This window comes from Medicago sativa, chromosome 4, assembly GCF_051527215.1.
Source record: "Medicago sativa cultivar Bolivia chromosome 4, Bolivia_mono, whole genome shotgun sequence".
Lineage (NCBI taxonomy): Eukaryota > Viridiplantae > Streptophyta > Magnoliopsida > Fabales > Fabaceae > Medicago > Medicago sativa.
Genome location: NC_140752.1, coordinates 64,982,558 through 65,113,587, shown reverse-complemented (window position 1 = coordinate 65,113,587; position 131,030 = coordinate 64,982,558). Strand labels below are relative to the sequence as shown.

At 34.6% G+C, this 131,030-nt stretch overlaps 7 protein-coding genes, 5 long non-coding RNA genes and 1 pseudogene across 15 annotated transcripts in view; 8 read left to right on the top strand and 5 right to left on the bottom strand.

The window, feature by feature from the left end:
- The first annotated feature begins 18,293 nt into the window (after window positions 1-18,293).
- On the top strand, window positions 18,294-19,640 carry LOC146930776 (uncharacterized). The gene is given in 4 exon segments (XM_085702247.1): window positions 18,294-18,684; window positions 18,769-18,909; window positions 18,912-18,938; window positions 18,941-19,640. Coding segments are annotated over 4 exon segments (285 nt in total). The 5' UTR covers window positions 18,294-18,608; the 3' UTR covers window positions 18,982-19,640.
- Window positions 19,641-29,095: 9,455 nt separating this feature from the next.
- Window positions 29,096-30,845, top strand: LOC146930774 (uncharacterized). Its single transcript, XM_085702245.1, has one exon. The coding sequence runs from the start codon at window positions 29,096-29,098 to the stop codon at window positions 29,870-29,872; it is 777 nt and encodes a 258-aa protein (XP_085558371.1). The 3' UTR covers window positions 29,873-30,845.
- On the top strand, window positions 29,921-30,845 carry LOC146930775 (uncharacterized). Its single transcript, XM_085702246.1, has one exon. The coding sequence runs from the start codon at window positions 29,921-29,923 to the stop codon at window positions 30,584-30,586; it is 666 nt and encodes a 221-aa protein (XP_085558372.1). The 3' UTR covers window positions 30,587-30,845.
- Window positions 30,846-42,171: 11,326 nt separating this feature from the next.
- LOC146930773 (uncharacterized) lies at window positions 42,172-45,420 on the bottom strand (annotated as a pseudogene).
- A 4,873-nt stretch (window positions 45,421-50,293) lies between these two features.
- Window positions 50,294-51,717, top strand: LOC146930772 (uncharacterized). Its single transcript, XR_015006470.1, has 3 exons — window positions 50,294-50,423; window positions 50,509-50,607; window positions 51,455-51,717. It is a non-coding gene; the product is annotated as an uncharacterized LOC146930772 (long non-coding RNA).
- Window positions 51,718-61,610: 9,893 nt separating this feature from the next.
- LOC146930771 (uncharacterized) lies at window positions 61,611-64,762 on the bottom strand. Its single transcript, XM_085707598.1, has 2 exons — window positions 64,325-64,762; window positions 61,611-64,217 (listed from the first exon to the last, which is right to left on the bottom strand). Exons 1-2 carry the CDS (start codon window positions 64,760-64,762, stop codon window positions 61,611-61,613), a joined length of 3,045 nt encoding a protein of 1,014 aa, XP_085563724.1.
- A 4,136-nt stretch (window positions 64,763-68,898) lies between these two features.
- LOC146930770 (uncharacterized) lies at window positions 68,899-72,261 on the top strand. 2 transcript variants are annotated; one of them, XR_015006464.1, is made up of 7 exons: window positions 69,052-69,192; window positions 69,277-69,333; window positions 69,808-69,939; window positions 70,106-70,206; window positions 70,489-70,576; window positions 70,893-71,088; window positions 71,856-72,261. It is a non-coding gene; the product is annotated as an uncharacterized LOC146930770 (long non-coding RNA). The 2 variants fall into 2 exon arrangements; XR_015006463.1 differs by lacking the exon at window positions 69,808-69,939 and having other exon boundaries at window positions 68,899-69,192.
- A 13,247-nt stretch (window positions 72,262-85,508) lies between these two features.
- Window positions 85,509-89,649, bottom strand: LOC146930769 (uncharacterized). The gene is made up of 4 exons (XM_085707597.1): window positions 88,878-89,649; window positions 86,288-88,826; window positions 85,576-85,996; window positions 85,509-85,517 (listed from the first exon to the last, which is right to left on the bottom strand). The coding sequence occupies exons 1-4, from the start codon at window positions 89,647-89,649 to the stop codon at window positions 85,509-85,511; spliced, it is 3,741 nt and encodes a 1,246-aa protein (XP_085563723.1).
- A 422-nt stretch (window positions 89,650-90,071) lies between these two features.
- Window positions 90,072-91,484, bottom strand: LOC146930768 (uncharacterized). The gene has a single exon (XM_085707596.1). It carries the CDS (start codon window positions 91,482-91,484, stop codon window positions 90,072-90,074), a length of 1,413 nt encoding a protein of 470 aa, XP_085563722.1.
- A 6,281-nt stretch (window positions 91,485-97,765) lies between these two features.
- Window positions 97,766-103,915, top strand: LOC146930767 (uncharacterized). The gene is made up of 3 exons (XR_015006469.1): window positions 97,766-97,893; window positions 98,062-98,157; window positions 103,469-103,915. It is a non-coding gene; the product is annotated as an uncharacterized LOC146930767 (long non-coding RNA).
- Window positions 103,916-116,388: 12,473 nt separating this feature from the next.
- On the top strand, window positions 116,389-119,575 carry LOC146930765 (uncharacterized). 3 transcript variants are annotated; one of them, XR_015006467.1, is made up of 3 exons: window positions 116,389-116,527; window positions 116,697-116,792; window positions 119,247-119,575. It is a non-coding gene; the product is annotated as an uncharacterized LOC146930765 (long non-coding RNA). The 3 variants fall into 3 exon arrangements; XR_015006466.1 differs by having other exon boundaries at window positions 116,499-116,566; XR_015006465.1 differs by lacking the exon at window positions 116,389-116,527 and adding an exon at window positions 116,568-116,612.
- On the bottom strand, window positions 117,313-118,186 carry LOC146930766 (uncharacterized). Its single transcript, XR_015006468.1, has 2 exons — window positions 118,061-118,186; window positions 117,313-117,643 (listed from the first exon to the last, which is right to left on the bottom strand). It is a non-coding gene; the product is annotated as an uncharacterized LOC146930766 (long non-coding RNA).
- An 11,152-nt stretch (window positions 119,576-130,727) lies between the features above and the next one.
- The window catches only part of PLT2 (Integrase-type DNA-binding superfamily protein), a 3,454-nt gene continuing 3,151 nt past the window's right edge, over window positions 130,728-131,030 (top strand). Inside the window, exons 1-2 of the mRNA XM_085702243.1 lie at window positions 130,728-130,820; window positions 130,915-131,030. The exon at window positions 130,915-131,030 is cut by the window's right edge and continues 76 nt beyond it. Coding sequence (XP_085558369.1) covers window positions 130,968-131,030 — 63 coding nt within the window. The 5' untranslated portion in view covers window positions 130,728-130,820; window positions 130,915-130,967. The remainder of the gene's footprint in view (window positions 130,821-130,914) is intronic.

The following is a 131,030-nucleotide window of genomic DNA, read 5'->3' as shown; positions in this document are numbered from 1 at the left end:
AGATGACTCTTGTGAACATCAACCAACACAACCTCTTGAACGTGCAATTGTGAATTCTATAGCAAGTTGTGGTGATGATGAAGATCTTGAAGTAAGTGATTGTGTGAAGCAACTAGAAGCAAGCAAGCAAGAGTTGGGACCGGTAAAAATAGAAGAATTAATGGGTAAGTACTCTATGGATGCTCCTATTTTGAGTGGAGAAGGAGAGAAAAATCCAGAATTAAAAGAACTCCCTTCTCACTTGAAGTATGTTTTTCTCACTAAGGATACCTCTAAACCAGTAATCATCAGCAATACCTTGACACCTTTGGAAGAAGAAAAATTAATGAGGGTGTTAAGAGACAATCAAGGAGCTTTGGGGTGGAACATTTCTGATTTGAAGGGTATTAGTCCAGCTTACTGCATGCACAAAATACACATGGAGGCTGAATACAAACCGGTGGTTCAACCTCAAAGGAGACTTAACCCAACAATGAAGAAAGTCGTGAAGAAAGAGGTGCTGAAGTTACTAGATGCAGGTATGATCTACCCTATCTCAGATAGCTCATGGGTAAGTCCAGTTCATGTGGTACCAAAGAAAGGAGGAATGACAGTGGTGGCAAATGAAGAAAATGAATTGATACCCACCCGAACCGTCACTGGTTGGAGAATGTGTATAGACTACCGGAGGTTGAACACCGCAACATGAAAGGACCACTTTCCATTACCATTCATGGATCAAATGATTGAGAGATTGGCTGGCCAAACCTTTTATTGCTTCTTGGATGGGTATTCGGGGTATAATCAAATTGCAGTGGCTCCGGAAGATCAAGAAAAGACTGCCTTCACTTGTCCATTTGGAGTGTTTGCTTATCGAAGGATGCTCTTTGGGCTGTGTAATGCGCTGACGACCTTTCAAAGGTGTATGCTCTCCATCTTCTCTGATATGATAGAGAAGAACATTGAGGTATTTATGGACGACTTTTCTGTTTTTGGTAAGTCTTTTGATCAATGCTTGTTCCATTTAAATGCTGTACTTAAAAGATGCACCAAAACTAACCTTGTTTTGAATTGGGAAAAATGTCATTTTATGGTAACTGAAGGTATAGTTTTGGGACATAAAATAAGTGCTAAAGGCATTGAGGTGGACCAAGCTAAGATAGAGGTTATAGAGAAACTTCCTCCACCCGTTAATGTTAAAGGAGTGAGGAGTTTCTTGGGGCATGCCGGTTTCTATTGGCGGTTCATAAAAGACTTTTCTAAAATTTCCAAACCCCTCTGTAACCTCTTGGTCAAAGAAAACGAGTTTAATTTTGATTCTGAATGTCTAAATGCTTTTTCTTTGATTAAAAACAAGTTGGTGACTGCACCAATAATCATTGCACCCAATTGGAATTTACCTTTTGAACTTATGTGTGATGCAAGTGATTATGATGTTGGTGCAGTCCTAGGCCAACGCAAGAACAAATTTTTCCATGCAATTTACTATGCAAGCAAGGTTTTAAATGAAAATCAAGTTAACTATTCCACCACTGAAAAGGAATTGCTTGCCGTAATCTTTGCATTGGAAAAATTTCGTTCTTATCTAATAGGCTCCAAAGTCATTGTTTTTACAGATCATGCAGCTCTTAAATATCTCTTAACAAAAGGGGATTCAAAGCCTCGACTGTTGAGGTGGATCCTATTATTGCAAGAATTTGATCTTGAGATTCGTGACAAGAAGGGAGTCGAGAATGTGGTAGCTGACCACCTCTCAAGGCTGGAGAATGATGAGGTGACAAAGAAGGAGAAGGCCATCAAGGCCGAGTTCCCCGATGAACAGCTGTTTGCTATTGGAGAAAGGCCTTGGTTTGCTGACATGGAGAACTTTAAGGCCGGCAACATAGTTCCTGATGATCTGACCTACCCTCAGAGGAAAAAGTTCTTCAAAGATGCAAACCACTACTTGTGGGATGACCCTTATCTGTTTAAGTTATGTACTGACGGTTTGATTAGACGTTGTGTTGCAGGTGAGGAAGCACATAGTATCATGTGGCACTGCCATAGCTCAGCTTATGGAGGCCACCATAGTGGAGAAAGAACAGCTGCAAAGGTTTTGCAAAGTGGATTCTGGTGGCCCACCCTTTTCAAAGATTGCCACGATTTTGTCACAAGATGTGACAGATGCCAAAGGACAGGTAATATATCAAAGAGGAATGAAATGCCCCTAAAAGGAATCATTGAAGTTGAACCATTTGACTGTTGGGGTATTGATTTTATGGGACCATTCCCTTCCTCTCACTCTTATCTCCATATTCTAGTATGTGTTGATTATGTCACAAAGTGGGTTGAAACGATACCATGTGTTGCTAATGATGCCAAAACTGTTGTCAACTTCCTTCAGAAGAATATTTTCACTAGGTTTGGAACCCCTAGAGTATTGATTAGTGATGGGGGGAAGCATTTTTGCTATAATTTTCTTGAAAATGTGCTAAAAAGGTATAACATTAAGCACAAAATTGCAACTCCCTATCACCCACAAACTAGTGGTCAAGTAGAGGTTTCAAACCGACAGCTGAAACAAATTCTAGAGAAAACAGTTGCATCAAATAGGAAAGATTGGTCTAGGAAATTAGATGACGCACTGTGGGCATATATGACAGCCTTTAAGACTCATCTTGGGTTTTCACCCAATCAGTTAGTCTGTGGGAAGGCATGTCATCTTCCAGTCGAGCTAGAACATAAAGCTTATTGGGCCATTAAGGCCTTAAATTTTGATCAAGTAGCCGCTGGTAAGAAAAGAATTTTGAAACTTAATGAACTTGAGGAGATGAGGCTTAGAGCGTATGAAAATGCGCTCATCTATAAAGCCAGGACAAAAAGGTATCATGACAAAAACTTAGTGCCTAGGGATATTAACTGTGGACAACTAGTTTTGCTGTATAATTCCAGGTTGAAGCTGTTTCCTGGGAAGCTCAAGTCAAAATGGTCTGGACCATTCTTGGTCAAAAGCGTGTCACCATATGGAGTTGTTGAACTAATGACACCTGAAGGAGATCGAAGTTTCAAAGTGAATGGACAATGAGTTAAACCATACCTAGGTGGCGACCTACCAAAAGAAAGGGTGGGACTCATTCTTAAGGACCTCTAAAGATCCTTAGCAGTCAAGCTAGTGACGATAAAGAAGCGCTGAGTGGGAGGCAACCCACTAGATTTATGTTGTTTTCAATTCATGATGTTTTTATTTTCTTTTTATGTCGAAGTCCATTGAACTTATTTCCCTATTGTAATTGCTCCTGCACTTGTTTATTATTAATGAATTTGTTTTGTTTCATGTGACCTATTGTAACGCCCACTTTGAAAACATCTAGAATATTCAAAAGTGCGTTAAACTGATATTGGATGCATTAATTATACAATACTGAAACGACATTAAGTCGTGGAATATGATACATCAACATCCGAAGCTTCTATGTTACATTATTACATCACAAAGTTGTCATACGAAGTCTAGTACAATTCATAAAAGTACACTTATAATATAACATATGCATCACTTAGAATTCCACTCCATAGGTTCCATGCATGAATAATCATTCCAAAGCTTTTTCTTTACCTTTTCCGCGAGTAACCTGTGAACCTGAACAAATATTGAGAGGGGTGAGACATAATGTCTCAGTGAGTTCACCCTACTTCCTAGTCTAGTGGTAACTTTGGGGAAACTTATAGTTACCACGTGTCTAGTTTACAACCAATCGGTTGATTATACGTGTGTGAGCTTAATTCATTCTTTAACGACCGTGCGGGGAACTAGGTCGCTTCTTTACATCTACATTCATATCATGTCATTGCTTGCAATATCTTTTCATACATAATAATAGTGTGTAACAGCAATTACCTGAGTTCGTTTTACGGATTGATCCGGGTGGAGTAACCCCAAGAACAAATCCCATACATATCCGAAAATACCTAGCTAAGGTAATCAGACTCCCTCAATGTCACGGGGGCCCCCCTTATGGAGCTTATCCCATTTCCAAGAATGAAAATCCCTCGCATCCCCCTTGATGTGGATAACGAGAGCCGTGACACCTACAATCTTTCATTCATAAGCAAGCAAATTTAATACATTAAAAATACTAATGTCATACTTAAGGATTCATGCTATCTTGCTAGTTCTCAACATCTATGTCGAGGCTCTACATCCATAACCTTTCCTATTTCATTGCTACCCGAGTGATATCGGCTTAAACTCTCTTGATTCACTCTTGCCATTCATGTTAAGATTGCCATGATTTTCATTTCAAGAATCATTTGATGTTATGTGCATTGCCTAGATGTTGTTTTGGGGATATAAAGTTGTAAAACGATGAAAGAAAAGCTCCGGAATGCACCACGGACACCACATAGAGCCAACAAACCAAAAGCGTGTTGGCATGCCCAGAAGCCTGCGCCATTAGCGCACCTGAGGCGTGGCCAGCCTGAAGAATTTCGCTATTAGCGTGGATTTCGCTAATAGCGTAGTTCTTCGGGTCTGTGGTACAAATTTTTCCAGTTTTTACCCAAAACTCGTCCCGTTTGATCCTGCAATGCACCATAATCATCCAGCAACATATATATACATTTATAAACATATTTCATGGCAAACCAACAAGTGATTGACAAGAATTTATCAAAGAGGCATTAGGATTAAAAACCTCTCATTAACATAAATCTTTACTTGTAACATGAATTCACACAACCCAAAGGGTGGTAATCTATCTATGGAAGTCACCTTGCACAATTGATGTGAACTTCAAGTTTCCTTAAGCTCCACACCAAACCCAAAAATCTCTACTCTTGAAGAAAAGGAAAAACAAGAGGGTGAGACTTGTTCCTACACACCCAAAGGTTGTTTGATCTCTTGCTTGCAAGTTCTTGAAGTATGGATTGCTACCAAGGAAGAGGGAGGATCGATTCTTAGAGAGAGGAGAGAACACAAGAAAGTTTTCTAACCTAGAGAGAGAAGGACAAAGATAGAATGAAGATTTTGGGTCCAATTTCCTTACAAACTCCTCAAACGCAAAAGTCCATAATGCCCTTAGTCTTAAACGCGCATAATTCATCGTTTCCAGATGATACATCGCAATCTATTAAGTGGGATATTACATCCTACCCCCCTTAAAAAAATTTCGTCCTCGAAATTTAGAGTTTACCTGAAAACAAGTGCGGATATTGGTTCAACATCTCTGATTCTAGTTCCCAAGTAGCTTCTCCATCTGGCGAACCTCTCCATACTACCTTCACTATAGGAATCTCTTTGTTCCTAAGGGATTTGACGTCACGATCTACTATACTTTCTGTTTTTGGTTGAAATGTCAAATCCGATCTCAAATTTATAGAATCTAACTCAACTGGCTGGAAAGGATCTGGGATATACTTCTTCAATTGTGATACATGGAACACATCATGTAAACCTGACATAGCTGGAGGCAGAGCTAACTGATACGCCACCGGACCGACACACTTAAGTATCAAAAATGGTCCCACATACCTTGGACACAATTTCTTAGTTCTGAAAACACCTCTTAATTAAACCCAATTTAGGAGTGACCTTCAGGAACACATGATCACCTTCATCAAACTCCAAAGGCCTCCGTCTCTTGTCCGCATAACTCTTCTGACGACTCTGAGCTATTCTAATCTTCTCCTGAATTGATTTAATTTTCAGAGTTGTTTCTTGAATGATCTCTGGTCCGATAATACTCTTATCTCCAACTTCGGCCCAACACAAAGGAGTCCTACACTTCCTACCATATAATGCTTCGTAAGGTGCCATTCCGATACTCGAGTGGTAGCTGTTGTTATAGGAAAATTCTATCAAGGATAAATAATGATTCCAACTTCCACCATCTTCAAGAGTACATGCACGCAACATATCCTCCAAGGTCTGAATGGTTCTCTCAGATTGACCATCTGTCTGTGCATGACGTGATGTGCTCAGTTTCAAACGAGTCCCCAAAGCTTTTTGAAAAGCTTTCCAAAAATGTGAAGTGAAGATAGGGTCTCTATCTGACACTATACTCACTGGTACACCATGCAATTTTACTATCTCGGCGATAAACAGTTCTGCGTATTGTGGCGCTCTGTAAGTAGATTTAACCGGTAAGAAATGAGCTGATTTGGTTAGCCTATCCACAATCACGCATATTGAATCGTGCCCCTTTTTGGTACGGGGTAATCCTCCTACAAAGTCCATAGTAATGTGTTCCCACTTCCACTGAGGAATCTCTAACGGTTGAAGCAACCCTGCTGGTCTCTGATGCTCAATCTTGACTTGTTGACATACAATGCATCTTGCTACAAATTCAGCAATCTCACTCTTCATTCCAGGCCACCAGTACTCTTTCTTTAAATCTTGATACATCTTGGTGGCACCAGGATGAATTGAGAAACTACTCTTGTGTGCTTCTTCCAAAATCAATCTTCTAAGCTCTTGATCATTCGGAACACATATTCTTCCTTCAAACAAAATTGCTCCATCAGAAGCTATAGAGAATTCTGGGTAACCTCTTCTCTTCTGAAGTTCAACATCGATACTTTGCGCTTGCACGATCCTTGGCCGCAAATCACAAGAGATTTCTATTTTGTGTAACCAAATACCATCATCATCTTCGGTAGCTTCAAGATTAAGATCTCTAACTCTCTCATACAACTTGCAAGTGTGCATTTTAACTTCTGCTTGAGCTAAAGCCTTGCGGCTCAAAGCATCCGCTACCACGTTGGCCTTTCCTGGATGGTATTTCAAATCAAAGTCAAAATCTTTTAGATACTCCATCCAACGTCTTTGTCTCATATTCAAATCCCTTTGATCAAACAAGTATTTCAAACTCTTGTGATCACTGAATAAGTCGAATTGAGCTCCATACAAGTGGTGCCTCCATATCTTCAAAACAAAAACTATAGCCGCCAGTTCTAAATCATGCGTGGGATAGTTTGTTTCGTGCGTCTTGAGTTGTCTAGATGCATAGGCTATCACTTTGTTTTCTTGCAAAAGTACTCCACCGAGCCCTTTAGACGATGCATCACAAAACACAATATATCTCTTCTCCGGGTCTGGAATGGTTAATACTGGTGCTTGAGTTAACTTCTTCAGAGTCATGAAACTCTTTTCACATTCTTCATCCCACTCAAATGGTACATCCTTCCTTGTAAGTCGGGTTAAAGGCAAGGAAATTTGAGAAAACTTCATAATAAATCGACGGTAGTAACCAGCTAACCCCAAAAAGCTCCGGACCTCTGAAACATTCTTTGGTCTTGTCCAATTCTGAACCGCCTCCACTTTCGACTGATCAACTGCTACACCTCCCTGAGAAATAACATGACCCAGAAACTTAACTTCTGACAACCAGAATTCACACTTGCTAAACTTCGCATACAGTTGTTTCTCCCGAAGAATATCCAAAACTATTCTCAAATGCTGGGCATGCTCCTGCGGATTCTTAGAATAAACCAATATGTCATCAATGAAAATAATGACAAATTGATCTAAATACGGCTGGAAAATCCTGTTCATGTAGTCCATAAAAACTGCTGGAGCATTTGATACACCAAAAGGCATGACTAAAAATTCATAGTGTCCGTAACGCGTCCTGAAAGCCGTCTTAGACACATCCGAAGATTTAATACGAATTTGATGATATCCCGATCTAAGATCAATCTTCGAGAAAACTGATGCTCCCTTAAGTTGATCAAGTAAATCATCAATCCTTGGTAAAGGATACTTGTTCTTGATAGTTACCTTATTCAGCTGTCGATAGTCAATACACAGCCTCATACTACCATCCTTTTTCTTAACCAATAAAACCGGTGCTCCCCAAGGAGACACGCTAGGCCAAATAAAATGCTTCTGAATAAGATCTTCCAACTGAGATTTCAACTCTCTCAATTCCACCGGTGACATTCGATAAGGTGCTACTGATACCGGTTCTGCTCCCGGAATCAAATCGATTGAAAATTCAATTTCTCTTTCTGGCGGTAAACTTGTGATATCGTCCTGAAATGACATTAAGTCGTGGAATATGATACATCAACATTCGAAGCTTCTATGTTACATTATTACATCACAAAGTTGTCATACGAAGTCTAGTACAATTCATAAACGTACACTTATAATATAACATATGCATCACTTAGAATTCCACTCCATAGGTTCCATGCATGAATAATCATTCCAAAGCTTTTTCTTTACCTTTTCCGCGAGTAACCTGTGAACCTGAACAAATATTGAGAGGGGTGAGACATAATGTCTCAGTGAGTTCACCCTACCTCCTAGTCTAGTGGTAACTTTGGGGAAACTTATAGTTACCACGTGTCTAGTTTACAACCAATCGGTTGATTATACGTGTGTGAGCTTAATTCATTCTTTAACGACCGTGCGGGGAACTAGGTCGCTTCTTTACATCTACATTCATATCATGTCATTGCTTGCAATATCTTTTCATACATAATAATAGTGTGTAACAACAATTATCTGAGTTCGTTTTACGGATTGATCCGGGTGGAGTAACCCCAAGAACAAATCCCATACATATCCGAAAATACCTAGCTAAGGTAATCAGACTCCCTCAATGTCACGAGGGCCCCCCTTACGGAGCTTATCCCATTTCCAAGAATGAAAATCCCTCGCATCCCCCTTGATGTGGATAACGAGAGCCGTGACACCTACAATCTTTCATTCATAAGCAAGCAAATTTAATACATTAAAATACTAATGTCATACTTAAGGATTCATGCTATCTTGCTAGTTCTCAACATCTATGTCGAGGCTCTACATCCATAACCTTTCCTATTTCATTGCTACCCGAGTGATATCGGCTTAAACTCTCTTGATTCACTCTTGCCATTCATGTTAAGATTGCCATGATTTTCATTTTAAGAATCGTTTGATGTTATGTGCATTGCCTAGATGTTGTTTTGGGGTTATAAAGTTGTAAAACGATGAAAGAAAAGCTCTGAAATGCACCACGGACACCACATAGAGCCAACAAGCCAAAAGCATGTTGGCATGCCCAGAAGCCTGCGCCATTAGCGCACCTGTGGCGTGGCCAGCCTGAAGAATTTCGCTATTAGCGTGGATTTCGCTAATAGCGTAGTTCTTCGGGTCTGTGGTACAAATTTTTCCAGTTTTTACCCAAAACTCGTCCCGTTTGATCCTGCAATGCACCATAATCATCCAGCAACATATATATACATTTATAAACATATTTCATGGCAAACCAACAAGTGATTGACAAGAATTTATCAAAGAGGCATTAGGATTAAAAACCTCTCATTAACATAAATCTTTACTTGTAACATGAATTCACACAACCCAAAGGGTGGTAAATTATCTATGGAAGTCACCTTGCACAATTGATGTGAACTTCAAGTTTCCTTAAGCTCCACACCAAACCCTAAAATCTCTACTCTTGAAGAAAAGGAAAAACAAGAGGGTGAGACTTGTTCCTACACACCCAAAGGTTGTTTGATCTCTTGCTTGCAAGTTCTTGAAGTATGGATTGCTACCAAGGAAGAGGGAGGATCGATTCTTAGAGAGAGGAGAGAACACAAGAAAGTTTTCTAACCTATGTTATACCCTAATTTTGGACCTAAAAATACTTGTTTCTTCTGTTTCTTGCATTGCAAGCTATTTGAACTGGCTCTGATCAATTGCATCTTTCTCTGCATTTTATTTCAATATTGTTTGCAAAATTCACATGCAAGGGTATTTTAGTCATTTCCCGTGTCAAAATTTCTTCCAATCTTCAAATTTTTGTTTGAGTCCTTTCAAATAAGTTTGAATAAGTCTTCATTTCATTCTATGTCAAAACCCTTTCAAAAAGTTGCATTTGAAGTCATTTTGAGTCAGTTTTGCCCCTAGGGGCATTTTAGTCTTTTCATGTGTTAAAACCCTGTTTAAATATTAAAAATTGTCTCTGAGTCTTTTAACTTTGCTTGTATGAGTCTTTGCTTCAATTTCTTGTTAAAAATCCATCTTAAAATTTGTATCTGAGTCATTTTCAGTCATTTTAGCCCCAGGGGCATTTTGGTCATTTCACACGAAATTTCGGCAGAGAGAGGTTACTTTAAAGTACCTCATTTAGGCCATTGGTTCGTTTTAGTTCGTTTTGTCAAATTTTAGTCGTTTCGATTTACGTTTGTTTCAAATTACGTTTTTTAAGTCAATTTTATTATTTTTTCGTTTCAAGTCCAAAGTTTCCAAAATTTGCATTCAAGTCCTCCTAGGTTTTAAATTTTTACTCTTAAGTTTTTTTTATTATTTTCGAATCTTTAAGTTCTTTTTAGTCCTCTTAAGTCATTTTTTTTTTAAGGTCCTTTTTGTCCAAAGTTTTGCAGAATGGTCCTTTTTTATTTTCCAGTCCTCCAATTTTCACAAATTGCAGATTAGTCCCTCAGGTCCTAAGTCCAGAATCCAGTCCAAAGTAGGTCCAAAACACGTGGCAGTTCCACAATGGTCTAGGGATCACTAGTTGGCCTATAAATGCAGGCCAACTCATCACAAGTGTCAGATTTCGTCAATCACACAGGGCCACATCACACAAACGCATTTCACCCATTCTCTATCCTCTAACAGAATCCAAAACCGTTTTCCAGAAACACGATGAAGATCATGAAGAACTTCATCCCCAATTCATAAACCCTAACTCAATTCAAGCTCAATTCTTCACAGAACCGTACCAATTTCATCACAAAAAGCTCAAATTCAACGAAAACAGTTCAAAATTAAGGTGATTTTGCTTCACAATTCTCAGAGATTCGAAGGAATCATCATCATCGAATTAAGAATTCTACAATTCCAACACCGAATCATCCAGAGGATAAAATGGTGTGATCACAGAGTTTGAGGAAGAGAAGAAGAGAAATCAAAGAACCAGTCAAGAGAGAGAAGAAGATTCACCGATTTATTTTCGGTCTCAAAGGCTTCGAACAACTTACCAGAAGAATCCGAGGCGATTACGAAGTTTTCCGAAGAACTCTTCGCATAAATCTCCGATCAAACTCAGGTAACAAACTCAAAGCCTTCTAGTTTTCATTTCAAAGCTTCATCGAAGGTTTTTCTGAGAAAATAAACGGTGAAAACAAGTAGATCGGAGTTTTTGAACTCGTTCTTGAAAAGATTTAACAAAAAAAATTCGAAACCGAAGTTTAAAATGTAGATCTACGAAGATTCACCGTTTGTTTGCAAGATCTAAGCACAAATTCGAACTCAGTGTGAAAAGTAGTATAGATTAGGGTTTGATTTCATGTGAATCGGAGTTCAAAGCTCGCCGGAATCTGGAATTCACGGCGGAGTCGATGAAGATTCCGATGAATCTTCATCTTCTCCGGCCGTTTCATTCCAGAAACCGGCAGAGAAGTGAACGACGAGGAAGAGAGAAGGGATAGCCTCTCTCTCTAAGTTAAAACCTAGAGAGAGAGTGAAGGGAAGGAAGCGAGGTGAACCGGCCTCCCTTCGCTTTTATAGACATTTGAACCGGCCGGTTCACTTCGGTTCAGCTCCTCCTCCTCTCATCCTGGCCGTTCATGCCACGTGTTTGCCTGAGATCTGATGTTATGGTGTGCCTGCTTTGCCTTATCATGCGCTGCTTGTCCTGGACCCTCAGATCTAGGGTTTTGATGGATCTGGATCAATCCAACGCTCCTGATGCGTTTGGATAGTCCATATCCATCAAGACTTTGGGCCTGGGCTTGTGTTTCTGCAGATTTCGTTTTTCTCATGCATCTTTGCTATTTCCTAACACTGTTTTGCTTTTTACACCTCTGTTTATGATCAAAATTACTTGAAAATTCTATAAATTTTTGTACATGTTCTTGTTAATTTTTGTGATGTTTTTATGCATTTTGTTTACTGAAAATCTTGATGAAAAATATTATTGCATTTTCTTGCTTTATTTCCTTGATTTTTTTTTAAAAAGTCATGAAAATTTTGTCTAATTCTATTTTAAATTCTTGATAATTGTTTGTGATACATGTTATATGATTTTGTGGGTTTATTGCTACTGTTTGTGTTTGATATTAACACATGAGAATGAATCTTAATAGGTTACCTAGTTTACAAGTTACTTGTGTAAATAAATAATGCAAATATGCTTGAAGTTTGTTTTAAAATGCCAAGTAAATCATGTTGCCTTAATTCCCATTCCAAGACTTGATTCTAAACCTTTAAAAATGTATTGGAATGTGAGAATTATAGGTCATATGGTTCTTGCATTCTATGAACAAATTTTAGCCATGTTTGCACTCATTTTCTATCCTTTATGTTCTAGTGTTTCTCTTGCTTCATTTCCTTTGATATTGTCATGTGCTACTAACTCCTTTCATTTCATGTTTCATCATTTCATAAGCATCTCCATTTCATCCTATATTCATCTCTATTTCTTTCTTGCAATTTAATTTGTACCAAAGTTAGAATGTAAACACTTAGGAGTTTTGTAATATTTTTCCTTTATGCACTTTTAATTTTCTTGGCAAAGAGGCCATAGAATGTATCTAGGATATGATGTAATAAGGACAATGGACTCTAATAATGTACACCGACACAAGCACCGACACATGCACACACACCACTTTAGGTATATAGCTAGAATATGCATGTTTAGATGTATGTTTAGGATTGCATGTTTAGATGTATGTTTAGGCTTTAAACTTAGAAAAATCTTTCCAAAAAAATATGAACAAACTTCACTCAAACCATTTTCCAAATAAACCTTGGGATCCAAAATCCCATTGTATTTTCTTTTTCATTTTCTTAATCAAATTTCAATAAAAATAATCAAACTTGGACCACATTTTGCAAATGACTAATTCAACCTCACAATTTCCCAATCTCATGCCCTTGAGGCCTCTTTCTATTCTTCAAATTCCAATTTTCAAACTTAAAATCAACCAACAAAAACAAAAACATTTTTTGAGAGAGAACTACGGTGGATTTGATCCCTTAAACGGGTACGTAGGCAAGGAACAAAATTCCTTCAATTCAACTAAAATAAAAACCCAAAAACATTCTTCTCCCTCCAATTCTTCACTTAGAAACTCTTAGGTTTAAATAACATCTTTCAAAATAGCATTCAGAAATAAAGCGCGCGCGTAGAAATTAAAGACGGTTCCTATAGGATACTATAGTCGTTATGGGTGCCTAACACCTTCCCGTAGCGAAAACAACTCCCGGACCTCGATTCTCAAGGGTTTTGCTTACTTTTTCCCTTCCCAAGGAAAAAATAAGATATCACCGGTTAAAAGGTTCAAACGTAATCAATGTTTGACACCCGAAAACCAAGATAAAACAACCTAGAGAGAGAAGGACAAAGATAGAATGAAGATTTTGGGTCCAATTTCCTTATAAACTCCTCAAACGCAAAAGTTCATAATGCCCTTAGTCTTAAACGCGCATAATTCATCGTTTCCAGATGATACATCGCAATCTATTAAGTGGGATATTACACCTATTCCAGTTTAGTAACAGTTGTTTGATGAAACGGTATTCCAAAAGTTCTAAAGGAGGGGTGACTTGATTCAAAGGCGAAGTGTACGGCGTTGCTAGGTAGTCACATACTCCCAGAAATCTCAGCCATAAGGTTCATTGCCAAATTTTGTTTTTCAATTTACTTATATTTTGATTCGTTTTCCATGTAACTACATTTCTAGAACTTGCATTGTTTCTCTATTATTGATTGGTCTTTGTTAATTACACACTGAGGCAAAAGTGATTGGCCCTGTGAGCCTTTTTGAAGCCTACCCTGTTGTAAATTGTTGAATTTATCCTTTCTTAACCAATTGTGAGCCGGTAGGATTAGAACTTTTTGTTCGGTGACAAACTACATTACAAGCCTAGAGACTTTTAGAACTTGTCCCTTAATATATTTTCTGAGTTAAGGCATTGTAGAATGTTGCTAAAGATTAAGTTTGGGGTTGCTATTGGAATTTGCAACCAACTAAGTTTGGGGTGGGGGTACTAGAGAATAAGAGAACAAAAATGAAAGAAATATGAAATTGTCATGCAAAATACACACAAAAATGGTGTATCAAAAAAAAAAAGAAATTGAATGATGAAAAAGGGACAAAACATTGAAAATCCGAGTAACTTCAAACTCGATTATCCCTAAATGTTAAAAATATTCTCTAGTACCTTTGCATTGATTGTTATTCCACAAGGTGAATGATTGAAGGATTGAATTTTGTGCTTTAACTTCCGTAGGAATGCCTAACTCAAATTTTGTGTAGCCTACTTATCCAAATATATCCCACCTTTCAACTAAGCCCCGTTATAACCCTAAAGACCTCAAAAGTGTGTAATGATATTGACTTTGATTGATGTTTAGAAACTTTTCAAGCGTATGGTAATATGTAGACCTGCATGTCGACTGGTAGAACCCTATTTCAATTTGATGCGAGGAGTTGTGAATTGGTGGATGCGAACAAGTCAAACTAGCTCATCTTTAGCTAGAAGGAGAATGAACTTTTGGGTACTATCGTTTTGTTAGGTAACTGTTATTTTACTGTCGTTTTTCACTGTTGCAAGAAAATTCCTTGAGGACAAGGAATGGTTTAAGTTTGGGGTTGTCATGACATGCTGTCATTACGTAATTTTTAGGACTTATTGTGACATTTTGATAGAGTTCTCATGCAATTTATACTGTTCTGGAGTGCAAAAAGCTGAAATATTGAAGTCTGTTTGAAGCAAATCGCGCCACGCCAATTTCAAGTCGTGCTGCGATTTTTGAAGCGAAATTACAACCTCCTTGTTTGAGGGAAATCGCGGCACGCCTATATACATGGCACGGCGCGATTTTGATGCGTCAGGCCCATGACTTCTATAAATACTGCACTAATCCTGAAGAACAAGGGTTACAATTTTGGAGAGCAAAGTGCGATTTTGAGACATCGGAGACGGCTAGAAGGGCGATTTCTTCAACCTTTTACCAATTTATGTATGTTTTAATTATTTCATTGATTATGCTATTTGTAAACTCGATTATGAGTAGCTAAATCTCTTAGAGATTAGATCCGAGATGAATCTTTGTAACCCTAATTGACACATGTTGCTGTGAAACTCTATTTTGTTTATGAATTCAATTCTAGTTTATTCAATTCAATTGTTCTTAATGCTTTTTATATCTTGATCACATATAACTTGATTTGGTGAGAACGAATGACCACTGACTATGGCTTTCGACTTAGACCTAATTGAATTGTTCTAATAAACAGGGTTAGTCTAGGAATAGATAATCGTTTGTTAGTGATAATAGGTTAACGTTCGATAAAACCTTCAAGAATTATTAGACCACCTAAGGAATTAGGGGCTGTAGTTTAAGAAGAGGGTCTTAACTCAAGGGATTGATTAGGGCTATTTTGTTAATCATCGTAAATTAGAAGAGGATTCATAACAAATAGGTGCAGTAGACCAATTAGGGGAACTTAGAGGATTCGAAGGATCTGATCTCATCTTTCTCTCATATTTTCTTAATCAAATCTTTATTTTCTGCTAATTGATTTAATTAAAATCAAACCAAATCTTCCGCCTAGTGGCAAACTAAAAATAAACTTTACACATCCTATTTCTATAACGCAATTGAATTATTGAAGTTAAAAACAGTCCTCGTGGGATCGATATTTTTACTACTTCGATAGTATTTGGTGCACTTGCCAAACGTCTATCAATAGGCAACCTCATTACAACCTGACGGTTGATTATACATGTGTGGGGACTTGCATACTTAGACGGTAGTGCATACTAGAGCCGTCATAGTCTTATCTTAACTTGTTATAGGCTTCACATCCTATACGTGTCATGGCGGTCGAGGGGGAATCTAAAATCGCATTGCCAAGAATACGCTGTACGTATCGAGGCCTAAACATAACATAATCATGACACGATTCTAAACCGGACGATTAGGGGAAACCTAATATCGTCATCGGTATCATGTTCATAACTTGCTCTATACATAACTTGTACTTGTCTTAAAGCATCTAATGCTCTTATTCTTATACATAATCGTACATGAGTTCATACGTGATCATAATTATAGTCGTGCATGGAATCATAATCTTAGCATACATAAACGTACTTAAGTTCATTCATTAGGTTAGCGTTGAACAAACAATGTTATCTTGATTCATTTTACGGATAGTCCCGGGTGGAGTAACCCCGAGATCAATCCCATACATGACCGATGTACGTACATCGAACTCCCTCGGTGTCGTGCGGGTCCCTTGCGGCTTGAAATGTTCCCCTTAGGTCGATAACCTCCCGTATCCCCCTAGCGTGGATAACAAGAGACACGAACACCTACGTCTTGCTTACTCGGTGACATGCGGGTCCCTTACGGCTTGAATCGTTCTCATTACGAGAACCCCTTGTATCCCCCTGATGTGGATAGCAAGAGACATGCCACCTACACTTATTAGTCATGGTCTTGTCGTATACATAAGTTAAACATGTACATACTTGATCGTTTACCTCGGAACCTTAATCGAACCGATTAGTGGTAAACTCTTACTTGTTCATATACATACCTAATCATGGTGGAGAGAAATAACTTATCAATCCACATCTTACATATTAGCTAATTCATCTAGCTCATGTGCGAAGAGATTACACTTCGCGTCTTATCATTCTAGGGATTCATATCCTATACCTACCATACTTATCATTCTTGCTATCTTTCTAGTTCTCGACACTATGTCGAGGCTCTACATTCATGCCCTTTCTTAAATCATGCTACCCGAGTAATATCGGCTTAAACTCTCTTGATTCACTCTTGTCGTCCATATTAATATTGCCATGATTTTCGTTTCAAGAATCGTTTGATGTTATGTGCATTGCCTAGATGTTGTTTTAGGGTTATAAAGTTGTAAAACGTTGAAAGAAAAGCAACGGAACGCACCACGGACCCTAGAATGGACCAACAGGCCAAAAGCATGCTGGCCCATCCAGAGACCTGCGCTAATAGCACACCTGGGGCGTGGCCTGCCTGAAGAATTTCGCTATTAGCGTGGATTTCGCTAATAGCGTAGTTCTTCGGGTCTGTGGTACAAAATTTCCAGTTTTGATCCAAAACTTGTTCAGTTTGATCCTGCAATGCACCATAATCATCCAGCAACATATATTGACTTTAAATAACATATTTCATGGCAAATTAACAAGGAATCAACAAGAATTGATCAAAAGAACATTAGGGTTCTAAATCCCTCATAAACATAAATCAATCCTTTCTAACATGAATTTACACAACCAAAGGTAGGTAAACTATCTATGGAACTCACCTAATCATGTTTGCTTGCTTTCCTTCAAGTTCCAAGCTCAAACCCTAGATTCCTCTTCATTCTTGATTCTTGACTTTCAACCCAAACCATGCTTAAATCCCTTCTTTCACTTGTTTCTTGCTTGCTAAGCCATGCTTGATCATGTATTGAAGAAGTTTGGATGCCTTAGAGAGGAGAGGGAGGGCGATTCTTAGAGAGAAGGAAGAGAGAAATGTTTTCCCTAAAACCTAGAGAGAGAAAGTGGAGTGGAAAATGAATATTTTGGGTTCAAACTTGCTTATATACCCCTTGCGTGCCAATACCCAAAATACCCTTGGTCTTAGTCACGTCTGAATCGGCACTGATACATAAGTCCTTACTTGACTGATAACACATAGTAATATTATCCGTCGTTCATAACATTTTCCATCATAAACGCTTTCCATGAACATCAGTCCTCTGATACATTTAACAGATAAAATTTCCATTAGCTGACGAGCGGGATATTACATTGAAGGTGGTGGATGATAATGATTATTTGAAAAATAATCATGTTTAATTGTGGTTAAAAGTGGTTCCACTAAAAACGTAATATTTTCGCTTGGCATTCATTTATTTGTTAGATGTCACTTTTATGGCAGAATTTGGTCTCTAGTTTCAAGGTCGTTAAGATTCCCAGCAACAACTCAAGATATTTTATTGGAATATTTACCTTAATTTGGTGGATTAGGTTGTAATTTGAACAACATTTGAGTGAATCTTAATATTATTGGACTTTATGTGGTTTGGGTTACTAGAAAGAGAGAAATAGGCGCATTTTTCAGCATAATTAGAAGGATCACTTGCAATCATTAAGTGAAAAAGTTAAGCTTCAATCCTTCCGTGGTTGAAATCGAAATTTGTTACTTTGATTTTGATTATCAGTTTTGAAGGCTTAATCTTATTCCTTGCTTATCTGTTGTTACTTAGCTTGTTTCTTTGTTGCTTTAGTTTCTCATTGTATGTAATTTTGTAACTTTTTTTAAGTCTTTTCTGGTACAACTTGTGTTGGAATGACTTGTTTTAGTTAGTAATATATTTCATTTTGACCTTTCAAAAAAATGAACTATAGTTAAAAGCAACATTCTCTCAAAAAAAGAAGTTAAAAGGAACATTTTTATAAAAGATTTATTATTCTATGAAGTAAAGGGACAAACATGATACATAAATGTACTTTAGGGATATCTAATAATTATTCTAATTTAAATGATGAATTTCTTTTGTCCGAAAATTATTAAAAGTGTTTAATAGATGTAAACTTTACATGGAGTTTTTTACTATATAAAGTGTTCAGACAATTATACATTTGTTATACGCAAAGGTGAAAAAAAATGGCTGAAATTATTAAGTTTGTTTATATTATGATACTATGTGTTTTCTTATTGCTTATTGTAGTAGCTGGTGGAAGTAAGCTCATTCTCATTTTTTTTTTATCTTATCCATGATATTTCAATCATTTTTGTAATCTATCTTTCTTATTTTATATAACAGAAGAATGTGTTACTGACGCCGATTGTGATAAACTATACCCGGATATTAGAAAGCCTCTAATGTGCAGCATTGGTGAATGTTATAGTTTATACAAAGGTAAAATTGAATTATCTATTATATCTAAATCTTCTTTTTCTTTGATTGTTATAATGTTGTTACTTTCATAATTTGTCAAAACTTGCATATATTTCTCTGTTACCAAAATTTCTTTGATATTATTAGATATATGTTAAATATTTTTTTTTAACGGGATGGAAATAAGTAAAACACTAAAATTCAACCACTTATCCATTACTAAATTATATTATGATCAATCATATTATCAACCATACAATTAAAATGTATCTCTCTTTAAGTGAAACCATGAAGATTTATAAACTGAACTTTAGATATCAATAGCTATTTCATCCCTAGTAGGACTTAGGTCATCCTCTGAATATTAATTGAAAATATTTTACTCTATTCTGTCCAAATGTGTATTGCACCTTTCTAGCACTTGAGAATGATGCATGGACAAATTAATAGATTTTATAACAACAACCAATACTCAAATACTTCAAAACAAGAAATGTTAGGAAATAATACTGATTCTACCTGAACAAATAAATTTCCCAAACAAGCGAACAATCCCTCTGGACAAGTCTAAATAATTTGTAATTCAAAAGAAATACAAAAACAAAGTTATATCAAATTATGATAAATTATTTTTAAAAAAAATCTTCATAACAAAGACACAAGCATGGAATATTGTCTCTTTATATACCATAGTTTCCACGAGCTGTTAGTATACATACATAATTCTTTAATAACATTGTTTTCATTAACGCAAAATGTGTGTGTGTGTGTGTGTGTGTGTGTGTGTGTGTGTGTGTGTGTGTAAGAAGGAGTCCAAAAACAATAGCTGAATGAATTACGGAAAACTTAAGGGTATAAATCAATAAAGAAACAAGCGATAATTATGGTTGAAGATAATTACCAAAAAAACTCAATCAATAGGTTAGAAAATCCCTAGAACATCCGTCGTGTCATAACTTATCTTGAGTGACGAATGAAATCATAAAATGACGTAGAAAAAAAAGAATATGTACCTTATATTTTAATGGGGATAGAATATAAGTTGTTAGTTTAAGAATTAAATTCGTGTTTTAACTAATTACAAGGCTGATCTTCAAGATGTTTGTTTTGTGTATATTTTTGTGATGAATATTACTTAGACGGGTCACCTGTCACAAGAAAGGCAAGGGGTGGTGTTATGATGATAATTTTTTTTTTCATGAGTTACCTAGCTTGTGAGAGGTGTGGATGATATTAAAATATTTATATGATAATTATATGATAACATTTTTTTAATTTTATGTTGTGAAAACATGCATCATATATAAGGATTTTAACATGCAAGTGAACATATTAAATGAATTGGATGGTGTGTGGGGTTTGTCAACCTAGTTTATGAGGTAATTGCTCTTTGGTGTGGAAATGCCAATAACTCTTGATGATTCGTTGTTGTTAGGGCTTACTTATATAGATCTTGTAGTTTAATATGTAAACCTTAGATGGTTTGGAGTTATAAATGTAGATTTATGTTTGTTTCTATGCATTTTTCTTTGTACAACTTTAAGTCACATATAACATATCTAACACCTTGTTTTCTATGTGTTTTTCTCTTTTACATGTTGCACGCAGTGCCTTCTCGCTACAAGTAGTACTCAGACGTTCGTTCATGAGAGTAAAGTGGAGAATTAATCTCTAACCCATGTTATGTTGGTGTTGAATATTTGTTTGATTTTTGTTTATGTTTAAAACAGATTGTAAGTTGTGATACTAAGAGATCATGACCAATGTTATCTAGTATTTACTTATTTTATTATAAGTAAAATTTAAGGCTCTAAGAAGCCAAAATATTTTATTTCGAGTTATGAAATTGAGTTGTTATCTATGGTGATGTTGTGATATTTTATTCTACATGAAAATTTAATATTGGTGCAAACAAATATTATTTCCATTTTCAATTGCATTTAATTTAGATTATGTTACTCTTATTATAAAAAACTTCCAGCTTTTTGGTTAATTTAATATTTTTTAGCTTAGGTGTCATATTAGTGGTATCAGAAACTAGTTTGTCTATTAGATTGTTCTGTGATACATGTCTATTATGTTATCGTTAGTATGTACATTTTAGTGTAATTTCTCAACACTATGAACTGATTTTCGTAAAATGGTTGTGTATTTTTGTGAGATTTTGGTTGTGAAATGTTTTCTCATTGTTCTATGGCCTACATATTTTCTGTAAAACCAAGTGAATCATTGAATACATTGGGCATATTTATTTATTTATTTTTTAAAAACTCGGTGCACTATGAGTGAACTATTGTGACATCATTCAGTTGTCCTCTCTATGAATAATTTTAAATAGGATTTATTATAAAAAATATTGGGTAATGATTAAGTTGGGAAATTAGAAGGAGTATAATAGTGATCCATTTATTGGCAAGATTGGTTGGCCATTAGAAATAATCTTCAAGGTAAAGTAGGATTTTCCCACCACAACAACACAATCACCTAACCACACAATAATAAGCTAGTATTAGAGACTTATTGTCTGATAAAAAGATGTCGATCCCATATAGAGTTGTGAGTATCAAAAGTATCTTCCTAAGATTTTTATCTAGAAATTTTTTTTATCTTGAGAACTTGATGATTTGATTGATTTGGAAAATAAGCAATTTATAAAACAACCTTAGAATTATTGGATTTCACCACAGTGATGAACAACCCAAATCACAATCCCTCCAATTATTATGAAGAATCAAAGTCTAAAAGTGAAGTAATTATATGTTAACTAGTGTCCTCTTACAAGGATGCAAAAGTGTAGTTTAAACCAAAATAAAATTACTACTTTCATTGCTTTGACACTATGGATAGTGGTGTTCGACACCGTATGACACTTGTAAGTGTTAGACAACTTAGACAATTCTTTCAAAAAAAAAATTTTTTGCATATAGACTCCTTAGAGATATATCTCAAACACATTTACAAGGGTTAAATATGTTTTGGAGGATCATTGCTAATCAATGAAGAGTCAAAGAAATTAAATTTGATTACAACATTTTTAACTTTTTTGATAGTAGATGGATAAATAAAATTTTAAAAACTATCGTATTTTGTTTTAGAACTTTTTTAAAATGAAATAAATTGATAAATTTAGATGCAGACATATATAGTTTGATTATTAATTTTTATCTTTCATAAATAAATAAAAGAATAACTCCCTTCGGTCACATTTATAAGAAAAATATACTTTTGAGATTCATTTAATATTCAATGTATTTGGTCAATAATATATACTAAGTATATCCCAATGTGTTCTAGTCACAAATTACAACCACTTAATCAAGACAAAATTCTTAGTCACGGAGATGAGAAACTCACAAGTTACCACATAGCATAAGGATGACAAGTATAGCAACAGGGGACCAAGCAGAGCCGTTCTTACGAATCCGGAGGTTCGACTCTGTAAGTGAAAAGAGGCCCGTAATAAAATAAAAATGTATTTTTTTTAAAGAACAATGTTCTATTTAAATTTTTTAAAAGATAAATACAAGTCCCTATTGAATCTGTGTTGAGAAACTATGGTAGCCTAGTCGAATATCGAATCAGGGAAGAAGAAAAGGGAAGTCCGATGGAGGAGTGGTGGTGATGTAATGCGTTGTATGAATATCAAAAGAGAGAAAGAGAATAAGGAAAGAAACACAGTGGTATCAGAGTTCTCATAAGGAATTTTTTATTTTAGTGGGGTAGTACTTAGTAGTACTACTAGGCTCTAATTTTATTTTTGAGGCTCATACCTTGGGGAGGTCCAGTTCCATTGAGCACTTTACACACCCTAAGGTCCGGCCATGGGACCAAGTTCAGAAGACATGATCTAAACTAGAAAAATAAAAATAGAAATGATTTAGCATATATTTGAGCATTACCGAGCTTAACCTGAAGCTCACTCGCTTAGTACCTTAGCCACAGGGCTGGAACGAGGCTAAGGACCAAAGCTGATGCACCAAAACATAACCCCAAATTCTGCAGCATCTTAGCAGCTCTTGCAGCAACAGAAACTGACACGCCAAAACTGAACTGCAAAATTCGGCAACAGAACACCAACTCAGATCCTTTAAAATTCAGTAAATACAAACAAGTAGGAATTTACTTTGCAGCCCAGAACTGTCATGCAAATTAGAATAGAAAAGCTTATAATGATACACATAGGCAACATGTATAGTCCATCAACTAACAATAAAGGTAAGAAACAAGTCTACTGTAAAGTAAAACTTACTTGAACCATTTGTTTGCGTGTTGTATAATAATTTTAAAAAAACTATATAATTCAATAAAACCATATGTGTCGTTGTCGTGTCATAGTCTGACACAATACATATACGACAATCAGACATGCCTAATTCGAAAAGTATTTGAACTTCATATATCATTCCATATCTAATAAGTTAGCAATAAAATTGCGATTTACAGCAAATGCTTACAAAGTTGCCAATAAAGGATAAATGGACATCACATGAAATAATAATCTCTATAGAGCCCAAAGAATAAGTATTAAATTTCAAGGCTACTCTTCACATTCAATATTTCTCAAATAATAGATCAATCATGACTATATAGCAAAAAACAACATTGAAACACCAAGACTTCTCAGAATCCTACGATTTTCAATTGCCTTTTCATCACCCTCATTTTTTTCTTCTGAACTTTAGACCCTCAAATTTTCCAGCTTTTTCCACTTCGTCCCAAAATAAAAAAATGAAACACAAAAAATGTAACCGAGAGAGAGAGAGAGAGAGAGAGAGAGAGAGAGAGAGAGAGACCTTCATGTAGCGTTCTAGATAAACCATAGCATGTTAGACTTTTAGATTTGGCCTTAAGAACATATGAGTAGTATGCACATCCCTTACACAATTTACCTTTCGTTGTACAATGCAGATTAGGGTTAGGATTCAGGTTTGAATCTGAATTTGGGCTTCGAATTCGACGAGCTCTGAATTTGATTTGGGTTTCAACGAATCCTAGGTTCAATCCATAGAGAGCTTTTGAATTTTAGGGTTTTAACGAGTTTGTGAGTAAGGGTGAGCAACGATGAAAGGTAGACAATAGAAGAGAAGTAAAGTAGGGTATCAGATTGAAATGGAATAGAATAAGGGTTTGTGGAACAAGGGTTTATGAGTTTTGAATGCAAAATGAATATGTTGAGCATTATTTTTTATATTTTTTTGTTAGACAACCATTTAATAGTGCTTTCAAAGAAGCGATAAAAAATGATAACAAATGATACCCTTATAATAGCATTCATCCCAAAAAATTATCTGCCTCTTTGTCTAACGCTTTTACAATAGCATTTTGCAAAAAGCTCTAATATACGGTACCCTCATAATTGCGCCTGACCCAAAACGCTATAATAGGCCTCACCTCAATGTTGCTTTTTAATAGTGTTTTAGTAAAAGCGCTATCAAAGTGTTTTATACCGCATCGATTGAAATATCGATCGCTAAAGAAGAAACATCTGTAATTTTTCTTTAAATTCTAGTGTGGCTAAGTTTTGATTCTCAAATCGTTTTGTGATCAACTTTCTTTCTATATGTACAAATGATTAGCTTTCTTTTATTCTTCTGAATTTGTGCTCTTAATTATATTGTTTTTTTTACAGTTAATTATATTGTTGGCACTGATGCAAAGTCAACAAACTTCAAGTAAACTATCATTGCAAAGGGATTGCAAGTGGCAAGGGATATCGTAAGGCTAGCTATATGTATTTTATGATCACTATCGGATTGATGGGCACTAATGTGTCTGTCTATCCATTTTTCTGTTCTACTTAATTGCTCTACTTAAAATTCTCTCTCTCTCTCTCTCTCTCTCTCTCTCTCTCTATATATATATATATATATATATATATGTCATACCCCAAATTTTGACCACTTTTCTCTGTTTTTACCCATTTTTATGCGTACTTTTAACGCCGAATAATTTCGTCATCTCAGCCAAAATTTTCGGCAGGTAGTTATTTTGAAAGGGCTCGTTTAGTTAAAAAATTGGATAGTTTTAATTTTTGTTATTTTTACTTATTATTTTTTATTATTTTACTTTTGTTTTCATTTATTTCTTTTTTATTATTTTAATCTTTTCTAAGAAAAGGTCACGTGAGTGACCAATTGTTTTTTCTTTCTAAGTTTTTTTCCTTTTCTTTTTAATGTTTATTCCAATTTATATTTTAAGTCATAGTTTGTGTCCTTGTGTCCATGTGGCCTCATATCACTTGTCCAAAAAGCATCCAAAGCATTTTCTTTCTCTCCAAGGTTCATTAAGGGCAGTCTTGTCTTTGTCCATTCATTCCATTTAACCTAGTTGGTCCCTATATATAGACCCCCAATCATTGATGAAAGGGGGCTGCACTGAAACCTACAATAAACAATTCCCAAATCGGCAGTCACAAGAAAATAGATCTAACACCATTATTTTTCAACTTTTATCAAGAAAAGTCAACCAAAATCCAACAATATCAACATTCCTTCATTTTCATTCTTATACCCATGAACAAAAAAGCTAATCATCAAGCATCGTCAAATCCCAATTGTCCAAAAACTGGTTCACCCCAATCTCATAACAACCAAACCGAATTGTTCAATTCCACCACTATAGAGAAGTGGCTGCGCCACTCTCATCTGTTCATCCTTCATCATTACAAACACCTTTAAACTTTCTCTTACGATTTTGGATCGAACCTTTTTTTCCAGAATCTATTAAGAACACTAAGAACACTTAAATCTCAAGTTCGAATCTGCCTTTATACAATCAACAAACATTTTTCCAAATACGCCTATAACACCACAAATCCAACAATTTCCATCACAATGACATCAAATTCGGTCCTTAAGCCATGAATTTCTCAAACTCATGACACTACAACAACTCACAAAAACTCACCGAACTCATACACCACAAAACCAAGCCGTTAAACTGACTCCATATCATCTTTCAACAATTGTTTTCGGATTCATCCTTCAACAACACAAACTGAGTTCGAATCGCACTTCAGCCTCAAAACCGAACTCGGACAACTACGGTGACACCAACCTGTTTTGGATCGGAAAGCTCAGCGAAGGAGCAAAACAGAAGCGGACCGGTGGTGCAAGTACAAGCTGTGATGAGATCGAGCAAGAAGAAGGAGAAAAGAACAGTAGCTGAACTGTCCAGATTGAAGAAGGTATAAGTGTTTGTTTCTTCATCATATATTCATGCTTTAAGCCTAGATCTACGCCTTGTTATTGTTTGATTTCAAAAACTGATTTCAAAATTGAGTAGAGAAGAGATAGAGGAGTAAGTTAGTTTATATGTGTTTGTTTGAATCGATTCATTGTACTATACGTTAGTTAGGAAGAATTTTGATTCATGTTGAAGTTATTTTGTGAAAAGGAAACATGGAGGAGGAAGGAAAGAGCAGCGATGCTGCTGAATTTTTAAGAAGAAGAAGCTTTTACCAAACTGGTTTTATGTTACCCTTGCTGGACCGGTTCGGTTGAACCGACCCGTTCCTGAACCGGTCCAACTCTTTGAATCAGCCCATGATACCTTGATCCTAAACCCAGTCTGCTACTGCTTGGCCCTTTCTCCTTCTGGACTTTGCATTTTGTGATTACCATATGCTTGTTGCACCCTCCTTTACATTAGTTTTCTAAGTATTTGTTTTCTTAAAACTCACGCACATTTTTTAAAGAAAAAAACTTATCTAATGTTCTTAATTTTATTCCATGCGTTTTAATCAGTGTCTCAATTTTCATACCATGCATTCCTTAACTTAATTTTTTTCTTATCTCATGCATTCAAATCTTTTCTTGCATTGTGCATTGTTTTACTATATAGTTTGTGCAGATTTTAGTCATGCTTCCATGAGTGTTTGTTCAAACCATTTTCTATATCATGCATTTTTATTGTAAAACTCATATAGTGCTTTGATTTTATTTCATATGTTTTGATTAGTGTTTTAATGCATATTTTTATCTAATTTATTTAGTAGTTAAATTTTTACCTCATGCATATTTTTTAGTTTACGTAGGCTTTTGAAAAGTTCACATCATGCATTATTGTTAATTTGGCTTTAAAATCATTTTATGCATCTTTTGTTTGTGGTTTCATCAAACATTCTTACAACCTAGCTTTAAAATTCAACTCTAGTTCCATGCATTTCAAATTTTTCACTCCATAATATCTTGTGTTAGCTTTGCTTTAATATTTCAATTTCTACTTCATGCATTGCTTTAAAATTTTTAACATCATGCATTGCTTTGGAATTTTATTCTAATATGTGATGTTTTTGAGTTTCTTATTATCTTGCTATATTGCTTTAATTCTAGATGACCTCATGCATTTTCTTTATGCTTGCATTTTACTTTAATTCCATGATTTTAGTGTGTATAACTAGGAAATGGGTGTATATTTTTACCATTGGCTTGTAGCTTGGCAAAGAGGCCATAGAATGTATCTAGGAATTTTTGTAATAATGTAGGTAACACAAGCACCGACACAAGCACCGACACTATCATTTTATTTATCGCTTTACTCTAGCTTTATTTTTCACGTTAGTACGCCAACTTTCCGTTAGTTAGGAAAAATCACTTTTATCTCAAAATTCAAATAAGTAAAGGTCAAATTATTTTTCTTAATAAACCTTGGATCCAAATCCAAGTTGTTTTCCCTTTATTTTCTTAATCAAATTCCTAAATGAACTTTAATTAAACCTAGACTAAATTTCTCAAATAAAATGAAACAACCTCACTTCTATTTTATTCTTCTATACCTTGAGGTCTCGCAACCATTCTTAAAACCTTTTTTCAAAATAAATTAAAATCAACCTAACCCACAAAAATATTTTTTGAGAGTGAACTATGATGGTTTTGATCCCTTTTAAGGGTACGTAGGCAAGGGTTTATTCCTTTCAAATCGATCAAATAAAAATGACAAAAACTCCTACTTCTTCTCCCTCCATTCTTTCACTTCAACTTTTAACAACAAATTTTCAAATAAAAATAAAGTTAGAAAGAGGTTCTCACGGAGTACCGTGAACGACGCGGGTGCCTAACACCTTCCCGAATCGTAACCAACCCCCGGATCCAAAAAGGGTTTTTCAATCTCATTTTTCCCTTCCCAAGAATAAAATCGAGCAAGTCCGGTAGATTGAAGGTTCAAGTCCGATCAATGGCTTGACACCCGAAAATCTTGGTCTACAAAATGGCGACTTCACTGGGGATCCTACGCGGGTTAAGCCCACCTTTCTTTCTTTATTTCTTATGCTTTTTCATTTGTATATACTTTGTAATTATTTTTTACGTGAGTGGTAAGACAAAGTCCTATACCCGGACTTGAGTGAAACATAGGATTAGGACGGGGTAAAATCATAGTGACATACCAAGAGCATTCTTGGACCATGTTTACAAGTGATAACCCTACTCGGCGGAGGCCTCACGGAAGGTAGTAGTCTTGTTAACATGAGCATTTGTGTTGGCGTTATTACTTTCTATGTGAGTGTCCGGTGAAGCCGTGGACCTTAGTAACCCTTAACCCCACTTGGCCTTTTTAGGACGTAGTGCGGAGACTGAACCAAGAGCATTCTTGACTTTAGTTGTCACGCGATACTACACTCAAACTAGACTTCCTTATGGATGATATTGGACTAGGAGCATTCCTACGCACCGATAAATTCATAAGGGTAGTTGTAATTTGGGAACCTTGGTAGAACCCTTGTTACATGTGCAAATGGAAACCATAGTCCTTACCAAATGGCGTTGTGATCCCTAAACTCCAACTTTGTGGAACTTAAACCTCATCATGTATTCTATGTATTCTAGCATAATCATGCATACATGCATTCATTCATAAACCTTTTTTTCATCAAAAATTGAAGGACTTAGCCAAGTTATTTGTAAACATCAAAGGAATGGACCTTGTAAGAATGAACACCAAGCAATACAATTTCAAAAAAATCTTAACTAAGCCTTTGCTTTTGTTAAAGAACTTCGTCCTTGGTTTCGTTCTTACCTCTTGAAAAAGGAACCGATTGCGATATCTTTACAATTTTCAAATGAAACCTTGTTCCTCTACAATGTTTACAGATTAGCTTCGATAAGTCCTTCAACAAAAAAATGTATATTTTTGCATAAACATATCATGCATCACTTTGCATCCATAGTTTCTACTCAGTGTCTCACATTGTGTCTTCTCAATAAAAGGTCAATCCATCAGTCTACTCGTATCTACAACACTCAGGCAAATCAGAATGGATCATTTTGAACAAGAGAACCACAAGCTTCGTGAAGAGGTGACAACCCTCCGGGCCGAAAATGAGATTTTGAGGAACTTAGTGTCTTTGATTACGGTTGCACAGAGTCAACCATCATCTCTTCCTATTGTCAGTACTCAAGCTCAGACGGTTGCTTCCACAACTCCGATTTCAACAGTGTTTGCTAGTACTCCTCAACATGTTATGTTGGAAGGTTATCTCTGGAGCACACCTTTAAGTTCTGGTGAAATATTCCGTCCTGTTATCTCTAAGGTTCAAGCTCCTTTTGTGCAACAGACAACACCTATCTCTCAATCGGGCCCTTTGATCCCTCAAGCTGCTATGACCTATTCAGCTCCTTTGATTCATACTACTCAGCAGGGCCCTAGACCCATCTATCACTCAGGAAATGTGGTTGCATACGACCGGATAGCTGAATTGGAAGAAAAGTTTGACAAAATACAATTGGAATTGAAAGCTCTCCGTGGGAAAGAACTGTTTGGGAAAAATGCTTATGATCTTTGCTTGGTTCCCAATGTCGTGATACCACCCAAATTCAAGGTCCCTGATTTTGAGAAATACAAAGGGAACACTTGCCCTGAGCTTCATTTGATAATGTACGTGAGAAAGATGTCTGCTCAAGTAGGCAATGATGAGCTCCTTATCCACTGTTTCCAAGATAGTTTGACTGGTGCTGCACTGATATGGTACATGGGTCTGAGCAAGGATGATATCAAAACTTTCAGTGATTTGTGTGAGGCTTTCGTCCAGTGATATAATTACAACTTGCACTTGGCCCCAAATAGAAAGGAACTGCAGGCCATGACTCAGAATGATAATGAATCCTTCAAAGCTTATGCCCAACGTTGGAGAGATTTTGCTGAACAAGTCCGTCCACGTCTAGAAGAGAAAGAGTTGATCGAAATTTTCCTGGAAACTTTGGATCCGTTTTATATTGAGCATATGCTTGCAAGTGCATCTGGCAATTTCGCGGATATGATGACCGCAGGCATGCGTATTGAAGATTGGGTTCGAAAAGGACATTTGATCAAAGAAGTTGTTCCCACTGATGGTTCAGAAGAGGAAGACCAGGAAATGAGTGTGGCAGAAAGTCAACCTCAACAACAGTATCTGGCTTATCACCCTGTTGCCGCTGTTATGCCTGTCACAAATGCTCTGCAAAGTTCGGGTTATCAACCCCAGTTTCAACAATATCAACAACAGCCTCGTCAACGGGCTTCAAGGAAACAGGTCGATCCCATTCCCATGAAGTATGCAGAGTTGCTTCCAAAGTTGCTTGAAAGGAATTTGGTCTATACCAAGGCACCTCTGCCAATGCCAACAAAATTGTCAGCCCGTTACAGGCCCGACCTCTTTTGTGCTTTCCATCAAGGGGCACCAGGTCATGATATTGAGCACTGTTGTGCATTGCAGAAGATAGTTCAGAAGTTGATCCAGAAAAATCTCATACCTTTTGAAGAGTTTTGAATTTGAAGGTGCAAGTTAATCCGTTATCGGATCGTGGAACCTGATGTTGGTACATGGAATGTTTAGCTGCATTTGGGTCTTTATTGATGTTTATTTCTACTACTCATCTGTTTAATTAATATGTTTGTTTGTTGCTTTATGTTTTTCAAAAAAAAAAATCCTTTCGTCCCATCCGAGACGGAAGTGAACTTATTTAGGGCTTTTTGCTTTATGTATTTTCATCATTAATGAAAGGTCGCTTTGATCCCGACTTTGTTTTTATTTTGTGCTTTTTATGGAAAAATGGTAATACAAAAAACCAAAAAATTCTTTTTCTTTAATCATTTCCACATATTTGCATAATCATAATGTTTATATCAATAATCAAATCATGCATTAATTAACCCGTTGAACACTTAAACCCTGTACTCTCTCTCAACTTTGAGTTCCCTATGTTTGAGGCTGAAAAGGAGGATGATGAAGAAGTTTCCCAATAAGATTTCTCGCCTACTGGGGCATCTTGGCCATCGAAGCTACAAATATCAAGAAAGATTGTTCTGAATAGGACTTTCATGCGCAAAGACTGGCACGAGGCGCTACCGTCTGCCTTGCAGGGATATTGTACTTCAAGTGCACACTTCAACAGGGGCAACCCCCCCACCATCCCTCAGTATACAATATAAAGGCAATGCTTCACATGGAGGTCAAAGTCCCGGCAACGGAAGTTCCAATGAAAGCTAAACTTGATTGAAATTCGAAAGTGTTATTACCATGTGCCATAGACAGTTATATCAAGTATTCGACAAAGAAGGCTCGTCCCCGTGAATGTCAAGAAAATGGCTTTGTGCTCAAAAATATGTTACCCGATTCCAAGGGCAAATGGATGCCAAATTACAAAGAATAATGACAAACTTGTATATACCGATGCAGTCAAGAAATACTTTGTAAAAAAAAAAGGCTCGATAAGCCGCAAACCTTAAAAGGCGGCTTAGGCAAAAAAGAGCGTCTCGATGGACTGAAAACCCGAAAGGGCGGTCCATGCAAAAGTTAGAGACATGTAAAAAAAAAGAGTGATAAAAAAAATGTGTTTATCCTGATAGGTTGACACCCGCAAGGGCGACCTATGCAAAAGTTAAGGATTGTGACAAAGTAACTGCATCTGGTCGGACATGACTCACTCGGGGCAATCCAGTCGTCAAAAGATTTCCGACTTATGGCAAGGCATCTTCATCATATCAAGTATGATTCATCTGGGGCATCTTAACTGTCAAAGGACTCCCGATACGAAGCATCTGCAAAATCAAAGACTCGGAACAGTGGAATTCAAAGTTGTTAGAGAGCATAGCGGTTATTGTGTTCAATGTACCTTTTCCATATAATTACCATTTTCCAAACTTTTTTTTAATCCGTGGGGCCACGCCTTTGGCATGTCACCGCTCCATTTACATCTAATTTGAGCCTGTGCCCATTTATTTGAAATTCTCAGTTATTCTGCTTGCATAATTTTCTTCTATTTTTGATGTGAATACTCAAAGCAAAAATTTAAAACTTTTTTAATGTCTTTTGAAAAGCATAAACAACAGGTACATCTTCTTTGAACTTATGAGTAGTAGAAACATACATCAACATTTGTCTCAAGGGCAGTTAAACTCTGCAGGGTAAGCATGACCAAAAGCTGTGAGATGACCTCTGTCAAAAAAAATATACAAAAAAAAAAAAAGAGCTCGCTAAGTCGAAAACCCGAAAGGGCGGCTTAAGCCAAAAATGAGCGTCCCGGTGGATTGAAAACCCGAAAGGGCGGTCCAGGCAAAAATTAGGGGCAAACAAAAAAATATATTCCCGGTGGATTGAAAACCCGAAAGGGCGATCCAGGCAAAAGTTAGGGATTTTCAAAAAATATACAAAAAGAAAGTAAAAAAAAATACAAACAAACAAAGACAGAGGCATCACAGTTCAAGTGGGCCAAATGGAAAGAATGCACTTTGTGCTGGCTTACGAGTGGTGACTTTTGCCAGAATGGTTGATTGATGGGTTTTATCCCGAGAAATGGCGACTTTTGCCGGTGATTTGATGAATGGCGACTCCTGCCTATGGTTTAATTGACGGTGTCTCCCATCTGTGGCTTGATTGATGTATTTTATCGCTTAGAGATGGCGACTTCTGCCAAATTGTTGATTGATGAACTGTTTCCCCAAGTGGTTTGATTGTGGGGCATTCTGTCTCCAAACGGTTTGATTATGGGGCATTCTCCCTTCAGTGGTGTGATTATGGGTTGTTCCCTCACCAGTGGTCTGAGTATGAGCTTTATCCTGACACTGTTTAACTCATCTCCAGTAATGTTATCCCCAATGAAGACTGCAGAGTGTTTGTACCGCGGTGTCAGTCCATCTCTCATCTTACCTATCCTCTTTTGTTTCATCAAATTCACCTGTCATATACAGTCATACATTCATACATTTATGCATATAAACATTCATGCACATATTACATGCATTCAAATATCATTTATACATGGTCGCATTATCACCCAGTGTCTTATTTCAATTGTATCTCATAAAAAGTGTCATCCCCAATATGTTTGATTCAAAGTTCACCACCAATTAAATTCATTTCAAAGGGCAGGTCCCACCAAATTTTCATCTTTACCAAAAGTTTTTAATTACCCAATGTTTGTTCAAGCTTTGTGTTCGTCTTTACCAATTCTAAAGGTAATAGACATGTGTTTTCTATCTTGCTTCGTTTGTCTTTACCTAATTCACGGTAATAGACAGGTCTTTTACCTAATTCACGGTAATTGACTAATTTCCTTCTTGCATGTTTATCTTTACCTAATTCACGGTAACAGACAGGTCTTTTACCTAATTCACGGTAATTGACTAATTTCTTTCTTGCATTGTCTTTACCTAATTCACGGTAACAGACAGGTCTTTTACCTAATTCACGGTAATTGACTAATTTCTTTCTTGTTTGTCTTTACCTAATTCACGGTAATAGACAGGTCTTTTACCTAATTCACGGTAATTGACTATTTTCTTTCTTACATTGTTTGTCTTTACCTAATTCACGGTAATAGACAGGTCTTTTACCCAATTCACGGTAATTGACTAATTTCCTTCTTGCTATGTTTGTCTTTACCTAATTCACGGTAATAGACAGGTCTTTTACCCAATTCACGGTAATTGACTAATTTCTTTCTTGCATTGTCTTTACCTAATTCACGGTAATAGACAGGTCTTTTACCCAATTCACGGTAATTGACTAATTTCCTTCTTGCTATGTTTGTCTTTACCTAATTCACGGTAATAGACAGGTCTTTTACCCAATTCACGGTAATTGACTAATTTCTTTCTTGCATTGTCTTTACCTAATTCACGGTAACAGACAGGTCTTTTACCTAATTCACGGTAATTGACTAATTTCCTTCTTGCTATGTTTGTCTTTACCTAATTCACGGTAATAGACAGGTCTTTTACCCAATTCACGGTAATCGACTAATTTCTTTCTTGCATTGTCTTTACCTAATTCACGGTAGTAGACAGGTCTTTTACCCAATTCACGGTAATTGACTAATTTCCTTCTTGCTATGTTTGTCTTTACCTAATTCACGGTAATAGACAGGTCTTTTACCCAATTCACGGTAATCGACTAATTTCTTTCTTGCATTGTCTTTACCTAATTCACGGTAATAGACAGGTCTTTTACCCAATTCCCGGTAATTGACTAATTTCTTTCTTGCATTGTCATTGTCTAATTCACGGTAATCGACTGTTTTCCTTCATGCATTGTTTTTACCTAATTCACGGTAATAGACAGGTCTTTACCTAATTCACGGTAATAGACTAATTTCCATCGTATATTGTTTGTCTTTACCTAATTCATGGTAATTGACTGATTTCTTTCTTGCTCTGTTTGTCTTTACCAATTCTAAAGGTAACAGACATATGTCTTTTCTCCTTGTAATGTCGTATTTACCAATTCTAAAGGTAATAGACATGTGTTTATCTTTCTTGTGATGTCGTCTTTACTAATACTAAAGGTAATAGACATGTGTTTATCTTTCTTGTAATGCCGTCTTTACCAATCCTAAAGGTAATAGACATGTGTTTTTCTTTCTTGAGATGTCGTCTTTACCAATTCTAAAGGTAACAGACATGTGTTTATGTTTCTCGTAATGTCGTCTTTACTAATTCTAAAGGTAATAGACATGTGTTTATCTTTCTTGTGATGTCGTCTTTACCAATTTAAAGGTAATAGACAGTCTTTCCTCCCCAGTGATACTTATCAGTTTGTTCCCCAGTCCATTTATTTTCGTCACCTTTGCATTCATACTTGCATCACAAAGCATTCATATCAGCTATATTCATAATCATTGCATCCTTAGCATTTTAACGGGTCAAAATTGGGGTACTTAATATTTAAGTCTCTTCGACCCGTTGATTTAAAAATTTCATCTTTTAAATCTTCGTGACGAAGAAACTTAAATAGGGGCATCTGTCATACCCCAAATTTTGACCACTTTTCTCTGTTTTTACCCATTTTTATGCGTACTTTTAACGCCGAATAATTTCGTCATCTCAGCCAAAATTTTCGGCAGGTAGTTATTTTGAAAGGGCTCGTTTAGTTAAAAAATTGGATAGTTTTAATTTTTGTTATTTTTACTTATTATTTTTTATTATTTTACTTTTGTTTTCATTTATTTCTTTTTTATTATTTTAATCTTTTCTAAGAAAAGGTCACGTGAGTGACCAATTGTTTTTTCTTTCTAAGTTTTTTTCCTTTTCTTTTTAATGTTTATTCCAATTTATATTTTAAGTCATAGTTTGTGTCCTTGTGTCCATGTGGCCTCATATCACTTGTCCAAAAAGCATCCAAAGCATTTTCTTTCTCTCCAAGGTTCATTAAGGGCAGTCTTGTCTTTGTCCATTCATTCCATTTAACCTAGTTGGTCCCTATATATAGACCCCCAATCATTGATGAAAGGGGGCTGCACTGAAACCTACAATAAACAATTCCCAAATCGGCAGTCACAAGAAAATAGATCTAACACCATTATTTTTCAACTTTTATCAAGAAAAGTCAACCAAAATCCAACAATATCAACATTCCTTCATTTTCATTCTTATACCCATGAACAAAAAAGCTAATCATCAAGCATCGTCAAATCCCAATTGTCCAAAAACTGGTTCACCCCAATCTCATAACAACCAAACCGAATTGTTCAATTCCACCACTATAGAGAAGTGGCTGCGCCACTCTCATCTGTTCATCCTTCATCATTACAAACACCTTTAAACTTTCTCTTACGATTTTGGATCGAACCTTTTTTTCCAGAATCTATTAAGAACACTAAGAACACTTAAATCTCAAGTTCGAATCTGCCTTTATACAATCAACAAACATTTTTCCAAATACGCCTATAACACCACAAATCCAACAATTTCCATCACAATGACATCAAATTCGGTCCTTAAGCCATGAATTTCTCAAACTCATGACACTACAACAACTCACAAAAACTCACCGAACTCATACACCACAAAACCAAGCCGTTAAACTGACTCCATATCATCTTTCAACAATTGTTTTCGGATTCATCCTTCAACAACACAAACTGAGTTCGAATCGCACTTCAGCCTCAAAACCGAACTCGGACAACTACGGTGACACCAACCTGTTTTGGATCGGAAAGCTCAGCGAAGGAGCAAAACAGAAGCGGACCGGTGGTGCAAGTACAAGCTGTGATGAGATCGAGCAAGAAGAAGGAGAAAAGAACAGTAGCTGAACTGTCCAGATTGAAGAAGGTATAAGTGTTTGTTTCTTCATCATATATTCATGCTTTAAGCCTAGATCTACGCCTTGTTATTGTTTGATTTCAAAAACTGATTTCAAAATTGAGTAGAGAAGAGATAGAGGAGTAAGTTAGTTTATATGTGTTTGTTTGAATCGATTCATTGTACTATACGTTAGTTAGGAAGAATTTTGATTCATGTTGAAGTTATTTTGTGAAAAGGAAACATGGAGGAGGAAGGAAAGAGCAGCGATGCTGCTGAATTTTTAAGAAGAAGAAGCTTTTACCAAACTGGTTTTATGTTACCCTTGCTGGACCGGTTCGGTTGAACCGACCCGTTCCTGAACCGGTCCAACTCTTTGAATCAGCCCATGATACCTTGATCCTAAACCCAGTCTGCTACTGCTTGGCCCTTTCTCCTTCTGGACTTTGCATTTTGTGATTACCATATGCTTGTTGCACCCTCCTTTACATTAGTTTTCTAAGTATTTGTTTTCTTAAAACTCACGCACATTTTTTAAAGAAAAAAACTTATCTAATGTTCTTAATTTTATTCCATGCGTTTTAATCAGTGTCTCAATTTTCATACCATGCATTCCTTAACTTAATTTTTTTCTTATCTCATGCATTCAAATCTTTTCTTGCATTGTGCATTGTTTTACTATATAGTTTGTGCAGATTTTAGTCATGCTTCCATGAGTGTTTGTTCAAACCATTTTCTATATCATGCATTTTTATTGTAAAACTCATATAGTGCTTTGATTTTATTTCATATGTTTTGATTAGTGTTTTAATGCATATTTTTATCTAATTTATTTAGTAGTTAAATTTTTACCTCATGCATATTTTTTAGTTTACGTAGGCTTTTGAAAAGTTCACATCATGCATTATTGTTAATTTGGCTTTAAAATCATTTTATGCATCTTTTGTTTGTGGTTTCATCAAACATTCTTACAACCTAGCTTTAAAATTCAACTCTAGTTCCATGCATTTCAAATTTTTCACTCCATAATATCTTGTGTTAGCTTTGCTTTAATATTTCAATTTCTACTTCATGCATTGCTTTAAAATTTTTAACATCATGCATTGCTTTGGAATTTTATTCTAATATGTGATGTTTTTGAGTTTCTTATTATCTTGCTATATTGCTTTAATTCTAGATGACCTCATGCATTTTCTTTATGCTTGCATTTTACTTTAATTCCATGATTTTAGTGTGTATAACTAGGAAATGGGTGTATATTTTTACCATTGGCTTGTAGCTTGGCAAAGAGGCCATAGAATGTATCTAGGAATTTTTGTAATAATGTAGGTAACACAAGCACCGACACAAGCACCGACACTATCATTTTATTTATCGCTTTACTCTAGCTTTATTTTTCACGTTAGTACGCCAACTTTCCGTTAGTTAGGAAAAATCACTTTTATCTCAAAATTCAAATAAGTAAAGGTCAAATTATTTTTCTTAATAAACCTTGGATCCAAATCCAAGTTGTTTTCCCTTTATTTTCTTAATCAAATTCCTAAATGAACTTTAATTAAACCTAGACTAAATTTCTCAAATAAAATGAAACAACCTCACTTCTATTTTATTCTTCTATACCTTGAGGTCTCGCAACCATTCTTAAAACCTTTTTTCAAAATAAATTAAAATCAACCTAACCCACAAAAATATTTTTTGAGAGTGAACTACGATGGTTTTGATCCCTTTTAAGGGTACGTAGGCAAGGGTTTATTCCTTTCAAATCGATCAAATAAAAATGACAAAAACTCCTACTTCTTCTCCCTCCATTCTTTCACTTCAACTTTTAACAACAAATTTTCAAATAAAAATAAAGTTAGAAAGAGGTTCTCACGGAGTACCGTGAACGACGCGGGTGCCTAACACCTTCCCGAATCGTAACCAACCCCCGGATCCAAAAAGGGTTTTTCAATCTCATTTTTCCCTTCCCAAGAATAAAATCGAGCAAGTCCGGTAGATTGAAGGTTCAAGTCCGATCAATGGCTTGACACCCGAAAATCTTGGTCTACAATATATATATGATGAAAATGATCGAGAGAATAAGAATCGGTGAAAAGAGAAACAAAAATTTATTTTGTCAACTTGATTCCATAATCAATGATCCAAGAATAAATATTTTATCTCTCATATATTAAGTGGACTTGCCTTTGAGAGGATGGATATTATAAGAGACATTATTTTATTTTTTAATTGCTCCTTTGAAAATATTTTATCTCATTATATTGATTATAATTTTTCTTTTCTTATTGATTATATTTATAGTGGCATATACTAGATCTAGTTTGTCACACTTTTTTTAAGGATAAAGAAAAAAAACTGGACACATACTCATATTGTAACACCCTTAAACTCCACATACAATATTTAATCATAAATGCAACAATTAATCATATAACTTCAAAGTGTTACTCTTCGTTTGATCCAAAACATACAAAGTTCATCATGCTAATAAACAGTCGCAGCAGAAATAAAAGATCTAAACATACATAAAGTCAATAAGTCATATATCAAACTCAGCTACATCATTAAGTGAACTCAAAGGTTCCTTAAACATAATCCGAAACATAAATAAAATATCCTAACATCCTAATCAGAGCACCACTAGTTAAGACTCCAAAATCAAAGCTGTAAAAAGACCAAAAGGCGCTAAGCCGTCCTCGGGTACTCATATCAACTAAGCGTCCTCAACCTTCACGTCCACACCACGAGGATGTAGGCGACCAACAGCCATTGGAGGGTGAGATATACGTTCAACATAAAGGAAATACGAACGCATGTATAGTATTAGGATCACGACATCATATAAGCACATATTCATCTTAAGAAATATCATATTCACATGTATTCTCATTCGATTAATTAAATAAATATGAAAAAAATCTCAAATCATCATCACAAGGATATAACAAGTATTCACATCATCATTTTGTCACCAAATCGAATATATAGCATTCACACTTCATCACCATCGCCAAATCACATAATTACCACATGGACACACATAGTTATGTAGACATCTTTCACATAGATTCACATAGCCAAATACACAACTTCCACTTAGACTCATATGCCTGCACTTATCACCGTCACTTGGACATTGTTTTGGATATCGTGGTTATGTCACAGAGTGATCCCACCGTCACTTATCACTGTTACTTGAACTAACCATGATTGCATGAACATCTCATATGGATCGACAGTGCATATATTCATACGACTGAACAACTAATCATCAACAAAATCGTCACTTCATATATTCACCATCACTATTCATCATCATCATCATCATTTTCAACGTCACTATATCATCATCATCATTTTCATCGTCATTATATCATCATCATCATCATCATCATTATTTTCATCATCATCATATCCTTACATAATTACACTCATCAGCATTTGATATTCATAACACATCATGCTACTTCATCACACAACCTAACCTTACATCTCAATAACATTTCACTCATTCAATTACCATCCAACACAAATTACCATTAGACATATCACACTACTTGGTTTTCATTATGAAAAACATCCTTAGGTTGGTATAAATAAGTCCCCACCCATAATATCACATTTGGAAACATTTGGTTCTTCAAGCTTTTGTCCTCTTTCTCCTTAGATCCCCTTTTTCTTCCCTCTTGCCTCTTACTCCACAACTTTGCAAATGATTTTCTAACCCTAAATTGTGAAGACTACCACTCTTTTATATCCACATGTATTGGGTTTGGTTCACTTAACTCTTATTGGACTTAGTCACTATTCTTCCTCATAAAAATAACACTACACGTTTACTTCACTTAACCCCCCCCTCCCCCCCATATTACAACTCACTTCTATTCTCTTAATCCCTCCAAGTTTCTACTAACTTCATAAGAATACTCTCCGCTTCTAAATTACCTCTTAAATTACCAAAATATCTTTTACTCCTCAATCTCTAATAAAACCAACTAGCCCAACAATTCAAACACATCAAATAAATAATAATAAAATAAAAATCGGGATGTTACACATATTGTGTTTGTTACGCAATATTGTTTTTTTTTATCAAAGCACTAAAATATAAAAGACAGGAGATGCCTGAACCAATACAAGAGTCACATCGCGGAGAACTTATGAAAAGAAAAATCAAATCTATCCTTATAAAGGAAAGATCCTAAAAAACTAGACAGTTTATGACCATAATGCCACAACTGCTACAAGACTACCCTCCCTATGAAAAGTTATATAAAATAAATGACATTTCTAGCTATTCTATTGCAATAAAACCAGTTATTCCGTAGCTGCCAAGTCTATTTGGAAGGTACCCTTTTGGGCACGGGTCCTCATGCCGGCTGAGTTAAAGCTAGCAGGCTTCACTTTTCTCACATGTTTCTTCTTCTTTTTCTCTGCTTTAGTGCTCTCTGATAGGCTTGGATAGTGCTGCTCAAAGTCTGATACAATGGCTTCATCGTTGTCCTCTTCTACATCACCCTCTTCTACCTCATCCCCCCAAAATTTGGAAAGAATCTGCACACTCTTTTTGGCTGCAGTAGAAAGGGGTTTGGAAGCAGGGATAAAGGCTTGGCTTGAAGGGAGCTTGTCACTAGTTAAGCTAGCAAATTTGGTGGTTATAGGTTGCGGCATAGGAACGGGAGCTAATACAACATCCTATAGAGGAGTGACAATAGGTACATCATGGACAACCTTATGCATGTTAGATGAAACATCTAAGTTCTCCAATTCCTCAGACAAAGCCTCCCCCAAATCCACAAGATTCCCAACATCCAAAGAAGCAAATGAATTTTGTAGTTCCAGGCTCAAATTTTATGTACAGTCCTGCGCCATAGCTACAATGGTTTCATTGGATTGATTGACTCTAATGGTATCACAATGAGATGTAATTTGAGCTTGAGATGTAGGAGCAACCTCAGAATGGATGCCAACATCCACCTTCCGGGTTTAAATGACAGAGTTGTGTTTTAGGAGATTAGCTATGCCTTCAGTGTGAACCAAATTGGTAGAATGCACAACAGCTTTATTTTTAGTTTGATGGTTACCAACACAATTCAAGTCACTATACAGTTCTGGCATATTGAATGAAACTGAAACATTTTTCCTCTTGGAACTCGGCTGCACAAAATGAGTGAAGGTAGCTCCCTGCAATGTCAAGTTTATGCAATGATTGGTTGTGGGTGATGTAAGATAGTGAGGGACAGATGGATGCGTTCCTTTAGGATCAGCTGGGTGACCATGTTTAGCAAGAAAGTTTACAGTAGAGTGTGTTGAACCCTGAGTACTCACCCTTTTTTTACCTTGTGCAAAAGTTTCCTGGACCTTACCAACACCTAGCCGCTTGCATTGTTGAATGATATGACCCAAAGTCTTGCAATGTGAACAAAAGAGGGGTTGCCTCTCATACTGAATTTCTATAGGAAATGCGTAGCCTTCTCTTTCAACCAGCACCGAGTCATAGAGTTTCCCAGACATGTCAACATCTACTAGAACTCAAGCGTACATCCCAAAAAGCCTAGTCTTCGTAGCATCATCAATCAACAAAGGAGTACCAACCCCAGAGGCTATCTCAAGGAGTGTTTACTCCCTCCAATATTCTTGTGGCAAGTGCATCATTCTAATCCAGATTTGTGCGTGCGTTTGTTGCTGGGATTGGGTGTCAAAGTCTTGTGACCAGCAAAATAACCTCAGTATACCAGGTTTAAGAGATATTGTACCTTGTGCAAGAGCTTGCCTCATATATGCAATTGAATTGAACTTGAATTCGAAACAACCCCGTCCTAGAGGAGTTACAAATCAGTTGTTCAGATTCTTCCAGATACCCTTCAGTTTAATTCTCAGCATCTGTGTTGTAATAGGAACATCATTCTTCTGCATAGTGACTTTGCCATGAAGATGAGTGATGCAGTCCTTCATCTCAGGTTCGTATACTGCTTGGGTGATTCGGATACGAACCGTATCACCGAGAACCACACGCTGAGGGAACTGAGTCACATCGGAATCTCAACCCACCGCCACAGCTTGAGCGAAGGATTTTCTTAAAGCTTCCGGCACCGGTGTTTCTTTTGAAGCGAGAAACGGCCAAGGACAAATCGACGAAGCCATCCGAACTGAAAACCCAGATGAAAACCAGAGTCTGCCTGAGAAGAATAGCCTCCAGGAACAGCCAAACCTTGAAACCCGAAATAAGTGTAGGACCAAGCGAACAATCAAGGAAATTTGTGATGGTAGAAGAATGTGAGATCCGAACAATCTTTTACTGAATTCAAAGGTGAATTAATCGATGGTGTTTGAAGCTCTGGGTATTTCAATTTGGGAAGATAGGGTTTTAGAATTTTGATTGAAGATGGGTTTTGGATTGATCGATGGTGTTCGAAGCTTTGGGTGGTAATGGTTTTCATCGTTCCGTAGAACTCATTCCCACTCTAGTTCAGAAATTTGTTTTGTCTGTTACGCAATATATTTTGTGTGGTAACCAACAAAAAAATTGTGTTTGTTACACTTTTTTTAATATTTGAATTCACTCTCGCATCCACTATTTTGTTACATTTTCAAATTTACTTTTATCTATTTGTGATATGTGTTATTTGTATTGAAAGTTAAACGTAATTTTGGAAGGAGGAAAAGTCAGTCCAAATGAGCCAAAGAAAGCTATTTTCTTTATATATATATATATATATATATATATATATATATATATATATATTCCATTGATATAGAGCATTTGCAAGTTGGTGATTTGGTGTTTGTTCATCTTCGACACATGAATTTCCAGAAATTGGCATATGGAATCAGAGGATTTGAGGTGTTGGAAGCTGGTGAGTGGGTGAGCTAAGAGTTAGAAATCGGAAAAGTCTGTGAGAGAAGAAGGAAGACGGCAAGAGGATAAAGTTGCTAACATTCCTATGCAGCTATAAAAATAAGGTATCATGGTAAAGATTGATCTAATGGTTAGGATTTAACCCTCTCATCTCTCATTTTAAAAGGTCCTCTCACTTGATATGTCCTATATATATATATATATACTAGACCTTGCACCCGTGCTGCCGCACGGGTCATACAAATTGCATATGTGTAACCATGTTAAATTTTAAAAGCGACATAGATTGTTTGTATGGTTCAGAACGATAACTTTATCATCATTGCATGAATATGATCTTAATATATTTCAAGTTTGTAATGAAGCTATAAATAGTGGATGAGTTAACCCCTCATAATGTAAACTACTACACCATTATAATTGATTGTTTGTCTGCAATAAGTTTTTCCTAATATTAAAATCAGTAGTATAGCTTAATGGAATTACTAAAGATTGTTTCATTAATTTCTGTTTACTTCAGGAAATCATGGTTGAACTTCTGTAGATTAAACATTCGAACCAATTCTTTCAAAAAAAAAAACATTCGAACCAATGAACATTTCTTACATCAGATGGACTCTTGCATTGATTATTCTTACCATAAATTGAGCATAAGAACACACGCAAAGATGTTTAAGCTGACATTTGTTTTATAACGAATGATAGTTGAGTTGCAATCTTAATTAGAATTATATGTTAGCTCAGCATTGTGATTATTACTAATATATAGTTACTTGTTACTCATAAAATTATACTGGAAATAAAATTAATTAAACAATAGGAATTCTGAGTACATTCGACCCAGCTTATTTCATTCACCAATTCTAAAAAAGGACCACAATTGAACATGATTTAAAACAAACACTGAGCTACATGCTCAAGAACAAAGAGACAGGTGATGTATTCATAACACAAACCACAATTGAATTTGAAACACTTGATTACAATTGTCATTCTCTTAGTCTGAAGCATATCATCAACCAAAGAGACAACTGTTGAAGTTGTATTCTGGCTTATACATTGGGACACTTGCACTTCTCCACCATCAATTCTGGTTAGCAACCAAGGGCAGAGGTCAGTTAGAAACTAAAGTCCAGTAATAATTTAAAAAACTGAAAAAAAAACATACATAGACAAACTGAAATTATATTACTTAGACTTGAATTCAATAGCTTCTGGAATATCACCATCCAGCAGTAGTTTAGTTCCAAAAAAAGCATTCGAAACGCCCATGATTCCTTGATATTTTTTTAGCTTTGCATTGTTGGATCAAAACAATGACATGTGATGATGGATCATGAGCTGCCAGGAATGAATTCATCCTCTCAGCATAGTTAGCCCATAGTGTGCAATAAACCCTCCTACTTCTGAAACATACATATCACTTGGTTATTTCTCACCAAAATTTGCTGACATAAAAAATTGAGTAATTTTTAAACCACATACTCATAATCCTGCAGTGTAAGATCCATCAGCTTACTCCTGCGGCCATTGACATCCTTCTCTTTCAATTCATCTCTCTCGACGACTTGTCCAATCACATCTGCACGTAATGGATTGAAGGTAAAATGCTTATGTTCAAAAAATATTATATGCATGAACAAATGAAAAGAAAATTATTTACTGTCAGTTGTAATATCTATATGCTTAATATACTGCTCCAACTGTATACACTAACCGACAATCTTTTCCTCCCTCTCTTATATTTCATTAAAAGGGACGAAATCGAAATGATTCAAAGGAATGGTGCTTGCATCCACTTTAAGGAACTTTGTCTTGTCTATAAGGTTTAGCTTGAACCTATGTTGGGTAACCTGATACTTAAGATCATTTTTAGTCACCAAAACATTCTCAATGTCGTATGCAGATCCCTCTTCTACGTTTGACCTAATCTTTGGCACCAGATGTTTTTTAGCAGATGCTTGTATCTTCCCAAGCTGTTTTTTTGAAACAAACAAAGGTGAAACATAAGACAACTTGAGTCATATTTCATTTTTCAAAAAATAAGACCACATAATAGAATTTCAAAATACCAACCTTGTCATCAAGCAATAGCATGTGAATAAAGTTATCCTCATTTAGGTTGGTGAACTCAGGCACGGTCCAAACATGGACGACACGAACTCGAAGTTTGATGTTGATCTTCCAACAACAATGGCGGCAACAGGAATGATGAGTGGAGCCATGGTGGTAGCAAGCGCCTTACAGAAGTTCTGAACTAAGATATGCGAATTCAATGTTTAGTGGATACGTGAATAATAGAGTGATGATCATGGTCCATATATATAGCACAATTTGTGGTATCTCATTAAAATCCCACTACTCAACCAAACAGTCTTTGGTAACATCAGTTTTTTTTAGTGTTGGTCTAGCTTCATATTGAATGAGTAACGCTCTTCCCATTGAGAGTGAAAAGTCCCAATAATTAGAATTAAAAGTAGTTATGGCAATTGATATTCCATCAAAATAATTGCCACTAACATATGTATCTTTTCAATCAACCATGGGAAAATGATCTTTATCAATTCCAACTTACACACACGTGCTTTAGCATATGTATTAGAAATGAGAACAGTCAAATATTGCTTTGGAATATTTTTTTTTTTTTTTTAAACTAACATATCAATGTTTAGCCATCAATGTTAAATAATAATAAAATATTTTTTTTTATTAAACACCAAAAATCACTTTTATGAACAAAAATCCACTTTTATTAAATTCCCAAAGTCCACTCTTATTAAATATCAAAGAAATAATTTTTTTAATTAAAAACCAACATTTTTTTTAGTTTTCTTTTGGTAAATAATTATATACTTTATAGTGGTAATGTGTCAAATTTATCTTAGATATCGATTATTAAGATTCATGTGCTATAATTTTTGAAGAAATGCCTCAGTTCAACAATGAACGACTACTTGGTTAAAAAAAAAAAACACTTTCGTAGGGGGTTGCAAGTGTAGGGATACTTCCCTGAATTCATGAATCCATAAGGTTCAGAGAAGTGAGAGAGAGGGAGATGGAACAATGAAAAAAAATGGGGTATTGAAGTTGAAAAAAAAGAGATGACACAGATAAAGTAAAAGAGATGGTTTATTTCGATTTTCATATATAAGCATCAGATTGACTATATCATTAGTTGTCGACATGTTTAAACAATGAACAAATTTTTGGAAAAAAGTTACTGTATGAAGGGAAAAAATGGTTGAAAATCACAAAATTTTGGGTTTAGATTGCGAAGGAGAAAAAAGGATTCAAAACCATTTGGAAAGAAAGGAAAAAGAATTAATTGGTTTTTAGAAAAGGGAGTTTAATGTTGGATATCAAGTAGTGGAAGCCAAATGATATCACAAAAAAAGTAAGTGGCTTGGTGGTCAAAATTCTTTGAAGTAACCAACATGTCATGGGTTTGAATCTTTGGAGAGAATTTTTTTCATAAATATTTTTCAAAACCCTCAAAAAAGGCAGGAGGACACAAAGGTAATTGCGAGACTTGAATTAGGTTTAGGGCTTACACATGGAGCATGCATTGTGAATCTTAGTAGGAATCTAGGGTTAGGGCAACATGATATATGTATTAGTGGAAGCGAAATTATAACATGAAAACAGCTACTGGTCAAGTGGTTTACGTGTTTGGATGGAGGCTATGGGTTGCGAGTTCAACTCCCTGCAAAGACTTTTTTCAGTTTTTTAAACCTCGAAAAAAGGCAGGATTAGGTTTAGGTTTAGGGTTTCACAATGAGCATGCATTGTGAACCTTAGTATTATATATTAAGATTATGACAAAATTTGTACTATATACTAGCGGAAAATTTGTACTCATGTGTCCGTCTTTCCACTCTTTTTATTGCGCTAATGCGTGTAGATTATCAACGATATTTTTAAAAAAAATTTGCGTGTAAATTACAAACGAAATTTTATATACATTTTTTTATATAGATTAAAATTATAAGTATGGATATATGTGACTTTCAAATGTAACAAACTTAACAAATCATATTTAACTTTTTCAATGACAACAATAAAATAACAAAAATTCTTATCTTTTTGCTAACACCAATAATATAACATTATTATAGAAACAATTTATTTAAGGGTATAAGTGTAATAACAAAAAAGTCATCCCAAAATTCCCCGGACCCCCCTATTATATATATATATATATATATATATATATATGGGTTATGATAGAAGACACCTTTTGTGAAGGTGTCTTTTAGCAAAGTTATAACTAAAAAGTGAAAATCACACCTTAAGGTGTTGCTTGATAAAAGACACCACCCAAGGGTGTCTTGTAACATAACCCTATATATATATATATATATAAAACACCCCCTTGCTCAAAAAAAAAAAGATAACACCCCCTTTCAACTCTTTTGGACTGGCTTTTTCTTTCCAAAAATGTCCTCAATTTTCAATACAAATGACACATGTAACAAATAGATAAGAATAAATTTAAATATTAAAACAAATTAAAAAAAAAATTTGTCAAAAATGGAAGGGAAGAAAAAGCCTTTTGTTCATCTTCAAGTGGTTGCAACTTAACAATGACTTTTTAATTGGATTTTTTTATTAATTTACTTATTGAAAGAACACCCAAAAAAATTAATTAATGTAAAATAATGTCAATTCAATGCAATATATGGGTTTTTTTAATGTCAATTTAATTTAAAATAATGGATTTTTTTTTAATCTTGACCATTAATTTTGATCTAAGGGTTGAAAACTATTCCTACCATTCTCATACTAAATTGTCATTCTCACTTGATATTCCTCCAATATATACACACACATGTATTAATAATGAAAGGCTAGCTAAGAAAATAAAAAGTAATGAAAGGTTGGTAATTAAACAATAATGAAAAGAAATATTTTTATGTAAGATTTGTTTTATGAACTAAAGGGACAAACATGATACATAAATGTGCTTTAGTGATATCTAATAATTATTCTAATTTAAATGAAAAACTTCTTACGGACGAAAAATTATTAGAAAACGATTAAATTGATGTAAACATTGCATTGTTTTTTTTTTTTACAATATTAAATGTTCAAATAATTATACATCTACTATGCGCAAAAGTGAAAAAAAAGGCTAAGATTCATCAGTTTGTTTATATTGTGTTACATCTACTATGCGCAAAAGTGAAAAAAAAGGCTAAGAAATAAAAATTAATAAAAGGTTGATAAAACCATAATGAATTACAATTAAATGTGTTAATTGTTGAGCGAAATAACTACATTTTGTGAAGTCCAGATACTTTAAAATTGATGATGTATCGATATCTTATACGTATTTTGCATCGATATATGCCTGATACATCCCAATGCGTACTAGAAAAGTAACCGATAATTAAATTTTATTTTTTAAAAAACAATTGTCCGATACATTTCAGATACGCCAGATATATGTGAATGATACGGTGACAGAAAACTTATATGCATGGGATACATGATTTTTCTATTATTTTTTCTTTATGTTTTTTATTAAAAAAAAAACAGAGAAAAGAAATCATCTACAATAATCGCGACGACATTCTTTTTTGCTGAACAGAGGTTCCATTTGATGGGGGTCTCCTGAGAAGGTGGCACAAAGGAGTTGGGAAAGGGAAGGTGGACTGTGGTGAGCTCAAGACATCGAAAAGCAATCTGACCAGGTTATAGACACGACAGGCAATGAGGATTCAATAATCACAAAGGTTTCAGGTTAGGGTTTGGTACTGGAGAATAAGGAGAATTTATGCTATGGGATATTATGTGCTCGGTATGGCGAACAAAAGGGGGGGTGTGCTTTGCTGGAAGAGAATGATTTGTTTGGGGGCAAAATTTGAACAAGATTAGGGAGGGTTTTGGTTTGGTTGATGGAGGTTGGTTGCATGATAATATTTGTCAAGAAGTGGGTGATGGGTCATCCACTCTATTTCAAAGGCAACCATGGCTGGATGGATCTTCTTTAGTCGATAGATTTTGTAGGCTTTATGAGCTAGCTGAAAAAAAAAATGGTGACTCTAGTTGAGCTGAATTCTTTAGGTTGGGGTGTAAATGGTGAAGAGGATGTTTGCTTGGGAGGAGGAGTTGGTGGGGGAGTGTGTTGAGCTTTTTATTTCCTTTATTTTTCAGATTAACATGGTGGACCGGTGGGTTTGGAAATTATAGTACTCCCATTGTTGCACGATGAGTAACGTGTATAACAACTTGACGACGTTGGATGATAATGACTATCCGAAAAATAATCATGTTTTGTGGTTAAAATAAGTTCCGTTAATGATTAATATTTTCGCTTGGCGTTTACTTCTAAAATGAGTTCTGACAAAGGATAACTTCGTAAGGCAGCGGGTTAATGATCAAAATTGTACGAGAGGTTGTGGTATGTTGGAAGATAAGGACCATTTATTTGTTTGATGTCATTTTTATGGCAGAATTTGGTGTCTACTTTCAAGGTGGTTAGGATTCTCAACAACAACTCAAGGTACTTTATTAGATTATTTAACTCAATTTGGTGGGTTAGGTGGTTATTCAAAAAGCATTCGAGTGGCTCTTAATATTATTTGACTTTACGTGGTTTGGGTTATTTGGAAGGAGAGAAATAGATGCATTTTTCAGCATAAGGAGGATCACTTGCAATCTTTGAGTGAAAAAGTTAAGCTTCAGTCCTTTTGATGGTTGAAATCGAAATTTGTTACTTTGATTTTAATTATCAGTTTTGGAGGCTTAATCGTATTCCTTGCTTATCCCCTATAACTTAGTTTGTTTCTTTGTTGCTTTAGTTTCTCATTGTATGTAATTTTGTAACTCTTTTTAAGTCTTTTTTGGTACGACTTGTGATGGAATGACTTATTTTGGTTAGAAATATTTTTCATTTTGGCCTTTTAAAAAAATGAATAATAGTTAAAAGCAACATTTTTATGTAAGATTTATTTTATGAAATAAAGGGACAAACATAATACATAAATGTACTTTAGTTATATCTAATAATTATTCTAATTTAAATGATGTTTTTCTTTCATCCGCAAATTATTAAAAAAAATATTTAATTGATGTAAACATTGCATATGATTTTTTACTATATAAAGTGTTCAAACAATTATACATTTGTTATACACAAAGGTGAAAAAAATGATTGAAATTATTAAGTTTATTTATATTATGATACTTTTTGTTTCCCTATTGCTTATTGTAAAAGCTACTGGAAGTAAGCTCATTCACATTTTTTTATCTCATGCACAATCTTTCAATTATTTTTAGTAATCTTTCTTTATTCTTATTTCATATTACAGAAGAATGTGTTACTGATGCTGATTGTGAAAACCAATACCCGGGTAATAAAAAGCCTTTGATTTGCAGCACCACTGGTTACTGTTTGAGTTTATACAAAGGTAAAATTTATTTATCTAGTATGTCTAAAACTTACATATATTTCTGTGATCCTAAAATTTCTTTAATTTTATTAGAAACATGTTAAAATATTTTTTTATTTTGATGGAAGTAAGTAAACACGATAAATCTACCACACATTCGTTACTAAATTATATTATGATCAATCATATTATCAATCATATAATAAATATATATCTCTCTTTAAGTGAAATATGAAGATTTACAAACTGAACTTTAGATACCATTAATTATTTCATCTCTAGTAGGACTTAGGTCACCCTCTGAATATTAATTGAAAATATTTTTACTCTATTCGTCCCAAATGTGTATTGCATCTTTCCAGCACCTGAAAATGCCACACGGGCAAATTGACATATTTGATAACAACAATACATACTCAAATACTTTAAAACAAGAAATATTAGGAAATAATATTGATTCTACCAGAATAAATTAATTACCCAAACAAGCCAACAATCCCTCTGGACAAGTTTAAATAATTTGTACTTTAACAGAAATATAAAAACAAAGTTATATCAAATTATGATAAAACTAAAAAAAAAAAATCTTCATAACAAAAACTCAAATATGAAATATTGTCTCTTTATATACCATAGTTTCCAAGAAGTGTAGGTATACATATATAGTTCTTTAATAACATTGTTTTCATTAGCACAAGATGTGTGTGTGTGTGTGTCTATATATATATCGTAGATGGTTTGGAGTTATAAATGTAGATTTCTGTTTGTTTCCATGCATTTCTATTGTTGTATAACTTTAAGTCACATATAACATATCTAACACCTTGTTTTTTATGTGCTTCTCTCTTTTATATGTTGTATGCAGAGCCTCCTCGCTACATGTAATACTGAGATGTTTGTTCATGAGATTAAAATGGAGTATTATTCTCCAATCCATGTTATGTTTTTCTTGAATGTTTGTTTGTTTGTTGTTTATCTTTTAAACGAATTGTAGGTTGTGATACTATGAGATCAGGACTGATGTTAATAATCTAGTATTTACTTATTTTATCATAAGAAAAATGTAAGCCTCTAAGAAACCAAAATATGTTATTTCGAGTTATGAAATTGAGTTGTTATTTATGGTGATCTTGTGTGATGTAGTATTAAAACTAAATATTTTTGTATCGCCTCCACATGGAGTAGTGCGATATTAAAGTCATTCCACAATTAATATGATTGTAAGTGATAAAATTGTAAGGTGTTTGATTTCATGAGCTATAAAACTATAACAATGTAAATGATATGAAAGATACAGATCATGTGAGTATGATAGGATTAAAATTCATCAACCTTTTTCACATTTATTCTTATGATTAGTTATACATATTCTAGTTACTAATCGATATTATCATGTATCCCTGGACAAACATTATCTATGTCTAAATAATGGTGTGGGTTCAATCGTATTGCTTAATCGAAGATCTCTCAACCTATTAACCAACATGACAACTTTAATATTCAATATTTTTAGTGAATGTTAAACCCAAATCTATCTCTAAAGTTTAGTGTTTAGCAGATGATTATCCTAAATCTAGATTCAAAAGGTATTTCTCTATAACAATTCAAATCCATACAATTGAAACATTAAAATCAAGGATAACATCAATATTCATTAATAACTAAAATCATATAATATCATAATCAAAAGAAATACTCCCTCCGGTCCTATTTATAAGAGAAATTTTGGTCAACAAAAGTTGATGTATCTAGTTAAAAATTCAGTCCAAATACATTCATTTTTATTTACCTAACTTTCCCTTATAAATAGGACCGGATGGAGTACATACTAGTAAATAGTTGGCATTAGGTATAAAAAGCACAAATTTCTATTTATCTATTAATTTGGAGTTTTTACATGAGATAACTTTCAAAACAAGTAAATAAGTGCCTTAATTATACATATAGTTTAACCAATTTTTGGCACTTATCAACTCTCCCCAACTTAAATCTTTGTTTGTCCTCAAACAAGGGACTCATAAAAAATCAATTTGACTTGCCTTGGAAGGTTGTTTGAATTCAAAAATGAATCTATAAAGTTTTTTTCTTTCTTTTTGTGAATCAATCAATGCTGATATAAAAGATTAGAATGTGTGATTCAATTGTAAATTGTACTGACAAGTCTCATGTCTATCATTGACCTGGAAATGATGAACCATGAATGTGAAATAAATCCTAAACACAAAATTCATGTAATGCAGTTCAAGTCAATAACATGGCTACAAGTGAATCACACATAACACACTTCTTTATAAGTAGATAATGAAATATAACAGTATGTGGCAAATGAACTCACATTCGACAATCCTGATCAGGTTATGTGTCCATCTAAGCATACCATTTTAAAAAGATTAAAGCATAAATCACTAAGATCTTTTAAGGGTTGTAACTTGGCCTGGTTCCAAAAGAATTGTCATATATGACGGAAATGGATTCAAAATGACCATAGTTTAGAGGAACATTCTTCTACTTTTGATATTCATAACAAAATTACTTACTGAAATACATCTCCTCCTTTGATCTTTTTGCAAACCATTTGGTGATAAACAATTGATACAAACTATTCTTGACAACATATTCTCTTTTATCTTCTCTTTTTCTTCTCCTTTTTTTTGTTGTTGTTGTCAAGATAGTTATTTTTAAACAATCACCATTCTACTTGATTTTCAATTAAACATCCCTTTTTCTCCCCAACTTGCACAAAACATACTGTAATTTGAATGTTCCCCCTATCCTAAGGCAAGGGACATAATTTAAGAAATAATGAAGGTTCAGGGTTAATCATTCAAGAAAATAATCAAAATATATTAGTGAATCAATTATGAACTGGATTTTTGAAGAAAATTAGGGAAAATTTATTAAGTGCTAAGGTTTTGCTTGGTGAATTTAACAGTTCAAATTGATTTAGATTCTGTACATTTGGCTCAGAGGGGTTATCAAATACTCTCTCATTCACTAGGTAGGCTATATGTGGTCAAGTAGTTATGCTCAATTTGAAAAATTTACCTTGATCATTTATATGCTTTTATCCATTTCAAAATAGTCGCAAGATTTAACATAAAACGACCCAGTTAAATAAAAACATTGTCGGTCTCCTATGCATATAATGAAACAATGGAAAGTTTCCCTGCATTTAGGTTGGTTCTAAGTGATTCACATACCAAACATGTTATTGTAGAGAAATTCATGAAACAACTTTTGTGTAAAGTACACATTTCAAATTCAAGTTACCATTCTAGAAATGCAAGAAATATGTACCTTGGCTTTGTGCAATTCATTAATTTTTCTATCATTATCATGCATTTGTTGTTGACTCACCAAACCTTGGATGTTCTGGCATTTGATCATTTAAACATTTAAAAACAAATTCAAACATACACATCCACCATCAAGACATAAAGCAACTACCGTTACAAAGAAACACTTGTTCAAACATAATAGTACTAGACCAAACCAAAAGTGCACAAACGAAACAATTGTTCAAACATAATAGAAACAATACTAGTCCAAAATAAAAGTGCAAAAGGAAATTATCTAAATTAGTCTGATCTCATGGCATCATCAATGGCTAGGATGTCTTCACTTTCCTCATCAGTGGCATCATCACTGGCTTCCCTACCTTCTTATTCATCATATTTTTCACTGGCTTCTGCAACATCAGCATTCACCCCCTCCAGATAAAATGGCCTAACCCCAGGCCAAGAAACATGAGTCTGGAATGCCTCTGGGGTCATCACCTGGTGCGCAACATCATGTGGAACTCCCATATGCAGTTGTAACATGTACATAGAATCATGAAGAGAGTTAAGGGCTCTATGGTTGGACTCGTTTTGGTCCCAAGTATATGAATAGGCAACCATGTATCTTGAAATCTCCTCAAGATTCAAATTCCCTCAGTTCATCTGCTGAGAAAAAGCACATGATTCATCGCCTTGGAGGTTGATCGGATTGCCTAGATATTTATTGATGGGATCTCGATCAAAACGGATGTTCCGTCAGCGAACCCCAGTGGTGAAAGAAAAGGGTTCGTCATCGGATGGAAGAGCATTGACATATAACTCCCGGATCACATCATTATTTAGAAGCTTGGGAGGATCAACCAACTTATCCCATTTGCTGATGTGGGTTATTTGTGCTATGCTCCTATACGGTCCTTGTTCTTTGATTCAAAATCCCTTCTCCGCCCATATTTTCCACTACACCAACTCCTTACATCGTTCTTGTTGGTAAGCACCTTAGAATTTTAAAGGATCAAATGGTCCTTGTGCCTGTGGCCTTGAAGAACTAGCTGCATTCTTTCGTCTCTTGGTTCCAGAGCTCTTTGAAGTGTTTCTCTTTCTAGGACCCATTCCTACAAAACATATGATAAACAACAAAACAATACAATTCAAACAACTAAATTGGGTAAGAATGGATCAGAGACATGTTAGCAATGTAATCAATACACATGAAAAACTACACTTTTTTTGTGACATGCTCGCTTAGCGAGAAACAAAATAAATTAGATCTTAATTGCTCGCCTAGCCAGCTGATGCTGGCTTAGCGTGAAACCCCAGAACTCTACTGGTTTAGCGGAAAAAAAAAACTACAGAAAATAATTTTCAAAGCATACGCATAATTTTCTTTAAATCCAAATGTGTTGCTAGACCCTAAATGGTGAAAGATCTGACTAGAATCACATAAATTGCATCACTTTTGTGGATTTTTCTTCACAAAACCCTTTTATTTTAAAAAGGGTTAATAGTGTTTTACCCCCGTAATATAGGACAGTTCTGGTTTTCCTCCTGTAAAATTTTCTTTTTGGATTCCGTCCTGGTAATTTGAAGTTTTTTTGGTTTTGGACCTTCATGAATTTTGACCGTACAAAATCAATGATATGGCAGAGAGTAAACCGAAATTTTCACAAATTAATAGGGGGTGAACCGAAATTTACTCAAATTGCAAGGGGGGTAAACAGAAATTTCCTCAAATTATAGGGGGCAAAATTTTTCATGAAGGTCTAAAACCAAAAAATCTTCAAATTATAAGGACGGAATCCAAAAAAAATATTTTACATGGAGAAAACCGGAAATGACATATATTATAGGGGTTAAAGCAGTGTTAACCCTTTTAAAAATTAAAAATGGGTTTCTCCAAAAAGAAAAAATAGTCTAAGTGGGTTGTTATGATTCCAATCAACTTACCCAACACAGTAATTCTGGCCTAACCCCCCTATTCTATTCAAATTAAAAACTTTAAGCACGTACCCTAAAATTCATACCTTTCCACAAAATCTTGAGTAAACACTGTTAAAGAAAAGCAAAGAAGTTCATACCGTTGTTTGATTCGAATTTGGTAAGCACCCAAAAAGAATTGCACAATTGTTAAGTTGAAAGTTGGATTTTGATAGCACCATTTCCTATAGAACAGAGTGGCTAATCATGAAGACCAAATAAGACAAGGCATGCCTCTGGATCAAATTATCTCAATTGTGGCTTTCGAATGAAACACATCAAACTAAACATAATTTGTGCTTTTGGAGATTCTCAAGTCATATACTCTAGTTCATTAAATCCACCACAAGCCATGATTCGGGAACAAAGTTTATGAAGAGCAGTGCTAAATGTCCCGATAAAAAGCCATCCCGAACACAGCAAAGTACATGTGTCAGCTGTTAAAGTACAAGAGATAAAATTTACAGTATGGATTTTGGCGGAATACAAGGGTGGATAGCCAATAAAACTGATTCGTGAGACAATCGGGATGCATGGTCTCGTGATATCAAGCAATTTCCGTTTATGAAATGCACGACATGTACAAGTCATACTCTCCATTTAATAACAACTTGACATGTGGAATTTCAAGCTTGCCCTGAAGACTATGCATCTGTAGACTCTCAAGTCATATCCTTTGGTCAAAGAGAATCATTTATTCTTAAATGCAGTCTTTCTTTAATAATCACAAAGTATAATGAAAGAGAGGCATGCATGAATATCATTACCACCAAAAACATTTTCCTTGTCATCATACGGAACCATTTCAATCTATTTACCTGTCAAGTTGAGGGATAAAAATTGCCATCAATTTATCCAGTTACAAGTGACCTTATAAAACACAATTACAAGTTCTATGCAGACCAGATCAATGAAAAATATATCAAAATAAATACTCGAAACATACCAGATCAATTTGACGACAAATAAGATTTGATAATACACTAGTCATATCAACTATATGTTTAAGTGTATAAGATTTTGATTGTACGTTTACATAATAAATGTTGAAATTTTCACAATATTTCTCTTGCATGTCCTTAATAACACGTACCAGACGCTAAAATCCATTAAAATAGGTTTTATAAGGAAATAGGGAAGGAAGGACACAAATATAGTTTTAATCACACTAACTTGAAGCACAAAGTACAAGTTAGAGTTTGTAAAAAAAATATATATTAAATTTGTATTAATATATGAAGCACTGACACCCCTAAGATCAAGAGGGTCGTGGTGTCCCAACAAACATCGGTGTCCAACACTTATATAAAACTTGTTTGAAACGTGTCAAAAAATTCATACAAGTATTGAAAAATATTTACTATTTTCTTTGCTTCGACACTTTTTGCATAGAGGTGTTCAACACCCGTATGACACTTGTATGACAAATGTTGGACAACTTAGACAATTGTTCCAAAAAAAGTTTTTTTTTATTTACTTAAAGACTCCTTAGAGACATATTTAAAACACATTTACAAGAGTTAAAAATGTTTTGGAGGATCATTGTTAATCAATGAAGGGTCAAGAAATTAAATTTGATTACATTGTTTTTAATTTTTTTTTATAGTAGATGGATAAATAAAATGTTAAAAACTATCGTATTTTGTTTTAAAACTTTTTAAAAATGAAATAAATTGATAAATTTAGATGCACATATATAGTTTAATTATCAATTTTTATCTTTCATAAATAAATAAATAAATAAATAAAAGAAGGGAAATGTTAATCGGTGCCCCCGGCACTGGTTAAGAGTGTTAAAAAATGAAATTATATAGTAGTTATTACATTGAAAACTGTGTAATTAATACTAAAAATGTTAAAAATGTTTTTTTTTATGGTAATACTTTCCTTTTTTAGCATCTTTAACCAGTGCCCGGGGCACCGGTTAGCATGACCCATGAAAGAAATATATAGCAATATCGGTGTCATGTTTTTTTTAAAATTTGTGGAGTTGACTTGCTAGTATCTACGTTGTGTCGGGTGCTATGTCAGAGCTTATGCTTCATACATAATACTTGTTTGAATACAATGGCCATTTACCTTATTATTTTCCATGCCTCCAACCAGCCAAAGCATTTGTAACATATGCTATGTAATAGGCATTTCAACATAACCCACAAATTGGTGAGAATTACCATAAGATTTGCAAGCTCTTCGAGGTCATTTTCTCCCATCTGCTCCAATGCACTCATATCCACCTGCAAGGACTTATCAAGGTAAATATGTGACAACTCATCATGGTTATAAAATTCCAAGCATATGTAACTTAAATCACAAGACTTTCAAATTAGTTATTGGAGGATTACCTTAAATCACAAGACTTTCAAATTAGTTATTGGAGGATTACCTTAGTGGAAGATGTTACATGTTTCCTTCAATATTGTAGCTTTGTACGTAGTTTGTTCCTCGATGTTTAATTGCCTTTTCATCACCCCCAATTTATTTTTTCTGAACTTCAGTCCCTCAAATTTTCCCGCGTTTTCTACTTCGTCTCAAAAAAAATTTGAAACACAAAAAATGTAACAGAGAGGGGGAGAGAGAGACCTTCATGCAGCATTCTAGATAAACCATATCATAGCATGTTGATTTTTAGATTTGGCCTTAAGAACATATGAGTAGTATGCGCATCCCTTGCACAATTTACCTTTCGTTGTACAAGGCAGATTAGGGTTAGGATTCAGGTTTGAATCTGAATTTGGGCGTGGAATTCGACCATCTCTGAATTTGATTTGGGTTTCAACGAATCCTAGGACCTAGGTTCAATCCATGGAGAGCTTTTGAATTTTAGGGTTTTAACGAATTTGTGAGTGAGGGTGAGTAACGATGAAAGGGTGTGGGTTTTGAGCTCATGAGAGACAATAGAAGAGAACTAGGATTTCAGATTGATTGTAAATGGAATAGAATAATTTGTCGAACAAGGGTTTATGAGTTTTGAAGGCATAATGAATATGAAGAGCGTTATTTATTTTATTTTGACATACGACCATTTAATAGTGCTTTCAAAAAGCGATAACAAATGATACCCTTATAATAGCATCCATCCAAAAACATTATCTGACTCTCTTTGTCTAATACTCCCTCTGTTCCTTTTTAATTGTCACATTTTAACTTTTTACACAAACCAAGACACTAAATGTATTTCACTACTTTTGATACAATAACTTATGTTTTGCCTATAATATCCTTAATCATATTTCATATATTTCTCTCTCCAATAAATTACTAAGGGCATAATAGAAAAAACAACATTTAATGTTACATTGAACTTTGAAAGTGACAGTTAATTAAAAACAAAAAAATTCTGTAAAAGTGACAGTTATAAAGGAACGGAGGGAGTAGCATTTTGCGAAAAGTGCTAATATAGGGTACACTTGTAATTGCGCGACCCAAGACGTTATAATAGGCCTGACCTCAGTGTTGCTTTTTGATAGCGTATAGTAAAAGCGCTATTAAAGTGGTGTTATTGTATGTCAAATTATAGTAGTTACCAGGACACTTGCGTTTTAATGCAAAATAGCACTAGTTACCATAAATGGATGAAGTTTTGATTCTCAAATCGTTTTGTGATCAACTTCCTTTTATTCTTCGGAATCTGGGATCTTAATTAAATTATTGGCACTGATGGAACGTCAACAAACTTCAAATAAACTATCATTGTAAATGGAAAGGGATATAATAAGGCTAGTTGTATGTATTTTATGATCACTATCGTATTGATGGGCACTAACGTGCATGTCTATCTGTTTTTCTGTTCTACTTAATTGTATATGGAAAGAGAATAAAATATTTTTTACAATAAGATTAAAATAAAGTTGTTTCATAGTGTTCAATATTGTTTCAATTATTGTTGATTATTACTTCTATTCTTGTGGATTGTTAATATTTTAATGAGAATTAACCAGTTTTTAAATCAATAATTGAATTAATACTATAAAAATAATAAATAGTTTAAATGATTGAAATGGTACAATCAGAAGTGAAAATCCAACCCAAAAATATTTATCACTTTTTGATAACGTTATAGATATAGATACAATAATTAAGACATTTTGGTTGTATGTGTAATACACTTCTATACTCAATTATATGTTAGAATATTGAATGAAGATAAACAAAATCATAGATACAAACTATAATATAGTGTAATCCTTTTTCTGAGAAAATGCATGTAAATGAGTACTAAATGATTAATGGATCTTGTGGAGTGAATGAGGCAATCTTGAGAAAACTCTTGGGGGAAGTTAGGGTTGGGAGATCTTCTATCCCTTCCTGATGCTTTTGTTTTATAGAGATAAGAGTTTGTCCTGACCTAACCGGATAACCAAAATATAGAAGCATAAGTGGAAACGTGTCCTCTCAACGGCCTTACATGAGAGAACATCCTAACTCATTAGAAAATTGCTCTTCTCCATTTAAAAATTGCTCATTCCCTTGATCTAGCAGGAGCTAACTCACGCTCGACATTTTTAATCGGTGGTTAACTCACGCTGCCACTTTTTAGATCGGTTAGCCCGACTTAAAAAGTGATAGCGATCTAAAAACCACCAGCGTGAGTTAACTACCGCTGAAAAATGTCAAGTGTGAGTTAACTTCCGCTGGGTCAAGGGAATGCGCAATTTTGAAAGGGAGAAAATTAATTTTCTTATTCATGTGTGTGTAGATAGATAAAACAAGTTCTTTGATATGTGTGTGTAGCCTTTCATAATATACACATATAAAACAAGTTCTTTTTTTTTTGAATAAAGACTAACATTAAAGAAAGAAGAATTACATTATCATATCTTTTTGGATATGATTAAAAATGGACTTTGGAAAGAAACCGGTCCATTGCCTATTTGGTTCACTAGAGGCCCAAACGGCAATCTCATGAGCCGTGTGGTTGTTTCTACGATTGGTCCAACTAAATACAATCTTATCTATTGAATTACCAATCTGAGAGCAGGAACGGATGATTCTCCCCCAATAGGAATTATCAAATTTCTTCTCTAAGATAGCTTTTATACAAACTTGAGAGTCAGACTCAACCACCACCGAACTCAAGCTATTGCTGCGAATGAACTGAAGCGCTTCCAAAATTCCTAGAGCTGCTGTTGTCTTAACATCACTACCACTCCTAATAACTTTAGTTACCACCACAACCGTGCCCCCATCCTCCCGTCTCAAAATCAAACCCAAACCCCAACGGCCATCACTCATTAAGTGAGCAACCACGTTGATTTTGAGCCAATTCTTAGAGGGAGGACTCCAGCTAGTGTTGCAGCACTGTAATCCAAGGTTATTTGATGGAGGCTTAGGATGGAGAAGCTCGTCACAGGTTCTGTATTCATGAAGGAGGGAGGTGGCTTTATTTGCGGCAGCTTCTGCAAGTATGAATTTATTTTGAAACACCAAAAGGTTTCGACAATGCCATATCTGGTAAATTAGAGTTGTAATCAAACTCATACTATCTTTGTCAATGTTGATGAGCGAGTGAATTAACCAGTCTCTAAAGGATCTATGATTGTTGTCCATTTTGATTGTGAGAGGATAAGCGAACCAAAATTGTTTCGCTCATTCACAATCCTTAAACGTGTGATTTATATCTTCCATAGCATTAGCACATCTAAGGCAGAGAGGGTCACTGAGCATCCCTCGTTTGAAGAGGTTGTTTTTGATGGGGATACCATTGTGCAGGATACGCCAGATTAGATTGGTGTATTTGGGAGGGGTTTTGAGTTGCCAAAGGGAATTTCATATTTTGGGGTTCTCTGTGGTTGAGCTGCAAGGGTCATTATTGTGATTATGATGCCAGTTTAAGATGGTGAAGTAGCCAGAGCGAACAGAGTAGTGGCCATTAGTTGTGCCAGCCCAAACCAATTCATCTTGCTGGGTAGAGTCATTTAGGGGAATTTGGAGGATCTGGTCTGCTTCAAAAGGGTGAAACATGTCTTCTACTTCATGGGTTTTCCAAGAGTTGGTGGAGGTGTCAATGAGATCTCTGACAAGATTGTGAGTGTTATTAGTAGATTTAGGAGTCCAGATTTTGTGTCCAGTTTGGTTGGGTAGCCACCTATCATTCCATATGTTTATCTTAGTACCATCTCCTATCATCCAAAAGCTGCCTTTATTGATAATGTGTCTAGCCTGGAGGATACTTCTCCAAGTATAGCTCATATTAGAGCTTTGCTTGGCCTCTAGAAAGGAACAGCTTGGGTGATATTTAGCCTTATACATTTTAGCTAAGAGGGTGTTTTCATTAGTAATGAGTCTCCAGCACTGTTTAGCTAATAGAGCTTCATTAAAGAGGTGGAAGTCTCTAAACCCCATACCACCTTGTTGTTTGCTTTTGCAGAGCTTGCTCCATCTAACCCAATGCATTTTATTTTTATCCAAATTGCTTCCCCACCAAAAATTACATATCATTCTTTCCATGTAGGTGCAGAAATTTTTTGGAAGATGGAAACAACTCATAACATATGTTGGTATAGCCTGAGAAACTGCCTTGATGAGTATACTTTTACCAGCAAAGGAAAGGTGTTTTTCTTTCCATCCTTTTAGTTTCTTCCATATGTTGTCTTGAATGTAGTTGAAAACCTGGTTTTTTGATCTTCCAATATTTGTTGGCATTCCCAGATATTTGGAAAAAGCTGAGACCACTTGCATGGGTAAAATTGTGTTGACGTCTGTTATTGAGGGAGTGGGAACTTTCTTGCTAAAAAGAAGCTCTGATTTCTCCATGTTCACAAGCTGACCAGATGCTTCCTGGTAAGTTTCAATAATGTGTTTGATACACTTAGCTTCATCTTTGTTAGCCTTGCAAAAAATTAAACTGTCATCAGCAAAGAATAAATGACTAATCTCTGGAGCTCCTGGAGCAATTTTAATGCCATGAATTTTATGTTCCATTTGAGCTTTAGAGATTAGTGCAGAAAAAACATTAGCACAAATTATAAAAAGATAGGGGGATAGAGGATCTCTCTGTCTAATTCCTCTTTGGGGTTTGAATTTGGTAGAAGGTCTTCCATTAACAAGGATGTTGTAGGTAACCGTAGTAATACATCTCATGATAAGGGAAACTAACTGAATAGGGAAGCCCATAGAAAGCATGGTAGACTGGATAAAGTTCCATTCAATACGATCATAAGCTTTTGCCATGTCAGTCTTGATAGCCACATACCCATTTTTCCTATTGGTGTGTTTAAAATAATGGAAAACGTCAAAAGCCATGAGGGTATTGTCAGTGATGAGCCTACCAGGTATGAAGGCACTTTGGTTGTCAGAGATAATATTAGGAAGGAGAGGTTTGAGTCTGTTGGCTATGGTTTTGGTGATAATTTTTAGGGAGATATTACAAAGAGCTATGGGTCTGAAGTCTTTAGGAGTGGAGGGGTTTTTGTTTTTCTGAATAAGGCAAATGTTGGTGTGATTGATGCTACTAGGATCCTTACCAGAGTTTAGGATGTCCAGGCAATTGGTGATGATGTCAGGGCCAATGATGTGCCAGTAGTTTTTATAAAAAAGAGCAGGAAGCCCATCAGGGCCAGGGGAAGATAGGCTCTTCATACTATGGATAGTTTGGTAGATCTCATTAGCTGTGAAAGGTTCATTCAATTGAGCTTGCATAGTGTCAGTGAGCTGGTTTTGAACAATCTTAGTAGTTGCTTCCACATTGGTAGGATTTTGGGTAGTGAACAGGTCCTTAAAGTAGTCCATAAGGACATCTTCAATCTTGGGGTAGTCATAGTGAGTTAGGCCCTGAGGATCTTGAATCTTATGGATAGTGTTCCTTCTTTTGCGTTGATTAGCCTTTGTGTGGAAGAATTTTGTGTTCCTGTCTCCATGTTGGAGCCACATGATTCTAGATCTCTGTTGCCACCAGGCCTCCTCTTGGAATAGCAGATAATCCAGTTCCTGTTCTTTCTCTTTAATTTTATGAACAATACCCTGCTGATAACTGATAGCTTGGAGGTCCTGTAGCTCAGATTGAGTCTCAATAATCTTCTTAGAGATATTGCCAAAAGTAGTAGTACCCCACTGGTGAAGGTTACTTAAAGTGAGATCAAGCCTTTGGGGGATAGGCAGCTGAGAGTTAGCCCAAGAGGACTTTACAATGTCAAGATTAGCCTCATTACTAAGCCATAGCTGCTCAAACCTTTTAGGTTTAGGTTTGTAAGTCCTACAATTAATAGAAGCAGAAAAATCTAAAAGAAGAGGGTTATGATCAGAACTATACTTAACAAGATGATTATTAGTAAAGTTAGGAAAGAGATTGATCCAATCTTGGGTAGCTAAAAATCTATCAAGTCTGCACTTAATGTGAATGTTATCCTGATTATTAGCCCATGTGAATATATCACCCTGGTAGCCAAATCAGAAAGATTGCAAACAATAATGGTGTCTCTGAAGGCTTGAGTGATATTCAGATCAATAGCATTACCACCTAATTTCTCATTATGATTAAGAACCATATTAAAATCACCAAAGATAAGCCAACTGGAATTCCAATTATTAGAAGACAAATTGTTTATAGTTTGATAAGTAAGGAACTTGTTGGGGTGTTGAGGAAAACCATAAAGACCAGTGCATCTCCAAGAAATATTATCAATAGTAGAAGTGATAATAGCATCAATATAGTAAAAATCATGCAATTTTATTTCAACATCAAAGGAATTATTCCATAATAAAATGAGACCACCTGATTTGCCTCCACCAGAAGTGGAACAATCTACAATGAAGTAATTGTAGTGATCACCTAAGTAAGATAAAAAAGAACATTTGTCTTTAGTTTTCTTAGTCTCCATTAAAAACACAATGTCAGGATGGTATAGAGAGATAAGCTTTTTAAGAGCTCTTACTGTCAAAGGGATACCAATCCCTTGACAATTCCATGAAAGAAGTCTCATGGCTGCTGGCTGGCCTGCTTAGCAGGTCCTGCCATGTCAATTTGTGTGGATGTAGATTATGTGGTCCTTTGTCTTTTAGAGGAGGTATTGCCTTGATTTTTAGGGGATGATTCCATCATAGACATCTCCAACTTTGTGCCTTGAGTAACCTTAGGATTGAGGTATACGCTGCTCACTAGTTGACTCATAGATTGTTGTTGCTTCTGTTGAGGGACATAGGTGGTGTTTGGTGTAATTTCATCTCAGCTAGTTGTTGTAACAGGGGATCAGGCGCAGATGGACTGTTCTTGCCAAAATCCTTAGATTGAGAAGGATTACTGTAGTATCTTTTATCTTTTGCTTCCATAACTCTTCTTCCATATTGAGTAGATCTAATCCAAGGGCCAAGAGGAACAACATTATCCACCTCCAAAGGAGGATTTTGGCATAAATTTTCAGCATGCCCTATTAGGCCACATCTATAGCAAATTTGAGGGAGTTTTTCGTATCTGTAATCAATCCAGGTAGTTCCATCAGTGGGATTTCCCATGTGGATGCCATTTTGTATAGGGTTATGAACATTGATGACCACTTTGATTTTTATGATCCTGTTTTTGCCAGAATATTCATAAAATTCAACAGCTTCAACTGTCCCTAGTAGACTGCAAAGGCTTTCCCCCATCATCTTAGTTTTGCAGTGATTAGGCAATCCCCAAAGTTGAATCCAAATTGGAACATGATCAAAGTCTATAGTGCTGATGTCTGTCTCTCTGTCCCATGGTTTGATAACCAACCATGAATTTCTGAAGATCCATGGATTACCAAGCATAATTCTGTCATGATCCAGTTTGTTATCCATGAAGAATTGGATAACTTTCCCTTCAATCTCTTGACTCTGTAATCCAGCTGGGTTTCCCCATATATTACTTAGACCAGTTTGAATCGAGTGAATGTGTATAGGTTTTTCAGTAATGAATTTGCCAAGAATACTGCGATTGCAGGCCTGAAGTCCTTCAAGGATTAAATTGTCTGGATAAACAAAGAATCCAGTTTTGGGGTGTGGTGTTCTTGTTTGTGTTGAATAGCCTGGTGATTGATTTTCTTGATTGTGATTGTTTTGTTCTTGTGCAGGAAGGGATAAACTAGCAGGAAGGAATCTGTGGTTTAAAGATGAAGATTGTTGGTGATATTGGTTCTGGCTCGTAGAAAGAGCAGTGACAAACATAGGTGATTGGTGGAATGGTGGGTTAGCCACGAGGGGAGTCTGGTTGAGACAAAGGTTAGGAGAGGGAAAGCGAAAGTGGAGAGGATTGAAAGGAAGGTAGAGGAATAAGAGGCAGAAAATCAAGAACCCAGATCAAATATGAACTGGATCAAGAAACCAGAATAGAGAGGGAGGTTAGAGAAGGGAAAGAAATTTACGATTGAAAAAGGTGAGGAGTTTAAGGGTTTTAAGCATCCACTGAGGGAGATAAAAACAAAGAAACAACAAATCAATCCATAATTGGATGAGAGGGATGAGAAAAAGCGATTGAAAGTTTAGGTTTTACTTCTTGAATTTTCTATCGGCTGGTTTGAATCGAAATCGTGAAATCGTGAAATCGCACCCTTCCGACGCACCCCAAATTGCTTCGATCACATATAAAACAAGTTCTTTGATATTTTAATAGTGTTTTTTTTTGTAGTGGCCGGGGTTTGAACCCCGGACCTTGCATATTTTATGCATTGTCCCAACCAACTGTGCTAAGCTCACGAGGACATATTTTAATAGTGTTTACAAGAAAAGCGCTAATACTTATAAATTATGAAAAGTAGATTTATAAAATTTAGATTTTGATTAAAATTATTTTGATATTAATTAAAATTATAGATATAAATATTTTGTCTTTTCATATTTTAACAAACTATATTAATCTTTCAACGACACCAACAATATAGAAAATCTTATTTACTAAAGCTTAACCCGTAAAGCTAACCCTAAACCTAATTTTTCCCCCCCATTTTTTCCTCCACTTTTCTAAGCCATTGGATCTTGCGCATTTAGGCGCCATTCAATTTTAGCCATTGATCATATTATATTTATCTCTTCTATTTTCCAAAACAACTATTTCGTATTTATCACTTCTATTTTCCGAAACAACTATTTCATATTTATCTCTAATTATAATTTTGGTCATATCCGAAATTTGTTATCAATTCACTTAAATTCGAAATTTGTTTTGCTATAATTTTGGCCAGCCGAATCCTTATTTATAATTTTGGACATATCTTATCTTATCTTATCTATCTTATTTACTAAAGCTTAACTCGTAAAGCTAACCCTAAACCTAATTTTTTTTCCCCCATTTTTTCCTCCACTTTTCTAAGCCATTGGATCTTGCGCATTTAGGCGCCATTCAATTTTAGCCATTGATCATATTATATTTATCTCTTCTATTTTTCGAAACAACTATTTCGTATTTATCTCTTCTATTTTCCGAAACAACTATTTCATATTTATCTCTAATTATAATTTTGGTCATATCCGAAATTTGTTATCAATTCACTTAAATTCGAAATTTGTTTTGCTATAGTTTTGGCCAGCCGAATCCTTATTTATAATTTTGGCCATATCTTATCTTATCTTATCTATATATAAAAGTTAACCCGTAACCTAATATTAGCCCTAATTTTAACTTAAACCCTAGGGATTAAAATTCCCGTTTTAACCCTAACCTAAATCTTAATTCTGAAACAACTATAACCTATTTTTCCGAAACAACTAAACCCTATTTTCCATCTTTACTTTAATGTCCCATTTTCCTCTCTCTTAATTCTATTCATCTCTTTCCCCTTTCTTCATCATTCCCGATCATCTCCTTCCCTATTATCTACTCCCTTCTACACCTCCTAACCAGAAGCATGCCACTCCTTACTCCTCCGAGAAGCATGCCACTCCTTACTCCTCCGATTTGTCCTCACCGCCGTTATCGATTTCGAAAGGTTTACGACTATTATACGAAGCAAGATTTGTGTGAATCGAGAAACCTTGATAACCAATTTCATCATCACAACGATTAGCAAGATCAGCAAGATACCAGTTTCTAACCTTTAACAAATTGTGAAGAAATAGTAAGCCAGTAGTAATTCATCAGCATAATAACCATCTTTTTAATTGTTGTATGGATTACTTAACAAATTGTTCCTATTTTTCAGATCGCATCCCGCGCGATGTTGCAATGGATGGGAGGATCGATTCTGGAAGTTATTGTTGTGAGTTTTTTTTGTTAAATTATGCAAAAATCTTATTTACTAAAGCTTAACCCGTAAAGCTAACCCTAAACCTAATTTTTCCCCCCCATTTTTTCCTCCACTTTTCTAAGCCATTGGATCTTGCGCATTTAGGCGCCATTCAATTTTAGCCATTGATCATATTATATTTATCTCTTCTATTTTCCAAAACAACTATTTCGTATTTATCACTTCTATTTTCCGAAACAACTATTTCATATTTATCTCTAATTATAATTTTGGTCATATCCGAAATTTGTTATCAATTCACTTAAATTCGAAATTTGTTTTGCTATAATTTTGGCCAGCCGAATCCTTATTTATAATTTTGGACATATCTTATCTTATCTTATCTATCTTATTTACTAAAGCTTAACTCGTAAAGCTAACCCTAAACCTAATTTTTTTTCCCCCATTTTTTCCTCCACTTTTCTAAGCCATTGGATCTTGCGCATTTAGGCGCCATTCAATTTTAGCCATTGATCATATTATATTTATCTCTTCTATTTTTCGAAACAACTATTTCGTATTTATCTCTTCTATTTTCCGAAACAACTATTTCATATTTATCTCTAATTATAATTTTGGTCATATCCGAAATTTGTTATCAATTCACTTAAATTCGAAATTTGTTTTGCTATAGTTTTGGCCAGCCGAATCCTTATTTATAATTTTGGCCATATCTTATCTTATCTTATCTATATATAAAAGTTAACCCGTAACCTAATATTAGCCCTAATTTTAACTTAAACCCTAGGGATTAAAATTCCCGTTTTAACCCTAACCTAAATCTTAATTCTGAAACAACTATAACCTATTTTTCCGAAACAACTAAACCCTATTTTCCATCTTTACTTTAATGTCTCATTTTCCTCTCTCTTAATTCTATTCATCTCTTTCCCCTTTCTTCATCATTCCCGATCATCTCCTTCCCTATTATCTACTCCCTTCTACACCTCCTAACCAGAAGCATGCCACTCCTTACTCCTCCGAGAAGCATGCCACTCCTTACTCCTCCGATTTGTCCTCACCGCCGTTATCGATTTCGAAAGGTTTACGACTATTATACGAAGCAAGATTTGTGTGAATCGAGAAACCTTGATAACCAATTTCATCATCACAACGATTAGCAAGATCAGCAAGATACCAGTTTCTAACCTTTAACAAATTGTGAAGAAATAGTAAGCCAGTAGTAATTCATCAGCATGATAACCATCTTTTTAATTGTTGTATGGATTACTTAACAAATTGTTCCTATTTTTCAGATCGCATCCCGCGCGATGTTGCAATGGATGGGAGGATCGATTCTGGAAGTTATTGTTGTGAGTTTTTTTTGTTAAATTATGCAAAAAATTGAATTATTATTATCCCATTCTTGGTGTTTATTCCTTAATGCAAAAATTGAAACTGAATTCACTGATTTTGTTTATGTATTTGACCTCAATCTGTAGTTGCTCGATATCAATCTAATTAGGACTGTTATTCCTCTTGCTATCTATGCATTTTTAATATTACAGTCATTGTTCTATTTTGAGTTGTAATGAGTTTGTAGGATGATATGGTATGTTGTTAGTTTGCTTTAAGAAAATGTCGCATGAAAGAATGACATTTGTTCTGATTTACACTAAGTTTTTATCTTTAGGTGAAATCTAAGGAGTGAATGATATGTACTATGTAATATTTTGGTTTGGTGTACTTCTTTGCATTCCAATGACTTAAATATTAAGCGATCGCCAAATTATGATGTTTATAGTTCTCTTTTGCTTATAATTTCCAAAAACATTTCACATGATTAGAGTGGAAGAGAACAACACCTATCAGAGATCAAAATAAAAACAGAACTAAGGTGGAAAAAATGTCATGCACTTTCAAACAGCCATGTACTTTCAATGTTATTAAATACTTTCAACATTCTGCTTTTTGAGAAGGTATATGTCTATCTTTTTGAAAAATTCATGATTGCACAAAATGATCCTACTTTAAAGATTAATAAGCATCAATATAAACTAAACTTTATGGGAGGAACTGTTGTTTTCAAAGTTACAGCTGCTACTGAAATACCAAAAAGTCACTTTCAATTTGTGCCTTTTCTAGAGAATTCATTGCACATTATCGGATGACTATGCCGTGAGAATGCAACAGTTTTAGGATAATCATGATTCATCGTTTCCTATGACTGTGCTGCAAAACTTCAGGTAATATTCCTTAATCTTCAGTATTTAAACTTTTATGTCAACTATGGTGTTTTTCTATAAAATTCATCATATATTGATTTCAACCTCTGAAGTATCATGAACTTGAGTTAAGATATGTGACTATTTTTGGTAGCGAAATTGAGATTCACGTTTCTACTACTTTGTGTGTGATTTCTTCTATTTCTTAGACTCCATGCATCAAGAATCTTTGTCTTGCAATTTTTTTCTCGATATAACTAATATCTCTTTGGATATTAATTTTTTCTTATTTTGCTACTTTAGGATTGGCCCAATGGAGTCTAAGATAAAGCCGAAAAGGGTTTATCGAAGAAGGAGCGTGAAGCCAACTCAATTGGCACGGCCAGAAGAGGTAAAACTTCTATGAATATGGTGTTTTTTTAGGAAACAGATTTAAGACAAAGTATATAAAAGTATCCATAGGATGTTTTGAGCTATAGTGATTAAATATTGCATCCTAGATTGTTTTCAATTTTCAACTATTCTCTAGCAGTCAGTTTATCACCCATTTATTTGTCGTAGGGCCTAAGTCGAGAATGCAATTAGTACATTACATCTGAGAATGTGCTCCTAACTTGTGTTCAAAATGTGTGAATACAGAATCTGATATAATCAAGATATACTAATTCTTATTATTGTTTTGTTTTTTGCATTAAATCGTTTTGCAGGTTGTTGAAGGTTCAAAGAATGGGAGAAATGATACTGATAAAAATATGTTAACTATGTTTAACATCTGTCAATCTTGAAAATTTGGTTTGAATAGGAACTCTTTTGCACAAACGGTGGAGAACTTATTTGCTTTATCTTTTTTAGTCAAAGATGGAAGGGCTCATATAAAAGTGGACAAGTCTAGACGTCACTTAGGTTGTGAGCCACTTCCAAAATGCTTATTCTAATCCTCTCTTGAAATTTATTATACTTTTATTCTTGATTTTAACAAGATCTCTTCTTCTCTTCGTGGTACAATACCACAACAGCAACATAGAGGCATAAATTATGTTCCTGCATTTCGATTAGTCTCCGCGTCATCCAGCTGCAGCAGAGCGGTTTTATTTTTTTCGCTGCATTTTTTTATCTGTTTTTTCTGTTTTAAATTTTTGTTTCAGCCAATTATTTGTATGTCATATTAGATTTTCAGTTTAGGTGACTGTTCTTTGGCCCTTGAGGATAGTTGGTTTTGGTTAGTTTTCTCTGGGGTGGCTTCTTTTGTTTGCCTAATTTTTTTTTGTTTCCTTTACTGCAGTTGCAAAATAAGAACATTAATGATTTAAGGTTGTTACATTGTATATTCATACATTGACCTCACCTGTACTCTAACAGTGCTATTGTTGCAATATTGCATATGTACAATCTTGCTTCAAGTATCTTCTATATTGTTGAGTTGACGAGTTTTCACTCCTAAATTTTGTTCACCTGAGTTTATGGTAAAATTTTAGTGTTTGTAACTTCTCTAAATACGTGATAGGTAATCATGATTAACTTAATTTTTTATGTTTATTTGCTATTCTTTTTCCAGCCAAGGTATGGTTCGGTATATTAAAATGTGGAATGTAGAGTGATTTTGTAAAAAGGTACTGAGCAAGTTTATTATTGCTTATGAAATTAAGAATTGTATTTTTTTTGTATGACAGAGAGCTTGAGAAAGATGTCGAAATTGTGATTAAGATGTTGTAGCCCGGACCTTTAGGAATCATAGAGCATAAGTTTTCTGCCGAAGAGATTAGTAGGGCTAATGCTACAGTTGCTAAAGCAGTAGCTAATTGGCGAAGAAATGCAACGCTTGAGGACAATAATAATCATATTTTGAAAGACTATATTCACAAGTGAAGGCTGTAAGTTAGAATAGTTTGACAAACCATTTTGATGAAACTACTATTTTAAGATATTCTGTAATGAACTCAGCTCTACCCTCCAAGTTTTTGAGATGTGTTATCATTTAGATGCTTGATGTTGTAAGTACCGGTTAATAGCCATGTTTATTACAATTGTTTTCCACGGTGGTGTGATTGCAAGTAATTGTAGAGTTTTCCCTCTTAATTATAACTTCACATTTTTTGTAAATTGAATTAGTGAACGTTTCAGATCTTCAATTTATCTTTTCTCTTTACATGGGCTTTCATGGTTAAGTTCACAAATTTTAAACTAAAATATTATGATTTATTCTTATCATTCTTTTGCACTATAACTCTCAATTCTTCAATTTTCAGGTTTTTCCGTCTAAATTTGGAGATTTTCTAAAACAAAATTTCTATGACATTTTATCAAGTTGCAGTGAAAATGGATACTTCAAAGACTTTGAGGTCCTTCTTTGGAACGATGATAAATATACTACTCTTATAGGACATAATCAGGATCTTTTTTTTTGTCAATCTAATCACTTTCAACCAGCTCTCACATTATATGTCATGTATATCAATTCTCAACCTTTGCATCTGCCTCTAATCCTCTCTTTTTTTTTAAGCAAAAAGATAATATAAAAAATAAAAAGAAAAAGAAACAAAGACTGGGGGGACGTAGGACCTGACCCAGGAAAACCCAAGCGGGAATACCACAAGATAAACCAGCCTAAGTGGATCTACTCTAATCTATCCTAACAAAAGTTCACTGATCATAGACGCAACCCAGCGAACCCGCGTACGGGCGCGAAACCAGATTACAAAATAAGAATGAAAAGTGAACGTCTCCATAGAACACAGTTAGAGTTTAGTTATGGCGAATGGATCGACCGCCAACATGGTAGCAAAATCCAAGTGCCAACAGCTCCCTGTAAAACAGCAAGTATAAAAGCCTCTAATACTCTTATTACTCAAGGGAAAAGTATATTGAAATCAACAATCATTTATTAGAGATTATGTTATGAAAATCTAACAATGATCTTTTCAATGAGTTAAAGATATTGTTAACTGACGAGGAATGTGAGGGTACAAATGTTACACCTATTGTAGTTTTAAAAAAGTGTTCCAGAATGTTCATTAGTTAATGTTATTATTACTCATGTGATATTGTAATGAAGTTTCAATTATATCATAGTTCATGTGTTTTTAATTTATTGTGCTCATAATTGACCCGTGCGATAGCACGGGTGCGCGATCTAGGAAAAAGCTTATTTAAAAAATAAATCACGGACAAGGAAAAACTTATTTAAAAAAAACACATTAAGATAGAAACCTATTCATGAGTTCTTTGACACGGTGTTTCTAATATTTCGCATCTAATATTATAATGAATTGCAAGTAATATACTAAACTATATATGACCCGTGCGTTAGCACGGGTCGATGGTCTAGTATAATATAAATTCTTATCTTTTTAAATAACAACAATATAACATTTTTATAGGCAAATTTGTTTAAGGATATAATTGAAAGCGAAAAAGTCAGATCAATTTCTTTTATTCTCTTTATACACAATCACTCTATTATTATTATTATTATTATTATTCATGGAATCTCGACAATCACTCTATTACCATGAGAAAGAGGTGCAGCAAATGAGAATCGAATTCAACTACATAAAATAAAATCAAAGGTTAGAATGTTCATGGGTGGCATAGTTTATTATGGTCCTTGTGCATGAGATCTGGAGTGATGGTTCATGAAAGGAGATGACGAGTTTTCAGTTCTGGACTTGGGGAAGACAAAGGCACATGCGAATCAATCTCTGCTTTTAATCTTGATCATTTATTTTAATCTAAGGGTTGAAAATATTCCTACCATTCTCATACAAAATTGTCATTCTCACTTGATATTCCCACAAAATATATATATATATATATATATATATATATATATATATATATATATTATGAAAGGCTAGCTAAGAAACAAAAAGTAATGAAAGATTGGTAAACAATAATGAAAACAAATACTTTTATGTAAGATTTATCCTATGAACTAAAGGGACAAACATGATACATATATAAATGTACTTTAGTGATATCTATTAATTATTCTAATTAAACGAAAAACTTCTTACGGACGAAAATTGTTATAAAAAAAAACTATTTAATTGGTGTAAACATTGCATGTGGTTTGTTACGATATATAGTGTTCAAACAATTAAACATCTATTATACGCAAATGTGAAAAAATAGCTAAAATTATTAGTGTTTATATTGTGTTTCTTTTTGCATATTAAATGTGTGTGTGTGTGTGTCATAATAAATAAAAATTAATAAAAGGTTGATAAAAAATAAGGAATTACAATTAAAAATGTTCATTGTTGAGCGAAATAACTACATTCTGTCCTCGTGAGCTTAGCTCAGCTGGTTGGGACAATGCATAAAATATGCAAGGTCCGGGGTTCAAACCCCGGCCACTACAAAAAAAAACTATATTCTATGAAGCCCAAATATTTCAAAATTGATGATGTACCGATATCCAATATGTATCCTGCTGCGATACCTGTCTGATACGCCCCGATGCGTGCAAGAAGAGTATCCAACAATCAATTTTATTTAAAAAAAATTGTCGGATACGTTCCAGATACTTCAGATATACACAAAGGATACAGTGGTAGAAAACCTATACACACAGAATACATGATTTTCCTATTATTTTTTGTTTTTGTTTTTTCTTAAAATTGTGTTAGGTTTGTAGACTATAGTTGGCCGCGTTTTGTTAAAACAAGTGTTCTAACAAGATGTCTTGACACGTTGGTACGACATCATAGCGTACCTTGTTTCACATTCTTAAAAGATTTGTTTTAAATGTGAGATCACTGAAGGTTTTATTCAAGATATGATTCACGTGGATTTTTGTTTAAGAAGCGTGTGATTCTAGTAGCTGCAGAGGTCGGTTTATGCATTACCGTGTTTCATAAAATGGATGTCAAGACATTTAAGGAAATAATGTATTTTCTCCTAGAAAATTGTGAAGACCATATATTCGTTTTGTTCTGCTTAATGACTAGCCTATGAAGAAAAACCCATTTAGATTTCAGGTTATATATAGGAAGATTGTAAACCTAATGTACTCATTGAAGCTGTCATTTACAAAAGTGTCATTTTAGGTTTTAGTCTGTCCTTGACTCCTTGTTACTTGTGAGCCACTCTTGTGTCAAGTTAATACTAGAGGTGGACTGTTGGTTGAGTTGTAAGCTTTGAATCACTCATAAGCTTTTAAGCATAAGTGGATTCTATTGTCGAGGAGTGTGTCTCCATTTCTATTATAATTGTTGATTATCACTGGTGAGTGATTGAGAGGAAGGTCTCATATCTAGGAGTGTCTTACATAGAAATTACACAGGTAGTGATTAGTTGTGAAGCTAGTAGACCGAAGGTTTTTATGTATGCTTCAAACTAATACTATTATAGTGAATTTCCTTCCTGGCTTGGTAGCCCCCAGACGTACGTGACGTTGCACTGAAGTGGGTTAACAAATAACTTGTGTCGTTTACTTTCTATCTTTATTATTAAGTTGTTATTTGTTATTTGTGTTGTCACGATGTCTTGACATCTTACTTGACATTTCGCTTGTCTTGACATCGTGCTCAACATATTTTCTGCGTGCCAGAATTTCAAAAAGAAAAGAGAAAATAAATGAATATCAGTGTAAACTCAACTAAACTTAACTTTTAAGTAATGAATATTATACAATGATGTTCTTTTACGATATAGATGTATAACACTAACAATGTTCTTTTTGGGATATAGCATGACAGTAATAATGATCTCTTTTGGGGTATATGCAATTGACAAAGTAATGGTGTTCACTTTTTGAGATATATCATACATGTAATTGACTTATTATCACTTTCTTTATTATCAATATTATTTATATGGCTTAAATATGAAAATAGTCCCTGCAAATATATGACATTTTGGTTTTAGTCCCTGTAAAAATATTTTTTTGGTTTTAGTCCCTGCAAATATAAAAAATTTGGTTTTGCTCCTTGGTATTTTGTTTCAGTCCTTGTAAAATTGATTCATATTGGATTTGGTCCTTGTAATATGTAGAATATTTGATTTTAGTCCCTCAAAAAGAGGACTAAAATGAATATTATAGGGACCAATTTCAAAATGAAATGATTTTACAAGGATTATAACAAAATACCAAGGACCAAAACCAAATATTCTATATTTGCAGGGACTAAAACCAAAAAAATATTTTTATAGGGACTAAAACCAAAACGTCAGATATTTGCAGGGACCATTTCCATAGTTAAGCCTATTTATATGATTTATATTTAAGTTGTTGTTCAATCTTTGTTTTGTGGGTTAATATGTTGTCGCGTCATTTTTCGGACGGTCAAAAGACCCGTTTTTGTTTTCACGACTGAACATTTAATTCTTTTCAAAAGAAAGTGGAAAAAGGTTCAAATACCACATTTTTAGGGATTAAGGGTTCGGGGGTCGGTTATATTTAGGGAAGGTGTTAAGCACCCTAAATATTCGTAGTACTCTACGAGAACCTCTTGATTTTATTTAACTTTTGTGCTATAAACTTGCTTGCTTTAAAAAAATGGAATTAACAATGATAAAAGAAAATTAGAGACCTAAATTATCTACGTTTTATTGATTTGGAAGGAAGCATATCCTCTGCCTACGTACCCGTGAGGGATCAAAACCTCGTAGTTCGGGGTTGAAATTGTCGTTTGGTTTGTTTTGTGTTTTTTAATAGTTTTTGAAAAAGGTTTTAAAATGAAAAGCCAAGAGGCAAATTGGAATTTGTTTGTATTTTTGATATTTGAAAGAAAATAGACTTAAAGTAGAATTAAATTGATTGATGATTTGATTAAGAAAATAAATAAAATGAACGATCACTTAATTTAAGATCAAGGTTTGTTTATGAAAATATTTTTGTGATTCTTGATTATTTGAATGTTTTTGTTGTTTTTGAATAATGATATGAAAATTATATAAGCAGAACTAGAAAAAATAATGTTAAGCTGAAATATGCGGTTATTTTAAACATGGACCAGAATACTCTGGAGAAAGATAAGCAGAAATATAATATTAGCAGTTGATTTACGACCAGAGCACTCTGGATTAATTTAATTAAACACGGACCAGATCGTTCTGGAGAATAATTAAATTAAACAAAATATAATATTAACAGTTAATTAGGACCAGAGCACTCTGGATTAATTTAATTAACACGGACCAGATTGTTCTGGAGAATAATATAATATTAATAGTCGATTTAGGACCAGAGCACTCTGGATTGAGGTGTGTATTTAATGACAAAATTTAAATATGCATGTGATAATAGTAGACAATAGAATGTAATGCAAAAAATAAAACAAAAATGCATGAGAAGAAAATAAAAGAGATTAAACGAATTAAAAATGCATTAGAAGAAAATAAAGAGATTAGACGAATTAAAAATGCATGAGAAGAAAATAGAAGAGTTTAAACGAATTAAAAATACATTAGAAGAAAATAAAAGAGTTTAAACAAATTAAAAAAATGCATGAGAAGAAAAAATAAGACGATAAACGGGATTGAAATGCACGAATAAAATAAAATGCGATGCAGGGAGGGGGTACAGACAGTATTATGGGGGGTGCAGGAATTAAAAGATGGGAATTGGGCCTTAGGAAGCTGCTGGGCGCGCTATTGGGCTTAAAATAGACCGGTTCGGTTCAAGTGAACCGAACCGGTTCAGTGAATATATAAAGGATTGAGTCCGGTTTTTTTTCATTTTTTCTCTTTCTCTTCTCTTTCTTCTTTTTTTTTTAGAGAGAGAGGCTCTGCCTTCTCTCTAGAGTTCCGACGGGAACTCCGGTGGTTTCACCACCGCCACCTCAGTCCGATGCGGCGGGCCGACCACTTATGGTAGCGGCGCCGCCGCGAAACCCTTTTTTTTTATTATTTTTTTTGGTTCTTCCTACTCATTTTCTTCTCCTCTTTTCAAATTTCCACTCAAAATCTTCAAACAAAACTCACAAAGCCCTAGATCTAAGTTTAGAAATTTTACCCCTTTTTGTTTGTTCTGGTACGTTTGTGTATGTTTGAGTTGATTTGGATTCGAATTTGAGCTGTTTGCTGTGATGGTGAATCGGTTTTGAGACGTTGCTGTGATGGTGTGTGCGTGTGTTGTGATGGTGTGTGCGTGTGTTGGATTTGAGTGTGTCGGATTTGAGTGGATTGATGTTTGTTGCGTTTCTGGCTTGTATCAAACGACGGTGATGAAGCTTTGGTGTGGGTTTGTGATATCGTATTGGATTGACAGTTTGTGTTGAGGATTGTGATAGGTTTTGAGATATGTTATGATTGTGGATTTTTTTGCTTCTGTTGATTCTGCGCTAGACCGAAAATTCCTTTTTTTTTTTTTTTTTGCTGGAAAATTTTTCTCTCCTCTGTTGGTTGTAGGTGTGGTTCTATTTATAGAGAGGATTGAGACACTGTGTTGGTGAAGGCAGTGACAAAAACTGCCTTTGTGTGGGATGAAGGGAACATTTACAGGCTGGTTTGAGTTTTACGGACCATTTAGATATTTTTGGACCCAAAATTGGATTTTCTTTTATGGACATAAAATAAAATAATAAATAATAATAATAATAATAATAATAATAATAATAATAATAATAATAATAATAATAATAATAATAATAATAATAATAATAATAATAATAATAATAATAATAATAATAATAATAAATAACTAGAAGTAATAATAATTAAAAATTGAGAGAAGAGGGCCCGACTCGGAACCAAAATATGAGGTATTTTAAAATACCTCTCTGCCAAAATTTTCACTGAAAAGGCAAAGACTGATCGGAGTCAAAGGACACGTGTCGGTGTATCTTGGGTCAAAAATTGGAGTATGACAGATGCCCCTATTTAAGTCTCTTCGCCCGGAGATTTGAAGATGAAATATTTGATTTGATGGGCCGAAGAGACTTAAATACCGAAAGTGCACCAATTTTGAGCTAAGATGTCATGAATGCAATGCTTATGAATATAATGGTATGTATGTATGCGACGCAATTATGAATGCAACAAAGGCAAACATATGCCGACTGGGGGACAAAATTGATAATGATTGTTGAGAAGGAAAGAATGCCAATTACCCTTGAAGTGATAATGGAGGACATTACGAGGAAAGAAACCGTCAAATACTTTTGAAGTAGTAAAGACGAACGCAACACTGTCTATTACTTTAAAATTAGTAAAGACGAACGTAACAAGCAATAAAAGTGTCTATTACTTTTGAAGTAGTAAAAGACAAAGTGTGTTACCTTTGAACTGGTAAAGACGAACATGACAGGAAATAAAATTGTCAATCACTTTTGAATTAGTAAAGGACAATGTCTGTTACCTTTGAACTGGTAAAGACGACCAAGAAATAAATTTGTCAATTACTTTTGAATTAGTAAAGGACAATGTCTGTTACCTTTGAACTGGTAAAGACAACCAAGAAATAAATTTGTCAATTACTTTTGAATTAGTAAAGGACAATGTCTGTTACCTTTGAACTTGGTAAAGACGAACAAGAACTAAATTTGTCTATTACTTTTGAATTAGTAAAGGACAATGTTTGTTACCTTTGAACTGGTATAGACGACCAAGAAATAAATTTGTCAATTACTTTTGAATTAGTAAAGGACAATGTCTGTTACCTTTGAACTGGTAAAGATAAACATGACAGGAAATTTGTCAATTACCTTTGAATTAGTAAAGGACAATGTATGTTACCTTTGAACTGGTAAAGACAAACATGACAGGAAATAAAATTGGCAATTACTTTTGAACTAGTAAAGGACAGGAAATAAAATTGTCAATTACTTTTGAACTAGTAAAGGACAATGTATGTTACCTTTGAACTGGTAAAGACGACCAAGACAAGAAATGAAACTGTCTATTACTTTTGAAATAGTAAAGACGTGTGTGTTAACAAAGGACACTCGAGATAAGGTTTGAACAAATACTGGGGAGATTTGGATAGACATTGGTAAAGATGAATATTTGGTGGGACCTGCCACTTGAAACAAATTTGATTGGTGACGCTCTTTGAATCAGTCCTATTGGGGATGACACTATTGAAATTGAATTGTGATTCCAAACTGTTCATTAGTTGGAACTGGCCGTTTGAAACATGATGAAAGTAAAACCTGATCGGTCCGTTGGTGGACTTGGTGACTTGAAACAAGATAAAAAGGTAAACCCAAGCGTCCGTTGGTGAACTGGTAACTTGACACGAAAATAAAAAAAGTGTAAACTCAAGCGTTCGTTGGTGAACTTTGTGACTTGAAACAAAATAAAAAGTGTAAACTCAAGCGTTCGTTGGTGAACTTTGTGACTTGAAACAAAATAAAAAGTGTAAACTCAAACGTTTGTTGGTGAACTTTGTGACTTGAAACAAAATAAAAAGTGTAAACTCAAACGTTCGTTGGTGAACTTTGTGACTTGAAACAAAAAGTAAACTCAAGCGTTCGTTGGTGAACCGACAGCTTGACGTGATTGATATGTGAAGTGTTAGTCTTTGTTCATTACCATGAGGTGATTTATCTGTGTGTACCGTTCGAGCCTTCCAGCGTCTAAATCAACGGTTATATTCCCCCTTTTAACGGTCATGAATAGTGAAAAGTAACCCCTTTTTCTTTCCCCCTAACGGCTACATTCCTCCCTCCTTCTATAAATACTTCACATTCATCTCTTATTTTTTTCACAACCTCCATCCTCATTCTTTCTTAAAATGACTATATTCCTTCTCATTGTCATCACTCTCCTTGCATTCGTTCTTCTACTCATCGACATCTTCCATTATGAAGAAATAGATGAAGAAATGGCGTTTCTAAGAGAGATTGAAGTCGCAATAGCGGTATTGCTTGGTTTACCGTTACTGATCCTGGCTTGGACTATGGAGATTTGTTCTCGTAGAAATCGCGGTTAGAATAATAATCTCTACTATGAAATGTATTTTTTTCTTTTTTTTTTCTTTTTTTTTTTTTTTGGTGTGGCTGCTGGAATTTGCGAGAATCCACCCGGCTTGGTAAGAGTTCGCCGGAATCCAACGGGCTCATAACGAGTGACATCTCTGGACCAGACACACTGGGGATGACACTTTTGATGACAAGAAGGTAAATGCAAGATGTTCATTTATAGAAACTTGCGGCTTGACACCATGACAAGTAAAGACCGGACTGAGGAGACACGACCGAAATGAGATTCTAGGTGACTGATGTAGTGATGTATGAATGATGTTGTATACGTGTTATGTATGCATGAATAAATGAACTGTGAAAATATTAATGTATGAATATATGATTGTTATGAATGTATGAATGTATGAACTGTATATGACAGGTGACTCGGTGAAACGAGGAAAGACAAGTAAGATGGGAGGTGGACTGACGACGCAGTACAAACACTCGGCAAACTTCCTTGAAGATGATACTATTGTGAGCAAATAGAGCCGTTGACGGTGTAAAATCTGGCACAAAGTAGCAACTGATGCCTTTTGGGGATAAAGCCCATTGCTGACGAGAAGTCTGGAAGAAGTTGTCATTTGTAGACCAGCGCAGAGTGTTCCTTCATTGGCATGCTTCAGCAGTCATGCTTTTTGCTTTGAAAATCCCTAACTTTTGCCTGGACCGCCCTTTCGGGTTTTCAGTCCACCGGGAAGCTCATTTTTGCCTAAGTCGCCCTTTCGGGTTTTTAAACTTAGCGAGCTCTCTTTTTCTTTTTCTCTTTTTTTCTTTCTTATTTTTTTTTTTTAGCAATGACTATGCGTACTTGTTGCATCCACCGCTTTCAGAACGAATGCTGACACATGCTTCTATGATACATAATTGTAAAGATGATATGTTTGTCCTTTTTGTTCTTCTCAAAGAAAACACAAAAGTTTCAAAAGAATTTTTAAAGTTTTTTTTTTGCTTCAAGTACTAATATAAAAATGGAAGAAATTTTGCACATACAATAAACAAGAATTCCAAATAAAGAGGCACAGGCTCAAATTGATTTAATAGAAATGGTAACCGGCCAAAGGCATGTCTCCACAGATTACAGAATTTGGAAAATGGTAATTAATATGGGGAAGGTGCATTGAACATAATAACCGCTATGTTCCTTAAACAACTTTGAATTCCACTGCTTTGATGCTTCGATATTGGAGAACTTCTGACAGCTAAGGTGCCCCAAGTGAGCGATGCTTATTCTGATGCAGTTACTTGTCATAATCCCTTAACTTTTGCATAGATCGCCCTTTCGGGTTTTCGATCCATCAGGGTAAACATTTTTTTTTTATGCCTCAAATTTTTGCATGGACCGCCCTTTCGGGTTTTCAATCCATCGAGACGCTCATTTTTGGTTTAGACCGCCCTTTCGGATTTTCGACCTACCGAGCTGTTCTTTTATACATTTTTTAGACAAAGTATTTCTTGACTGCATCAGAATTCACAGGACGAGGTAACTCCTCTCCATCCATATTTGTAAGTATCAAAGCACCACCAGAGAAAGCTTTTTTAACAACATAGGGACCTTCATAATTAGGTGTCCATTTGCCCCTGGGGTCTGGTTGAAATGACTTGATACTTTTGACCACGAGGTCTCCTTCTTTAAGCTCACGGGGACGCACTCTCTTATCGAATGCTTGCTTCATTCTTGACTGATATAGTTGTCCGTGACACAAAGCTGTCATGCGTTTTTCTTCAATCAAGTTCAACTGATCATACCTATCCTGACACCATTCGGCTTCAGTCAACTCAGCTTCTTTCAAGATTCTTAACGACGGGATCTCAACCTCTACCGGGAGTACAGCCTCCATACCATACACCAAAGAGAAAGGGGTTGCCCCTGTTGAAGTGCGTACTGAGATACGATAGCCATGCAAAGCATAGGGTAACATTTCATGCCAGTCTTTATATGTGACCACCATCTTCTGCACAATTTTCTTGATATTCTTGTTTGCAGCTTCAACTGCACCATTCATCTGTGGTCTATAAGGAGAAGAGTTGTGATGTTCGATCTTGAAATCATCGCACATTTCTTTCATCATCTTGTTATTCAAATTGGTACCATTATCCGTGATGATTTTTTTAGGAACACCATAGCGGCAGATGATATTGTTCTTGATAAACCGGACCACCACTTGCTTGGTCACATTAGCATAAGATGCCGCCTCGACCCATTTGGTGAAATAATCAATGGCCACTAGTATGAAACGATGTCCATTGGAAGCTTTCGGTTCAATCCGACCAATCATATCGATGCCCCACATAGAGAAAGGCCACGGGGAAGAAATAACATTGAGCATGGACGGCGGTATATGGATCTTATCCGCATAAATCTGACATTTGTGGCACTTCTTGGCATGATGGTAACAGTCAGCATGCATCGTTATCCAATAATAACCTGCTCTCAATGCCTTCTTAGCCATTGCATAACCACTAGAATGAGTCCCGAACGAGCCTTCATGTATTTCTTGCATTAACAAATCTGCTTCACGCCGATCTATACATCTGAGCAAAACGGCGTCGAAGTTCCTTTTGTACAAAATATCGCCATTCAAGAAGAAACTACTAGACAATCTTCTTAGAGTCCTCTTATCTTTGCGAGATGCCCCGGTCGGATACTCTTGTGTTTGAAGGAAAACTTTAATATCATGGAACCACGGCTTGTCGTCAAAGACTGCTTCAGCAGCAAACACATAAGCAGGTCGGTCAAGGAACTTGACGCTGATTAAAGGTACAATTTTGGGGCAATTCACTTGGATCATTGAAGACAAAGTAGCTAGAGCATCTGCCATTTGATTCTCCTCACGAGGAATATGATTCAATTCTACTTTGTTGAAGAAAGTTAACAGACGTCTGGCATAATCTCTGTACGGTATCAACGCAGCATGATGAGTTTCCCACTTTCCTTTAATCTGGTTGACCACAAGGGCTGAATCACCATGTATCTTGATTCTTTTAATCCTCAAATCAATAGCTTCCTCAATACCCATGATGCAAGCTTCATATTCTGCAATGTTATTTGTGCAATCAAAACGTAACCTTGCAGTAAAAGGGATATGGTTGCCCTTAGGAGTAACGAGGACTGCCCCAATTCCGCTACCATAGACATTAACAGCTCCATCAAATATCAAACCCCATTCTGATTCAGTATCAGGGCCTTCATCAATCAATGGTTCCTCACAATCTTTCATCTTTAAATACATGATCTCTTCATCCGGGAAGTCAAATTTGATAGGCTGATAATCTTCGATTGGTTGATGAGCCAAATGATCTGCCAGGATACTGCCTTTGATAGCTTTCTGAGTGCGGTACACAATATCGTACTCGGACAACAACATCTGCCAACGAGAAATTCTTCCTGTTAAAACAGGCTTCTCAAATAGATACTTGATTGGATCCATTCTAGATATCAACCAAGTAGTGTGATTAATCATATAGTGGCGGAGACGCTTGGCAGCCCAGACTAAAGCACAACAAGTTTTCTCGAGTGCGGAGTATCGAGATTCGCAATCAGTAAACTTCTTGCTCAGGTAGTAAATGGCGTGTTCTTTCTTTCCAGTCTCATCTTGTTGACCAAGTACACAGCCCATAGAGTCTTCTAACACCGTTAAATACATGATCAAGGGTCTTCCTTCAACTGGAGGGATGAGAATTGGAGGTTCTAACAAATACTCCTTGATACTATCGAAGGCTTTTTGACAATCTTCAGTCCACTCGATTCCTTGATCCTTGCGAAGCAATTTGAATATTGGCCCACATGTAGCAGTCATGTGAGAGATGAATCTGGATATGTAGTTCAGTCGACCAAGGAATCCTCTGACTTGTTTCTCGGACTTTGGAGCAGGCATTTCTCTGATGGCTTTGACTTTGTCGGGATCTACTTCGATACCTTTCTGACTGACAATAAAACCCAGAAGCTTCCCGGATCTGACACCGAAGGTACATTTATTAGGATTCAGTCGGAGTTTGTACTTTCTCAAACGCTGAAACATCTTCAACAAATACTCAACATGCTCTTCTTCAGTCCCCGACTTGACAATCATATCATCTACATAGACTTCAATCTCTTTGTGTATCATATCGTGGAAGATCTTGGTCATACCTCTCTGGTAGGTGGCACCAGCATTGATCAAACCAAACGGCATCACTATGTAGCAGAAGGCGCCCCAAGGCGTGATGAAAGACGTCTTTTCTCTATCCTCGGGAGCCATCTTGATCTGGTTATATCCGGAGAAACCATCCATGAAGGAGAACACTTTGCACTTAGCGGTATTATCAACCAATACATCAATGTGAGGTAAGGGAAATTATCCTTCGGGCTGGCTTTGTTCAAATCTCGGTAGTCGACACACATTCTGACCTTGCCATCTTTCTTCGGAACAGGTACTATGTTGGCTACCCATTGAGGATATTCAGAGGTGATTAGAAACCCAGCGTCAATCTGCTTTCGTACTTCTTCTTTGATCTTGAGGGCCATATCAGGATGAGATCTTCTCAATTTCTGTTTAACCGGAGGGCATTCGGGCTTCAGAGGCAGTCGATGTTCTACTACTTCAGTATCTAACCCTGGCATATCCTTGTATGACCATGCAAATATGTCGGCATACTCCCTAAGAAGCTCAATTACTCTTTTTTTAACTGTTGCACCCAACAATGCCCCGATCTTGATCTCTTTCATGTCTTCCTCAGTACCCAGGTTGACAATCTCGATTTCTTCCTGATGAGGCTGAATAGCCTTTCTTTCTTGTTCTAACATCCATCTGATCTCATCAGGAATCTCTTCATCCTCTTCTACCATAGCCTCGTAAACAGGGACTTCAAAGTTGGGAGGGAGCATAGGGTTGCCATGTTCAACGGGCTCATTTATGTTTAGTCTGCACATGATTTATGATTGATTTTAATGAGTAAATGCAGACTTTTGAATTTGATTTTTTTTTTTTTTAAAAAAGGAAGAAAACAAAATAAGAAAAAACAAGATTTTTTTTGGTTTTATGTGTTACCATTTTCCAGAAAATGCGAAATAAAATAAAGTAACGGTCGTGATAGAAACGACGATTTTTATTTATAACAAAAGTATTTGAAGCAAAGCCCTACATGATTTCACTTTCGTCTGGGGCAGGACGAAAGGAATTTTAAGAAAAACAAAAACAAGACAAACACATTACTTAGAATAAGGCATCACAGAAGGGACGTCCACCGCGATCCAGTTGCAGCAAGTTCCTACGGGCGTCACAAAGACAGGTGTTGCTTCTTCAGACTGATCCTCGAGCAGTGCATTAATCTCTGACGGAGCATGAATGAATCCTGCACTATGAAAAGTACCTCCAGTAGGGTTGAATACCCCAGGCTTACTGTTGGGAAAACCTATTCCTTCTTTGCGTTTGTTCTCAGTTAGCTCCACTAACTGACCCCAACCTTCAGTCTTACCTTCTTGTATTACTCTCTTGGCATCCTTCAGAGAAGCCATACAAGTCTCAACCTTCTCCACATTCTCTTCGGAAGAGAGTCCTTGAAAAGACGATCCATCTGTACTGTTACCACCAATAAAGGAGAAGGATGACAAATGGCTAACCAACAATGCTACCTCACCGTTCATGGTTACGAGTTTCCCTTGACTGACAAACTTCAGCTTCTGATGAAGTGTGGACGTTACTGCTCCAGCATTATGGATCCAAGGCCTGCCCAGTAGGCAACTGAAAGAGGCCTGTATTTCCATAATTTGGAAATTAATCTTGAATTCATGTGGGCCTACCAAGATAGGCAATTCTATTTCCCCATACACAGACCTTCTAGTCCCATCAAATGCCCTCACCGTCACTGTGCTGGGTTTCAAGAGAGCCTTCGAACATGACAGCTGATCCAGGGTAGATTTTGGCATTACATTGAGAGCAGACCCAGTGTCTATTAGAACATTCGATAGAGAGTCCGATTTGCAAAGGACAGAGATAAGTAACGCCAAGTTGTGGTTTCTTCCCTCCGGTGGGAGGTCTTCATCGCTGAAACTTAAGTTGTTGCAGGCAGTCACATTTCCTACAATACTTCCAAACTGACTTAACGTTACGTCGTCGTCCACATAAGCCTGGTCCAAGACTTTCATTAGAGTCTCTCTGTGGGCGTCAGAGCTTGATAACAGAGACATGATGGAGATTTTTGCCGGAGTTTGCAACAGTTGATCTACAATCTTGTACTCGCTTCTCTTGATCATTTTCAAGATTTCATCGTTATCCTCATAGGTGGTTCCACTAGACTGTCCCATGGTTTTGCCTTTACCCACATTCTGCTCCTTCATTGGTTCTTCTACCGGAGCACCAGCTTCCTTCTGAACCACAGAAGGGACAATACGTCCACTTCTAAGAATTTGACTACTTTCGGCGATATTATCCACAGGGATTGGCAGATCCAGTGGTATCTTCTTTCCATCTTCTATGATTGCATACTCATAGTTGTATGGGATGGTCCTTTGAGAAGTGTACGGTATCTGTTCTGGAGAGCAAATTACCAGAGGAGTGCTGGTTGGCTTTGCCTGGCTGAGCATTATCACTAGTGGTTCCCGGGTTCTGAATACGGGTGTGATGACACAAACATCTTTATCCTTGTTTTTCCTGGTGACAATTAGCTCTTTTCTGTCTAGCAAACCCTGCACGTCATTCTGGACTTGTATGCAGCCACGAGGATCTACAGAACATATGTCACATGCTTCATGATCATGGTTGAAAAGAATCATCTCACACATCTTTATGTGTATCGGGACCAATGGAGTCTTGATATCACGAGAATTCAGGACTGGGCTGTCTTTTTGATATATTTGGATCATGTTAATAGCAGGCCCATGCGGTGGTAAAGGGTTGTTTTGGGCAATAGGGTCAGGGTTCGTGAAAGATAAATCCTTGTTTTGGATCAGTTTCTGAACTGCATCCTTGAGAGCGTAACATTGCTCCACATCGTGGCCTTGTGCTCCTTGATGGAAATCACATGTGAGCTCAGGGCGGTACCAACGAGGTAAGGGATTTGGTACCTGGGGGCGAGGCTTAGTTTGTACAAGGTTTCTCGCAAGCAAAGAGGGCAGCAAGACTTTGTACAACATAGGTATGGGAGGAAAATTGTTTCTAGGAGGGCGAGGTTGTTGTGGAGCTTGGAAATGATGTTGTTGTTGAGGATTATGTGGTGGAGGGTAATATGGGTGTTGGTAGAGTGGTTGAGGATTTTGTGGTTGATTATTCGGCTGGTATAGTGGTGGATAATATGGTCGAGGATTATGTGGTCTTTGTGGTTGATGATTTGGTTGTTGATTTGCATTGGTGGTGGGCGTGATGGCAGCAACATGTTGATATGCTGGATAGTGTTGCCGGGTTCTTTCATTGGTCATCATACCGACTTCTTGTTCATTCCTCCTTGGAAAATTGTTACCATATTTCTTCGTACCACTAGTAGACGCACCATCTTTCACTATTCGTCCTTCTCGGACACCTTCCTCTACACTTACACCTACGCCGACCATCTCTGCGAAGCTCCTGGATGCGTTCCCTACCATTTTTCCGTAGTAGAATGGACTGAGAGTTCTCAAAAACAACTTGGTCATCTCATTCTCTTCCACCCGTGGGCTAACCTGGGCGGCAAAATTCCTCCATCGATGAGCATACCCTTTAAAAGTTTCTCTATCCCCTTGAGTTAGAGCCTGAAGGTCACTTCGATCTGGAGCCAGATCTACATTGTAGTCATATTATTGCACAAAGGCGTCACATAAATCCTGGAAACCTTGGATGCTTGTTTTGTCCAGGTCCCTGTACCATTTTGAAGCGGGGTTAGCCAGGCTTTCTTGAAAAAAGTAGATGAGGACCTTATCATCTTTATTATAAGCAGACATTTTCCTTACATACATCCTCAGGTGGTCCTTAGGGCAGGAGTCTGCCTTATACTTTTCAAAGTCAGGTACCTTGAATTTATGGGGTATCTGGACATCCGGTACCAAACAGAGGTCGTAAGCAGATTTCCCGTAAGCTTCTTTTCCTTTTAGGGCTCTCATTTCCCGATGCATTTCTTCATATTTTTCTTGTAGATCGTCGACTCTGTCAGGCGCCCCCACACTCCCAGAATGGAAGATGGGCTCTTCTTCTTGTGGTGTAGCATGAACAGCAGGTGTTGCGTAGGTCGCAACAGCTGGAGGAAACATCGGGACTTGCTGGGGAACATGAATTGTATGTTGTAAAGGAGGCATTTGTGTTTCACAGGCAATGGGGCGGAGTATCTCGCCAGCAGTCATGGGCTGAAACCATGGTGTGGAATGTTGTGGAGCAGAATATGTTGGAGTGTCAGCACAGAAGGTCCATTCAGGAGTAGCAGATGTAGTAGCTTCGGTTCGAACTCTGATAGGAGGAGGGGGTGGCGGAGTATGCGCAACTGCCAACACCTTTACCAGAACAGTTAATTCTTCCATCTTCGTTTTCATGTCTGCCAACTCATCCAATTTGGTGTTTAGGGCTGCCACCTCATCACGAAGTGTCGCATTATCTTGCTCGATGCGTTCCATTTTACTTTTGAAGTTTGCTCGAGTGCCGTATACAATAGTTGACCGGTAGCGAGTGCGTCGGGCCACAGTTGAGACGATTTTAACCTTTGAAGTGGAAAAGAAAAATTCAGTGAGACTCGAGTTTGGACATTATGAAATGCAAGATGATGCATGATATGTTTATGCAAACATAGACATGATTTTTTTTCGAAGGACTTATAAAAGTAATTTTGGTAAACGTCATAATTGAAAATTTTATTGAATAGTTAAAGTATTACGAGATAATTCCCTTTCTAAACACAAAGCCAAGGGATAAACTTACAAATAGAAACAAGATAATTCCCTTTTTAACAAAATCGAGCCAAGGGATAGACTCCAAAGTATACAACAGAAAGCATAAAAAAGACAAAACAACTGGGAAACTCTTGAGCTCCTGAAGCAGACTACTCCCCAAAGTCTGGGTTTGTCCCTGCGAAGAAATCCATGCATTCTTTCCTGCTGATAAATTGTGCAAGCATCGCACTTTGAGCTTGAATCTGAGCGTTTTTCTCGATCAATTGTCGCTCTTTGTTAAGGAGCTCATGCTTGGTCTGTAGTATTTCCACATCTTTATCCCCCACTATGGACATAGCTCCCTCGTACTTCCTCTTCCAAACTGCACACACACGGTTTAAATCAGCCACTTTCTTCTGGTACTTTTCTTGGGTACAAAGGGGTAGGGGTGAATGTATCGTTGGAGTGGTTGTGGACAGGCACCTCGGTAGAGTGTAGGGCATCCTATTCTGAATGGCTTTGGCAATGGCCCATTGAGTGTAGGTTTCATAAGTGAGGTCCGATTTATCCCCCAATTGATTGCTGTTTTTCTTATGGATGGTATGCCAAGCTTTCACAAATTGTTCTCTCATACCTTTGATGTCGGCATGTTTGTGATAGAATATGCCTTCGATCGCAATGTTAAGAGGTTTTTCTTTAAGGGGATACCCGAACTGGCGCCTGGCAAGGATAGGGTTATAGCTAATTCCTCCATGAATACCGAGGAGGGGTACATTACTGAATTCCCCACATTTGTCAATGATGGTTCCAGTGTCGTAAGCCGGGTTATACCAAACCACATTATCTGGGGCAAGGGACATGATTTTTTCTGAGTATGGATCTTTGTCTTTGGAGAGGTAGAATTGGGGTAAGTGTAAAACATACCACTTATATAGTAAAGGTGCACAGCAAAGGATGGTTCCATCACCTTTCTTTGTCCTATGATGGATGGAGTGGTAAGTATTAGCAAGGAGGGTAGGGACCGGGTTATTGGTGAGGAAAATTTGGATGGCATTAGTATCGACAAAACCACTAATGTTGGGAAAAAGCACAAGGCCATAGATGAGCAAGGTTAGGATAGACTCGAAAGCGAGGGTTTTTTTCGATGCAGCGAAGATGTTGGCTTTGTTGATTAGGAACTTGGAAGTTAGCCCCGAGATTTGCTCTTTCCCTTTGGTAGTGAGGTTATCAGTTATGTCGGATATCTTGAGATGAAGGGCAGTTGCGATGACTGATGCCCTAGGGTCCTCCTCGAGGCCACTAAAAGGTACTCTATCAAGTATGGGTAGACCAATCAAATAGGAATACTCTTCAAGGGTGGGGACAAGCTGGTAGTCCGGGAAGGTGAAGCAGTGGAGGCGAGGATCGTAGAATTGAACCAAAGTCTTGAGGATCCCTTCGTCGAACTTTGCATTAAGAATCTTGAGCAACTTCCCACGGCGAGACTGAAAACCCGTCAGATCAGTAATGACATTTCCTAAACTCCTCAAGCTTTCCAAATTTTGGCTTTGGAAGCTATACCTCTTAATACTTCTAGTAGCCATATCTACAATGTTTACAACAAAAACTTGTTTAAGTCCTTCGATAAATTTTTTTTTATGAGAAAAAGAGTTTGTTTATGAATGAAATGCATGTATGCATGATTATGCAACACAAACGGTGAAAACATGGTGAGGTTTAAGGTCCATGATGATGGAGTCAAGGGTGTGTACGCCATTTGGTAAGGACTATGGTTTTCATTTGCACATGTAACAAGGGTTCTACCAAGTTCCCAAATTGCAACCCCCTTGTGAATATATTGGTGTATAGGAATGCTCCTATTCCAATAACATCCATAAGGTAGTCTAGTTTGAGTGTAGTATCGCGTATCAACTAAAGACAAGAATGCTCTTGGTTTAGCCACCGCACTACGTCCTAAAAAGGCAAAGATGGGTTAAGGGTTACTAAGGTCCACGGCTTCGACGGACACTCACATTGAAAGTAATAACGTCAACACGAATGCTCATGTTAACAAGACTACTACCTTCCGTGAGGCCTCCACCGAGTAGGGTTATCACTTGTAAACATGGTCCAAGAATGCTCTTGGTATGTCACTATGATTTTACCCCGTCCTATCTTATATTTCCCTCAAGTCCGGGTATAGGACTTCTTTTCTCACCGCTCACGTTAAAAGAAAGAAGAATGAAGAAAGGAGAACATATATGCATGTAATTTCCATATTTTATTTAAAACATGTTTTTGTTTTTTTTTTAGCAAGTTTATAGCAAAAAAAAAAATTTAAATAATGCCAAGTTAGGCTCAACCCTCTTACTGTTAATCCCCAGTGAAGTCGCCATTTCTGTCGCGTCATTTTTCGGACGGTCAAAAGACCCGTTTTTGTTTTCACGACTGAACATTTAATTCTTTTCAAAAGAAAGTGGAAAAAGGTTCAAATACCACATTTTTAGGGATTAAGGGTTCGGGGGTCGGTTATATTTAGGGAAGGTGTTAAGCACCCTAAATATTCGTAGTACTCTACGAGAACCTCTTGATTTTATTTAACTTTTGTGCTATAAACTTGCTTGCTTTAAAAAAATGGAATTAACAATGATAAAAGAAAATTAGAGACCTAAATTATCTACGTTTTATTGATTTGGAAGGAAGCATATCCTCTGCCTACGTACCCGTGAGGGATCAAAACCTTGTAGTTCGGGGTTGAAATTGTCGTTTGGTTTGTTTTGTGTTTTTTAATAGTTTTTGAAAAAGGTTTTAAAATGAAAAGCCAAGAGGCAAATTGGAATTTGTTTGTATTTTTGATATTTGAAAGAAAATAGACTTAAAGTAGAATTAAATTGATTGATGATTTGATTAAGAAAATAAATAAAATGAACGATCACTTAATTTAAGATCAAGGTTTGTTTATGAAAATATTTTTGTGATTCTTGATTATTTGAATGTTTTTGTTGTTTTTGAATAATGATATGAAAATTATATAAGCAGAACGAGAAAAAATAATGTTAAGCTGAAATATGCGGTTATTTTAAACATGGACCAGAATACTCTGGAGAAAGATAAGCAGAAATATAATATTAGCAGTTGATTTACGACCAGAGCACTCTGGATTAATTTAATTAAACACGGACCAGATCGTTCTGGAGAATAATTAAATTAAACAAAATATAATATTAACAGTTAATTAGGACCAGAGCACTCTGGATTAATTTAATTAACACGGACCAGATTGTTCTGGAGAATAATATAATATTAATAGTCGATTTAGGACCAGAGCACTCTGGATTGAGGTGTGTATTTAATGACAAAATTTAAATATGCATGTGATAATAGTAGACAATAGAATGTAATGCAAAAAATAAAACAAAAATGCATGAGAAGAAAATAAAAGAGATTAAACGAATTAAAAATGCATTAGAAGAAAATAAAGAGATTAGACGAATTAAAAATGCATGAGAAGAAAATAGAAGAGTTTAAACGAATTAAAAATACATTAGAAGAAAATAAAAGAGTTTAAACAAATTAAAAAAATGCATGAGAAGAAAAAATAAGACGATAAACGGGATTGAAATGCACGAATAAAATAAAATGCGATGCAGGGAGGGGGTACAGACAGTATTATGGGGGGTGCAGGAATTAAAAGATGGGAATTGGGCCTTAGGAAGCTGCTGGGCGCGCTATTGGGCTTAAAATAGACCGGTTCGGTTCAAGTGAACCGAACCGGTTCAGTGAATATATAAAGGATTGAGTCCGGTTTTTTTTCATTTTTTCTCTTTCTCTTCTCTTTCTTCTTTTTTTTTTAGAGAGAGAGGCTCTGCCTTCTCTCTAGAGTTCCGACGGGAACTCCGGTGGTTTCACCACCGCCACCTCAGTCCGATGCGGCGGGCCGACCACTTATGGTGGCGGCGCCGCCGCGAAACCCTTTTTTTTATTATTTTTTTTTGTTCTTTCTACTCATTTTCTTCTCCTCTTTTCAAATTTCCACTCAAAATCTTCAAACAAAACTCACAAAGCCCTAGATCTAAGTTTAGAAATTTTACCCCTTTTTGTTTGTTCTGGTACGTTTGTGTATGTTTGAGTTGATTTGGATTCGAATTTGAGCTGTTTGCTGTGATGGTGAATCGGTTTTGAGACGTTGTTGTGATGGTGTGTGCGTGTGTTGTGATGGTGTGTGCGTGTGTTGGATTTGAGTGTGTCGGATTTGAGTGGATTGATGTTTGTTGCGTTTCTGGCTTGTATCAAACGACGGTGATGAAGCTTTGGTGTGGGTTTGTGATATCGTATTGGATTGACAGTTTGTGTTGAGGATTGTGATAGGTTTTGAGATATGTTATGATTGTGGATTTTTTTGCTTCTGTTGATTCTGCGCTAGACCGAAAATTCCTTTTTTTTTTTTTTGCTGGAAAATTTTTCTCTCCTCTGTTGGTTGTAGGTGTGGTTCTATTTATAGAGAGGATTGAGACACTGTGTTGGTGAAGGCAGTGACAAAAACTGCCTTTGTGTGGGATGAAGGGAACATTTACAGGCTGGTTTGAGTTTTACGGACCATTTAGATATTTTTGGACCCAAAATTGGATTTTCTTTTATGGACATAAAATAAAATAATAAATAATAATAATAATAATAATAATAATAATAAATAACTAGAAGTAATAATAATTAAAAATTGAGAGAAGAGGGCCCGACTCGGAACCAAAATATGAGGTATTTTAAAATACCTCTCTGCCAAAATTTTCACTGAAAAGGCAAAGACTGATCGGAGTCAAAGGACACGTGTCGGTGTATCTTGGGTCAAAAATTGGAGTATGACATATGTGTTTACCCCCCTGTAATATAGGTCATTTCCGGTTTTCCCCCCTGTAAAATATTTTTTTTGAATTTCATCCTTGAAATTTGAAAATATTTTGGTGTTAGACCTTCATTGAAAATTTCACCCCCTGTAATTTGAGCAAATTTAGGTTTACCCCTCTTGTAATTTGAAAAAAATTTGGTTTACCCCCTGTTCATTTGAGCAAATTTCGGTTTACCCCCTGCCATATCTTTGATTTTGTACTGTCAAAGCTCATGAAGGTCCAAAACCAAAAATCTTCAAATTACGAGGACGAAATCCAAAAAAAATATTTTACAGGGGGTAAAACCGGAAATGACCTATATTACAGGGGGGTAAACACATATTAACCCTTGTTTTGTCTCATTTTGTTGTTTTGAGAAAGTTGTTGATGTTGATTTTTATGTGAAGGTAATTTCATTGTTGTACCTTTTTGTTTTTTTTTTATGTCTATTTGATCAATATGTGGAACTAGGTTTTGTGCCTTTTTTTTTTTTTTGAGTTTTAGTGCATAGTTTGTAGTTTAATCTGTAGTTTAAATATTTTTTTAAGTATGTCAGCCGTATCATATCTTGGATTTTGAAATTTTCCCGTATTATTGATGTATCGGGGCCATATCGTATCAAGTATCTTGGCTTCATAGACTACATCAAATGCAAGTTTTGAAAGAAAACATGAGTGATATATATATATATGAGCGGTGGCCATAGAAACCATCTACGACAATTGCAATGACATTCATTTTCGCCAGACGGAGGTTCAATGAGAGGGGGGTCTACAGCTAAGGTGGTACAAAGGGGTGGGGAAAAGGAAAAGTTGAATGTGGTGACCTTAAGACGTCGAAAAGTGATCCAGATGGGTTATAGACAGAACATACAACGAGGATTCAGTCCTCCCATTATTATGCGATGAGTAGCGCATATAACAAGTTGAAGGTGGTGGATGATAATGATTATCTGAAAATAATCATGTTTTCTGGTTAAAAGTGGTTTTGCTAAAAATTAATATTTTTGCTTGGTTTTATGGCAAAATTTGGTCTCTAGTTTCAAGGTGGTTTGGGTTCTCAACAACAATTCATGGTACTTTATTGAATATTTAACTCAATTAGGTGGATTAGGTTGTTATTCAAAAAGCATTTGAGTGACTCTTAATATTATTTGGCTTTATGTGGTTTGGGTTACTGAAAGGAGAGAAATAAGCGCATTTTTCAGCATAATTTGGAGGCTTAATTACATAAATGGTCCCTTAAATAATTATGAGATTTCATTTTAGTCCCCTTATTAATTTTCGTCTCATTTTGGTCCCATAAGTTACCTCCATCAGTCAAATAAATTCAGTCTGTTAAATTCTTTGAGAAAAACGTTTACATTCATCCCCTTCATCATCAAACCCAGAAAAATTCATCTTCTTTATCCCTAAACCCAAAAAAATTCATTATCTTCATCATAAAAATCCAGAAAAATCAAAAATTGAAAAAACTCAAAAAAATTAAACATTTCCTTCATCACTTCATAAAAATCAATAAAATCAAAACATTGGATCCAATCAAATCCAACAAAAGCCTCTTCAATTACTTGCTTTTTCATTGATCGTAAATATGACAGGGAAATACATGTTTCTAATCTAAGACACATCCTACACTATCTAAAGTTGACTTCCCCTTATGTCCTTCGAATACAGTCCCAAACCACCATATACGAGCCATACATTAAATTGGGAAACTTCATACAATCAATACATTGATTACAAAATTTGACTTCTTGCAAAATCTTACCTTTCCTCACAATGCCAATTAAAGACAGAGATATGTTTATCAAGTAGCGAGATCTGAAGCTTTGGTGCGGTTATCGATGTCATGAAGTGAGATCTTAAGCGCGTCGTCGAGTGTGGATTCACGGTGACGGAAGAGGTTAATGGATTCATTTGTCTGGTTATTTAAGGAGCGAATTTTGCGGTTTTAGGCTTCAGATTTGTTGAGAAGATCTTGTTCAAGAAAAAGTGATCCTGAAGGATTTGCGTTCGGATTTGCCTGTTGTTTCTTGTTGTTTGGTGTGTTTTAGTTATATGATGTTTTGCTTTTCTTTTGGTCGTTGGATGATTGCTGGTGTAGTTTTTTTGTTTTGTTTTTGGTGTTGCTATTTGGCTATTTGACCTGCTTGCCGTATATTGTTGTTGTATGCGTGTTGTTCTTCGCCCAGTTGGCACTTTTTTTTTACCAAATCCAGAAATTTGCTGCTAAAAAAAATCCTGAAGGAAATGTTTAATCTTTGAATTAGTAGTTCTATGATCAAGGAACAAAACGATACTGGAGAGAGAATTTTAGAGAGAGAAGTTTAGTGCTGTTCAGATTTCATGTTGCTGTTTTTTTTTCCTAAAGAAGATTTCATGGATTTTTCTGGATTAATTTTCATGATGAAGATAATGAATTTTACTGGGTTTAGGGATGAAGAAGATGAATTTTTCTGGGTTTGATGATGAAGGGGATGAATGTTAACGTTTTTCTCAAAGAATTTAACAGAATGGATTTATTTGACTGACGGAGGTAACTTATGGGACCAAAATGAGACGAAAATTAATAAGGGGACTAAAATGAAATCTCATAATTATTTAAGGGACCATTTATGTAATTAAGCCTAATTTGAAGGATCACTTGCAATCTTTAAGTGAAAAAGTTAAGCTTGTCCTTTTGGTGGTTGAAATCAAAATTTGTTACTTTGGTTTAGATTATCTGTTTTGGAGGCTTAATCTTATTCCTTGCTTATTTGTTGTAACTTAGCTTGTTTCTTTGTTGCTTTAGTTTCTCATTGTATGTAATTTTGTGACTCTTTTTAAGACTTTTCTAGTACAACTTGTGCTAGAATGACTTGTTTTGGTTAGTAATATATTTTATTTTGGCCTTTAAAAAAATTAATTATATTTAAAAGCAACATTTTTATGTAATGCTTATTCTATGAACTAAAGGGACAAACATGATACATAAATGTACTTTAGTGATATCTAATAATTATTCTAATTTAAATTATGAATTTCTTTCGTCTGAAAATTATTAAAACAGTTTAATAGATGTATACATTGCATAGGGTTTTTTTACTATATAAATTGTTAATACAATTATACATTTGTTATACGCAAAGGTGAAAAAATGGCTGAAATTATTAAGTTTGTTTATATTATGATATTTTGTGTTTCCTTATTGCTTATTGTAGAAGCTGGTGGAAGTAAGCTCATTCTCATTTTTTTAATCTTATGTATAATCTTTCAAACATTTTTAGTAATCTTTCATTATTCTTATTTTATTACAGAAGAATGTGTTACTGATGTCGATTGTGAAAAATTATATCCGGGTAATAAAAAGCCTCTGATTTGCAACATTGGTTATTGTTATAGTTTATATGAAGGTAAAATTTATTTATCTATTATATCTAAAACTTTTTTTTTCTTTAATTTGATTGTTATATTGCTGCTACTCTTATAATTTGTCTAAAACTTACACATATTTCCCCGATTCAAAAATTCCTTTGATATCATTAGAAACATGTTAAATATTTTTTTAACGGGATGGAAGTAAGTAAAACACGAAAATTCAACCACACATCTGTTACTAAATTCTATAATGATTAGTCATATTATCAACAATACAATGAACATGTATCTCTCTTTAAGCGAAACTATGAAGATTTATAAACTAAAATTTAGATGCATTAGTTATTTCATCCGTAGTAAGACTTAGGTCATCCTCTGAATATTAATTGAAAATATTTTTACTCTATTCGTCCCAAATGTGTAGTGCACCTTTGTAACACCTTAGAATGTTGCATGGACATATTGACAGATTTTATAACAACAACACATACTCAAATACTTCAACAAAAAAAAAATAAATGTTAGGAAATAATATTGATTCCACTTGAACAAATTAATTAGCTAAACAAGGGAACAATCCCTCTGGACAAGTCTAAATAATTTGTAATTCAAAAGAAATACAAAAACAAGGTTTTATCGAATTATGATAAAAAATTAAAAAAATTATTCATAACTGTTTTATCTTGGTTTTCGGGTGTCAAACATTGATTACGTTTGAACCTTTTAAACCGGTGATATCTTATTTTTTCTTGGGAAGGGAAAAAGTAAGCAAAACCCTTGAGAATCGAGGTCCGGGAGTTGTTTTCGCTACGGGAAGGTGTTAGGCACCCATAACGACTATAGTATCCTATAGGAACCGTCTTTAATTTCTACGCGCGCGCTCTATTTTTAAATGCTATTTTGAAAGATGATATTTAAACCTAAGAATTTTCTAAGTGAAGAATTGGAGGGAGAAGAATGTGTTTGAATTTTTATTTTAGTTGAATTGAAGGAATTTTGTTCCTTGCCTACGTACCCGTTTAAGGGATCAAATCCACCGTAGTTCTCTTCCAAAAAATGTTTTTGTTTTTGTTGGTTGATTTTAAGTTTGAAAATGAATTTTGAAGAATAGAAAGAGGCCTCAAGGGCATGAGATTATGAAATTGTGAGGTTTGATTAGTCATTTTGCAAAAGAAGTCAAAGTTTGATTATTTTTCATTGAAGTTTGATTAAGAAAATAAAAGGAAAATTCAATGGGGTTTTGACCCCAAGGTTTATTATGAAAAATGTTTGAGTGAAGTTTGTTCAAGTTTTTGGAAAATGATTTTTCTAAGTATAGAGCCTAAACATTCATCTAAACATACAATCCTAGACATACATCTAAACATGCATATTCTAACTATAGTGATGTGTGTGCATGTGTCGGTGCTTGTGTCGGTGTACATCATTAGAGTCCATTGTCCTTTACATCATTCCCTAGATACATTCTATGGCCTCTTTGCCAAGAAAGTTAAAAGTGCATAAAGGAAAAATATTACAAAACTCCTAAGTGTTTACATTCTAACTTTGGTACAAATTAAGTTGCAAGAAAGAAATAGAGATGAATATGGGATGAAATGGAGATGCTTATGAAATGATGAAACATGAAATGAAAGGAGTTAGTAGCACATGACAATATCAAAGGAAATAAAGCAAGAGAAATACTAGAACATAAAGGATAGAAAATGAGTGCAAACATGGCTAAAATTTGTTCATAGAATGCAAGAACCATATGACCTATAATTCTCACATTCCAATACATTTTAAAGGTTTAGAGTCAAGTCTTGGAATGGGAATTAAGGCAACATGATTTACTTGGCATTTTAAAACAAACTTCAAGCATATTTGCATTATTTATTTACACAAGTAACTTGTAAGCTAAGCAACCTACCAAGATTCACAATTATGCACCAACATTAAACACAAACAGTAGCTAAAACCCTATGAAATCAAGTGGTATAGGTCACCAACATTCATCAAGCAATTGGAATTAAAATCAAACAAATTTCTATTCATTTTTAGCACAAAATATGACAAAAATAGCAAGAAAATCAACACCTTCTTTTTTAACCAATTTTAACATGTGAAAATTATCACAAAATGCTACAAAACTATCAAGAAACCTATATGAATTTTTAGGAATTTTTTAAAGGTTTTTTGGACTAAAAAGTGCAAGAAAATTATTAATTCTAACAAAAATAAGAGAAAAAAATGCTTCAAATGTTTTTCACAGGCTTTTGCACAAAAAAATATCACAAAAATGTTAAGGAAAATATCAAGAACACATAAAAAAAGATTCAGGAATTTTTGTGAAGGAAATTGGACAGGTAAGGGTACAAATAGCAAAAGAACAGCAAAAACATGCAGGACAGGGGGGTGTGAGTAACAGAACGTGTAAAGACAAGGCAGACTGGGCTTGAGAGTGCAATTGGACCGGGTTGGTGGAGCAAGCAAGGTCCGAACCGGTTCATTGGCCTATATAAGGCTTCGAACCGGTTCTTAATCCATTTTCACTCTCTATTTCTCTCTCTAAAGGAAACCTAGAGAGAGAGAGTCTGCAACAGACTCATCTTCTCCGATCATCTTCTTCCCCACTCCGACGTGGTGGCCGGCGGTGGCGCCGCCGCGTCGGAGCTGCAGACTACTTCGATTCAAAACCTACTTACATGATTTTAAAGCTCTTTCCCTCCTCTACATGATTTCGAGATTAATTTTCCGAGGAGAGGTCAGAATCGGAGTAGATCTACATTTTTTGATTCGGTTTAAACTTGAAATGGAAGGGAAAGAGAAAAGAGGAGAAACTTTTACCTCGATCTGTTCGTGGATTTGTGATTTTGTCGCAGAACTGAACTTTTCCTTGTGATTGTACCGAACCGGTTCCTTTTTACTTCGATCTCTCTTCTTCTCGCCTCCTCTGTGATCGTTCAGTTTTTGCTGCCTTAGTGGTGAATCTGAGCTCGGATTGCAGAGAATTAGGTTCGATGATGACGATTCGTACCGAATCTCTGAGAACCTTGCAAACTCGTTGCAATCTTGTGATTAATTGCGCTTGGATCCGTTTTTTGCTTGATGCATGCGTTGTATTGCGTGAATTCGTCCTTGGATTTGCACTGTAATGTTGTGTGAGCTTGGATTGGCTTCTTTGTGTGATTGATGATGATGATTTGGTTATGGTAGTTGGATGAATATTCAAGTGTGTTCTTGAATATTCTTGAGAATTTTTTGTGATTTTTGTGGTGTTTGATCTGTGGAATGGAGAGAGAGAAAAGTGAAAGATGTTTCTGCTGAGTTGTAACAGAATGAATAGTGATTGGTGACTTGGCCTGTGATGACTGGAATTTATAGCTGACACTTGTGCACCCTGGACCAATGGCTGACTGCCACGTGGCATAGCTTGTAACAAACTTTGACCGCCTTGTAACTGCTTTGACTTTGGGATTTTTCTGCAAAATATGACAAACAAAGGACCAATCTGCAAAAATACTAAAAAAGACTAAAAGGGACTGAAATGCCATTATTGGAAATTTTAGGACTTAGAAAAAAAAGAAAAAACTAAAAATAAAATTGGAATAAAAAATGGTAATTTGACTAAACGTAAAGTGGAACGTCTAAAATTGACAAAACGGACTAAAATGAACCAATGGCCTAAATGAGGTACTTTAAAGTAACCTCTCTCTGCCGAAGTTTCGTGTGAAATGACCAAAATGCCCCTGGGGCTAAAACGACTAAAAATGACTCAGATGCAACTTTAAAATGATTTTTAACAGAGAACTGAGACAAAAGTTTATTTAAACCAACTTGAAAGACTCAGAGACAATTTTAAGGGTTTAAACAGAGCTTTAACACATGAAAAGACTAAAATGCCCCTAGGGGCAAAACTGACTCAAAATGATCTCAAATGCAATTCTTGAACTGGATTTTGACATAGACTGAAACAAAGACTTATTCAAACTTATTTGAAAGGACTCAAACAAAATTTTGAAAGACTGAGAGAAATTTGACATAGGAAATGACTAAAATACCCTTGCATGTAAATTTTGCAAATAATATTGAAATAAAATGCAGAGAAAGATGCAATTGATCAGAGACAGTTCAAATGACTTATAATGCAAGAAAGGAAAGATTGACTAGTATTTTTAGGTCCAAAATTAGGGTATAACAATAACATAGACTTCAAATATGAAATATTCTCTCTTTACATACCAAAGTTTCCATGAACCGTTGGTATATATATATATATACATAGTTCTTTAATAACATTGTTTTCATTAACAAGATATATATATATATATATATATATATAAAAGAAGGAGTCAAAAAACAATAGCAGAATAAACTATGGAAAACTCAAGGGTATCAATCAATAACGAAACTTAAGGTAATTATGGTTAAAGAAAATTAACAAAAAACTCAATCAATAGGTTAGAAAATCCGTAGATCATCCGTTGTGTCATAACTCAATCAATAGGTTAGAAAATCCCTAGGAAATCCCAATAACGAAATCCCTAGAATATGTATTTTATATTGGGTCTTGTTAACTTGTGTCCTAAGGGTACAAGATAAGAAACTAAATAAAGAAATTTAACCTTGAAAATAGTGCATTCATAACCTTAAAAGCCTAAAAACTTATCTTTTCAATGCAATATTTATTGTTTAATTTTATTTTAAGATTCTTATCTTGTACCCTAAGAGCACAAGTTATCATTTTCGTTTCATATTTTAATGGGGATTAGAATATAATTTGTTAGTTTAAGAATTAAATTCGTGTTTTAACTAATTACAAGGTTGATTTTCAGAATGTTTGTTTTGTGTATATTTTTGTGATAAATATTATTAAGACGGGCGACTTGTGTCAAGAAAGGCAAGGATGGTGTTGTGATGATATTTTTTTTTTCATGAGTTACCTAGCTTGTGAGAGGCATGGATAATATTAATAATTTTTATATATGGATTTTATGTTGTGAAACATGCATGATATATAAGGATTTTGACATGCAAGTAAACATATTAAATGAATTGGATAGTGTGTGGGGTTTGTCAATCTAGTTTAGGAGGTGATTACTCTTTAGTGTGGAAATGTCAATAACTCTTGATGGTTCATTGTTGTTAGGGCATACTTTTAAGATGGGAAATTCAATCTAGGCACAAGAAAATGTCATACTAATATAGATCTTATAGTTTAATATGTAAATCTTAAATGGTATGGAATTATAAAGTATATTTATGTTTGTTTCTATGCATTTTTATTTTTGTACAACTTTAAGTCACATATAACATATCTAACACCTTATTTTCTCTGTGTTTCTCTCTTTTATATGTTGTATACAGAGCCTCCTCGCTACAAGTAGTATTGAGATGTTCATTCATGAGAGTAAAGTGGAGGATTATTCTCTAAGTCATGTTATATTGTTCTTGAATGTTTGTTTGATTGTTGTTTAGGTGCCATTTAGTTTACACCATCAAATAAAAGGTCCCAACATACACCACTAAAATAACATCCTGTAACAGCTTTTTCATCTTAAGATCCAGACCGTTAGAATAAATTTATAATATTTCAATGGCTTATATTGAGGTGGTGTAAGTTGGAGCAATGTATTTGGTGGTCCAAATTATACTTTGCTTGTTGTTTATGTTTAAAACGAATTGTAAGGTGTGATACTATGACATTAGGGCCGATGTTGTCTAGTATTTATTTATTTTATTATAAGAAAAATGTAAGGCTCTAAGAAGCCAAAATATTTTATTTCGAATTATGAAATTGAGTTGTTATCTATGGATATGTTGTGATATTTTATTCTACGGGAAAAGTTATTATTGGTGTAAACAAATATTATTACCATTTTCAATTATATTTAATTTAGATTATGTTACTCTTATTAAAAAAAAACAAAAAATCTTCCAGCTTTTTGGGTAATTTAATAATTTTAGTTTAGTTGCCACATTAGTTGTAATAGAAATTTTTTCCATTAGATAGTTATGATACATGTCTATTATGTTATTGTCAATATGTACATTTTATTGTAATTTCTCAACAATATGTACATTTTAGTGTCCGAGTAATGATATTTGAACAAGTATTTTGGAACAACTTTTGGGACAACCTTGTTTTTCTCTCTTCTTATTAGTAAAAAATAATAGAGAGAGAAAGAATAAGAAGTTAATGTGAGTATTAGAGAGAAAGTTGTACAAAAATTGTACCAATATGGTTGTAGAAATATCATTTCTCTTAGTGTCCTCTTACAAGGATGTAAAGGTATAGTTTATACCAAAAATATATACTATTTTCTTTGCTTCGACACTCTATGGATAGTGGTGTTCGACACCCGTATGACAAGTGTCAGGCAACTTAGACATTTTTTCCAAAAAAGTTGTTTTTATTTTTGTGCTTATAGACTCCTCTTTAACCTCCACACATAAAAGTGACACATGGCGATGTGACTCCCACACACACTCACCAACTTTGTCTCTCACCCTCTCTTCTCTCTTCCTTCACCCTCTCTTCTTTCACCGACCCACTACCACTGCCGCCGCTGCCACCATCATCACCCATTCTCTTCTTCACCACGACTGTTTTTCCCATCGCCGATCACAACACAACCACACGTCACCATTTCAGATCTGGTCACAGCACTATCATAACTGTAACACCCATACTAGACGTATCTAGAAAGTCTAGCATGTGCGTTAGTTTAGTACTGGATACATTAAAAATTTACAACAATAAAACTTCGAATGAATATATTTACAACACTATGCTTTCGTACAATAAAATCACAACACAACTTTACTAAGTATAAAGAATACGTCCTTGAATATCCATAACATCTTGCTGCGGGTACGAACGATCACTTGTTGAATCATCCATTCGGCTACTAGCTTGCTATCCAACCTGATTATCTGAAGAAAAAAAAATAAGGATTGGGATGAGACATAATGTCTCAGTGAGTTCCACCTAATCCTAGGCTATAGGTAACCTCGGGGGAAACCTACGGTCACCACGTGTCTACAATACAACCTGCCGGTTGATTATACGTGTGTGGGGACTTGCTTACTTAGACGGCTGTGCTTGCTAGGGCCGTCATAATATCCTTAACTTGTTATAGGCTTCACTTCTTATACGTGTCATGGCAATCAAGGGGAAACTAAAATCGCAATCCCAAGATACGCTCTATGCATCAAGGCTCTCATATACTTCTATCATGACACGATTCTAAACCAGACAATTAAGGGAAACCTAAGATCATCACCGGCATATCTTTCTTTACCTTCTTCTACTTGCTTAATATGTTGTATCTACAACATATCATCTCTTATCACAAAAGTGATTCTTGCTATCTTACTACTTCTTGACGATCTACGCCAAGTCTCTACTTGTTCTTGACGATCTACGTCAAGGCTCTATAACACACATATACATATATAATAAATATGCATAGTCAGCTTCATTGATTATGTTAGTGTGTAACAAACAACATTATCTGAGTTCATTTTACGGATTAGTCCCGGGTGGAGTAATCCCGGAAGTTGATCCCTTACTACCGGTGAAAGGCTTAGCAAGAGCGCACCGGACTCCCTTAGTGACGTGCGGGTCCCTTACGGATTACCCCGTTCCCCTTGGAGAACCTTTCATATCCAACCTTGGAAGGAATACAAAAGACACGGCACCTTAACTTAGTGACATGCGGCTCCCTTTCAGCTTAACCATTCCCCTTGGGGAACCCCTTGAATCCAACCTTGGAAGGATTACAAGAGACATGACACTCTTATTAAAATCTTAGTCTTATGCATGTATGAAGGTTAAACCTATTCATACTATCTCGTTTACCTCGGATTCTTAAATGATCCCACTAGAGGTAAACTTATATGCTCGCTTAACCTACTTTGTGAATAGATATCAATCGATTCACGTCTTGCTATGCTCGTATGGTACTTTGCTTCTATGCGAAGATAATAATCTTTATTACCTCGCATCTTATCAAACATATCACTAATGCATAGCATTCTACTTCTTTCTAACAATTCTAGTTCTTGACAAGCTATGTCAAGGTTCTACTTTCATTCCCTTCCTGAATGATTGCCTTGCTACCCGATTCATAACATAATATCTCTCGATCGCCATGCTTTGCTGGCTATGCCAAATACTTGCCACTTTCTCAAGAAAACTTTGCTAAAGATTATCAAAATAGGACCTTGGTTTGAGGGGTTTAATCTTATAAAAATATCACAGGGAAAAACCTCACGCGAAACTGCCAAAAATTGCCCGAAACGAGCCAACAGCACACTTTGGTGCTGTCAGCTCGCCATGGCGAGTTGGTGGCGAGTAACTGAAGGGATTTTAAGAGAGGTTTTTCAAAAATTTATAATCCTCTTAGCGGAACAAATCCCATTGAAATGGATCTTGATTAAATCATTAATCACAAATCAAACAGAACACATGCTTAAACACTTTAAGGATTCATGTGTTTACCTCTTGAAGCGCAAAACCTTTGTAGAAGAAATATCTCTGATCACGAGCAAAGCAAAGCAGCAATGCCTCTACTCAGTCCACACAAACAGAACTTCTCCGATGACCGGTGCTAGCCAATTCCAACGGAGATTCAGAAAGAACAAGGTTTAGAGAACGGCGGATAGGGTTTCACAACTTTTGTGAATTAGGTTAAGCACTCACAAAAGGTTAGTAATGATTCACCACAAGGGTTCTATTTATAGAATCACTTGTGTGATCAGCAAGACAAAACTTAAGTACACTGTACCTTACGGTGGACCACGTTTCTCTATTTTTTTCGTAAATTAAATAATAAAGTCATATTTAATTATTTAATTACTAATAAGTCTTACTTATTTATTTCTCTCATCTGTCTGTCCTTTGTGTGTGACCCTATAGGTTCTCGTAACGTTGACAATAATATTAAATCACATATTTAATATTATAAACAGTGAGCGGTATCTAGCAACACATCACTGCTACCCAAGTGACGAGAATGTCATGTGATCTGACGAAACCTTTCTGTGATAATGATCATGTGTATAATTACCCTTTTGCCCTCATGTCTATATTGAACACAAGGCATAGACCGTGTCATCCTTGTCTAGTTCAATATTGGGCCAGTAGACATTTCTCCTGTTATGTAGGAGGGGAAAATTCCATCTAGGTCACTCATGTCCCTCAGCATGATTCATGGAGTACCCATCAACCAACTTTATAGTCATCCTGTTACGGACAACGTTTGAATGGTGACAATGCACTCGACTCCAACATCTAGGGTACATAGTGGTTTCAGGTCGAAGGGTGGAATACACCACTATCACTATGAGAATATCTTATGACACTTTTCATAACTTTTACTATGTAGTATTCTCATGACGGGTCAATCCAATATAAATATTACTCCTAATATTTATATCTATGTGAAGACTTGATAACTCTTTATCCATGATTTGTGAGATGTGATCATCAGTCTACCCACATAATAGTCTCTATGCTTTAATGATATCCCACTTCTCAATAAAGCTTGACTACGAATACTTTAAGAATAGATTCCTTATGTTTAACAAGGTCTCACAATTAAGTTATACTTAATGTTCCATTAAACGGACTAACTATTCTAGGGACTTTATTATTTTGAAACAGAACAAAATCAATAAAGAAATGCCTTATTATTATATATTCACAATATATACTTATATTAATATCATGATACAAAGCCAAACCCAATCAACATAGATTGGCTATTAGGGCTTACTCCAACAATCTCCCACTAGCACTAAAAGCCAATCAAATATTAACTCAATATCTATTGGTCAAGTGTTAGCATCAAGCACACTCTGGGCATGATACTATTCTAGTAGATAAGGAACTCTTTCCTATGTTGGTAGGCTACACTACTTTCAATTTACACTTTTGATTTTCTATCGAAAAGAAATTGAAGTGTCAGAGTATACATTTGGATCATTGGTGGGATCAAGTTTTCATTGCTCGGAAGATTTAAACCAATTTCATCTCAGACGAAATCAATGGAATCCGCAACGCAAGAAACACCTGTTTTTCCCTCAGTTATGAACTAAGCAATCCAAATCATATATATTTGACATCTGTAATAGAAATAACAATTATCTGAAGCTTGTACTTTTACAAATTTCATAGTTGATCTCCTAGCATAACATTTATTCCAAATTACAATCTGGATATATTGTACACCAATATGAAATTCAATATCATTGTAACTTATTTACAATGTTTCTTTCATCTGTGTTCAAGAAACAATTCATAGTCCTTTAAGACATCCAAGGATCTTCTTGATGGTATTCTAGTGTCAAACACTATAATCAATTTTGGTACATATTTAAAATAATTTTCTAACCATGTCTTACATGTGTAGATAAATTGTTTTGGTAACTAGTATGTCATCCACATACTCCACGAAACTAATATCAATGCTCCCACTAATCTCCTTGTATGCACAAGATTTCATTACTAATCAAAGTTTTCATAAAACTTCGTTAATAAAATAAACAATTCAACTTTGAGAAGTTTTCTCTAATTCATAAATGAATTTTGTAATACATGTACCTTTCTAGCATCCTTTGGATTAACGAAACCCTATATATATGTCAAAAGCATATATAAGGTCATTCTAATTAAAGAATGCAACGTCGTTATCCATCTCCTAGAATTCGTATTATACAAAAATGACAATTGGGATCGTTAGATTTAAGTATTGCGATGATGTAATAGTTTCGTCATGATTTGCATCATGAGTTGCATGAAACCTTCTACAATCAATCACATCTTAAAGGTATTCATAATACCATCCATGTCAGTTTTCTATAAGAAACTCACATTCATCTTATGAGTCATACTCATTTAGATGATATAACCAATATCCATATATGGTTTGTGTACATGGATTCTTTATAAGATCCCATGGCATCTAGCCACTTCTCAAAATTAGATCATTTAAGACCTTCTAGTAAGTCAGGTACTCATCTTCCATGAGCATCATATCACCTTGTTGAGTCATGACAAAATCATGTTTCTCATCCTAGTGATATGACATATCAGACTCATCTCGATCTTGTGCTACTCGAACTAGCGATTTACAAACAACCCTTTGTTGAATCAGTTCATGTTCCATTCTTAGACATGTATTTTGTGGTACTTGACTTAATTCAAGTTCTACATCACTCCCACTAGCTCTTGCAGAGCTATACTCCTTGAGAAGGAATACTCCAGTTCTAGTGACAAACAACTTTTGACAAGGAAGAAGATGTAGAAATAGTATCCTCTAGTTTCCTAAGGGAACCTCCACAAGTATACATTCATTTAATTTAAAGTTTAGTTCATCTAGTAAACCATATAACCTCAAATTATCATAAAGTCAAAAATAGGTACTCTTACCTCCATATCTAATATGGTGCCTTTATGATTACTCAATTGGAACTTGTTGTGGGTGAAGAATAACTGTAATTTATTTAATTTCAAGAGTCATTGAGTTATAATCAAACTATTTTAGATCGAGTCATGTCAAACATGAAACGATATAAATAATCATTATACTCATTAATCAAGCATTTACCAACACGACTAACTCGTATAGTCTTTATACTTTTCAAACTTATTCCTTTTACTTCATCGTTAAAATCTTTGAACAATTTCAAAGTTTTCTTGAATCGTGTCAAATACACTTTTCTTATCTACTAAATGATTTAGTAATGTTAGATGAAGTAATAGAAACAATATCTAGAAAATATGTTTAGTTCTCCATATACATCTCATATGTATATAAACTCAAATAAATTACGTGCCCTTTCACCTTTGTTGGTGACCGGTATACTAATCTATTTTAAACGGTGGGACTCACATCCTTCAAATGATATAAAATCAAATGAGTCCAATAGTCCATATCCATGGATTTTGGAAATGTGAATCTCACTTGTTTGTACTAAACAGTGTTGCCTATGATATACGAAAGGTTATGATATCATTTGATCCTTTTCTCATAAGTTATAGACCAGCTTATCAAGATCATGAAACTCAAATCCATTACTTGATTAGCACACTTGTATAGAAAACATTATTTGGATAGTAGGACAACATTTGTCATTTATTCAACTACACAATCCTTCTCTTGTCAATACAAGATTTAGGACATAATGCTCCTATATTATATGGAATTTAATAACAATTATTTGGTTCCATATCAAGTTAAGTTTAAGTCCAAGCATAAGCTCTTATAGTCAATGAAACTATTTGTTCCATTCTAGACGTAGGTGGGCTTCACTTATAGTTAATGTTCTACTTCTTTAAAACTATATATTTCAACAAATATAAGATTAATCATCAAGTATCATATACTTATGATGCAGAAGTAGAAATTTAACTTTATATAACTCTATGGGTAAATAAGAAGTCTTACTTCTTTCTTATTTTGACTCTTTCAAAACTACGAGCAATTTTGTTTTTCAACTTTTGAAATAATTGCTTCCTTATTTAGCAACCATGTTCAACCTTCCAAGGTAGAGAAACAAAGTTTGAATTTTATTCTTATTCGTTTCCATCTACATGATAGGTTGAAACTTTTTATCTTATCTTGCAGTTATAACATTGAGGTTAATGATCATATCATTATCCATTGTCGTTACCACTATGAGATATCTTATATCCACTCAATCGACCTGATGCTTCTGACAAGCATTCTTTTCGAATTTAGATATAGAAAGTTGCTAGGAAATGGTTGCTCGAAATTATACAATTTTTCTTATTCTTAAGAACAATTCTTAATTTTGTACCCATTCAGAAACTCCTTTCTGAAGATTTTGTTCTTCATAAGAATATTTAACAGTATAATAAAAATGTACATGCCGAAGAAATTCTATATACAGAAAATAAATAAAATAAATGTATCATGATTTAAAAACATAATTAATTAGGTCTTTAATTAAATATGCTCCCACTATTTTACTCAAAACAAATGACCTTCAACATTTGAATCGGAAAATCTCATTGGAAAATTTTCTAGTGGGTTGAAATCCATATTTCACCTTGCATTAAGTCAACGGGGGCTGTACTCAAAACTCAGTTATTTAGGTAGGAACTCCTTCCAATTGTATCTCATACAACTTTCAAATCATTTGAGTGAATAACTCCTTACTCTAATCTATCATATAGATGTTCCCAAACATTGCTTCTAAATTTATTTTAATCCTATTAAAATTAATTTAGTTAAGTTAAACCCAAAAGAATAACACTTGGGTAAATTGGATTACCGCACCGCAACTTACTAGTATAGAATATGCGCTTCACGGAGGCAAAACCCACATATTCGATATTAGTTTTGAAGGGTGTTAAACTTTTGGAAAGCATTAAACTTAATATTTCATTTGAAGTAAATATATATATATTTTAATCTTATTAAAATAATCTAGTTAAGTTAGATCCAAAAAATAACAATCGGTAAATAGAATTACCGCACCACAACTTACTAGTATAGAAAGTGCACTTCGCTGAGGCGAAACCTACACATTTCGATATTAGTCTTGAAGTGTGTTATACTTTTGAAAACAATTTACTTCATATTCTATTTGAAGGATTTTTATTTAGTTTAATCTTATTGACATGTGTATCTCATACACGTGTCTTTAAAGATGCATGACATTCATGCTCATAGAAAGCAAGTATATAAAACATTTAAAACATACATGCTAACATACATCTAAAACATGTTAAGCATACATCGCATACATGCGCTAACTAAACATACATTTCATGCATCACATACATAAAATAATAAATTAGGTAGTATGGTTATGACCTCCTAATGCGTAAGAATTAAATAAACTACTTTATTACAATTCTTTGACCCTCGAACAAACTTCACAAGCTTCTCCATCGGAATCATCTTTTGGCGTCGTCCTCTCTTCAACTTGAGCAATTACAATATTTAACTCTTAAATAAAATAAACTACGACACGCAGGCCGTATTTTAAAAATAAAATAAATCACGACACGCAGGTCGTATTTAAATAAATGAAACACCAAAAACTAAGGTCATAACCATATACCACAACAAATAATAATAAATCCTTTAATTATTCTTTTATTAAATAATTTGAATTGTGACGCTGTTATGGCATTCAAACTGACACCGACGGTTCACTATATTTATGGCAATTTAAACTGAAATCAAAGCAAAATCTGTGATCTGCCGCATGATACTCTAATTGCCAATTCAAAACTGATTTCACGGTATATTGAATTTAATAACACTTTATGAAAATTCATGAATTGTTTCAATAATTAAGAAATGGTACCTTTATCAAATTCCTTCAAAAAGTACCTTTATCAAATCAAATTTGATAAAAGAGAACACGGATTGAAATCAGAATTTGATTCTAAGAACCAAACAATATTACTCTAAGATAAAAGTCAAAGGCTAATGTTAACTTGTGCCCTCAAGGCACATGTTAAGATACTCATTATAGAAATACACATTTCAAAATGCGTGCATTTAACTTCTTAAAAGTTGTTATATTGTGTTTTCCAATGCAAAATTGCTCTATTTAAGTTGCTTAACATGTGCCTTAAGGGCACAAGTTAACATGCCCTAAAGTCAAAACAATTTAAGAAAATTAATATACCATGAAATTCTAAAACAATTTTCCATATGTTTCTAGTAGATAAACATAGTGACCTTCGCATGTCAATTTTGTGGACTTTCCGAATGCACATATGAAGGGATAAAGCAATATAAAATCTGAATCATATTCAGGAGTAAAATTCATATTATCGATGTATATCAAATATACACAATGCAAAATTGATCCCAAGCAAATCGAAATGAAAATCGTATAGCATACACAATCTAAATCGAAACAAATCATATACAAACTAAAATTTAAAACATATATGCTTTATCATACGGCATACATCTCATGTATAAGAATCAGAAGCATAAGTCGATGACATACATATTTATATGATCGTATCACAAAATCAAGTTAGGCAAACAACAACAGATTTAAATTCAATGATTTAATAGCAACCAAATGCTCTGATACCACTGAAGGGATTTTAAGAGAGGTTTTTCAAAAATTTATAATCCTCTTAGCGGAACAAATCCCATTGAAACGGATCTTGATTAAATCATTAATCACAAATCAAACAGAACACATGCTTAAACACTTTAAGGATTCATGTGTTTAGAACCTTTGTAGAAGAAATATCTCTGATCACGAGCAAAGCAAAGCAGCAATGCCTCTACTCAGTCCACACGAACAGAACTTCTTCAATGACCGGTGCTAGCCAATTCCAACGGAAAAAGGTTTAGAGAGCGGCGGCTAGGGTTTCACAACTTTTGTGAATTAGGTTAAGCACTCACAAAAAGTTAGTAATGCTTCAGCACAAGGGTTCTATTTATAGAATCACTTGTGTGATCAGCAAGACAACACTTAAGTACACTGTATAGAATCACTTGTGTGATCAGCAAGACAACACTTAAGTACACTGTACCTTACGGTGGACCACGTTTCTCTATTTTTTTCGTAAATTAAATAATAAAGTCATATTTAATTATTTAATTACCAATAAGTTTTACTTATTATTTTATAAATAAGTCTCACTTATTTATTTTATAAATAAGTCTTACTTATTTATTTCTCTCATCTGTCTGTCCTTTGTGTGTGACCCTATAGGTTCTCGTAACGTTGACAATAATATTAAATCACATATTTAATATTATAAACAGTGAGCGGTATCTAGCAACACATCACTGCTACCCAAGTGACGAGAATGTCATGTGATCTGACGAAACCTTTCTGTGATAATGATCATGTGTATAATTACCCTTTTGCCCTCATGTCTATATTGAACACAAGGCATAGACCGTGTCATCCTTGTCTAGTTCAATATTGGGCCCGTAGACATTTCTCCTGTTATGTAGGAGGGGCAAATTCCATCTAGGTCACTCATGTCCCTCAGCATGATTCATGGAGTACCCATCAACCAACTTTATAGTCATCCTGTTACGGACAACGTTTGAATGGTGACAAAGCACTCGACTCCAACATCTAGGGTACATAGTGGTTTCAGGTCGAAGGGTGGAATACACCACTATCACTATGAGAATATCTTATGACACTTTTCATAACTTTCACTATGTAGTATTCTCATGACGGGTCAATCCAATATAAATATTACTCCTAATATTTATATCTATGTGAAGACTTGATAACTCTTTATCCATGATTTGTGAGATGTGATCATCAGTCTACGTACCCACATAATAGTCTCTATGCTTTAATGATATCCCACTTCTCAATAAAGCTTGGCTACGAATACTTTAAGAATAGATTCCTTATGTTTAACAGGGTCTCATAATTAAGTTATACTTAATGTTCCATTAAACGGACTAACTATTCTAGGGACTTTATTATTTTGAAACAGAACAAAATCAATAAAGAAATGCCTTATTATTATATATTCACAATATATACTTATATTAATATCATGATACAAAGCCAAACCCAATCAACATAGATTGGCTATTAGGGCTTACTCCAACAGTAACCACTCGCACTGGCGAGTTGGGGGCGAGCAGGACCCCCTGTTCTGACTTCCAGCTCGCCTCGCGAGCTACCAGCTCTATGTGGCGAGTTGTGACAGTCCAGCACTTGTAAAAATGGTGTTTTTGACCCAAAAGCCTCAAAACCAAGTGTCTCTATGCATATTATGACTCTAGTGGTCGTAGAAAACCTGTAAAACATCTTTATAGAAAGTATTCACATGGTTAGCAAGCATGGCATGAAAAGGGCAACTATTCTAATATTTTAAACCCTAGAATTTACGTTGTTTTCTTACAAGAGTGAAACACATAAACCAAGGGTGGAAAACTATCTAAGGAACTCACCTAATGATTTGCACTTTATCTCCAAGCTTACAAGCAACCAAAACCCTAGCTCTTGGTCAATTGCTTTCTTTGATCATAACCTTCAAACTTGCTATTCTTTCTTGCAATCTAAGCACCATAGTTCTTGACCATGAAGAAACCCTAGCTTGAAACATCTTCCAACTTACCATGAGTCAAACCCTAACCATAAACTTCAAGATGAACTCATCCTCATGGTTGTTTCTTGCTTAACTTTCCAATTCAATGATAAATGATCAACATAAACTCCAAATCAACTATTCAAAGCCATAGCTTCTTGCTCAAATCCAAACCCTAACTTTTGAACTATTCTTGATGGAGAGGAGAAGTGTAAGACAACTCAAACCAAGCTTCATATGATTATGATGTCTTGAAGGAACATAAGTTAAATCCTTGCCATGGAAGGAAGAAGTTTGGAAAGGTTTGGTGGAGAGAAGAGAGGAAGAGGGCATGGGAGATGAGAGAATGAGGAGAGAAAACCTTTACCACAAACTAGAGAGCGAAAGGATAAGAATTTTTTGCCCAAAAGCCATATAAATATCCTTTTACGTGCAATTACCAAACTGCCCTTGTCTTAAGCGTGATAAATACGACACTGATACTTTATCCGTATTTAGCTGATATCACATAATAAATATTTCCATTAAACTTTCTTTCCGTAATATTAATCCTCTGGCACGATCGACTGGTAATATTCTAATACTGCCAGGCGGGATATTACAATAACACACCACAAACATTTGTTTCAGATCTGGTCACAGCACACCACATGCTGCTGTTTAAGATCCGGTTACGGCACTACCACAACTCATTGTTTCAGATCCAGTCACAGTACACCACACAACATCGTTTCAGATCCAATCACAGGACTACCACAACACATCACACGTTGTCGTTTCAGATTTGGTCACAACACCACCATCACGCCGCCAAGAGAGAATTTTTGATGTACGAAATTGAAAAGTACACCAAATTGTAACAAGTAATAAAGCAGTAAGTTTATCGTTCTCCACAGGGATTGTCGTTCAACTTAGTAATTATTAAAACTTATTTTAAAGGGTGATAGTAAAATATAATTGAATATAATTGCAAAACCCAAATTTATGTAAAATAATGTCAATTCAATGCAATATGAGAAGGCAGTGCAACAAATCAAAATTGAATTCGACTTCAAAAAATAAAACCAAATGAAAGGCTAGATAAGAAATAAAAAATAATGAAAGGTTGGTAAACAATAATTAACTATAATTAAAAGCAATATTTTTATTTAAGATTTATTCTATGGACTAAAGGGACAAACATGGTACAAAAACGTAATTTGGTGATATCTAATAATTATTCTAATTTTAATGAAGAATTTACTACGGTCAAAAGTTATTAAAAAACTATTTCATTCATGTAAACTGCATGGGGTTTTTTTACTATATAAAGTGTTTAGGCAAATATACATTTTTTATACGCAAAGGTGAAAAAAATGGCTGAAATTCTTAAGTTTGTTTATATTGTAATACTTTTTGTTTCCCTGTTGCTTATTGTAGTAGCTAGTGAAAGTAAGCTCATTCTCATTTTTTATCTTATGCACAATCTTTCAATCATTTTTAGTAATATTTCTTTATTCTTATTTTACATTATAGGAGAATGTGTTACTGACGACGATTGCGAAAAACTATATCCGACAAATGAATATCGTATGATGTGCGACAGTGGTTATTGTATGAACTTATTAAACGGTAATTTTATTCATCTATTATGTCTAAAAAGATATTTTATTTCCTTGTTATAATGTCATTACTCATATAATCTGTCTAAAACTTTCATATATTTCTCCGATCCTGGAATTTCTTTGATATCATTAGAAACATGTTAAATATAATTTTTTAAATGTTAAATAGATTTATTTGTTAAATTAAAAAACTAGTACAAGAGGTACTCAGAGAATACAATAAAATTTAAAGTCCTATAATGGAGAAATATGTTAAATTGATTATCAAATTGTTGTTATCTTTGTTTCCTTGTGAATGACGTGTATATGTTTAAGGATAAACATGACCTAGGTGCTTGATATAAAATCTTATAAAATTAGAATATAGTTTTAGATCCTAAGAGAATAAGGTAGATTGTTGAGTTTTACACTTTTGGGTGTTATCTTGAGTATGTCTTCGTATAACTACCCTCTAATCATGTAAATATACCATCTTAGTGAAAGTGTGAGATACCCAACATCTATAGGTGAAATCTAAGTGCATAACATAACTCATACACATATATTTTTCTCTCTGTGAAAAGTATAGATGAATTTTAATTTTGAATATACGAAAGTAAGTAAAGAGAAATATTCACATATTTTATCATAACATAAAGGTGTATGCAGATCCAGATGATATCGTGCATTACTCATGAAACCAAATACTAACGTATATCAACAGACATGAAAATAACCAAAGTAAACAACTTTAAAAGACACCTTACAAAAGACAAGACAATTATCCTTGTTGCGCGAAACGGACACGATCATGGCTAGTTGCAATAAGAGTGGAAGGAAGTTCTTCATTTGATGTTATGAACTCCTCCTCAAAGACATCTATAAATAAAGGTAAAATATAAGGAAAAACATATATGGACTAAGATTATTAAAACACCAGAAAAAAAGGATAGAAGTAAGTAAAACACAAAAATGCAACCACGCATCCGTCACTGAATTATATTACGATTAATCATATAATGAAAACATATATCTCTTTAAGTGAAACTATGAAGATTTACAAATTGAACCTTAGCTACCATTAGTTATTTCCTCCCTAGTAGGACTTAGGTCGTCCTCTGGATATTAATTTTTTCTTTTTACTCTATTTGTCCCAAATGAGTATTGCACCTTTCCCACACTCGAGAATACATCACGAACAAATTGACAGATTTGATAATAACAACACATACTCAAGTACTTCAAAACAAGAAAATTCAGGAAATAACACTAATTCTACTTGAATGGATTAATTACCTACACAAGTCAACAATCCATATGGACAAGTCTAAATTATTTGTAACTCACAAGAAACACAAAACAAAGTTAGATCGAGTTCTAAGAAAAGAAAAAAAAATCTTAATGACAAAGACTCAAATATGAAATATTATCTCTTTATATATCTTAGTTTCCAAGAAGTGTTAGTATATATCCATAGTTCTTGAATAACATTGTTTTCACTGAAACAAGATATATATATATAAAAGTAGGAGTCCGAAAATAATAGCATAATGAATCATGGAATACTCAAGGGTATAAATCAATAACGAAACAATAGGTTAGAAAAGCCCTAGAACATTCACCATGTCATAAATTTTTTTGAGTGACGAAAAAAATATTAAAATAACAAAGAAAATAGAATATCTACTTGATATTTTAATGGGAATTAGAATACAAGTTGTTAGTTTAAGGATTAAATATGTGTTTTTAATTAATTACAAGGTTGATCTTTAGGATGTATATTTTATATATAATTTTGTGATAAATATTATTAAGACGAGCCACCTGTCTCAAGAAAGCCAAGGATGGTGATATGTTGATAATTTTTTTCATCAGGTGCCTAACTTGTGAAAGGCGTGGATGATATTAATATTTTTCATATGGTGGTATTTTTTGGATTTTATTTTGTGAAACATGCATCATATAAAGGGTTTTTAACATGCAAGCGAACATATTAAATAAATTGGGTGGTGAAGGTTGTGTGGGGTTTGTCAACCTAGTTTAGGAGGAGATTACTCTTTGGTGTGGAAATGCCAACGAAAATTAATGATTCCTTTATATTATGGCATACTTAAAAAGTTTGGAAATTTGTCATAGTATAAAAATATCATATCACTATGAGTGTGATACAGTAAAGTTTTCCTAGATGGATGGTAATATTCTTTAGTTGTTATTGTCCTCACAACCTACTTTTATGAGTATGAGTTATTAGTGTATGATGAATATGGAGTGTGTGTGTGTGTGTGTGTGTGTGTGTGTGTGTGTGTGTGTGTGTGTGTGTGTGTGTTGTAGTTTAATATATAAACATAAGATGGTTTTCAGTTATAAATGTAAATTTATGTGTTTATTTCTATACATTACTATTGTTGTATAACTTTAAGTCACATATAACATATCTAACTCTCTGTTTTCTATGTGTTTCTCTTTTATGTGTTATATGCAGAACCACCTTGCAACATTTAATTCTAAGGTGTTTGTTCATGAGAGTAAAGTGAAGAATTCTTCTCTCACCCATGTTATGTTGTTCTTGAATATTTGTTGAATTGATATTTATGTTTAAAATGGATTGTAGGTTGTGATACTATGACATCAATGCCGACGTTAATATCTAGTATTTACTTTCTTTATTATAAAAAAAAATGTAAGGCTCTAACAAAATATTTTATTTCGAGCTATGATATTGAGTTGTTATTTGTGGTAATGTTGTGATATTTTATCCTACATGAAAAATTATTTATGGTGCAAACAAATATTATTTATTACCATATTCAATTATTTTGAGTTTTAGTTGTCACATTAGTGGGTATCAGAGTCTGGTTTGTCGAGAAAGTCTAAGTTGGTCACAAACAAAAATAAATATGACTTAGACACACACACATAGATAAGAAAAATTTAAAGATAAAAGTAAAAAATGATGAGACTAATTTATTTTTCTTTTAAGGGTTAATTATATTTTTGGTCCCTACAAAATTGCGACCTTGTAAGTTTAGTCCTTACTTAATTTTAATAGCATTTTTAATCCCTACAAAAAAAATTTACTTATAATTTTAGTCCCTGCTAAAATAAATTTTGTTTAATTATCCTTAAATTCTTAAATTTTTTAACGATTCTTTTTATACAAGTTTAGAACACTATGAATGGTTCATTTACTAAAATCTATAATTTTTTAACATGAAATTAATTAAATATGAATTTTTTAAAACGACAAAAGTTTAAGATATAAGTAACAAAAATATGGACGTAGAAATCAAATTTTTGCGATATTTTTTCGGAGGACCTTTTAATAACGTTCTTAACACGCCTGTAAAAAATTGTTGAAAAACTTAAGAGTTTAAGCATAAATTAAACAAATTTGGATTGAGTAAGGACTAATATTGAGTGCAGAAATTTTTTGTAGGGATTAAAAATGCTATTAAAATTAAGTAAGGACTAAACTTACAAGGTCGCAATTTTGTAGGGACCAAAAACATAATTAACCCTTCTTTTAATTCTCTCCATTTATGTCTGTGTACCCAAATATTTTTGATTTGGGTTTGTGACTAGGTAAGAATTGCTCCTGGTTTGTCTATTAAATTATTTTGTTATATGTTTCTATTATGTTATAAAATGAGCTATAGCCCAAAATTTGTACTTATATTTAATTATTTTAGAAACAAAGCAATTCACTACTGCCTTGCTCCAATGGAATTTTTTATGTAGAATATATATGTGTATGTAAGTCATGGGGTAAATGTATAATAATTTGCAACTGTAATAACTAGCGTTAGTGTTTGCTTTTTTATTGCGTCAACGTGTATAAATTATAAGCAATGTTTTTTTTTCTAAAATTTTAATTTTGATTAAAATTATATGTATAGATGTTTATGACTTAAGAACTATGTTTATCTTTTATCATACCATAATAAAAATTCTTACTTCTTTCAGCAACACAAAAAATACAGTATTCTTAAAAGCAAATTTGTTTAAGAATATATCTAAAATAATAAAAAAATCAACCCAAAAAATTCATGTATTCCCTTTTTAGGGTTAAATATGTTTTTGATCCCTATAAACATACCAAATTTTCGTTTTAGTCCCTCTAAAATTTTCCTTCCACTTTTAGTCCCTATAAAATTTTCAATCACTAATTTTGGTCCCTATTTTAAGTTAACTTTTGTATTTTTTAATGAAATTGTGCAGGAATGTGTAGAATATTTTAAAATATTTTTCCAAAAAAAATTATAATTTTTTAATGAAACACAAATTAAATATGAATTTTTAACCGTCAAAAATATAAAAATTCATATTAAATTTATATTTTGTTAAGAAATTCTACTTTTTTTTTTTGGAGAGGTTCTTATAATATTATGAATTTTTCTGCAAAATTTTATTCAAAAATATGAATTCTACATATGAGTAAACTTTAAAAGAGGGACCAAAAGTGAAAATGAAATTTTTTTTGAGGGACTAAAAGTTGAAGAAATTTTTTGGAGAGACTAAAACTGTAACACCCACAACGTGGCTTTCGATATCCCGCCAGTTGGATACGAAAGGTTCCCGCCAGTTGGAACGGGCACTATCCGTAAGGATGACCCCACGTTAATAAGAGGAACCGAATCACATCGGAATGAGAGGGATCCGGAGGCCGTGTAGGTATGGGACTACATGGTTGAAGGAAGGCTTATAAGAATTGTTAGGTACTACCCATATCAACAAGATGCATCTTCTTTTCGGTAGCACATTCCATAAGAACTCCACAGTTAAGCGTGCTTGACTTGGAGCAATTTTAGAATGGGTGACCTACCGGGAAGTTTCCCGGTAAGCATGTGAGTGAGGACAAAGCATGCTGAAAAGACTCGTGTTGGTTTGTGGGGTTAGTCAGCAATTCTGAAAGCAGTCTGGGATGTTACAAAAACGAAAAGCTGACATATTTATAAGGACCAAAAACATATTTAACCCCCTTTTTATATTGTTATATACTATCGGAATGTATACTCGTCCAAGGTGGGACACATGTTACACTCATCCAAAAGCTGACATATTTATAAGGACCAAAAACATATTTAACCCCCTTTTTATATTGTTATATACTATCGGAATGTATACTCGTCCAAGGTGGGACACATGTTACACTCATCCAAATAAAAAAAAAATATGTATTCCCTTTTAGTCAATCAGCTTAAAAACAATCTTATACTCTATTTCATCAGGGTCGTTCCTCTAAAATTGAGGCTCGACACTAATTGTAAGATAAGCCCCCTAGTAAAAAAACATTTCCTTTTTTTAAAAGAGAAAAAATGTTACAAGTGTTTTAAAAAAATATATATAGTGTTTTTAAAGGAGAAGAGAGCATTGAAGATATTTATAACTCAAATCCATGTTAAATTAGCCTAAATTGAGGCTCAATCATGCTAAAAAAGTAATTATAGTAATGTTAAATTAGCCTAAGTTGAGGCTCAATCATGCTAAAAAAGTAATTATAGTAAAGAAGAATTGTGACTAGTTGTGCATGCAGCTAGTCACAGAGTTCATGAGTTCAACTCCCTGTGACTAGCTGTGCATGCAGGGAGTTGAACTCGTGAACTATGTGACTAGCTGTGCATGCAGGGAGTTGAACTCATGAACTCATGACAGCTACTATGCCAATGCCAACGCTTGTATCTACCAACATGCCATCTTAATTATTCTAACATGGTTGCGCGTTTTTAATATATATTAGATTTTTTCATGCGTTGTACAATAAAAAAAATATTTTGGGCCTCCCAAATCGGTAGAGCTGTTTGCAACTCCATAGCCGGCCCCGTATTTCATTATATTCTTTCCCCTAAAATCATGGATATGTAGATGAAATCACAAAACACTCGTCCAATCTTAAATGTAAACAAGTAAACAACACAACACAAACATACTTAAAAGCGCTAGCTAGCTAGCTAACCCAATATAAATTGCAATATTCACACAAACTGGAACGGATGAGTGGCATTATAGTGAAAGCATCCAACTTTGTATTTGTTTCTCAATTCCCATGAAAACATGCATAATAAACTAAGAATGCTTGCTTGCTTGCTTGCTTATACTGTGAATTTTTTAATGTTTCATTTGTCATTCTCAAAAACTCATCTATCTACACTCGTGCTTTAGAAACAAACCTACTAAACTCTAGCTAGCTAAGGGATAGGGTTTCAGAGATCATGCTGATCGATCAAGCAGATGCAGAGGGGTTCACACCAAACAGAACACATAAACTTTTTCAAGTGTTTCATTTCGAGGCGACACGAGCACTTTCCCGGCATTTCCTCCCATCTCTTGGAAATTCTCAATTATTTTCTCTGGATCCTCGTGACCACCGTTGTTCTCAAATGCCCCTTCAATTCTTGATGCAATCACCCACATGCCTTTCCTTCAATGGTCAATTTTTAAAATTATTTCAATCAATTAAATATCTACACATGATGTTCACAAATCTTAACTCAACCAAAAAAAATATCAAGATTGGTAGGTTAGTTGCAATGACTGAGACTCGAACCCCCTGCTTCTTCACTCTTTTTTTAAGGACCGGGCTTCACCACTTGCGTGTGTAAGTTTTCAATGGTTATTGTCATTTTATTTATCTAGAAAAACAGTTCTACTCGTGATCAAAGTCCAAGTCTTAGAATTTTGGGTTTGGGTTGTTACTAACTAAACTCTACTAAACGAGCTTGTAAGATGAAAGATGTCTCCTACTTATAATAAACTTATTTCTCGGTGATATTTGATTCAACGCAAAGACTCTAATAGCAGCTGACTCAATCTTTTATGGAAAAATAAAAAATAGTGAATGGTCCAATGAGAAAAATCTGGTGTGTCTATTACTACATTGTACCCATATAGAAAGAGATGTTCTTAGAACAATTAGTAATGATGTGATTTTATTGCATTTTCAACAAATGGAAAGTAGATTATTTTCTTTGTAATTTTGGTTGCTACAACTATTTTTAATATAACTTCTTATTAAATTTAATATTATATAATTAATTGAACAAAAAAATGTGCTCCACTAGTATTGAAAGTCCAAATTCGCCCCTGACTGTACCATACCATGGATTCGCCTCTACATCCAATGTATGACTTTTAGCACTAAGGAAAACAAAAATTCTAAGAAAAAAATATTAGTTAATTTATGAATTCTAACCAGATAAAAAAAAAATCATGGGCATTACCAATGTTCGGTTAGTTCGAGTTGCACTGAATTTGAATTTCTTAAGCATAATTTTGAGTTTGAAAACTTTAAATAGAAAAATACATGGTTGCAATGATAGATCCAATTAAACGTGGTTAGTGATAACCAAGAAAATGTTGGTTATTGCCTTGTATTTATCCCTTTAATTTAATGATGTTTTGAGTGATTACATCACCAAAATCATCTAATTTATGTTTATTTAGGATTTTAGTAGTTTATTTAGTTTTAGTTGTTAATTAGCTATTTGGAACCAGTAATACTTGTTACGGGTGGTTTTGTGAAAAATGTTGAGTATTTGTTGTGAAGCTGTAAGAAGATGTGGTGCGGGGAATGAGTCTGGAGCTACATCACTAAAAGACTTTCTATGCGGGTCGTAGATTGGTACGAACTTGGGTCCATTGTTGGCAAAGCTTGTGGATGAAGTTTAATGAGTTGTCAGTGATTTCTAGTACAAGGAAAATAAGAAATATGTTGATTTCCAACAAATAGGACAAGGGCAGCTGACATGGAGAATTACCAAATGGCACAATCTGTAGTGGTTTCATGACTTGTAATATAAAAGGACAATTACATTGTTGTGTCAAAGGTCTGAAAATAATTTTTTGATTTGAACCGTAATTTCCAACTAGGGTTAGCAACCACTAGCGTTCTCTCACCATCATATCCTTTTCATTGATGAACATGAGTGCTAGTTCTTAAAAAGTTCGAGTTTAAGATTATTTTGGGTGAGTAATGTAAAGAGCTCACTCGTCTCCTTCAAGGATTGTAATACTATTTTAACTCTAAAATCTTCTATCAATATAGCTATTATGTTTTTATCCATCTTTCTTTACTTTCTGATTTTAAGGTTAGACTCGTCATGAGGGAAACCCATTTAGTGGTTAAGATATTATGATTATATTTGCACAAGTTTAGAAAGTCACCTTCGAGCTTCTTTTAAACAGATTATTTTAATATTAATCTTTAAAAGTAAAACTTGATCACATTTATAAGTGATGCGAAGAAAAGAAAAAAAAGTCATTTGTCACATTATAGTTGGACAATATCATATGACTTTCCCACCACAACGTAACACAAGTAGGATCCCAGATATTTATGTCAGTCTCAATGAAAAATGTATGTCACTTCAATGTTTTTGTACTAGAACACCATTGAGAAGAATGAAATTGGAAACAATCCAAATTGCTGAGATATATAACTAATTATTTTTTCTAGGACTACATTCAACACAAATTATATTTGTAGGGACGAGAAACATATTTAAACCTTATCATTATTATTATTGTTTTAGCAATTTTATAGATTTGTGTTGTTTATACTGACTTTTAAAAAAGAGTTATAATATCGATAACCATTTGTTGTGATTGAAAACCACAAAAATTGAGAACTTGTTTCTTTGTTTTTTTTTTTAAGTAAAACTCAATAGTCACAAGATTATTTCAAATTTAAATACACCTACATAAAATTACATATAAATCATTGTTAAAAAAACACATAAATTAGAAGTCATTTTGGAAAAAAATTGTTTTAAATTATAAGTCGTTTTATAATATCAATGAATCATTAGTGTTACTTTTTCTTTTATACCGTTGACTATTTATTACTTTATATTATTTTAATTCTTTAATTTATCTTTTCATATCATTTATTAAGAACAATTTTGTAAAACAACTCAGCATCTCTCTTTCCCATACAAAATTAATTACATTTCTTAATATGTGTGAAATTGTCAAAACGACTTATAATTTGGGAAGAATAAGAGAGTATTGATTACACAAGTTTTTCTAAAAACTTACGATTTAAATCCCTTAAAGAGTTTCTCCGGGCACTCATTAACATTTCTCTTTTCAAAATATTGAAAATGAATTTTTCTAATACAACCTGTAATAGTAGTAACCTCCGCAATTTACTATAAGTCATTTTGACATTTTCATATATATTAAGGAATGTAGTTAATTTTGAATTGAAAAGAGAAATTATGAGTGATTTTACAAAATTAACCCTTAATGATCGCATGAAAAAAATAGATTAAAAGAGACTTGAAAGAAAGTGAGTAATAAATGGTAAGAGATTTGTTAAGAAAAGAAACATTAATGATTCATTGATATTGTAAAGTGATTTAGACCGTTCACAATAGAGCACCCATTTTGAGGACTTAAGTGGGTCTTATAGGTGCACATCACCAATTTTATAATTTGTTGATGTCAATACTCCCTCCGGTCTCAAATATAAGAAAAAATTCCTTTTTTAGGTTCATTGAGTAGTTAATGTATCTAGTCTACATTGTAAAGCAAATACATTAATTATTTAATGAACCTAAAAAATAAATCTTTTCTTATATTTGAGACCGGAGGGAGTACTTAACAAGAATCCAATCTCTCCAACTCAGTTCATTACATCAATAACTCTAAATCATTAAATTTTAACAAAAAATATTTATTTTGATATAATTTATCTAGAGAAAGTACTCCCATAGCCATCCTTCTTTACAAACACCCAATTTATTTGCAATAGAGATGCCTATTTAGCTTATGCTAAGCTAGTGAAGCATCCAACATCGTGATAGTCTTATAATAAAAGAGTGTGTTAAAAATTGAAATATTTGACTTTTTCAAAAAATAATTTATTATTTTAGAGTTCTTAAAAAGTGTTTCGACTACACCCGTTAATGTTAATTAAACCCTTTTAAAAAATAAATTGACACAATTTATATTTTTTCTATACTACTAACACATATGGTTAACCCTTTGTATTTTTGTGAAGGATATAGCTTGAGCGATAAGAATGAAGGATAAAATTGAGTGGGGGTGGTGATGGAGTAATGGTCAAAGCTATTTAGCCATTGGTGTGTTTTTAGCAAAGGCATGCAAATAAGACAATTGGTCCGTTTGGTTGCAAAGTTTGAAAGTGAAAGAGCAGAAGACAAAGAGAACCAATAGAAACTGACACGTGTCAGTCACATTCCCCTGACAATGAATTTGGTCTCAGAACCTGAAACGGCGTGACAACCAGATTTAATTTTGTTGACTGTATATGGCCGGTGGCTTAATCTCTCTTCTACCATTCGCCACATAATATTTAATTATTCTCTCTTTAAATTTATCACATTTTCCAAAAAAACACTAGTAAGCATTGTGAGAGAAAAATAGATTCCTCATTCACTTTACTTGTTTCCAATTTTGATTTCTTTCTACTCTTCTTTGTTATGTTGATGTTGTTCTAGCTGCATATGGAGGTAGAAGACAGTGAGAGACGTGGAATTTGGTGACAACATTTTGTGCATTATCAACTAAAATTTGCCAGGTATTTGAAATTGTTTATTTATGTACTCGTGTCAATTTTCATTGTTGGTATGTTATAAAATTGTTATTTTTTTTTGAAAGAATGTTATAAAATTGTTATAGTAGTAGTATACTATATTAGTAGTCTTTTTGTATAGATTCTTGTAATGATTCATACCAACAATGAATCAAATGATTCATACCCTAGTGTTGGAAACACTAGGGTTTCTAAATTTTAATCACTTATTAGCGCGCTTCCTGTTTTCAAATCACACTTAAAAGGCTTAAATGAAATAATTTATGTCAAATGAGTAAAAAATAATAACAATCTATCTCAATTTGATATTAACACATATGAAACATATTTTGTGACATCTAGTCCATGAGGTCTACTATTGCACCATTATAATCGCACTAGCACTTGTTTGATATCATTGTGAGTTTAACGAAATCATGATCCATCACCGTAGTTTTGCAAAAATAACACTTTATAACGTCGACAAAAACATGTGCCACCATTGTTTTATTTGTTCAACCAATTGTAATATCAAATATACAGTTTAGTCACTTGCTAAAAACTTGTTCACAAAAGGTGTGTGCGTGCACGTGGTGCTGCAAATTGCCTGGTGTTACGAGATCCAAGCATTGGCTAGCTGTTAACCTAATTTGTTCCCTATCTCTACACGTTCAATATTTTATAAATTATTATTGAGCAATAACATAGACATTCCATAAAATACTAGATTTCTTCCATGTTCTATCGTCATTGATTTAGTTCCGATAAAGGAAGATGTATTTAGTCAAGAATCTTAAGTGCAAGTCACTATGGAAAGATGATGGTTAAAAATATCTTTTTAACAAGATTTTTCAATATATACTCTTGCAAAATTAACCTTGGCGATAACCTTAACACAACTATTGATGTTGTTAGACCGAATATTTTTTGTAATGTTTGAGTTTGAATATAGAATCTTTTATTTTAAGTGTGTAAGTTTATAATAGTGTTTGTCACTTATCTACGTTCTAAAAGAAATTGAACCTTGCCAATGTATACATTTGGAATAAGGGTGTTCTACATTTGGAATACTTTTTTGTTCACTTGGATCCTTTATTTATTCTATTTCTTTTACTTAATTACTATTATAATAAATAATGGTAATAAGTGTATTTTAATTAATAAAATTCATCATCATAAAAATTAGTAATAGTACATTTGATATATTTTTAAGAAATATGTACATCTTTAAACACACTTTATATGTGACAAAGAGAATAATAGTTTGCTGTTAGAAATATTAGCGGGCTAAGTTGAATCTAATTTAATTATAAACAATTTTAAGGTAGCTAATGTGGCCTTTTGAGTCTTTGACGGTGAGGAAACCAAGTAGATGGTCAACAAACTTAACCCTATAAATTTTTAATTATTTACTGTTCCATTGAATCACGTTGGTGTAATATTTATATTGGATATAGTTTGCTCTCATATTGAAACAGAAGTAATTTTCACTCATTCCTCCAGTCCTTTTAATTTTTAATATGTCGGATTTTTCTCATATAATACTTCATGACGGTATTCATGCATCGTTAACACATGCATGACTCGAAGATCAATATATTGTGTCTTGTGTTTGTTAAATTTATTTACCAAATTGGAGATCTTCTTGCTTATAATCCAATTCTATTCCATTTCAAGTCTTCGTTTTCATCTTCATTTTTAGGTATGAATTATTTAGCATAAGCCCTATTAAATTAGGTTGTGGTGAGTCACGTACTATTTGTATTTCTCTCAGTCTATCTAATATTATTCATTTTTCCATTAAAAAAGTAGGCTTTGTTTGACAAGACCATATTTATGAGCTCAAATTATCAAAATAGACTTATATGATAACAATTTTATCTAATGAGCTTATAGTTTTTTAGTAGCTTATATAGTCTTTTTTGTTAAACCATTTCATGTGATTTCTAGTTTATATATAATCTTTTATCTCAATTTTACCTTTGTATTATTAATTAAAATTTATATTTGTTAATTAAAATTATTTTTTCATGTCATTTTGTATTTATCAATTAGTTTAGCAGCTAATTTTACTAAAAAGTACATATTCAACCAGCTTGCTTATTCGCTATATAATTATGGCTTAATTGCACTTTTGGCCCCCTATCTTTCCAAAACTTGCGGTTACAGCCCCCTAACTAATTTAAATACAAAACAGCCCCCTAAGTATTGAATCTTTGACAGTTTTGGGCCCCCAAGGCTAAAAAAAAATAAAAAAAATGACACGTGGCACCTCATTTAGGGTGCCACGTCAACGTTGGGGGCCAAAACTGCCAAAGATTCAATACTTAGGAGGCTGTTTTGTATTTAAATTAGTTAGGGGGCTGTAACCGCAAGTTTTGGAAAGATAGGGGGCCAAAAGTGCAATTAAGTCTATAATTAACTTACCACCTATCATTGTAAATTCATCAAGGACTAGCTAACCTATATGGAGTACTTTGTTTTACCATACAAATCCTTAGTAGTTTTCTGACCATCAATATTTACAACTCAAGTGGTTGATGTATAGTGTGTGTATATGTTGTAAACCTCAAAAATACCGAATTTGATTCATTCTGATATAAAAAGTGTTCCATCCATTAACTTGGGAGGTCCATTGACTACCTCATGTGTGCTTTCTATTTCACATTCAACACCAACTGAATTAATCTCTTTATAGATGCACTTGTGAGTTGGTCAAAACTTGAGGACTCAGTGGTCCAAAAAGGTTTATATAAATTGGATTTTACCCCATCTTACTTTATAAACATTTTTATCCTTCCTCTAATAACATTTTAGTACTCCCTCCGTCCCATAATACTTGACACAGTTGATTTTATTACGCATGTCAATGCATAATTTTGAGCTTAAATATCTTGAATAATATATTAGAAAAAATTATGAAAATTTGATATTTTGAAAATACTCATCGAGATGAATCTAACGACATCTTATATGATCTTATTTATCTTTGTATATTAGTAGTAAAATACGATCAAAGTAGTTAGGTCAAAATTGCACATTTTCAAATGGGTCAGCTATTGCAGGTAATTCATTAACAGGGTATTCAAACTTTACGTAGAGTCGTAGATTGTAGTGTGTGGGAATGCCGGGCTTTCAGGTGTCATATTTTTCACAAAACGAGGTAGAGAGTTCCAATAAATTAACCAAGTGGTAGAGAGAAGAGAGAGACAAAGAAAGGAAGCATGGGATTGTATATTTTCTTTTCAGTTGGACATTGTGTCTGTCCATGACAGAGGGATTTGAATTTCAGTCTTTAGTTTAGTAACACACTCGTGTCCCCAATAATATTCTATTCATATAGTACTAGATATTATTTATTTAATAATCATTGTATTTAGATTTTCACTTCTTTTTTTATTTCTTAGTGTTGAAAATTGTTTGAATGAGTCAGAGTACTAAAATACTTATAGTAGCTTCTTCTCTTTGTCTCTCTTGGATAACTAAGTTTCAAGCTTCATTTTAAACCATTGCTAGCCCTTGGTAAAAATGTTCTATTTCCCTTTTTTTTCCCTTTATTGTATTCACCTATAGAAATTATCTAACACTATGGTCCATCTAATTTCATTTTATGTAGGTATTCTTTGATTTGAAAAAGTGAAGGAAGTTGAAATTTGAAACAAAGATTCAATGAACAATAACTGGCTTTCATTCCCTCTCTCACCTTCTCATTCGTCCTTACCTTCTAATGAT

What these genes read in the sequence shown, in the direction of transcription:
- LOC146930768 (XM_085707596.1), bottom strand. Translation starts at nt 91,484, where the DNA reads ATGGCTACTAGAAGTATTAAGAGGTATAGCTTCCAAAGCCAAAATTTG.
- LOC146930774 (XM_085702245.1), top strand. Translation starts at nt 29,096, where the DNA reads ATGGATCATTTTGAACAAGAGAACCACAAGCTTCGTGAAGAGGTGACA.
- LOC146930775 (XM_085702246.1), top strand. Translation starts at nt 29,921, where the DNA reads ATGACTCAGAATGATAATGAATCCTTCAAAGCTTATGCCCAACGTTGG.
- LOC146930771 (XM_085707598.1), bottom strand. Translation starts at nt 64,762, where the DNA reads ATGAGACTTCTTTCATGGAATTGTCAAGGGATTGGTATCCCTTTGACA. An exon ending in TCTTTGGTGATTTTAATATG is followed by an intron (nt 64,218 to 64,324) that starts GTTCTTAATCAT and finishes TTTGGCTACCAG; the next exon opens with GGTGATATATTCACATGGGC.
- LOC146930769 (XM_085707597.1), bottom strand. Translation starts at nt 89,649, where the DNA reads ATGGAACGCATCGAGCAAGATAATGCGACACTTCGTGATGAGGTGGCA. An exon ending in GGACAAAACAAGCATCCAAG is followed by an intron (nt 88,827 to 88,877) that starts GTTTCCAGGATT and finishes ACTACAATGTAG; the next exon opens with ATCTGGCTCCAGATCGAAGT. An exon ending in TCTGTGATGCCTTATTCTAA is followed by an intron (nt 85,997 to 86,287) that starts GTAATGTGTTTG and finishes AATCATGTGCAG; the next exon opens with ACTAAACATAAATGAGCCCG.